The 124911-nt window shown below is 48.0% G+C and overlaps 4 protein-coding genes across 17 annotated transcripts; 1 reads left to right on the plus strand and 3 right to left on the minus strand.

Moving 5' to 3' along the window:
- Positions 1-6407: 6407 nt before the first annotated feature.
- LOC115347585 lies at positions 6408-16037 on the plus strand. 5 transcript variants are annotated; one of them, XR_003925540.2, is made up of 3 exons: positions 6408-7021; positions 7971-8284; positions 8527-16037. XR_003925540.2 is itself a non-coding variant. In XM_030029111.2 (2 exons), the coding sequence occupies exons 1-2, from the start codon at positions 6832-6834 to the stop codon at positions 8792-8794; spliced, it is 1014 nt and encodes a 337-aa protein (XP_029884971.1). In that variant the 5' UTR covers positions 6408-6831; the 3' UTR covers positions 8795-16037. The 5 variants fall into 5 exon arrangements, 3 of the variants coding, with proteins under 3 accessions (XP_029884971.1, XP_029884972.1, XP_029884974.1); XR_003925541.2 differs by having other exon boundaries at positions 12856-16037; XM_030029111.2 differs by having other exon boundaries at positions 7971-16037.
- Positions 16038-27063: 11026 nt separating this feature from the next.
- On the minus strand, positions 27064-49498 carry LOC115347260. The gene is made up of 7 exons (XM_041126801.1): positions 42006-49498; positions 41301-41423; positions 36631-38876; positions 35962-36032; positions 35395-35545; positions 35169-35231; positions 27064-32693 (listed from the first exon to the last, which is right to left on the minus strand). The coding sequence occupies exons 1-7, from the start codon at positions 43974-43976 to the stop codon at positions 29849-29851; spliced, it is 7470 nt and encodes a 2489-aa protein (XP_040982735.1). The 5' UTR covers positions 43977-49498; the 3' UTR covers positions 27064-29848.
- Positions 49479-60349, minus strand: GP5 (glycoprotein V platelet). 5 transcript variants are annotated; one of them, XM_041126545.1, is made up of 2 exons: positions 59660-60349; positions 49479-56485 (listed from the first exon to the last, which is right to left on the minus strand). In XM_041126545.1, exon 2 carries the CDS (start codon positions 56457-56459, stop codon positions 54534-54536), a length of 1926 nt encoding a protein of 641 aa, XP_040982479.1. In that variant the 5' UTR covers positions 56460-56485; positions 59660-60349; the 3' UTR covers positions 49479-54533. The 5 variants fall into 5 exon arrangements, with proteins under 5 accessions (XP_040982479.1, XP_040982480.1, XP_029885132.1 ...); XM_041126546.1 differs by lacking the exon at positions 59660-60349 and adding an exon at positions 59181-59575; XM_030029272.2 differs by lacking the exon at positions 59660-60349 and adding an exon at positions 59063-59170.
- A 91-nt stretch (positions 60350-60440) lies between these two features.
- On the minus strand, positions 60441-121604 carry ATP13A3 (ATPase 13A3). 6 transcript variants are annotated; one of them, XM_030028605.2, is made up of 34 exons: positions 121443-121604; positions 119994-120047; positions 99300-99393; positions 97147-97320; positions 96182-96352; positions 95790-95860; positions 92070-92150; positions 90173-90242; positions 89167-89301; positions 88295-88367; positions 87423-87554; positions 86218-86397; positions 83832-83989; positions 82980-83168; positions 81985-82046; positions 81250-81400; positions 80670-80786; positions 79604-79621; positions 79359-79512; positions 79152-79272; positions 77807-77931; positions 76694-76872; positions 76095-76217; positions 75932-76011; positions 75213-75255; positions 75009-75118; positions 74066-74162; positions 73099-73171; positions 72086-72263; positions 71249-71436; positions 70708-70796; positions 70425-70505; positions 66433-66522; positions 60441-64894 (listed from the first exon to the last, which is right to left on the minus strand). In XM_030028605.2, the coding sequence occupies exons 2-34, from the start codon at positions 120029-120031 to the stop codon at positions 64697-64699; spliced, it is 3843 nt and encodes a 1280-aa protein (XP_029884465.1). In that variant the 5' UTR covers positions 120032-120047; positions 121443-121604; the 3' UTR covers positions 60441-64696. The 6 variants fall into 6 exon arrangements, with proteins under 6 accessions (XP_029884465.1, XP_029884466.1, XP_029884468.1 ...); XM_030028606.2 differs by having other exon boundaries at positions 121395-121604; XM_030028608.2 differs by lacking the exon at positions 121443-121604 and adding an exon at positions 102643-102725.
- Between the last annotated feature and the right edge of the window lie 3307 nt (positions 121605-124911).

Below are 124911 nucleotides of genomic sequence, written 5' to 3' on the forward strand. Positions count from 1 at the left end.
GGCAAGATGCAAGCCCTAGGTAGCAGCAGCCTCAGGTTACAGCTTGCGTCGCCCTTCTTAACAAGTCCTAACTCAGAGCGGACAGCTTTAAAATGTGCCAGGATCCACTGGGGATTCCTTCCAAATCCTGCTGCAAAAGCTTGTTGGATTTTGTCCGGATCAGCCAGGTGCTTGACTGTATCCAGGTGCTGGGGAAATGAAAGCTGGGGAGAGTGCAAGACCAGACAGATTAAACCTGCTGGGGTTTGAATCCCTCCCCAGCTTTTGCCCCCTTCTCCCTGTATACAAACACATCCTCCTGATCTGAAAATAGTTCTTGGGATGGATTTTGGAGGGGGGGAGTGTCCAGGATCTCTCTCTGCAGGGTGTACTGATGAGGTTGGGGCCAGTGGCAGCTCTCTTTTAAAAGGGGCTGCAGGGTCTGATCTCCCTGGGTGATGCAAAAGAGCTTCCCCTTCTGTGTCTCCCAATGCCTTGCTGGCCTGCCTGCATTGCCACCCTCGCGGTGGCATCTTGCAGCCAGGTTTTGTGTGCCAGGCTTGGGAATATTGGATTTGCTGTCCCTAGGCAGGTATGTAGCCGTATGGGTTGAGCCTGCCTTCCCTTACGCCAGCCATACTATCACCTTGCTGTACTGGAGGTACCAAGGGCAGGACTGAGCCCACCTTCTGTTCAGAGAAGCACTTGCAGGACCTGTCTGGCAATCTCATCAGACCAACTCATGCTGCTGGATGGCCTGCATGGTGCTGATGCAGACTAGCAACGCATCACCTGTAAGAGCTGAGGCTGTTCCAGCTTAGCAGAGTCTTCCTTTTCTGCTGAAGCAGTTGGTTTGGAAAGTGCATTAGAAAAAAAAGGCTCTGCTGTAGGCTAATGGAGAACACATAGCAGATCCAGGAGTGAAAGACAAGACGAACCTATTTGCTAATGGAGTTTAAATAGCCTAGTATAAAGCAGATATGCCATGCTTGGACTGGTTTTTCCAAAGCTTTCTGTGTTTACTCTGTCCCACAGCCTGTTGACATGAGAGATCTGCTTGAGTTTGTGAGCTTTGAGGGGATCAGAGCAATTCCCAGGAGCCGTGCTCTTGATGCCAATTCACTGAGCCTGTGACAAATTGGGATGACAAATGCAGGCTGTGGGTCCATGGATCATTATGTGCAGGAGTTGCTCTTCAGGTGCCGTGAGTGCCTTCAAACTGGTGCCATGGGTGAGCAGGCAAGGGTAAGGGAGGGATGGGGAGTGCCAGGGAGGGGACAGGGCTGAGCTGCTGGATGGTGGCCTCTTGTTTGGCTGTGACCCTGCACAGGGCTGTGCAGGACAGGTAGGAAAAGGGACTGGACTCGGTGCTGCCGGATGGGATGCAGCTCCTGTTGGCTTCCCTGGACACCCTGGTGAGCCCTGCCTGCCAGCCGAGAGGGCCCCGGGGAGGGCTGCAGCCCGGTCCGTCCCTCTCGGATTATCGCTCTTGGGCTTGTAAGCAGTCTGCCACAATGCGGTGCATGCATTTGCAGCCCGGAGAGCACGAAGCTGGAGGGAGCAGTGCTCCATCCCTGCCTGCAGTGCACCTGCACGGGGGTCTGCGTGCAGGGGGCTTTGCCTGCCTCCCCCAGCACCCGGCCGTGCCCCACCACCACCACGGGGATTACGTCCTCGGCTGCCCCTCGCATCCCTGCAGCTCCCTTCCATCGGCCGCTGCCGCCGTCCCGGGAAACCTGTCATTAAAGTCAATTAACTTTTCCCACACTCCTCGCGAGCGGCGCAAAAGCCCCTCCTCGCTTCCTCCTTGGCTCTTAAGTGCTACCATATGGCATGGGCCCCCGCGCCCCCCCGCCCTGCGCCCGCCCTGCCTTTGATTCCAGCCAGACAGCCGGAGCTTTATGATTTAAGCCGGGAGAGCCCTCGTACCAAGCCCTGGGCCGCTCTGCGGCCAAGGTGGTTTTTTTAGCAGGCAAGGCTGTTTTCTGGCAGGAAATGAATAGCTCCCAGATGAGCTCAGGAACCTGAGAGGTCGTGAGAAAGGAGCGAACCCCCGGCGCGGTGGCGGGCTGCCAGGCGGCGTGGGGAGCGCGGGAGGGAGCGCGCCGCCGCTGCCGCCGGCACACGAGCCCGCCCCGGCCCCCGCTGGCAGGCGGCGAGGCCGAACGCCGGCAGCCCGCCGCCGCACGCCGCCCGCACGCCTCGGACGAGACCCGGCCCCGCGGCGGCGCGGCCCCCCGGCCGGCTGTCCCGAACCATCGTCCTCGCTCGTGCCAAGGGCCCGCGGCCGCCGGCCGACCTCGGGCTGGGATCCAGGCATCCAGCCTGCGGGGAGCACGGGGACGGTGAAAAAGCAGCCCGGCAGCCGGGCTGGGATCCGGGGGGGGAGCGAGGCGGGCGGTCTGGGGGTGCGAGGGCAAGAGACCCCCGGGACCGGCACGTGCGAGCAGGTTTGCGGCGGCTGGCCGCTCGCTGCGGGGACTGGGGTGCTACGGCCCCGAGGCTCCCGGCCAGGGCACGCAGCCTGACGGTGGGGCCGGATCCTGCCCAGACCCCGGGCAGCCTGCACCAGCACCTCGGGGCCAGCGCCTGCCTTTGCTCTGCCGCTGCCCCTGGGGCAGGGCAGGGAACGGGACCTGTGATTTACAGGGGTGACGTGTTTTACTTAAGTCAAACAAAAGCCCAGTTTGTTTTGCGGAGCACAGACTTCCTGGGGGGGTCAGCCCAGACAAATGACTCCACTCCTGTTCGTTAAACATTCGTGGCCGCCACGCCATCAGCTGGTGCTGGGGATGGCTTTCCTGGCTGAGCTGGGACAAACTTCTCCCCTTCCCAGCCTCTGCAGCAGGAGCGATTTCCGATGTCCCCTGCCCCAGCAAAGCTGTGCCCCTGGCGCAGCCATGCCAGAGCCATGCCCCAGGGGTACCAGTTCCCCGTCACGGTGCCTTGCAAGTGTCCGAGGACAGTGATTTGACCCACGCAGGCTGTGGTCTGCTCTTCTCGTGCACAGCTGTGGCTCAGCCCTGGGACAGCACCCATGGTGAGCACAGGGAGCAGGCTGGGGGCAAGTGTCCTTCATGCCAGCACCGCAGCGAGGGTGGCACAGGGGCTGCGTGGCACCGGAGGGGTGCAGGGCCAGAGGGGGGCTGCCCCTGGTGTGTTTGCCACGGGGATCAGCAGCGCAGGGCAGGGCAGAGCTGCTGTTGCTGAAGGACAGCCGTGGAGGTAGGGCTACCTGCAATCTGTAATGATTAGGAAGCTGTTTCCAGCCGGGGTTTATTGCCAATAAAGCCAGCTCAGCACAACTGCTGGGGCATTAACTCTTATCTGCCCGGCACGATAAGAGCCCTGGGCTTTGCCTTCAGGCCCGAGGAGAGCAAACACCGGTGGCAGGGCATGGCACTGGCCTGCACGGTGCCCTGTCACCTTGGGGACACAGCTGGCGTCCTGTGCGGGTGGGACGCGCTGCCTGGCACGTGCTCCCAAAGCCCCTGGCGCCGGCTCCCTTCACCTGCCACCCACCGCACAGGGGCAAGCAGTGGGAGCCTGGCTGCAGGGGCAAAGGCTCCGTACCCAAACTCCTGAGGGGTTCAGCTGTACAAAAGCAGCATCCCGCTTAATTAAAAGCAGACCTGCTGTAATGAGCTTGCCAGCACACCAGCATGGCTCGGGCAGCTCTGCTAGAACGGAGGCTGGGACTCAGCCTCACTGCGGGACTGGGAGCCAGGACTGGGTCACCCTGTAACTCCCTGCAAAGCCACGTCTCCCTTTGTGTCCTCCCAGACCCCCGAGGAAACACAGCCTGTCTCCAATCCAGCTTGCTGCTGCTTAACACCTCACCAAAAGTCATCCCTAAAATAGCCCCCGGAGCGGGGCCTCCGCTGGGTCCTTCCCCCCAAGCGGGGTCCCGCGCCATCCCCGGGCTGTCGGCTCCCATCGCACTGCCCAGCCGCACCAGCACCGGGACTGCCAGCGACCGTGCTCGCCCTGCAAGGGAGATGTCTGCCGAGGCAGCACCGGGAGGAGGCTGCTCTCTCCTTTGGGTCCTCGGGGACTGGGACGGCACACACCACCCTGGATGTGGGTGCACCGGGGTGCCTCGCAAGAGCCTTTCCAAGGGTTCCCTGTGTTTTGTCGGCTTTTTTTGGCTGCCGAGGAGGTCAGAGGGCTGTCAGCAATGACTGGAGGCTGCCACGGCTCTTCCTGCTGCAGAAGATGGGCTGCAGCTCTGTTTTCTGGAAAACATTATGAGTTCTTGAAACCATAAAACAATCTGGCTGGTGTCTCTCGCTCTGACGTTGGAAATCTGGACAGTGTTTGTACCAAGAGAGGGAGCAGGATGTAGAGACACATGCTGAACCTCACAGTTACGTATCTTGCCTGGCTCTCGCTCCCGCAGCCCTGCTGCAGCCCAGGCACAGATAAACCCCCATCTCTTTTGGCAGTGCCGACACGCATAGGGCACCTGCCAAACAGGGGAGACAGTTCTGGGCCGGAGCCCACCACAGCCCAGCAGCATCCTCGCTAAGGCTAACAACAAGTGTAAAGTAGGACCAACACGGGCTGATCCTGCCGGGCTCGGGAAACATTTGGCTTTGTTTGCAGCTCCAGTATCAGGCTGAGCCCCATTCCTGGCTCCATCAGCAACAGGCTCATCTCTGAACCTGGAAGGCAACCTGCCTTTGTCCCAGCAGTGAAATGAATCTGGTTTATGGTGGGGGAGAGCAAATGTCCCATCGCACCCAGGGGTTTGACTGCAACATGTAAATGCAGAGCAATACCGGAGCCCTTCCTGGCTACGGAGGAGAGACGAGGACATCCTTCAGGGCTGCATCGCAGTGCATGCTGGAGGAGATGATGAGCCTAGAAGGGGATGGGGGAGCTTTGGGATGATGATGCATCGGGACAAACCCTTCCAGTAGGCAGTGTTACCAACCGAGCCGGTCCCACGTATGGTGAATGGACAGGTAAATTGGAGCCCTCATCCCCAGCTCTGCATCCGGGAGGGCTCTGGCTGGTCAGCAGCCGCACAAGGGTCTCACAGCGAGGACCCCGGTGGGCCTGACGGATGCTTCCTTTCTCCCAGCAGCCAAGCGTTGGTCCTCGCCGTGGGGTCAGTGCTGGCTTGTCCTGCAGCACAGAGCTCTGTACTTCCCTTCCCACGGGGTGGCTTGTTTTCAGCCATCCTTCGGCTTTTATTGTGCTCTGAAACAGAGGGGCTGGCAGCTGGACAGCTTGGGCTGGTGTTTCTGAGCGGGCTCCAAGCAGCTGTTTGTGCTCGCAGACGGCGCTGGCGCTCGCTGCCTTCCCTGCTGGGCTCAGCTGTGTGTGGGCAGGCTGCAGGCAGAGGCTGTGGGCAGCCCCCTGCCTGTGGCGCTGCCTGTTTGGGTCAGCCCTCCCCGGAGGTTTGAGAGCGGGTCTGGTGCTGGGCACCGGGTGAGCAGGATCACGTCCCCCCAAAGGGATGAGGAGCTGGACCACCATGGCCACCCGCTGCTGGATAAACGGACGAGAGCAGTGGGATGGGAGCAGGCAAACAGGCAAAGGGGAGAGGGGCACAGCCATGAGCTGCATTGTGCTTGCTCAGCCAGCGTCACGGCGAGCATGAGGGTCACAAGGCACCTCTCGGGGAGCTCCTCCCATGCCGGGGCAGCCCACGGCACAGCCACCGCTCCCCCCTCCCGCCTTCGCCCCCGCGGCAGACCTTGCACGGGGCGAGGGTTCCTTTATCGCCCACTGTTTGCCTGTCTGGTGAAGCACGCTGCAGATGGGGCTGGTTAACCGTCACCCATGGGTAAGAGGACAGGAAAAGATCTGATGGGACAGGATGTCCGTGGCCCCCCATCTTTCATGAGGGAGGCTCAGACCCCAGCTGGCTCCATGTACTTGCTGGCGGCTGTGGGCTGCTCCAGCGATGGCTCCGGTGTCATTTCACAGCTCAGAGTTGTCCCTCCTGTGTTAAAGCCCGCTGAGACCCCCCCCTCCCAAGTAAACAGGAGCCAGTTTATTGCTCACTGGAGCCGTTTCCCGGGGAGGTCAGGAGGGCTCTCCTTGGGCTTGTGACAGCTTGCTAAGCTCCGCTGAGCCAAGGTGTTACGAGAGCACCATGTGCTGGGAAGAACAGCATTTAGCCCTGGGGATGCCTGCAGCCTGCTCTAAACCTTGGGACAAAGTCCTGTTTGTCTTCTCTTGCTCTTCAGGGTGCTGTGCTCTGGGCTCCCCTGCCCGCTTGTTTATGGCACTGAAGCAGAAAATTGTGATGGCTGTAATTGCCAGTGGTTTGCTGATTGCGTGCCCGCCCGGTTTGCCGGGCCAGAGACAAAGGCCCTAAATCCCCTTGAAGGTTTGAAACCGTGTCATCCTGACGGGCAAGAAGGGGAAGGGATTTACTTAGCATTTGCTTAAAGAGTGCCTGGATGTAAAGTAAGACCCGTGCGCCTCAGGGCAGGAGCAACGCCAGCATCCCTGGGGACTGCCCTGTAACGCCAGCTCGCTGCCCCCGCATGCCTGCCTGCGCCGGGGAGGCAGCTGGGCACCCCCGCACCCCCTCCGGGCTTCGCGTGTGGGAGGCCAGCCCCCGCGCAGGCTGCCAGCTCTTCTTCTGGCACCGATCCCTCTGCAGCTCCTGCAAATTGGCAGAAAGCTTCCCCCGGGGGGCCGAGGCACCACGGACCCAGGCTACGTGTGGCCGAGCCAGCCCAGCATCCCAGGGGACCGCTCCTGGCAGTGTCCCTGCCTCCAGCCGGATGCTGCCGGGAGGGTCCGCAGGCTTTTGAGAGTGGGGGAACCCCACCCCGCGTGCGAGACCCCAGCAGGAGCTCGGCAGCAGCTGCAGCAGAGCTGAGCAGAACGATGCAAGATGTCTGGAGACGGCCAGCTACCGGCAGGAGCGCGTGGGAGAGGAGCTGCCCGCCACGGGGCTCTGCCTGCGCGCGGGAGGGACCACACAGACGCTTCGCCGTCCGGCCCTTCGCAGCCTTGGGACGCCTGGAAAGAGCAGCACAGATTTTCCATCCGCCCCCGGGCTGGGTCCCCCCTCCAGGTCTGCTCCATCACCCCAAAAAACATGGGGACGGGGAGGAAGCAGGCCCTGGCAGGGGGCTGGGGGAGCTGTGCTTGTGCTGCTGGGTGCTGGGGGTGGGTCAGGCATCGGTCTGGGGCCTGAGGGGGGTCACTGTGGCCGAGGGAGCTTCGCACGGGACCCTGGGGCAGGAGGGAACGAGGGAACGAGGATTCGGCCAGGCAGAGCCCCCGAGGGCAGCCTGGGCTAAAGGGCAGCAGGGCTGAGGCTGGTGTCAGCACAGCACAGTGACGGGCGCGGGGACACCCCGACGCATCGCGCAGCCGCAGCCCTGCGCTGTGCAAGCCAGGGAGCACCGGCAGCTTGGCTCCAGCCCTGCCAAGCCTGCAGGGAAGGACCCTGCGCACAGCCACATCGGAGCACATTCGCGCAGAAAGAGTATAACTTCAGACGCCGGGTGTTGTTTCAACCCCGGAGCCTCCTCAATAGCGAGCTGCCCTCCAGAGACCTCCCCTCCGGCCGCAGAATGGAAGTAGCAGCCTCAGCACTTTGGCAGGAGCAGCGAGCTTTCTGCCTCCCGGCCCCGCTGAACAGCGGCAGAATTCATTACAGCCCCGTTTCACTTCTCCCTCCAATTATCCCCCCGGACAATGGGCCGGGGCAGCGGCGGAAGGTCCCTTTCAGGAGGTGCCGGTGGCAGGACATGCTGCCGGGGCTCGGCCGAGAGCCCCTGTGCTGGAGGGCAGTGACCTGAGTCCAGCAAATGCCACTTTGCGGCCTGGGTGGGTGAGCGTGCACAGGGCCGCGGGGCCGGCCCGGCACCGGGACGGGGGGATGCTCCCTGCAGGGCGGGAAGCACTTGTTAAGAAGAGCAAAACACCTGCAATGTGGGGGTATTTTGGTCAAAAGTTAAATATCAACGATTGCTTTAATTAAGTACCGGAGTGTCATTTTATCTTTACAAACACAGTGGTGATTCGGCCCATCTGGCGCTTCTCTCTTCTCTCCAAAGCGACTTTGGAGCCAGCAAAGACCGCAGGCGCTACTTGCATCGTGGCTCTGACTGAAGGGACTGGGCTTCTGCAGGTGACACCTTGTATCCAAGGCCCCAGATGTCTTCCTTGCTGTGCTGTGGCCACCCAGATCACCACTCTCCAGCCAGCCACGTGTAGGCCATCAGCTGCTAAGGTGGAGAAACTGGCAGCAATTGGCGCTGGAGCCCACTGGGACTCTCTGAGAACCTGGAGCTGGGCTTGGGCATCAGAAGATGGACATGACACCCAGGTAAGGGCTGGTCTTCACGGGTCCCTCCCTGGCTGCTTGGACAGTCACCTCCCTTCCAGAAATGCTCTGCCCCAACCACACTCGCTGCGGCACAGCTCCCCAGAGCCTCGCTCCTGCCTAGCAGAGCAGAACCCGCTGGAGGGAGATTTGTGGGTGGTTGATGCTCGGAGCAAACTTTGGTGGGGGAAGGGGGGAAGGGGCAGGTGCCCAAAGCCTGCGGGCTTAATGGGGGGGATTTGCAGCTGTGCAGGCAGGGAGAGCCTGGAGGTTCGTGCAGCCACCCTGTCCCTTCCACCACTGGCTTTGCAAGACGTAAGGGCTGTTTCGGAGGGGCTGGGACGGGGAAGTGACTTTGCACCAGCAGATCCAATCCTGGCACACTTGAGGCCACGCACGTTGCTGAAGCAGGCTGTGCCCCAAGCTGGAGAGTCTGCAGATAAACCCCGGGAGAGCTCGACAAGAGCTGAGGACGTTTCCGATGGAGGCAGACAGGACACTCAGCCTACTTAGTTTATCAGGAAGAAGATCAAGGGGCGGCTTGATTACAGTCACAAGGACCTTGGTGCATAAGTACCTTGGCAGAAATAACAAGCCAGGTACTTAAGAGCTCTTTAATCTAGCAGGGAAAAGCAAAACAAGGGCCAATCGCTCCACATTTCCAGCAGTCCGAGTGATTAACTCCAGAATGAGAAGCAGGAACCCAGGCTGCCTTCCCAGGGCTGCTGCAGGGCTGGCTGGGGTCTCCCACCCTAGCATCACCTGGAGCAGCGTATTTTACCTTAATGGAAGGTACAAGAAACTTCTGGAGATGGCAGAGGAGCTGTGGGGCTGAGGCAGCGCGGGGTGACCCATTAAATGCTTGGGCTGCAGAGGGCACACCTCTTCTCGGCAGGCGAGGTGGCCACCGCTGGTGCTTGGGACAAGGCAGGGTACAGGTGGCATTGTCCGGGAGCAGGGGGGAGCATGGCATGGGGCGGGTGGCTCTGGCCAGGGAATCTGCAACATGGCATTTTGTTGAGATTGCAGCCGAAAGCTCTTTGTGCCAGAGGGATCTCCAGCTGCTGAGGTTCAAGCTTCTGAGCAGAGGGCAAATTGATCCCCTCTCTGCAAGCTCACAAACCCGACCAAAAGCTCCTGAGGCCACAGGGGAGCTGGATCACCTGGCAGCACCGGGGGCTGATCCCAGTAATGTGCCTCTGGGATCTCCTGCTGGACACAGCTAACAGGTACCAGGCAGCTGCATCTTCATCGTGCCAAAAGCGTGGTGAAGCCGAAGTAGGAACAGAGCGCTTCTCTCACGAAGCCATTCGTGTTTCTATTTAAATCCTATTTTTCCCCTTGTTTTTACAGTTTGCTGGTTAAAAATCAACAGCCTGGCCAGGGCCCTGTTGCAAAGCATCGGGAAAAGCCCTGGCTTGGGGGGGGTGGTGCAGGGCCCCCCGTGCAGCCCTGACGCCCGGCGTGCCGCCAACGGGGCTAACAAAAGGCCAGCAGCGGGGCCAGCCCGTGCTGGGAGCGCCGCGGAGCCCATGCTGAATAGCTCTTCCCGCACAGAGGAAGGCATGAAGAGGCGTAATCAAATAAGGGTATCAGCATGGTGCTCCTTGAACGGCACTCCCAGCGTGAGCCGGCGGCAGGGCCGGGCGGAGGTGACAGGTATCTTTATCCCGCCACGCAGGAGAGCTCCAACGTCCCGCTGGCAGGAATTTGTCTGCAAATTTTCCCCCATTGAATGGAGCGCGGGGGCCGGCAAGGCGCGGGCTGAGATGATCGCTTGATTAAGGCCGGGGCAGGCGAGGTGGAGAGACGGGGCAGCTCCCAGGGAGCCGTGCTCCCAGCCCTTAACCTCTCCTCGGGAGACCGCAAATTATATCTGTTAATGTATCAGCCCCCTGGTATCCTACAAATAAGTCGTCTGGCTAAGTGCATGTCAGACATTCGCAGGAGGAGTTGTTACCTTTTCATCACTTAATCATTTTCATCATCATCAATTAATTCATCTTGCAATAAACTTTAACCCAGTGCGTCCTGGGGAAGGCAGGTGAAGAGGCTTACCAGCCCAGCTGGACTGTAAACACAAGCAGGAGGCACCGGCTGCAAAAGGGGTTTGAAGAGCAGAGGGAAACAGTTTTCCCCGCTCCCCTGTGGAAATGGGAAACCCTCTGCCACGGGGACAGGAGTATTCCCAGCCCCGCTTCCCATTCCGCTCCCCTGCCAGCTGGGATGTGCAGAGCCAGGGTCCCCCTACACCGGGGACCAGGAGTGTCCGGAGGAAGGATGCTCCCCCGGCGTACCGGGGCTGGGGATGCGGGGGGGGCACTTCATGCACTCCCCCTGGGTGCCAGAAGTGATTTACGCAGTGCACCCGAGAGCAGAGTCAATTAAGGTCACATTTCTGTGTTGCTAAACAACAGGCGGCTCTGGGTTCAGGCCTGCTGAAAAGAAAACAAAAGCCACCCCTTGAAACGGGGGCTTTGAGAGGGTTCAAAGGAGCACGAAACAAAAGGCGGGCTTTGTGGGCTGCCCTCGCCCGCGCCTTCCCGGGCCCTTCCGCCACCAGAGACACCGTTAATGTGGCAAGGGGGAGTTTTTAATTGTCCGGCACAAACAATGCTGGCATATTTAGGCCGGCCTCATTACAGAGCCATCCGAAATGCTTGAGAAGCATTCCCACCGCTTAGCATAAATAGCAGAAACACTCTTTCACGAGCAGAGCAGGTCCCATCTGCTCCCAGCCCGTCCTCACCTTGACTTGCAATGGCAAGCCCGCGGGGTCGGCCCCTCCGCCCCGCTGCTCCCAAACCCCAGCGCAGGGACCTGCCTCCCTGCCCTCAGGTCACCCCGCCGTAGGGTGCTGCCCGGCCCCCGTGGGAGCGGAGGGCAGGAGCTGTGGGGATTTGCAGCGAGGGGTGCTCGACCGAATTGGCCGGTGTGGCAGCTCCGGCTGGGGTTTGCTCTGCCTGCCTGGCTCCAGCGGCTTCGCCACGGGTGATGGGGGTCTCGAGGGGCATCACGCACGGCTCCTGACTGGACAAGGCTATTCGCACACAGCCCTCCTGGGTCCTGGCTGATGTCCCTCATGGGGAATGAGACGGAGAAGGTCTCGGGGACCCTCCCCAGCGGGGCTGAGCCTGAATCGGAAATAACACAGACATTTCGCAGAGAGACCCAAACCCAACTGGGGACCGGGGTCTGGGCTCTTGACGGCCACAGCTGTTTCAGGTTTACACCCCATTGCACTTACTGGAGCTCCCTACCAGCTTTCCAGTTGGTGCACGGGGGCCCTTGACCCCAGCAGAGTGTCCCAGCAGCCCCTTGCAGCAAGCCGTGCCGGCAGGCCATCCCCCAGCCCGGGCAGAGGAGCACGTGGCTGGGAGGGGGCTGCCCTGGCAGGGACGCAGCCCCCCGGGGCTGGGAAACGGCACGGCTGCAGATGCCGCGGGGTCAGCTGCCAGGGCCAAGCCCAGCCATGCGCCTGGCATTTCCCGGGCAAGCGGTGCTGACAGGTTGTAGCCCGACAGCCAAGGCCGGGGCAGAGCTGTGCCAAGTGGGGCGGCGAGGCTGCCGGCACCCCGGGGCTGGAGAGCCGGCACCGAGGCACGGAGACAAGGCAGCCCCAGTCCCTCAGGCAGGGGGTCCCTGAGGGGGCTGAGCTCCCCTCCCTGCACCAGGGTGGCTGCGAGTGGTAAAGGCACCGTGACCATCCACCCTGCGTGTCCCACACGCACGGGGAGCACAAGGACCCCTTTGCAGCCCAAGCAGGTTCTGTGCTCCCCACCCTGCCTGGTTCCCCTGCTTTCCCCCAGGACTTGTAGCTCCCGTCCCTGGAGCGAGCCGCCCCGGCAGCCGCGAGCAGCCCGGTGCAGGGCAGCCGGGGCGGCGAGCCTGTTTTCACCGCGTGGGTCCTGGCAAAGAGCCTTGTCAGCCCACAGGGATCAAAGCGAGCAGCGTTTCCCGACCGATACCTGATCCTGGAGCTGGAAGGGAGCCGGGAGGCTGCCGAGTGCCTCCTGCACCGCTCCCACCGCCACGCAGTGCCGAGCGTGCCGAGGGCCCCGCGCCGCCGGGCTGCGTTTTATGGCACCGTGGTTTCTGCCAGCTCCCTCCTCCCCTCTTTTGCCTCCCCTTTCTTGGAGGCAACCAGCTCCCCACGCCCCACAGTTTATTAAAAATCCCGGGTACCTTGGAAGAGACAACACAATAGTGTACTTGTTACAGCTGCCTCGTATTAATGGACTGCCCCTTTTGATTTTAGAGTGGAACTTTTGGCAGAAAACCAGCATCCAAAAAGGAAAATGGCTGTAAAACTCAGCAAAAGGGGGGGGGCGGGGGGGGAAGCCCCCAGCTTTGATCAGAAAGGCTTGAAGATGAATCGCAGTGATGCCCAGGCAGATTTGCTAGAGGTGAAGTTCAGTTGCAAAGAGGGGAGCCAGGGCAGGCGCAGAGGGGGCTGGCCGGGGCTGCGATGGGGCTGGGGTGGAAGGCAGCCACGGCAGCCAGAGGTTCAAAGGCCTCTGCAGCGAGGAGCAGAATTGGAGGATTATTCACTTTCTATATTTTCACTCCTGCAGCACACATGGGAATCTAATTGGCCAGGATGAGAAATACAGCCAGACAGCTTACAAGTGGGCTCAAGAAGACATAAAAATATTTGCAGCTGCAAGCCATTAAAGGCGAACCCAGCCTCGCTCTTACACTTTAATTACCCTGCTGTACGCTCTCCTCCACGTACCAGAGCTAACGTCAGTTCAAAAACCTTTCTGATCTTAAAAGGCCAAGCACAACGCCTGGCTGCACTGGGGCGGCAGGGCTCCGGCACAGCGAGGGCTGCACACCTCGCAGGGTGTCCAGGCAACAGCTCTCACCCCACCGCCCCAACACAGACCCCGACACTGCTCCTGCAAGGCTGACAGCAGCCCTGACCCCCCCCCAGAAGGGGTTAGCTTGGCTTTTTATGGAGGGAGGGAGCCCAGTCTCTTGGGGTCAGGGGCTTCCCGTGCTCTGCAGGGTCTGGCCAAGCTCGTCCCTGCACCTCCCTGCAGGGGCGGCGTGTGGCAAAGCCCTTTTTGGGGCGATGGCGGCAGGTGTGTCCTCCCGCAGCCTCCCCAGCCGTCACTGCTGCTTCTGCATCGCAGCCTAGCCGCTTATTCCCCAGGATCCAAAAGCACTTGCTGGGGAGATTTCTCCCTTCTCAGCACCCGGACCCACCCCGATGGCTGGAGGCAAAGGGTGACGGAGGGACCCCATCTCCCCGTCTCCCCCACGGCAGCTCCACGTCCAGGTCACTCTTCCCAGTGCTATGGGCACTGCAGGCTACCCAGGGGACGATGCCGCCCACAGCCGCCGTGCAGCCACCCCAGGGTGCTGGCGGCTCAGCACTGCCCGCAGGGGGGCTCTGGATTCGGTGCGGGGTGGCGGGGCGGCAATCCCGGCCCAGCCCGGCCGGCCACCGCCGTGCTGCTCCCGGCTCCTTGGCTGCTCATTTCCTTTTCCGCTTCTGCAGTGACACCAAAGATGTTATTGCAGGTGCCGGCCCTGGCCCCGCTCGCTCCCCCGCATGGTTCACCCGGCTTCTCCTGAAACCTGAGGAGAACTGAACTCATTCTATGCCATTTTATTTCAATGCTCTGAGGGTTAACCTTGTGCCAGGCATTTTTAATCCAGCTATAAACACGGGAGAGCAGAGGGACTGCAACCTTGCTTAATGGGGCAATTTTTTATTGATTAGTTTGAAGCTTTAATGCAATCTCCTTCCAAATGCATGAGCTGGCCGGGAAGAGGGTGTTTGAGTCTGGACTCATTTTAATTGAGCTTGAAGTTGCTTGGTGGCACCAAAGGGGCATTGCAGGATGTGGGCAAGGACCCCAAAAGATGGGGAAAGACCCTCAGGTGGAAGACCTGAAATGAATATATGGTGTTTGCGCTAGTTTGAGACGTTAAACCCAGGTGGGTGCACGGGACAAGAGGAAGACCTGCCTGGAACTGCTGGTGCTGGGACTGTGCACCGCGGTGTAGGCAGGGAGCTCGCCGGTCCTGAGTCCCCACAGTGCTGGTCCTGGGGTGCTGAGAGCTGCCCTGCTTCTGGGGCAGATGCTTCAAGTCCTGCAAGGAAATGCAGGGACAGGCGGGCTCAGGAGCCCCGTGCTGCCCGAGGACATCTCTGCTGGAGCCAGCGTGCCGGGGGTGACGCGGTGTCACCGGCACTGCCGGGGGGCCGATGGGCACGGCACAGCACAGCACAGCCTCGCAGGCGGGACGGCACAGGGGCAGCGACGCAGCACTGCCGGCAGCCCTCCACGCACAGACGGCCGTGAGCAGGACCCAGCCTTTCTCTCTCCTGCCCCAAACCCTGCCAACCTGGCAGGAGCTGGCAGGGAGGGCAGAGAGGGTGCCGTGCCCCGGGAGCCCACCTGTGCCCGAGGATGGGGAGGAGGCGGCCGCAGCCCCGGCCGACAGCTGGGGAGAGCAAAGCGAAGGCTAAATAAGGATGCTGGCCGCTCCTGGCTGCCAGCCCAGTGCTGCCCCCACAAATCACCCAGTGGCAGATGAAAATCAAACCCCGATGGGAAGACGATGCCTGGGGCCGGGCTGAGCGCCAAAGGAGTGATGTTAGTCCCTCCACGGGGTGCAGGCCAGCAGGAACCTTTCTGGGCATCGTGTCCCCAGCGGGAATTTGCTGTGAGCCGGTCTCACCCCTGGCAGGGGGCGGAGGTTCCCTGTGCCCCCCAGGAGAGGACTGGCCGGGGGACTCGTCTCGGGGTCGGGGAGCCGGGCGGCCGTCGCCTGCCCAGGTCGGCATCGGGGCTGCTCCTGGCTCTGCCCCGCTCGGCTGCTCCCGGCCCCTGCCGAGCCCCGGGGGGCAGCACGGCGGGGGGAGCGGGGGCTCCAGATTGGAACCACATGGAAGCACATTTGCAACAAATTAGGCCGGGAGCCAGCAGCTCTTGCTTGGCCGGGTGTGCAGCCAATCTTTGGGGATTGTCAGCTCCTCCCAGGTTTCCACAGCGGATGTTCCCTGGCCAGCGTGCAGCTGGGCTCCGCGCAAAGCTGCGGCCAAGGCAGCCCAGAAGGAGATGAGCACACGCGCGGGCAGGGACCCCCGCCCGCAGGCGCAGCCCCGCCGGGTCGAGCGGGCCCCTGCGCGCTCCCCGCCTCAGCCAGGGATGCTTTTTTGGGGTGAGGATGCCCCAGCGCTCCGGGGGAGAGGAGGTGGCGCGCCCGAGGGGTCCTTCAGCCGCTTCCCAGCCTGGCAGCCCTGGGGCGAGGGGGCAGCTGCAGCGGGCATGATGTCTCCCTGCCTGCCCCGGCTCACCAACCCCTCGAGCTGCACCCAAAATTCAGCAGATGGGGAGCCGCGGCTCAAGCACTGGTGTGAAATCACCTCTCAGGGATACCTGAGAAAAGGGCTGATGTGAGAAGTGGGGAAGAAAAGCTCCGCCTGGCAGCCCTCCCGGGGGGGGTGTGTGTGTGTGTGAGAGGGTTAAACCAGTGGTACAGAAAGGCTTTGAATGTGCATGTCAAAGAATGACACTAACAACTCATGTGACAACCTGCCAGGAAAACTTTTCAGATCATAATTCGCATAGCGTTTGTATCATGTTCCCTTCCTGTTTAAAAAGGCAATATGGAAACCGTGCAAGGGGTTATTTGCTGGTCAGGCCGGTTTGCTGGTTAGACTCCCTGTCACACGCATCCCTTTAGGAAGTGATGCCACTGTAACAGACATCATTTCTAAAAATAACACCATCCCATGCATTAGTCTCCAGTGCCATTTGTTCTAATAATTCATTCCTAATTAAAGAATAATGGGTAATGATTAGCAGTGGCTGCATACTAAGGCCCTGGCAGAGCAAGAAATTGGGCTGCCTCCCCACAAACCACCCGACCATCTTCCTCGGTGGCGTGTCCTACCGACGGCAGAAGACAGAGAGGGGACACTGCCTTCCTCTGCCAAGCAGAGCCATTTCAGCCCTCGCAAACCCATCAGCAGTATTTCACTGATCCTGCCCCACCTCTCAAGGACAAATCCCAGGGACACCCAGAGCCCCCATGCAGCCGTAGAGCCACGGCACGGGTGCTTGGCTGGATGCATGGGGGCCCCAGTGGCACTGCGGCTCTCCAATAAGGCCACGTCTGGTTGTAAAACGGCCTCTGGTTTTGCGAGTAAGGATATTTATGAAATGACAGGCTGCAGTGTTAATCTCTGGTTGGCAAGCGAGCATGCCAGCAGCGCAGCAGCCCTGCGCAGCCTGCGAAAGCCTTTTGCCGCAGTCCGGGCAGGCAGGCGCTTGGGGAGGTCCCGGGGATCAGCCTGTCTGCCAGTGGGTTTTGCCTCCAACACTTTGCACGGCCCCTGCTCCCCGACGCCTGCGCTGCCCGTGCCCATCTCCCGGCGCAGAGGGGCTGGGGCGGGAGCTGCCCGTGCGTGGGCATCCCCAGCTGTGGGAGCTGACCCGCAAGCCCCCTGCGCACTCCCGCTAACGGCCCTGCAGCAACAGCGGCCCAAACATGACTCCCCCTTGGATTTTTTTATCACCCGCATAGTGCTGGCGAAGGAAGGGAGGCCACCGCCGGGGAACATCTGGGCTCCATTGCTCATTGTCTGGCAATTAATGTCAGCGCTGAAGACAGAAGGGACGTCAGATATTAAATAAACACGACCGCACTGTGCAGACCGAAACAGCCCCCCTGGGGAAAGGCACACATGCACCCGCACCCGCATGCCCCCCCCCCGGCACGGCCCCGGCCAGGGTGCAGGACATGGGCGGCTCGCCGCACACACGTGTGAGCACAGCCACACACGCTCGCAGGCTCCCACACAGCTTGGGTTTCACATCAGCTAAGGCAGAGCAGGGAAAAAAAAAACAGAGCTCCTTTTCCTTTTTCGTTTTCCAGCAGGCAGATTACATCTGCAAGTGCAGAAACTGCCGAAAACTCTACCCCGTGAAACAGGGTGATGCAGGGAAGGTGGTCAGAAGCCCCCGGGGCCTGGGCTGGCCGGTACCCCCGCGGCAAAGCTTCTGCTCGGGGTCTCACCCCTGGGCTGGACACACGCCTCCGGCAAGGAGCAGCCCCGTGCCGGTCCCCGTGGGTGCGCACGCTTCACACGCGGGGCCACGTGGGCTGTGCCCTGCCTTTACCGGCACACCCGACCCCTCTTGCTGCCCCCACGGTCCCGGCACGGGTGGGGGCTGACGGCAAATGTGTTCCCCCCCGCCCCGCTCCGACCTCAGTGGACACCAAAAGCCTTTTCTCCTGCCCTTTCCCTGCCTGTGCTCAGAGGCAGAGCAAGCGTGAGAGCGGCCGGACCCCCAGAGAGCGGGAAGGCTGCCCGGCCACGGCGCAATGGCAGACGCATGCCCCAGTGCTGCTCCTGCCGGCTGCCAGCCCCCGGGCTGAGCGAGCTGGTGCAGTATTTAATTCACAGGCCGGGGCAGCTGTTCACCACGGGCTGCTTCGCGCCGGGCAGAGGATGGGCCGTTGGGCAGCTGGCCCGGCCCCAGCTCACAGGGCACGCCGGCTGGGTCGCGGGAGCGCGGCGGGCTCGGCGTGACCCCTGGGTGCAGGCTGCGGTGCCGGGCTGGGCTTCACGCTGCTGCACGGCTGCTGCTCTGATGCGTGTGTAAGAGCCATACCACGGCACCGGGGCACGGCACGGACCGGCGCTTGCCGTGCAGGTGTGCGGGGTGTTCCTGACTTCTGCCCGCTGCTGCTGCTGCATCGCTGGAGCAAAGTTTCCTGCATCCCGGCATCTTCCATCAAACAGCAGGCGTTTCAGCAAGGCAAGTTCAGCCTGCGCAAGTGCGGGGAGGAAAGCAAAACACAGCGGGCTGGTAGGTGCCCAGGCTGAGCCTGGGTGGTCTCCCATCCCTTCTGGCCTTAAGTCTGTGTGTCCTGTAAAGGGCAGCAAGGAAAGGGACAGGCAGCAAAATGCGCCCGGTTCGCACAGGAGAGGAGTGCTGCAACCAGCCAAGGGCAGCGCACGGGGTTTTCTGCTCCCATGTGCGGCGGGGACTCATTAGCTCAGGGCTGGCTGTGCCTACTTTATTCTCTGGAAGCTTTTGTTCCCTTACAGAAATGTCGTCTCTCTCTCCCTCGCCCTTAGCCCCTTTTAATATTAAGGTCAATAGGTTGACGATTAAGCAGGAAAAGGGCATGAAGAATCAACCAAATTAAATCTTGTGTGCAAACAGGTGGGTGTGAAATTTCAATCAATGGCTGGTGTTAGCGGGGACCCCCGGGATCCCGATTTCCCAGGGGAAGACTGGGCAGCCCCAGGGGGATTTGGGTACAAAAACTCCAGACATGGGAGAATAGAAAAAAGTCTTCTCAAAAACCAATATTGACAAGGTCCCTGTGTTTGCACCCCGGCTTTCCCTGGCAGCACAAAGGGAGATGATTATCCCGGGTCCGGTGGGGAGGGGATGACGGGAGCTCAAAGGTGAGCCGGGCCCCCCCTGGCTCCCCTGGCCCCAGCCCCTCCGCTTAATCCCCCTCTCGCCTGAGCTTTGAAGTCGCCAGAGGTCGAATATGGGATGTAAATCACGTTAGCCGCAGTGTGTGATCACAACGCCGCTGCGAGACAATGCTGTGCTTCCCCCGGCGCCCGAGCATCCCGCCGAGCCGTGGCCAGCACCGGGCTATAAACAGCCCCGAGCTGCGGACGAAAGCGGGGACCGAGGGTGGGCTGCAGGGGGGGGGCACCCATGGCAGGCAGGAGAGAGCCTCGTGCCTTGCCGCGGAGCTGGGAGCGGGAGCCGTGGCGGGCACCGGCGCCCAGCGGCCGCAGGGCTGCCGATAGCAGGAGGCTCGTCCCTGGGATTAATTAGCAAAGGCTGCGGCCGCAGAGCAATGTAAAACACGAGCCGTTTGCTGGGGCGTTGGTTACCGGGGCTGTCCCGCAGCGTTGCACATCTTGTAAGCATTAGCATCACGTAAGAGGAGCCTGCACAGAAGGACGTGGGGTTTATTGGGTTGTAAAGTGCGTTGTTCCCGTTACAGTAACGACGTTGCTAGTGAAGAAATGTGGCTTTCGCACACGAGGCTCGGGAACCAGGTGTGCCAGGAGGAAACATAGCAGGGTTTGGAGGCTCTGCCGTCACCATTGGGATAACAGAGAGAGAAACAAAGCAGGCATGGGAGAAAGCAGGAGGAGGCATCAAGGAGATGCTACCACTACCTCCAGGGCTGCTGTGCCTTTCAGCCCTTTGCTTTATCTGCCCCAGCCCTGGCTCGCCGATGCTCAGCTCCCCTGCTCCCTAACACGGGGCTGCGCAACCCGCCCGCCACCAGGCAAGTTCAGGCCCGGGGTGCTAGGGGTGACAGGGAGACAGCGAGCATCTGCCGGCTCCTCGGCTCTGTTTTGATGCCCTTCGCTGTGCCTTGCCCCAGCACTTGCGCTGCCTCCCGCAGCACCTGGGAACATGCAACACATTGGGTTTGCTGCCCAGAACAGAACAACGGCACTGCTGGCCGAGCGAGCAGCCCTGAGCACCAAGAGCTTCCCTGCCCCACGCAAAAATCTCCCATGCTTAATTTTCCCTTAGCCAAGGAAGCAGCCTCCAAACAAAGTGATGGTGGACCCAAATAATTAATCAGTTTCCTTTTTTCTCACTACTAAAAACGCAGCCATTCTCTGCAGGCAGCAAGTTGGCTGTTTTAAGTCTTTTTTCACCATTTCACACCTAAACCAGGACTGATTGTCCCAGACCAGCACCAAAGCTTATCAGCCATCACCGTCCGGCTGTACAGATCTGGATGAACTGCATTACAGGCATGCCCCCGCCAGCCTGGCTCCAAATGTCCCTGGTTTCTCCCCGGAACTGCCACCTGCCTCAGTGGCCCCGGCAGACCTTCCCGAGCAGGTGCCTGGTGGGAAACGCAGGACCTGTCATCCTCCCCGCCTGGTGACAAGTGATGGAGAGGGGCTGGTGGATGCTGGGGATCTGAACCATGTGGCATCAACGCGACCGCACGTACCCGCTAACAGAAGCCAGGCATGGGTACCAGCCCAGCTCACCCCCCCGGCTCCCCTTCGCTCCTCAGCAGCTGGAGGGGCTGCTCCATCCCTGCGTGCTGCTGCAGCAGCTCAGCACAGGACTCTGGCAGTCAGAAAATATCTGCTTTCAAAGCTTTTCTTTCTTTCTTCTTAATTGGGAGACCGGATGATTTTTTTTTTAACAAAACATGTTGTTATTGTGGAAAATATCTGCTTTCCACAGAAAATGCCTTGCGTTCGCTGTACACATTGTGGGCCATACCAGAAACATCTGATGTGCTTCCAAAACCGCTGGGGCATTTCTTTTCCTATTAGAGTGGAAATTTTCTTCAGGAAACAAGTTTTACCTAGTTTGCACTGACAGTTGTGGCAGCAGAAAGCAAGCAGCCCTGTCCCCAAGCCACCCCTCCATCTCCGGGAGGTGGCATTGTAGGGGCACCCTGGCATGACCAGGCACCCAAACCTGCAGCACAAACCCTGGCTTCGACCCAAGCTTCAACCCAAGCTTCAACCCAAGCTTCGACCCAAGCTTTGACCCAAGCAAGTCCTGTGGGCCACCAAGCACCAACCGCCAGCACCCATCTGGGCTGGCCCGAGGGGGAACCACAGCTTCTCGGGGCAAGATGATATCTGTTTGAGAAGCGCAGAGGAAAATAAGTTATTTTAGTCCCATCAACAGCACCCCGGTGCCATGTGAGAACCGAGGGGAGCCCAGCGTGCTCACCAGGCTCCCAGGGTCGCGCTGGCCCAAGGGCAGTTATGGAGATGCCCTTTTTTGCCCCACCGTGTGACCTGCCGGTACTACAGCGCTGCTCTTTTGTCCCCGGTCAGAAGAAAGGTCTGAAAATTACTGTGGAATAGCAATGTTTGACTATTAGAGCTGGCAAAGTGACCTGATTTTATCACCATATCTTCTGCCTATACTGCTGGTGTTTCACAATGTGAAGTACCAACAGTGCCCAAGACAAACATCTAATATGTTTAACATTAGCCAGTATGGCTGTACAGCATCAACACTAATTGAAAGTTTAGAAAGCTAAGTCAAATCCAAACACTGGCATTTCAATTTAGCATTTTCCATGATTATTCTATAGAAATGACAGAAAAAAAACCAAACACCCCAAACAAAACAAAAAACCTGCAAAATTTCACTCGTGTCTTTAAAATTTATCTGTGATTAGCATAGATGTCAGGATGGTGATTACAGCAACTCTACCCATTGGTTTTCCTGCTGTGTCTGTAGCACAAGGCAGGAAGCAGACGGGGATGACTGTTACGGTCCCTCCACAACAGCTCCAGCTGGGTCTGAATCTGACAGTCCGGGACTTCTTAAACTCTGTCTGGCTCAGGAGGAACTGCACCCTTTCCAGGTGGGGACTATTCCTTAACACTGTTCCCCCCCAGCAAAGCCTCTGGGGACAGTAAAGAAAATTGTCTGTGCCTTCCCATCTGAAACATGCCTTGTTTACTAGCCACTCCTCATCAAGCGTTTATCGGTTCAAAACCATGGTGGCTCTCCTCGCACACCAGCGAGCTCGGGGGCTCATTAGACAAGGGCTGGCTTCGCCGGCAATGAACCCGGTGAAGATGCTGGGGTGCCGTGTGGCACAGCCAGCCGGGACACAGCCATATTCTGAATTTCTTTCTTTTTTTTTTCAAGCAGACTTCTGAGAAAACATCTGCTGTGCCCCAAGCCCGCACCGGAGCTGAAGATCAAAATAAAGGACTTTTGTCTTTTTATTAAGCATTTTAGCAAACGTGACTATTACATTCATATTATATTTCCCTGTTTTGTACAAACACGTTTAAGTCAGCACTAAGAGGATTACGTTTATGGCGCACCAATCTCTGCTCAAATGGGCTGACTAAAGAAACTCTTGTTAAACAGTATTTTCTCTAATGCCTGTTGCTTTTCTTCCTTGCTTTAGTGCTCAGACATCTATCCAGGCTCCCTAAATCCACCCTCCTCATAAGCTTTCAGATCAAGACTCTTCCCCCCTCCGCCCCCCTCCGCACCCTTTAATACAGCTGAAGATGAACATTAGCGCTTGGTTCAACTGCACTGGAAAGGGAAAGGGCAGATTCATCAAAATCTTTATACCTCCATAGAAAAATGTAGCCTTTTGCCTTTCCTCGAGTGAATGCCTTTTCTAGAGGGTATTCATTAGGGGTTCGGTCTGTTTTTGCAGACAGCTCCACAGATGTTGACATTTTTTTTCTTCACTGGGTTAAGACGCCTTCTATAGGCTTTCAGTCTTCATTTGTTACTTCTTTATTATCCAAGAGGGGTTTTTCTTTCTTTTTTTTTTTCTTCTTTTTTTTTTTTTTTTTTTCTTTCTTCCCAAGGAGTTGACTCGGTTCTCTGAAGAGAGCAGTGGTAGTCAGGCTCATTATTATCTCGGACCCTTTTTCATCGCCCCGACAGGCCGGCCGGGGCCGCGGGGCCATTGTGGTGGAGCAGCAGGTAGCTGTGGCACGGCGGGGTCAGCGCTCCGGCCGGCGCAGTGCCTTTGTGCGCCCGCCTCGTGCTGCCGGCTCCGTTTGTCCGGCGGTGGGAAAGGTCAGGAGCACGTCTCCGCTCCGTACCTGAGTTTTTGTCTCCAGCCGTGGCCGAGAGCTTATGGAAATAATTTGTCGGAAAGCAATGGCCGGACCTGGGGGGGAAGCAGAGTGAAGGGGTGGAGGTGTGCCGACGGGGAGGGAGGTGGTACCGGAGCTGCCTGGTTCATCAGACACGCTGCGTCTTGGCCAGAGCTACTGCGTGCTGCTCGGGAAGCCACAGGCTTGCCATGGTCCACAAGGCTCGATATCACCACCTTTACACATCCAGATAGCCGTTTTCCCATGGCAAACTTTGCAAAGAGAGCAGTTTGGCTCGGTGTGGAGGCTTAAATCATGATGCAGGCAGCACCCCGTGCTGACGTCCCCATCTCCGAGAGCGAACGCACCACACTTCGCCCAGGAACCACCACCCTTGCCTGCAGACATACACCAGCTGAATACTCCATCCCAGTGCCAGCAGGCATCCAAATACCTCTGCTCTGGCTCCCAAAGAAAATTTACTGTGTATATAGAGATTTTTTCCCAAAAAAAGATAGCTGGGACAGACACGGGGACTGGCAACGGCATCATAATTCAAGTGGTGCTTCAGGACCTGCCATAACAGAAACCAGCTGGTAAGGGCTCCAGCCTATTCACAGCTGGGCTCATTGCGTCACCCCACCGCTGCGGGCCATGCATCATCTCGGGAAAAGGAAAGCCCTCCCGCTCCTCCCGGGAGCCCTCCCGGCCTGTTCCCACACTGCCTGGCGTCACCAGCCCCGCAGCCAGCACAGAGATCCCCAGACGTGCTCCCAGCGTGAGCCGGCGGCAGGGCTGGGCGGAGGTGACAGGTATCTTTGTCCTGCCACCCAGGAGACCTCCAACGTCCCACTGGCAGGAATTTGTCCGCAAATTTTCCCCCATTGAACAGAGCGAGGGGGCTGAGACAATCGCTTGATTACAGCCGGGGCAGTTGAGGTGGAAAGACAGAGCAGCTCCTGGAGAGCTGTGCTCCCAGCCCTTAACCTCTCCTCCCCAGCCTGATGATTTAATGCCTTAGTGGAGCACATCAGCTCCAGCCATGGGGCAGCAGGTGGGCATTAAGGGTGACGTGATCCCAATTAGCGCTAGCCCTCTAAATAACGCCGGCTGTGGTTGGGAAGGAAGGTGCCCGGCCAGCAGGCACAGCACCCTCCCACCTCCGCAGCACCGCAGGGTTGTGCTGCTGCTGGTGTCTGTGCCCGGTGCCCAAGAACTCCCCAGCCACCCTCGTCCAGCCAAAGGTGGAGAAGGAGGGGAGCAGCTCCCCTCTGCCAGCTGCAGCACCGTGTTCCAGCCGGGGATACTGAGCTCCCCAGCCAGAGTCTGGATGGGAATATTGATGGGGACACTGAAAACCATCACATTCAGCCCCCACCAGTACACTAAAAGCTCCTGCCATTTTCCCTTTTTATCACGGCTTTAGCAGGAGAGCTCCCATTAGCTTTACACATCATCTTTGGGGAAATAGTGCTGACAGATGCGTGAGATCAGGCAGGTGGATTTTCTTTTCATCACTTATGCCAGAGAAGCCTTCCACTGCTAAAAGCAAGAAGAGAATGAGCCAGCTCTTGCAGCTTCGTAGCGATCCACCCAGTGTGTCACGGCTGGATTTCACACATCTTGTTCTGCGCTGGTGCCTGGGGGGCTGCCTGGCCCTAGTAGGAGGGCAGGATCTGGCCCAGAACAGCACTGACTCAGAAGCACTTTCCTTGGGGCTGGACTCCCGATTTCCCCCTGCACAGGGATTGGTCCCCTCCCAGGGCAGCATTTCACCCCAGCAAACTCCTAGCACAACCACAGCCCAAAGGCAGCTTTTCTATAAAAGCGGAGCAATGGCATCCCTAGCCGTGCCTGCCCTTTCTCATTCTGGTGTGTTTGTGTTGGCCGTTGCTCCCCCTGAGCGTGCCGCAAGCTTGGTGGTGCTGGCCGGCTGGCACTCGCACACACTGACCGGCATCAGGGATGTGAAGGAGCCCCGGGCGCAGGATCCACAGCAGCCTTTGCATGAACGTTGCAAGCACTGAGGTTTATAACCCAGAAAATCTGGGCTCTGAAGGGCTCTATCTGGCGGGGCAGGAGGCGTGCCGCCCTGCCCAGAGCCACTTTTATGCCATTGTGCCTTTTCAGCATTGCATTAAGGCAGCCAAAGAAGGGGGATTTTTAATGGTTCCAGGGGAACAAAGCGGGAACATTCGGCCCAACTTCATTACAGAATCATCTGAAACGCTTGAGGAACGTTTCCCACTAATTATCATAAATAGCCGAAAAAAATCTTTCCCTCCCAAAGCAGGTTCCAGCTGCCCCTCTGTGTTTTCTCACCTCCATTTCCAATAGCCTGACCCTGCCCCCGCACAAAGGGGAGACCCCATCTCCGCTCTCCCCCCCCCCGCGCGCTCAGGGGCTCTAAAGAAATACAAACAGGCAGCAGATTAACAGCACTTGTTTGCACCTTAAACAAACAGGAGACTTCCGCTCCTCCGGGCTCTCCCGCTGCACAAGGGAGGATGCGCCGGCTGGTTTTCCTTGCCCTTGCTCTCCTGCCCTGCCCAAATCCTGGATAAAAGCATGGGCAGCGCAAGGCGTGAAGCAGGTGGACCAAGGATGGGAAAGCTGGGGGTGCCAGCCCTGCACCCCCGTGAGCCCTGTCCCCCATGCCTGGGTGTCCTCTTGCTGCCCCAGCTGCCCCGGGGGAGGTCAGTCCCCTGCCCCAGCGGGATGTGGCTGCAGCCCTTTTGCAAGAGGGTCGGGAGATGCCAAGGCCAAAGCAGACAAATGAATGTCCCAGTTCAGCTCCTGCCCCTTACGTCTCACAGGGCTTCTTGGCAAGGAGCAGCCTGACGTGGCTGGATGGGTGCCATGAGTGGGTGCAGGGAGGGATGCTGCAGGTGAAGGATGGGGAGGGAGAGGCAGACCGTCCAGAGGACGCACGGAGGAGCGGTGCTGGTGTTCAAAACCATCACCGGCATCGAGGGCGCACAGCAGCAACACCGAGCAATGACTGCCAGCCCACGGTCATCTCTGCTGAGCTCAACAGGGGATGGCTGGGTGCCGGACATGCCGGTCCTTAGGCTGATCCCAGCAGCTGCAGCTGCCTCTGCCAGGGAGCTGCCCCAGCTCGGGTCCTCACCCCGCAGGTCCCACGTCGCCCGTCCCACCTCTCCAGCCAGCGCTGCCAGCACCTCCCTGCTCCCACGGGACCCGGTGCCAAACCAGCCCCTCCTCGCCCTGCCCGCAGCACACGGAGCCCCCCGCCCCGCCGGGGCAGGCAGTCAGGAGAGACGTGGGGGCCCAAACCACACCAGCAGCCGGCGAGACAGCCCTGCCGGCACAGCTACGGCACGTGTTCGGGGCCGGCACACGAGGCGGGTGCCCGGGGAGGAAGCCGCGGCAGTGTGGCCGTGGGCCGGGGCAGGTTCCCAGCCGCGAGCCGGCAGCGGGGCTTGCCTGCCGGAGGCCCGGGTTTGCTCCCCGGCCGGGTTATGGTGCAAATCCCCCCATGCAGGTGTTCGTTGCCCCCCTTCCCGCCAGCCACAAGAAAGGGCTGTCGCTCGCGAGCCCCCTTCCTGCCCACGGGGCGCCTCAGGGGCAGGAAGGGGACCGGAGGCAGGTGGCAGGGACAGGCCAGGCTGCGCGGGGGGGTCCCGGCGAGGCTGACGGGCAGAGGGGTTACGGGTTGGTACTGCGGCACAAGCGGCAGGGCGGTGGGAACCACGTCTCGTCTGCACAGGGCAGGAGGAGAGCCAGCAGCAGCTGTGGGACTCCCAGGCCGTGCTGGAGACCCCCCTAGTCCCAGCGCGGCTCAAGGACATGCATGCACAGTGCCCCGTCTCCGCTTCTGACTGGTTGTCACCTGAGGCTAACTTCGAGGACCTCAGGCAGTCACAGCAACCGGGAAGAGGTTTACAGTGTCACAAGCAGCCTGGAGATGCCACACAGGGATGCTCACCTTTTTTTTTTTCCAATGCAAGAACCAGGGGCATCCCGGGCAAGGAGCGGCGAGTAGGGGCAGAGCAAAGGGAGGCGCTGCCTCGTTCGCTGCGTGGGCAATCCTGGGCATTCCTCGCCACAGGGTGCCGCAGATGCTAAAACCTTACCCGAGTTCAGAGAAACCAGAGAAATTCACGGATTAAAAAAATCATCAAGCGCTACTCAGTGCAATGGCTGTCCTGCAAAGGGCTGCCCGGGCTGCCCACAGCAGAGCGGGGAGGGCGTGCTGGGGGCTGTGTCCTCCCTGCGCACCTGCCCCGGCCACGTACCTCCCCGCTGGGAGGAAGGCCTCTCCTTGGCATCGCGGAGAGGTGCGGCTCTGAAGCAGCAAACCTGTACTCTGGTCCCCGCGGTGCAGATCCCCTATGCTCTGCCCCATCCCCGCGTGCTCTCTGGCTGCTCTTGCTCAGGAAACCCAAGTGTGTTCCCCCACAGGCTGCCCAGGCCCATCACCCCCAGAACACCCTGCATCCCACCCGCCTCTCAGTCCCTTCCCTCCCAGGGGACACCAGGGCGACCAGGGGCAAATGGGATGGCTGCCAATTCCTCCCAGCCCAGCCCAGCCGCAACCCTCCAGGGATCGGCCCCACAGCGATGGAGGGAGCCGACTCCTGCCTGCGAACCCGGGAACACAGGCAGCTGTATTTTCATTGCAAATTAGAAATCAATCATAGCAGGAAATTCCCGTGCTGGGAACACCCTGGCTATTATTATTTTACAGCACTCTGAGGTGTTCTGGGCACTTAGAAAGACATGGCCCTTTTGGGGTATTATGGGGCAAATTAGTTTTAAAGGCAGCTATAGGAATGTTGGCCATTTGGTTTCTGGAGCGGGACGGGCACAGGTGGAGGCTGGCGGGGCTTTGTGCTGCTTTCAGATACACCACCGCTCTGCAAAGAGGGAATCAGCGCACTCCAGAGTGAACACCTCTAGCCTGACCCCAGCTTTATTAATAACAAGTAATTAATATGAGAGCGGACGTGCCTGGTGTCTCTGAAGACCTTTTAAGATGTGATTATGTTGTGCTAATCTCACCCCGAAGTACTTCCCTGTTTAGGCTGCGCTGGGCCATTAAATATCTGAAAAGCCAGCGGAGACCCCCCCCTTGCCGCCCCAGGAAGTGCTTGGGGTCTGTTCCCCAGCAGCCAGGCCCCGCTTTCAAACCCTCTAAATCAAGTATTAAGTCGAGCCCATCTGGACTGCCAGGAAAAACACTCCCTCCCCCTCATCTGCGTCTCATTACCTGCCGTGCCAGCCCCAGCCCTGGAGCCGCTCGCTCCATCCCGCCCAGATGTGCTGCCCCGCACTCCCCTCCCGTATTTCACAGCCGTCAGCAGGACTTCAAGGAGCAGCCGAAGGGCCTGTAACACTGCACAGGCTCTTAGCAAAGACATATATCCAGGTCCCTAATGCACAGCCACAGGCACATACCCTTAACGCGAAGCCCCTTTCCCCCTCCCTTGGTCTTGCACCAGGCAGGGGAGCTGGGGCTCCCCAGCCAGGAGGTTTCTGAGCTGCTTCCCCATGGCTCTTTGCCCAGCACATGCCCAGACTATTGATTTTCAGGGGTTCACCCTCCTGAGACCCCCCCCAAAGCCAGGCAGCCCCTGTGGAAGGGCACCCAATGGCAGGGCAGGACGGAGAAGGTGCCGGCGGCAAAGGTGAGGAGTTGAAGACAGATACCTGCAACCCTGTAGTAACTGGGGTGATTAAATTTGGGAGCAGCTTGCCTGGCACAGGGCGAAGTCAACGCTGAGCCTAGAGCAAAATAAGGTACCCAGAGACCCGAACCAAGGAACAACCCCTGTGTTCATCGGCTCAAAAATCTCCTGGGCTAAAGCTTTCCAGTTAAAGTTTCAGCACTTTCTGTGACGGCAGAAAACCCACAGAAACAGCCACTTTCGTTTAGGTTTGGCACTTGCCTGGCCCTGGCGGCAGCCCAGGACTGCAGAGGTGAAGGCACACATCAGCCCTTCCGTTATGAGGAGAGTTAGCCCCGTCCTCCCGAGCTTCCAAAGAGCGGGTGCCCAGCCTGCAGTCAGGGCTCAGCACCAGGCGAAGTTATGGTATGAAAACCACGTGGCTGGCCATGCTCAAACATTACTCTTCGAGAGAGGCCAGGACAGGCAGCATCGCAAAGAGGTTTTGGGGACATGAGATTTAAGAGGGGGGAGAAAAGCATGTCTGTTGTCTCACTATGCTGCTGCCTGCAGGAAGGTGTGCAACCCTGGTCCTACACCGGTCCCTGATGGCCAGCACTGACTGGGGACCCCCACGCTCCCGCAAGCAACAGGAACCCCCGCAGCAGGTCACGGTGAGAAAAGCCCTGGGATGAAAACACTCCTCTCTCCAGCCCTTCAGTGCATGGCAGAGATGCAGCGGAGGCTTTAATATCAGTGAGGAGGGAAGGGAGAAAGAGAGAGGAAGAGGTCAGAGTGTTACGACGGATGTACGGGCACCGACACATCCCGTAATGCGACGCGGGGAAGAAGCTGGGGCGCGGGGCAGGAGGCCTTGGGATCTCCTTCCCCAAGGGCTGCTTGCACCCTGCAGGTACCTGCCAGGGATGGGGAGGAGATGCAGGCAGAAGCCCCGACCAGACCCTGCAGGCAAGAGCGGGCCGTGCCCGGGGTCCAGCGAGGTCCCCAGCTGGCCGGGTGCGGGGTCTCCGGCATTTCGGTGCGGTGCCTTCGGGGCCACTGCTCGCCCTCTCTGCTGCCGGTGGCCCTGGGCAGGCAGCGGCAGCCACCGCCTGTGTCGGGATGCCACCTAGTGTCGCTCGGCAGAAGGGCCCGTCAGGCAGCGGCACCGCGCACAGGCTCCGCAGGCTCCCAGCGTCTCCAGAGGCCAGCTGGGAGGCACCCCGAAACTGCCTGGCTGCTGGGACACCCACCCCCGGGGGACGGTCCGCACCCCACGACACACGCACCCCGTGGCTCCAGACCCCCCAAAGGAGGGCGACGGGCACTGCCCAGCTCACGCAGGGGCAGCGAAGCTCAAAGCGGTGCCCGGGCCTGCTCTGCGGGCCCCGGGGCAGCCAGGGCATGGAGACGCAGCAGCCTCACCGGTGGCATGGGGTGGCCCTGGCGGCGGGTGGCTTGGTGCAGGAGAAGGACGAGTGTCCCCCATAGCAGCGTGCAGCCTGCCTGCAGCGCCAGCGCGGCCAGGGCCAGGGCCAGGGAGACCCGGCAGTGCCGTGGGCTGGACCGCAGGGCGAAGCCCCGGGTGTGATGGCCGCTGGGGGCCAGGGCCGGGGAGGCCGGCCAGGGGCTCGTATGGTCTGGCGGCGGGGGGACAGGAGGTGTCGGGAGCAGGACGGTGCCTGCGGGGGTGAGAGCGCGTTGGGGGGCAGTGGGAGCGGGCTGGGTGCCAACCGTGGACAAGCCCCACGCGGTGGCACGGGCCTGCTCCCCGCCTGGCGCAGGAGCACGGCGGGACGGGGAGTGTGAGGCCAGAAGGACCATGCCCGGCACAGCAGCCCTGGGGGGTGGCCAGAGCGCCTCAGGGGGGGCCGAGGCGAGGGAGATGCTGGATGTCCCCCACTGGATGGTGGCTGGCCTCTCCATGGGCACCAGAAGAGCAGGAGACACTTGTCTGGTGGTGGCTGCCAGCGGGACGGTTGGCACTGACGTGGTGGCAGAAGCTAGAGTGGACAGCGCAGGCTCTGGGCTGGGGGCCCCAGGAGGCTGTAGGCTTACGGTGGCTGGAGTTACACACAGGCTGAAGGCCTCCTGTGGCACAGCGGGTGATGGGGTGGTGATGGAAGCCTTGGGCAGCACAGTTGGTAATGGTGTATTGATGGAGGTCTCTGGCAGCACAGTTGGTGATGGGGTGGTGACGGAGGTCTCTGGCAGCACAGCTGGTGATGGGGTGGTGATGGAGGTCTCTGGCAGCACAGCTGGTGATGGCGTGGTGATGGAGGCCTCAGGTGGCACAACTGGTGATGGAGTGGTGATGGAGGTCTCAGACAGCACAGTTGGTGATGGGGTGGTGATGGAGCCCTCAGGTGGCACAATTGGTGATAGGGTGGTGATGGAGGCCTCAGACAGCACAGTTGGTGATGGGGTGGTGATGGAGGTCTCAGGCAGCACAGATGATGATGGAGTGGTGATGGAGGCCTTTGGCAGCATGGTTGATGTTGTCATGGTGATGGACGTCTTGGGCAGCATGGTTGATGATGGTGTGGTGGTGGAGGTCTTGGGCACATTGGTTGATGATGAGGTGGTGATGGAGGTCTTGGGCAGCACAGTTGGTGATGGGGTGGCAATGAAGGCCTCCATTGGCATGGTTGGCATCATGGCAGAGGTGGCCACAGGTGACAGCATGGTTGGCAGTGCCATGATGGGAAAGGCTGCCAATGACAACGTGGTTGGCGCTGCAGTGGGCAAGGCTCGAGGTGACAGCAACATTGATATCCCCTGTGATGATGTGGAGGTGAATGGCAGAGATGGGGTAAAAGAAGCTGAAAGAGGCAGAGTAGCTTGGCAAGTTAAGTGGTCATCCCTCAGTGATGTCACTGCTCGCCCTGCCAGGTGGGGTGGACTCTTGCATGATACTTGGGTGGACAATTTGACCTTCTCACTGTTGCCTAGGATCCAGCTGTGCAGGTAGCAGAGGTTGCAGTCACATCTCCATGGGTTTCCACTCGGATACACTGAGATGAGCTTCTTCAGGGGGTCCAGAAGCCCTCGGGGCACGCTCTCCAGCTGATTCTTCCGAAGGTTGAGGGTTTTCAGATTTGGGAGAGAAGCAAAGACCTCATCATCCAGAGCAGAGAGGTGATTTGTGTCCAGCTGGAGGTTCAACAGCTTGCTGAGCCCAGTGAAGGCTCCTCTTGGCAGGGCTGCTAGCTGGTTGTGGGACAAGATGAGTTTGCCAAGAGACGTGAGGTTGACAAAGATGCTGTCTGGAAGTGTGGCCAAACTGTTCCTGCCCAGGTCCAGCTCCCGCAGGTGTGGCATGATGTCAAAAAGGCAGCAGGGGAGCTCCGTAATGTGGTTTGAACTCAGAGTCAGCAGCTTCAATTTGTTTAAACCAAAAAAGCCCTGAGGTGGGAGAACCTCGATGAAGTTGTTGTCCAAGAGGAGCTTCTCCAGGTGAGGCAGCCTCCTCAGAAACATGGATGGCAGTGCCCTGAGCCTGTTCCTCTGGAGGCTGAGCTCCAGCAGTCCCGACTGACTGTCTAGCAGCCCCTCTGGGAGGTCTTGCAATTCATTCTCATAGAGCCGGAGGACTTGCAGCCGAGGGAGTTTGCTAAAGGCATCCCCAGGAAGAGTTGTGATCCTGTTTCTAGCAAGGTCCAAAAATGTTAGATTGACGAGAGAATCAAAAATGCCTTCTGGAAGAGAAGAGATTGCATTGATGTGCAGGGAGAGCTCTCCCAAATTTTCCAGCCCATCAAACAGGCCTTTGGGGATGTATCTGAGGTGGCTGTCTCTCAGCTCCAGCCTCTGCAAGCTTGGGAGGTTTTGGAAAGTGCCCACAGCTAGTTCTTCCAACAAGGCACCAGAGATCTCCAAGTCCCTCAGCTTGACCAAATTATCAAAGGCTCCAGGTTCAACTGTCTTGATCTTGTTGCCAATAAACAAAATCTTGATCAGGTTGGGCATGTACCCGAAGGCACCTTTCCTTATAGCAGTGATGCTGGTTTGCACAAAGATCATCTCAGAAATGAAGGGCTTTGCAATCTTTGGGATCTCTTTGATGTCATTTTTTGTCCCTCTGTAGACCTCCTGGTAGTCTTTGGGCATTTCATATGGATCTTCACCCAGGATTTGATCTTGGCATTTATGGAGATGGAAGGAGAGGAAGAAAAGGAAGAGGAAATGCTGGTACATTGTCCTGAAAAAAAGATTTCAAAAATCAGTTATGAAGAACAAAAAAATATCCATCCATAGCTCATGAACTGTGGTACCACGCTGTCATTCAACTCTCAGGACTCTTCTATTCGCATATCATAACTCATTTTAGGAGAAAGAGAGAGACTGTACAAGCCAACGTACGCTGCATTTACAAGAGTTCACGGCCGTTGGTACCGAGGGATGGAGAGGAAGGCAGAGCGAGCCAGCTCATGGCTTGGCACTGGGAGACGTTCCAGGAGGGACAAGGGCTGGACGGTCTGTTCTCTGGCCCTCCTTCTCCCATGTTTGGGCTGTAGGCTCGGCATCTGTCTGGGTGAAGAAGGCAAAGTGCTGCTGCCCATTAGCGCTGCCCCAGTGGGTCCAGTTACTCAGCAGGGCAACAGCCCATTCATGCAACAACAGAAGCAGTCAGCCCTGCATTTGCTAATGAGGCACCAGAAAGGGTCCCAGAAGCCAGCCAAGACCAGATGACCTTGTTTACTCAGAATTTCCACACTGTGCTGGATGGACTTGCTATTTCATTGGTGCTTCTCTCAGTTCAGGGGGGTCATTTAAAACATGGCTTCTAAGCATCTCCTTTTCAGGATTCTTGCTAATCACATCATATTTTGGCCTTGGTTATGCAGCTCTGTCAGATAGAAATGGTTAACCTGTGAACAGCATCCAAGCTTTAGAGTGAGGCTCATTAAAAGACTATGAAATGTCCACAGATGAACTCTTCAACACCTAGCATTTAGGGCTCCGACCTGCAGTTAGGAAGTGAAGTCACTCGTGCACACCCACCAATACCCATGTAAAGTCCACCACTTCCATCAAGTCATTTGGAAACACTCAACTAACACATTAGCTGGGGTTTAATGGCCGTGAACGTCGTACTGAGACCATAGTTTCCAGCTTGTGGTTCACAGCCCTGGGTGGGAGCAGGGGAAATGGCTGTGGGTTGCTTCTTGGGTGTCCATCAAAGCTGACCATGCAAAAAACTTATGCTGGGAGGGTAAATTTGCTATGAAAAGTTATTTTTTTGAAAAATGTTGAGAGGTCAGCAAATACAGGAGGCTGAAAGCCACTGGGTTTGAAGAGAAACCGATGGGAGGTTAGGTATGTGCCAGCTGCCCCGTGGGGTTCCCCAGGGCAGAAGCTGCTGCTGATCCCTGCCCATCCTCTCCCCGGGTGCAGGAGCCGGGGGTGCGGATGCAAAAGTGCTTGCTTCACTTGAGCTGCAGGGGCAGCACAATGGGTTAAATGCACAGGTGGGAATGGCTGGACTGAGTGCATGGGGATGAAAATAAACAGTTTTGAACTGCAAAGCTCTTTTAAAACTCTCCCTCACCCCGTCTGGCTGCGGTGGACCTCAGTGTGGCTCCTTACTTGTCCCACCCTCCAGCAGCACAGGGACACGGAGGGACGGTCCCAGCTCACGGTGCTGCAGCCTCTCCTGCTCCCTGCTGCAAGGAAACAATCAACAGCCCCCCCAGAGCTATCCCTCCCAGCACATTTTAAAGAGCAAATAAAGCATTTTGCATCACTCACTTGGCTGAGCACTTGCGAACGAGTCCAGCTGCCAGAGCGAGCTCTGCCGTGTGAGGAGCGAGTCCACCAGACGAGGGTCCCATCACCTGGCCAGCTCTTTATCCACGGCCCAGGCGCAGGGCTTGGTTTCGCATGAGGTCAGGGCACAGGTCTGCATGGGGAGATAAGGGACGGCCAGGGAGCAGGCAGCAGAGCTGCACCCCCAGTGTGGGAGGCTGTTGCAGAAAGCCCTCAGAGAAGTCACAGGCACGTACCCCCCAGGTGTTATCTGCTGGCACCACTTGACTAGTTACATCCAGGAAAACCTGAAGATCTCCAGGCCAGCCTGTTTTGTAGCTGATGCTCTCTGCAGTCCCACATCTCCACCGGCGTAACCCATCAGCTTCACAGGCACCACCCCCACCGACACAACAGAAAGTTTTCCTATTTAAAGCTTTTCCTATTAAAAATATCCAGCTGTTTCCTTCCTCAGGAATTGCCTTATGTAGCTAAAGGTGCTGCTCTGAAGCCATTTGTTTAAGCTTATAACAGGGATAACATCTGCGGCCGGGCAGATGCACTGACACCCAGGCTCTGGGCTCAGCCCCACGGCTCCACACCTCGCTGGCCGTAGGGCTGGGGCTGAGCGTTGTGCTCCCCTCCATCCTAGCACAAGCCAAAGACCCTCCCACGGTGACACCCAGGGCTCCTGGCCAGTGCAGGGTGTCTTGTGGGAAGAAACACCCTGTTTGATGCAAAGACTTAAAACGACAAGGCATCCGTCGCTTCCCAAAGGCTAATTGCACTAATTAATTGCATTTAAACATTTCTTCTTCAGTTTTCACCTGCTCTTATTCAGGCTCAGCTTGCACATGCTGGGCTTCATTATACCTTTCCTGGCAAATTTAAAAACACTCAAACTACTGCACGTTTTCAACAGCCATACCCCTTTCCAACATCAATGCCATATGCGTCCAGGTCCCCGCTCGCTGCCAGGCCGCTCCGGAGGCTGCGGGGTGGCAGGAGCCAGGGTGCACGAGGGGACCGAGCTCACGGCGGGAGGGACACCAGCCTCCCCTGGCCGTGGTGTGGCAGCTGTGCCAGGGTTTGGGGAGCCGCGGCCAGCCGCAGCATCGCTGGTCCAGGCTCGGAGGTGGCCACGCCAACCTCACCTGGGAGACGGCTGCGGCACGGTGGCAGTGCCCTGTGCAGAAGGGGCGGCGGGGTGGCTGTGCAGGACCGCGTCCCGGGGTGCAGCATCGCCCACCTGCCTCCCCGGAGCATGGGGCCGGCAGTCCAGAGCACGGCCGGGATGGCAGCCCGCTGCCGGGGGCAGGTCAGTCTAATACGACACGGAGCCCCCGCTCCGCTCCCGGCTCTCCGGCCGGGCAGCAGCAGGGCCGGGGCTGGCAGAGCCGCTCGGCCCAGCAGCGCAACCAGCGCGGCCCCAAGCAAGGACCCCGGTCCCTCGTCGCTGCGGGCAGGGCCAGGAAGGCTGGCTCAGAGGAGGGTGGCCAGGCGCAGGCAGGGCTCTCCCAGCTCTGCCTGGCCCAGGAGAGCCCAGGTCCCAGCGGCCGCGAGATGGTGCAGGAACGCCGCACCGCAACCGCCGGGAGAAGGGCTCTGCCGGCAGGCAGCGCGCTGCCGCCTGCTGGGCCTGCGCCTTGCGTGCGTGCGCCCACGAACACGCACCGCCCCACGCACCCACGCTTGCTCTCTTAGGGGAGCACCCGCCTTACCTGCCGTCTCCTGGGTGGGCAGCGCCGCTGGGACTTTGCGCCCCGTCTCCACGGAGCCTCCGTGGGGCTGACTGCGGGGGGGGGGGGGGGGGGCTGCAGGCCAAGCCCGGGCAGGGTGGGTGGGGGACCCGCCGGTGCACAGCCCTGGGCTGGAGCCCACCCTGCAGCCAGGCAGCCCGTGCCCCTCGCTGGGCGGTCGGCAGCACTCGCCCACGTCTCCCTTGGACACCCCACCCCAAACCCGTGCGCTGGGGGTTAGTGCCAGGCTGCAGCGGGCAGAGATGAGCACGCCGGAGAGCGGCACCTACTCGCTGCCAGGCACCTGCACCCGTGCCACACCACGCACAGCCCCGGCCAGGTCCCCAGCGGACCACGGCAACCTTCACCGCTTCTCCCAGACACACGGACAGAGGCAGGGGAACAGAGCGTTTCTTCTCTCCACCATGGGAACTGGCTGCACAAAAATCATATAGACATTTTAATTATATTTGAAATACAGGGCAAACGCATAGCTGGGAGAATAAATACCACGAGGCGGGCTTTTGCAGAGAGCTCGGTGTTGGCTGGTGACCACACCGGGGTAGCGGAGCGAGATGGCGTGCTGTTTCCCAGGCTGGTTCAGAGGTTGCCAATGCAAGAGCAGGCAGGAGCTGGCGCCTGCCCGAGCTCTAGGGCTCAGCGGGGAGACCTGGTGACATGGCCTCGTCCCCGCTCTGCGCCCTGACAAGGACGCTGACCTGCAGTGTGCCACAGCGGGAGCGCAGCACCCAGGCACCCTGGTACACCAGCCCCGTCCTCGCCACCTGCCCGGGAGGAGGAGGAGGAGGGAGGCGAAGGCTGAGCTGCTGGCAGCTCGTGGCATCACAGGCCATGCTTACGGTGCCCTCAGGGTTGCTGTAGGTGCACTGCCCCAGAGCATCCTCCCCCTGCTCCTTGTCCCAGCCCTCCTCCTGGGGGATGCCAGGTGCTCCCGGGCACTCCAGCTGCCCCTGGGAGACCTCCAGCAGGAACCGTCCCTGGAGAGTGGCCGGGCTGGCGCAGGAGGCTTGCGCGTGGGTGAGGGGCTCGGCGAAGCCCTGGAGCCAGCCCAGGAGATAGGCGAGGCGGCAGTCGCAGGCCCAGGGGTTGTCGGCCAGCCCCACGTGTGCCAGCTCCTCGTTGGCATCGAAGAGCCCCGGGGGCAAGTGGGCCAGGCGGTTGTGGTCCAGCGCCAGGGCGGTGAGGAGGGGCAGCCCGGCCAGCAGCCCAGCCGGCAGGCTGGAGAGGTTGTTGTGGCTCAGCTGCAGCGCTGTCAGCCCTGCCAGGCCCTGGAAAACCCCGGCGGGGAGATGGATCATGGCGTTGTGCGAGAGCATCAGGGTCTGCAGCGCCGACAGGTTGGCAAAGAGCCCCTGGGGCAGCGTCTCCAGCTGGTTGCGAGCCAGGGAGAGGTGGAGGAGGTGAGGGGTGCCGGTGAAGAGGGAGGCAGGCAGGGTAGCCAGGCGGTTGCCCTCCAGGCTGAGGACGGTGAGGTTGGGGAGACCGGCAAAGATGTCAGGGGCCAGGCTGCCGAGGTGGTTGTGCTGCAGCTGCAGCCGCCGCAGCCCCCCCAGCCCAGCAAAGGCGCTGGCCGGCAGCTCCTCCAGCCAGTTACCATCCAGGTGGAGCTCGGCCAGCCGGCCCAGTGCCCCGAAAGCGCCGGAGGGCACCCGTGTCAGCAGGTTGTCACTGAGCTTGAGGAGGCGGAGGGCGACGAGTGGCGTCAGCAGCCCAGCCGGCAGCTCAGCCAGGGCATTCTGCGAGAGGTCCAGGGTCTGGAGACGTCGGAGCGGGCGGAAGATGTCGGCGGGCAGAACCTCAATCTTGTTCCCTGGCAAGCGCAGGTCCTGCAGGCGACAAGCAGTGGCGAAGAGCCCCGGCTGCAGGGAGCGGATGGCGTTGGCGCCCAGGGAGAGCTTGCTGAGGCTGGGCAGCCCCACCAGCACCTCCGGGCTGACTGCCGGCAAGGGGTTGCCCGACACCTCCAGCTCCGTGAGGCTGGGAAGCCCCTGAAAGGCGCTGGCCTCCAGCTCCTGGATGTTGTTGTTGAGGAAGACCAGCTTGGTGAGGGTGGTGCTGGAGCCCAGGGCCCCTCTGCGGATGCTGCTCAGGGCTGTCTCCACGAAGAAGATCTGGGTGGCGTTCCCTGGCAGGCCCGCCGGGATCTCCCGCATCCTCTCCTCTGAGCAGAAGACTTTGGAGGTGTCATAACACTGGCAGGCGGGGGGGCAGGGCAGGCGCAGCCCCCCCACCAGCAGGGACCCCAGCCCCAGCAGCGTGTAGACCAGCAGCCTGCACTGGAGAAGGAGTCGAGCCTCATCCTCTGCCTTGGTGAGGCAGAAATCTGCACCCGCAGGTAGGCACTGCTGGGAAAGCAGCTTCTGCAGCCAGAAAGGCAGCGGGAGCAACCTCTGGGGCACTGCCGGCGTGGGCAGCTGCCCTGGCCATGGGGTGTCTCTCCAGCCACGGCTGCCCGCACCACCCCAGCACTCCCCTTGCGGGAACAAGGAGCACTTCCCTCCCAAAAGTCTCCTCGCCTGCCCCGTACGGTGGGCCGGGGCTCTTTTCCTGCACCCCAGCCCCACTCCAGCCTGCCCTGTGACAACCAGGGTGGTGCCACCCTCATGAAAGGTCCCCACGTCCTGCAGAGCAGCGGCCGAGGTGGGACCCGTGTGCTCCCGCGGGGGTCTTGGGGGAACCTGTGGCCTCGCGAGATATCTCCATGGGCACAAAGCCAGGCTCTGGGCTGGGGGAGCATGTGAAGCACGGGGATGTGCTGCGCACACTGGGTGGTGGGGACAGCGCTGCAGGGCTGCTCTGTGCTCAGTGACAAAAGGAGCGGGCTCCACCGGTTGTATTTCTAATTGCGCATCAAGTACTTCTTTCTCTGCAAGCAACTAGAGCAGCATCAAACCTGCCCAAGGGATATTCAGCTTGACCAAATGTCTGCTCCCAGCCCACGGGAGGCACTTTTTGAGGCAGTAGCCTCCAGACCTCTGCCAGTCCCTCCCTACTTGGGATACACGCCAGTGCTGCCGCATGACGGGGGATGCTGCCCACCCCACAGCAATGCCCTCCTGCAGACACCCTGCACAAGTGGGGCCATCCTGGACTTAACACCAGCACTCGAGAGCAGTGTTGCGCTTGGCTTTTCCTCTCCACCATCTCACTTGTTTTCACCAGAGCCAACAGCAGCTCCCACCCGCCCCAGGCCCTCCAAACTACCCAAGTGGCGTGGCCACTACTTACCGAGTGTGGCATCGTGGAGACTGCCACCGAGCCTGCAGCAGGTTTGCAGGCACGCTGCTCACTGAGATGGGACGTTTCCTGGGGCGGATGGGAAGTCAGCCGATGAGCTGTTCCTGCTGGGGCGGAGCTGCCCCTTGTTGCTTATTGGCAACAACAACTCGTGTCCTTGGAGTGCTTCAAAAAATAACCCAGCCCCAGAGGAACTGGAGGTGAGGCCAGAGGCAGCTGCCAGCGAGCATCCTGGCAGGGAAGTGGGGTTCCGGCCCCGGACATCCACTAGCCTGGGGATGGTGGCAGGGCTCTGCTGTCACGGGTGGCACCAGTCCCGCACTGAGGTCGGCACGCTTGCTTCTGGCAGCCCCCGAGAGAGACCCCCTGGACTTTATTAAATTTCACTGGGAAATGGTGCTAGCAACCATCTCTTGCATGAGAGGGGACCAAGCACAGCTTAGCAAGGCAAAGCAATGCCATGGGAAGGTGACCACCCTGGGACCACCATATTGAGATGCACCAGGTGTTTTGCAGCCCATGACATGCACCCAGCCAACGGTGGGATGGCCAGAGGGACCTGTGGACCAGCTGGACTCCCTGGGAACTTGCAACCTGCCCGGAGGAGCAGCGTACACCACCTTAAGGGTTGCCTTGCAAGGGCCTGTGTTGGAACGGGCTGGGGTGGCAGCAGCCATGGAGGCACCCCCAGGGGCAGGAGGAGGGACACTTACATGCATTCAGCCAGACTGGTGGAGCAAACAGTGACACATGGAGAAACTCAGCTGACACAAGCCAGCGGCAGCCAGCTCTAAGGGGAGCCAAGCAAGCTCCCCACCACCCCAGGGTGGTGCCGGCTAAACCCTCAGGGCCCTGCCCCAGAAGCTCGCTGAGGTCTCAGCTCACTCTTCAAAAGCCATCCGCCGCTGTTGGATGGCTGAGCCCTCCCTGGTCCCTCACCCCAGGTTGGAGCCCAAGGACCAGCATGGGCTCTGCGACCACAGCCCACTAACCCTTTTCCAGCCTCACCAGCCTGTATGGGCTTTTCCTCAACATGAAAAAAACTCTTATGTGTGGCAATTCAGCACAGCTCCTGTCCCTGCTGGGTCATTCCCCGGCTGCGCATCACGGAGGAGCGAATAAACAGCTCTTGGCACTGGGGGTGGACAACTGCACTTTAATGGAGAAGTCACCGAACAGCACCCAATAGCCCCACGGCACAGTCCCGTCTCCCGCCGCCATGCAGGTCACAGTCCAGAGGAGCATCCCATCACGTGCACGAGCATAGGGTTGCTTGCACCAGCGCTGGCCCCTGGCGTGCTGTGAGCAGCCAGCACTATGGGGTGCACACCGAGTGTGACCCTCGTCCCGTGGCAGTAATCCCCAGGCAGCCTGGCGCTGCCGCACCGCACCGCGCGCAGAGGTGAGCTGGACCCCTCCGTGGCTGTGCCACAGCTGGAGGAGGCAGGGTGACCGCTGGATGCAGGTGCTGCGGCGGGGTTGGCACAGCACCCACCCGTGAATTGCAGAGCAGCCAGCACTTGCTGACCCCCCCTACTGTGGGCTGCCAGCACCTCTGCTGCCTGAGGGCTGCAAGCAGGCAGCAGGACTAGGCACATACAGGAGGACACGCGAGGAAGGAAGAGGAAGAAGCCTTGCCAGGCAGAGCAGGGCCAGTCTGCTCCCTAGCTGGTGGAGGGTGCACCAGGGTATTGAAGCAGCGAGGACCAGGGATGGGGTGCAGCAGGAGCAGCCCTGGCGTGCTCCAGCAGCCCTGGGGCACAAGCACAGGAGCCTCTCCCAGCCCCTGGCAGACACTTCACACCCGTCGTCCCACCCCTATAATTCCCCCGCAGCAGGGGCTGGGGCCCCGAGCCCCCACGGGGGTTGGGGCAGGGCTCAGCAGGCAGGGGCACGGCCACAGGAGGGTTAGCACCAGGGGGCGGCGAGGGCTGAGGGGGGCCGCCGCTGCGCCCAGACACCAGCACGCTGCCCCGCGGCTCTCCGGGCAGGAGATGCGCAAGGGCGGGGGAGGCAGGAGGCTGCTCGGAGCAGGGGAAGGTGCTGGCTGCGCTCCGGCCCACCGTGCCCGCGGGCAGGGAGGGCGGCTTGGACACGGCCGAGTCACTCGGGGTGTGCCACGCTAGCAGCAGCGTGAGGCCCGGGCGGCCCAGCCCCGCGGGGATACGCGCCCGGACGCGGGGGAGCTACAAGGCGGCGCAAGGACACGAGGCTCTGCTGGGGGCGAAGGTGCTCGCTCAGCTCCCGGCCCTGCGGGGCAGCTAGCGCCCGGCTGCCCGGGCAGGGGCAGAGGCCGAAGGCAGAGCGGGGACGGGGGGAAGATGGGGCGGATGGGCTGGGGGTGGGCGGCAGGCAGCGCGAAGGCAGGCAGCGCTGGAAGGGGTGATGATGTAAGGTGGAGGGGACGATGTAAGGTGGAGGGGTAAGCACCATCGTGGTCAGGCTGTGGCTCCCTGCTCGAGGGGTCCCTCTCAGCACCCCGCACCCCAGCTGCTGGCCCCCAGGCAGGGAATGAGCGCAGGGGCTGCACTGGAGGCAGGAGGGGCTGGGGACGGAGGGCAGCCGTGGGAGGTCACCCGGGGGGACGCCCTGCTGCAGAGCAGGGCAAAGCAGAGCAGGACAGGGGGACACGCAGCACGCGGGATGATGCTGGCCCGTCCCAATCGGCAAGGGCAGCTGATAGAGAGCCGCTGTCATGTCCCTTGGCCCCATGGGGAGGGGATGCCCTGCCAGCACCGCTCCCCCCAGGGTCTGCCGGGCGCTCAGGCTTCATTGGGCGCCTTCATCCTCATGAGCACGACGTGGCTCTTCTTCCTACAGCCGTAGACCACCAGTGCCACCAGAGCGGCGAGCAGGGCCACGCACACCAGCACAATGACCGCCACCACCACCCCGCTCTGCATGCGTGTCAGCCCCCACCGGCCCCTCTCCTCTTCCTCCTCCTCCTTCTCCTCCTGCCGTGGGGAGACCGGCAGCCCCGTGGGGGGCTCCGTCCAGGCACCCTCCGGCAACGCCACCTCGGAGGGGCGAGCGGGGAGCGGGGTGCTGGGATGGGGGGAGGCAGTGGGGGACTGGGGGGCGAGGAGCTGGTCCCGCGGCAGCCTGGCAATGGGGGTGCCCCGCAGGGTGGGGGGCTGGGCACAGAGGGGGGGTGTCTCGCCCACCTTGTGGGGGTTGTCCTCCAGCCAGCCCCGCAGGGGCAGGATGCCCTCGTCACAGCGCCAGGAGTTGTTGTGCAGCCTCACCTCTCGCAGGGTGGCCAGGGGAGAGAAGATGCCGGCGGGCAGGTACTCCAGGGCATTGGAGTGCAGCTGCAGGTGCTGCAGCCCCGGGGTGGCCCCGAAGAGACCCCGCGGCAGCGCCTGCAGCTGGTTGTGGTGCAGGGAGATGTTCTGCAGCTTGGGCATCCCCTCCAGCGCCCGGGCGTCCAGGCGGCGCAGGGCGTTGGAGTGCAGCGACAGCTCCAGCACCTCCCCCAAGCCCCGGAAAGCCCCCGGCGCCACGGAGCGCAGCCGGTTCTTGCTGAGGACCAGGAGCTGCAGCTGGGTGAGGTTGCTGAAGACGGCGGCAGGGAGGGTGGAAAGCTCGTTCTCGTAGAGCCACAGCTCCCGCAGGTCCGGCATGGGCCCGAAGGCAGCGGGGGAGATGTCCCGCAGGCGGTTGACGTGCAGGGTGATCTTGGCAAGGGCACGCAGGGGCAAGAAGATGCCGCTCGGCAGGGTGGCGAGGAGGTTGTTGGACAGGTAGAGCTTCTGCAGGTTCCCGTTGTGCACAAAGAGCTCCGGGGACAGCATCTCCAGCTGGTTCTGGTGCAGCCCCAGCTCCTGAAGCTCCGGCAGCCCGTCAAAGGCGCCTGCCGGGATCTGCCGGAGCCGGTTCTCGTAGAGCCGCAGCACCTGCAGCCGCGCCAGCCGCTCAAAGGCCCGGGGCGGCAGGCGGTCAATGTTGTTCCTGGCCAGGTTGAGCTTGGTGAGGCTGGTGAGCTGGTCGAACACCCCCTCCTTCAGCTCCTGCAGGTTGTTCCCGTGCAGCTGCAGCTCCTTGAGGTTGCTCAGGTGGGCGAAGTGGGAAGGCTCGACCTGGAGGATCTGGTTGCTGGAGAGGAGCAGAGACTCCAGCTTGCCCAGGGGCTCGAAGACCTGCACGGGGAGCTCCTGCAGCTTGTTGCTGGCCAGGCTGAGGTAGCGCAGGTCAGGCAGGTGCTGGAAGGCCCCAGGGCTGATGCGCGACAGGTTGTTCTTCTCGATGCGCAGCCCGATCAGCAGGGAGGCGTTGCCGAAGGACGCGTCACCCAGCTCGGCGATGCGCGTGTTAATGATCTGGAGGGTCATAGCGTTTGCAGGGATGGGGCTGGGGACCGCGGTGATGCCAGCGCCGGAGCACTCCACCTGGGCGGTGCGGACGCACTGGCATTGCTCTGGGCACTGGCCACTGGCCAGCTGGATGCCCACCAGCAGCAGCAGCCACCGCTGCCAGCCTCCCCGCTCCATTGAGCCTGCAGTAAAAACAAAGGAGGCGGGCTCAGCCCCTGCGATTTCCCAGCTCCCAGGGCCGCTGCCAGGGATGGGTGCTGCTTTCTCCCTGGAAAAGGCCGCCGAGGCAGCGGCCATCCTGCCCCCAGCACAGCAGCGAGGCAGAGGAGGACGGGCGAGGAAGGCTGGGAGCAGGCAGGGCTGGGCACAGCCCAGGCAGGAGCGCAGAGCAGGACAGAGACGGGGGCCGTGGCGCCTGGCTGCCATACCACAGCTATTAGTGGCATCCCTGGCGTCCCCCTCGCTTGGCTCCTCCAGCGGCCAGGAGCGTGGTTTCCTGTTTTGCAGCGAGCGTGGCGAGCTGCGACCAGCAGCGCTGGCCTCCTGGCACCACTGAAGAGCTGAGACCTGCACCGGAGCTGGCCTGTGGCACCCACAGCCGAGCGGGTCCCGGGGATGCCGGGTGGAGGCAGGAAGAAAGGTGCCCCCCCCGCCCAGTACCCCAAGCACCCGCCTGGCTCTGCCCAGTGGCGAGCAGCTCTAAGCTCCTGTCACGGAGCCAAGAGCAGCGCTGGCACCCACTGCCTGGGTGTGCTTTAGCTCTGATCCTGCAGGAACCTGGGTCAACAGGACCCGCTGCCAGCTCCCCAGCCCAGACTGGGTACGGGGGTGGCCTGTCTGCACCCCATCCCCAGCAGAAGGTCTCGGCCCTGGCTGGTTTTGGCTGTGAGAGCGGGGTGTCCAGCGTGGGCACCTGTATGCAGGCTGGTCCCAGGGGAGCCCTGGAGCTTGGGGGGGAACGAGAGCTTTGCAGCAAGGTCCTCCATCACCCCACAAGCACGGCCACCATGGACACCCTCTCCTCCCTCCTCCGGCCTGGGAGCTTCCTCCCTCCCTAGATTAAAGCAGCAGCCTTGTGCCAGGCTGGCATGGAGCAGCTCCCCGCTAACAACTTCGTGTGGCACAAGGGAGGGAGAAAACCTGCCGCTCCCACCGCCCCGAGGACGGCTCAGCCAGACGGGCAAGTCTGGCAGCGCAGGGGTCCGGGCACGCTGCCCCGGCTGGCACAGCACCCCGGGGTGCTGGGGCACAGCCCCTGCCCTCTGCCCCAGGCTCCCTCCAGGGAACACGCTTGCTCTCCGGCAGGGAGGGAGGAACCCTCCACAAGCCAGCACAGTTTATGTTTCCCATATGGAAACAATCTGCATCCAAGAACAGCTTTGTTTATAACAAGCCATTTATGAACTTCCCCAAACGCTCTGCACATCAAAAGCCCTGCTCATGTCACTCCCTGGGAAGGCAGCTCAGAGAGCATCCACGCTGGAGCGCCCTTCAGAAAAGGCAGCTGAAAACAATTTATCTCCTCTTTTCTTCTAGGGACAAAAAGCTTACAGACCAAGGGGCTGAATATTCCCTACCGCTCAACCCCTCAGCATCCCAGGGCTCCTAACCTCAGCCCCCCTAAATGTTACTTTGCCCCCCTTAATTTTCTCTTGGTTATTATTTAAGATATGTTGCCTATGTAACTATTTCAGCTCCCACAATGCCCAAGTGGTCTCGCTTTTTCGGAGAATCCTCGCAAGACAAACATCTCCATCAAATCAAAAGATGCTGAACGTGCAGATCCTGCTGCCACACCACCACCCCTCGGAGCTGCCCCCGGAGTCCCCCAGGCCCAGGGCCGCTCACAGGGTCGGTAGCGCAGAGAAGACTTACCAGAGTGTCCTGCAGCCACGAGCGCCGAGCGAGCACAGCTCTGTGCTGGCAAGAGAGCCGAGTGTGGTTCATGCTTCCCCTCCCAGTATATAACCCGTCCAAATCAATGAATCAGCACAGGGGCAGCGACGGGGTTAGGGAAAGCGCTGGAGCAGAGCTGCTTCCAACTCCTATTTCCTCGGCAAACAGAGCAAGCATCTCAAGGATGGAGTTTTGGGTTTCCCTCTCCTGAACCTCAGTGTTCTTGTTTGAAGACAAGCAGATGGTCCCATGAACATGCTGCTCATGTCAGCCAGTGCCCTGGTAGCAGCTCGGCCCTGTGAGCCCCCCCGGTACCCAGTGGAGCGGGATGCAGCTAGGTACCCCGACCCATGGGGGCAGGTGAGGCAAAGCCAGGCCCCTGGGTACGATCCTGCCCTTCGCTGGCACACATTCACGCCGGGGCTGCTCCATGGCATCGCCTCGGCACATGCACAGCACTTGCCGCCCCAGCTACAGCTTCTGCAAGCGTCAGGGCCTCCGGCCGTGCCCCAGCCCAGGGTCGGCAGCACAGGCAGCCCCCCAGCACGCCGACCCTGCCTGGGGGTCACAGCTCTCATTCGCTCCCTCCAGCCGCAGATGCAGACAGGCCGGGAGCCCACAAGCACCCGCTCTGCCCTGCAAGCATCTCGCCCAGCCCAGCCAGGGAGCGGGCACCGAGCAGGGACCAGCAGCATTGCCGGGGCCAGCCGGAGGCCAGGCTGGTTCAGCTGCCTCCCACCAGCACTGCTGTGCCTGCAGGCACTGAGAACCCCCCTGGGCACCAATTGCAGGCAGACTTGCAACCCCAAAGCGGCACATACTGCCATCTCCCAGGGGCTGCCACGGCTGTGCCGCAGCCCGTACGCTGCTCTTCATCCTCAGCAGCCCTGACACATGATGGGTGATGGTGCCCAGCACCCAGGGGCGTTTGGGAAGCAGGGTACAAGCCCGTCCCATCCACTTGTTCAGGGGTGCCTGCTGCCACCCCTCCCCTGTCCCCTCCAGCCCACGTGGGTGCACGGGGGTGCCCCAGGTCCCCCCCTCACCTACCTCTCCCGGCCAGCCCCAGTCCAGCAGCCGCTGGGAACGGATATTCAGGAGGAAGCAGCTTAAGGGAGCCAGCATGAGTGGCCTCTTTGGGCTTCCCGGATCCAGAGCAGCCCCGTGCTAACCACAGGGCAGCTGGAATTTCCCTGACCACATCTAATCCCGTCTCAGCCCACCCATGTTTCCGCTGGCCACAGCAGCCCCTGCTCAGGTCCCAGCTGGTGCTAACGAGTTGCTCAAGATGGGAACAGCACAGGGCTGCTGCCAGAGGCAGGGGAGGAAGGCTGCCTCCGTCCCCATGCCCCAGCGTGTCGCACCATGCCGCGATGGGTGGGAGGGCGCAGGGCACTGTAGGGGACGGGGACCCTGTTCAAAGAGGGAACCAGACCAGGATAAACAGCAAACTGCAGGGATGGAGGGGGGAGCTTCCCGCCAGACTCGGAGGAAGACGACAGGGATCGTGGGAAGAGGAATAGGGAGTGGGACCTCAGCTGGAGGCAACTGCCACCAGTGTCAGATTGCATGGGGGGCCCGGCTGCCACGGGACATGCCGGATGGCCACGGACCCCTCCCTGGCCAGGGAGCGAGCACCGAGGCTGGGGCTATCCCCCAGCCACACTCCCCTGCCTGGGCCTGGGGCAAAGCCCAGGCATTTGGGCACAGAGAAGGGGCGTTTTGAAAATACCACCCGCAAGTGCTTTAGCTCACGCTCTGTTGACATAGCAGATTTTCCCAGTGCCGTGGTTCCCAAAATAACCTCCCTGCTTCCTTGACAGCAGTGCAGCTGGAGGTCAGGCAGCAGGCTCGAGAGCTGCCCACTCCCTGCAGCCCTGGCACGAAAGTAGGGCTCTCGTGGCCTTATCGCACCCTTATCGCCAGCTCTGTCTGCCCACCGCCAGCACCAGCGCTGCTGGGTTCCTGCCTGCTCTGACTCATCCCAGAAGCACACAGCTTTTCAGCAAGGCAACACAGAAATTAAACCCCAGCACTTCCGAAAAACCACCACCCCAATCCCAGTCTGACAGAGGAATGTCGGACTCAGCTCCTTCCAAGCAGCGCTGCCCCGGGGGGGGGGATAGGGGTGCAGTGGTGGGTACCCTCAAACCCCCTGCCCCCAGGAGGGGGGTGATCAGGTTATGGTCCCTACGGCCACACAGAACGCCCAAAGTTTCAGAGGAGCCCAGGTAACAGCTCTGCTAAAAACCCAGCTGCCTCTACCCAGGCCTCGGGAACCTGGCTCCAGCTCTTGGCTGGGAAGGACGGGTCTGTTTTCAAGACATCCCTAAAAATAAAGTAAGGCTGAGTAATGGCACAAACCCGTGCACCGCACCCGCAGCGGAGAGGGAGCTGCTCCCTGAGGTGAGCGCACAGGAGCTTGCCCCAGGCTACACGCAAGGGAGAGAGAGGGTGTGAGAGCTTCGGACAGCAGCACGGACACACTCCGCACATCTGGAGGGGAGAGGCAGCTCCCCGAGACCGCACAGGGATGTGATTGAGGGTGAGATAAGCGTTTTGCAGAGGCAGGCTGCTCCGCATAGCTGGGAGCTCACACGGCGCTGGATGGAGTGGAGCAAGCCTCGCGCCGCAGGGAAGTCCCAGGGTCCAGCAGTGTCCTGGGGACCTTCCTCACCTCCAGCCACATCAGCCAGAGAAAGGCTGAACCCCCCCGGACCAGGCTCAGGACAGCACGGAGTCACTGCCACGTCCGTACACCTCTAAGGGGATGACGGAGGCCAAGGGTGGGCACCTGCCAGGCCCTGTGCCCCTGTGAGACGAGACTGGCAGTGAAACCTGTGGTCACAGCTGGGCTGGCTGGGGGCGCGGCTCCTTCCCCCAGAGCCCCCAGCCCTCCTCACCTGCACAAACGCAGTTTTCCGATTCCTCACCAAAGGCAGTGGCCAAACGCCACTGCACAGGGAAAAGCAAGAGCGCACGGTGCCGCCCCACAGCCCAGCCGCTGCTGGCAGTCGCAGCCTGGGCTGAAGGTGCCTTTGCACCCAACAGCCCCCAGCACCTTCTGCAGGCATTTGTCCGCATGCTGCTGAGCCTGCAGGAGGGCCAGGGGTCCTGCGGGCAAGTGGTCCCTGCTAGCGTTACCCCTTGTGCTTTGACATAACCCTGCCTGTGGCTCTCGGAGGCCAGCAGCCCGCAACCCTTGGCCACACTCTCAGAGCCACTTGCATTTAACCCAGTCTGGGTTCCCAGCCCCACCATGGCTCCCATCTGTCCTGCGACCTCTGGCACTAGCCCTGGTGCTCCCCCATGCCGAGCTGAGCCCCGAAACGCCACCGACCGGGGAGGTTCCAGGAGCCCCAGAACAGCAGCATCACCTAGTTTTGGGGAGGTCTGCCTCGCTCCCAGACAGCGGGACAGTCCCGGGTCTGTCCATGCTGGCACACCTCCAGTGCATCCCCACGGCCAGGGTGGCGGGTGCAGCAAAGCTGAGTGGCTCTGAATCATCAAGGGACTCGAGACTGCTTGGAAAAATTCATGTAATCGCTAAAATTAGCAGCTTGTGGGCTTGGCTGGGAGAGCGCATTGTTCATCTGCCAAACAGCTGAGCACGCTCACCCACGCCACGCAGCTCCACAGCCCAGCAGCCCCAGCTCCCCTCAAGCTCTCGCCTCAGCCCCTGCTCCCCGCACACCTCCACCTCCCAGCCGAATTGGCACCCCTGGGAGGGATGGGACATCCCCAGGTCCTGCCGCTCCCCACGGCACAGGGCTGGGACCCCCCCCCCCAGTTATTTTGCACTGCTGCAGGGCGCCCGCCACGCTCTGAGAAACCCCCATGGTGGCCCCCGGTGCTCGCAGAGACCAGCTGGCCCAGGGCATGGGGCCAAACTCTGCTCTGCTGAAGCGGAGGAGGAGGGCGGAGGGCTGGGCTAAGGGCCAGGGGAGGGGGTCCCATCAGTGGTCCAGCACGGGGAGACACCCCCAGGCCTGAGACATGCAGCAGGACACAGAGGCTCAACCACAGCTGAGGGGTGAGCCCAAACCAGAGAGCTCCTCCATAGGACCAGTGATCCAGCCCCTGCAGCATTTTCAGCTCCCTGCTTCAGGAACGCAGGTCCAGGGCTGCCTCGCCGCTCACGGCTACAGGATGCCCCATCTGCCTCTGCCCAAGGGATAGGGATATGTCCTGCCTTCCCCGGGGAAGTGCATGTGCAGGGTGGGAGCTTTGGGAAGGAGCAGCGGCCCTGATCCCTCCAGGATGGGCAGCAGGGATGGCCGTCAAGCTAACCTCCATCCAAGCACCAGCACAAGACCCACCACAACCCTCCTGGAGCTCAAGGAAAATGGCATTTAGGATCTCAAGCACCAGTGGGGCTCGTCCAGCTCGTCTCTTCCAGGCTCGGCCCTGGCCTGAGCCCTGAGCGATAGCAGAAGCAGGCAGGGCTTGGCATGGGCTCAGGGCAGCGCTAGGCTGGAAGGAATGTGGGGCTTGCAGCCAAGTCCGCCTGGAGAGATAATCCGAAGCGGAAAGAGCTTGTCCGACAGGCGCTGCGAGAGGGGGAAGGACCGGCTGGAGCAAAAGGGGATGGCGGGAGGCCGTCCCTGCTCATGCACTGCGAGGTGTTTGCTGGACCAGCTTCGCCCCATTCTCCATCTCCACAAAGCCATCCCTGGCACCAGGGAGTGCCCCAGGGACCCCTTCCTAACACCCCGAGGGGGAAGGGGCCCCATCTCTCCCCAGCGCCCAGGGGAAGCCGGCAGCCGACTGCACAGCAGGCTGCAGAGCTGCTGCCAGCCATTGCTGGCTCCCCGCCCTGGGCTTTTTTTCATCTCGAGAGACACAAAGGCACAGCTGGAAGCCTGGCACGTCGTGGAGAAACATGACAGTCCTACAGCAGCGACTGCACAAGAGGGGCCGAGCCCAGCGGAAGGACGTCTCCCCGTGCTGCTGCAGCAGCAGCCCCCCACCCCACAGTGAAGCGGGACTCACCCACCGTGTCCCAAGAAAGAGGCTTCGCCAGGGCTTATCCACCCAAAACACCCAGGAGGGAAGGGGATGCGAACCCAGCACTTGGGCTAGGAAAATGGAGGCGTAACACCTCCATAGCTTGCCCATCTCTGCATGGAGCAGGGGCAAAGCAGGAGCTGCAGGCCTCCTGATCACCGTGAGAGTCTGTAAACACTCACAAGCCCGGTCTTGTCCCATGGGTATGTGCCTTTGGCTGCATCTCCTCCCAGCTATTCTGTCATCCCTAGGAAATGCCGTGTTCCGATATCGTGGCTGCTGAATCAGCATCCCCAGGCGAGATGGGCTGGTCGGAGGCCTAGAGGAAACACAGCCAATGCTCCATAACGTCAGGCAGAGGCTCCCAGAGCTCCTGCCTCGCAGCCAGCGGTTGCACACACTCCTGAACCACGAAGCACTGCTGGGTATCTTCTCCGGGCACATCTGCCATCACCCGGCTTCTCTTTGCCACCAGGAGAGGGAAGGTCTGAGGCGTAGGCTCCGATCTTGCTGCTGCGTGCTGGAGGGCTGAGCTGGATTTAGTAGGTGCCTACCTGAGCTCGCTCCCCTCTGCCAGCAGCGACAAGGGCTCTCCAGCAGCTACTGGCCTCACGTGGCAGAGGGGAGACGGAAGGGACAGACACACCAGGGACACAAGCACAGGACGTGAGTACTGGTGGCTTGGAAGGGTCCTGCAGCAGCAGGGAAACGGGCAGAGAGCTGCCAGCACTTATGGCAGCAGTTAATTCCCTCCTTGCCACCCCACTCTTCAAGTCCCAACAAGCAAAGGAGAATGGCAGCTGCAGTGACATCAGGCTGGAAACACGCTGCTTACTCCCATGGCCTGGCACAGGGATCAGAGCTCCCACTGCTCCAGGATTTCCTCAAGCAGAGAGTGCAGGAGCAACCACCACAGAAACAAGCATTTGAGGGACCCGAGCGAGTTATGGAAGACCCTCGGCTAGGCTGTGTTGGGGGCGTACCTGAAGTGCTCCCAACTAGGATGCGGTCCCAGAGGCAGCTCCTGGACTCGGAGGTCTGGTTAACGCACAGGGCTGTTAACCATGACTCTGCACCCCCCACAGGAGCCTGGAGCCGATCCCCTCAGCCACCGAGTGCAGATGTGCTTTGCATCCACCCTTTCCCCAGGAGCAGGGAACCCCCGGACCAGGGATTAGAAACCTCCAGCCTTTTCCAGCCCACTGTCGCCCCAAGCCCAGCCTAGCGGCAAAGGTTGGGCAGTAGATCATTGAGGCACGGGCTGCAGGGACCGGGAAAAGCCTTGCCAATACGCTGGCGATGGCAAGTCGTCAGTGCCTCGAGACAGCAGCAAGGCAACGCTGCCCAGAGAGAGGGTCTGAGGTGCAGCTGCACTTTTCCTGAGGAGCCCTCCCTGCTGCCTCCCCGCCTGCCACAGCCACCGTCACACTGACCTGGAAGACCGTCCCTTCTCCGGGAAAAACAGAGATGGGACATTAATAAGCATATCCTCAGATTTCCCAGGCCAGGGAGTTTTGCAGGAAGGGCTGAGCTCTGCTGGGCAACAAGCAATGAATCAGAGGCAGCTCAAAACAGGACACCTCAGAGGAAGAGTTAGTAAAACACCGCAGGCCCTTATTGCTCCAGCCTTTTGTTGTCTGCTGACTTCACTTCCCCGTCTGGCTCAAGCATGGGGAAAGCCCGATGACAGCATGTAAAGACGAATCATCCTCCTCTTAGCACTTGATTGTACGCAGCCGCGTGCCAAAGCCCCCACGTGCCAGAGCTCAGCGAGTGCGCAACGGGAGCCAAAGGAGCAGTGCGGAGACCCAGCGGGGCCAGGGAAGCCGAAGGAGGGTTCAGAAAGATAGCAGTTGCTGCTAATCCACTGCTCTTCCAGAGGTCGGACATCAGGGAGTCGTACGCCCATGTGGTGACCAACCTGTTGCTTTTTCTTAGAAATCGGACAGTGCGCATCCAAGTGCCCATAGCCACGGGCGCTCTTCTTCAGTGCCTCACCCAGGCAAACAATAACCAGCATGGTTTGTAGAACAATTTCCTCGTTAGTCCAGATTATACTTATCTCCTGCCTGCTGCGAGCAGATGCTTGCGTGGCACCAGTAAGACAGCACTGGAGCTGGCACAACACTAAGTGGTCATTACAGTTGCCCAACCAAGAACCTAAATTTGTAACAACCGCCTCCTTTTAAGCACTAGCATGCAACCACCCAGAACCACCACTGAGACAGCTTCATGTTGGTTTTGTGCTTCTCTCAAATATATTGCAATAAATATTCTGGAGCTTCTGTTTATGAAACCAGTCCCAGTTTGCTTTGCACCAGCTGTAGTGACTCCTATTTCTCCTTCTTTAGAGATGGCTCTAACTACTGTTTAGCCAGGGTTGCTAAACTTTGTTAAACCTCTCCAGCAAGACAATGGTTATTTAACACCACAGAAGCACATTGTCTCTTTTCACAGCCTAGAAGAGGAATTCAAGTCCAGCAGCAGAGCACCCTGAAATGTCGTTTATTCTCATTGCCTAGAGTAACACACAGCAGGGAACAAGCCACAAACCTGCAGCAAATGTAAACTCTCTTCACCTCAGGCTTGTAATGTGCCATTTCAAGGCCATTCAGGAAAGACCTCTAGTTAGAAAGCCAGTAAGGCTATCAAAGGACTCCTAGAGTATAGCATCGCCTGCTCAAGTAGCCAGGGAACCACACCCAGAGGCTTTTTAGCACGTCAGAGCTTTTAAGAACAAGCTAAGTCACATAATTAAGATAAAAGCTAATAGTTAAATCCAAGAGCTGCCAAAGCACATGCAGTCTGACAGCTACCAGTCTACTTACAAACTAAAATATTCATATAATTCAAAATATTAATAAACACTTCAGTATGAAGATCAAAACCCACACTACTGCCTCATAGTTGCCTTTGTATATCAACACTTGAAAGGGCTGGAAGTCAGGGAGTAATACTACGTAATAAGAAAAGGTAAAAAATACCGAGACTGTATATGCTACTGCATACTGCAATTTGATGGAGACGCGGATGTTCCCCAGCCAACTGCAAAAAAAGGTGGTGACATTTCAGGGCCCTCAGTTCAGGCAGGCTCCCTGCCACTTTGCTGCATGCCTATGTTTTGCTAGCCAAGCCCAGCAGAAAGCACCCCTTTCTCTCCCAGCTCAGTCAAGACCAGCTCTCAAACCAACTACGCTCCTGTGGAGCCAAGCCTCAGTCCTGGGCAGCTGCCTGGTACTCTGGTTTCAAGACTCGCTTCATCATGCAGCGAGTAACACCTTGCTTTTCAGACCCCTGGTCGAAGTTTAAGGATGAAAGTGTTTACTTAAAATTCAGAGTTGTAGTAACGTTACAAAGTTTCAAAACCAAACAAACAACAAAATAGATCAAGATTATACTTCCTAGCCCAGAATTTTACTTATCTTCCTCTAGTTAAGCTGGACGAAAGCACTGTTAGCTTTAAATGGTACCCCTTCCTCCTGCCATGTCCTGGAAAGGGGCTGAGGACAGAAAGCAAAACCTAAGACACTTGCACCATACCATTCTGCCCCCACCCCCATTTTTAAAAGGTCCCCCAGCATCTCCTCCCAAAAAATACCATTTGTTTTCTCAATAAGGAGACAAAACATTGCAGGCAGTATAAGGCATAATAGCACTTGGAGTACTAGGGGCAACCTTTAAAGCACAGCTAAAGATGCGTTCCTATGTAGGCTTCCCTGCGTTGATGCCGCTTCCATCTGAGCGGCATGAGCACGACAGCAGGCAGTGGCATCAGGCAGGGACAGGGCTGCAGTCCCAAGCAGGAAACCAGTAGTACACGCAGAGAGGTGACCACAGATTTTCTTACAGCTCTCCCTCTGGGTTCACGCACCAAGTGCTGCAGCAATATACAGTGATTACAACCACTTTTGGCAAACACTGTGAGGTACCTAAAAGCTCATTTTCATTATGCTGTAAAGACAAGGTCTTTACGGTTCTTAAAATGAAGATTTGTACTCCATATCTGAATCAAGTGTCAACTGCCCAAATGCTCAAAATGCATCCAAAACAATGTTTCTAATCCTCTTTGGCTGGTATTCTCTATCTTCTTAAAAATTTTATCAGAACTACAGGCTGAGCAGGACTATTTCTAGAGCGCAAGAGTTGCCTGGTTTTACCCATCACATACAGACTGAGCACAATGGTTACAGTCTGAAGTGCTAAAATCAAACTGTGAAGGCACAAGAATAGCTGACAATAAGCAACTCTGGTATTAAAATAGGGTTTAGCACTCCTGTGGGCTGGCAGCTCATCCCACCAGGCAAGAGTAGTTAAATCTGTTCCTCTGACACTGTTGGTTTGTACTATGACACTGGCAGAAGTTTTGGTTGGAACATCTGAGAAATGAAACCTAGGCTGTCCAACATGTTCAACATGTGAGCAGGTAAAAGCTGGAGTTGCAAGAGGAATTGATGTGGGTGTGCTGGTATCCGTGTCGGACACTGCTGTTACAGTAGTCTCCCAAGATGATGTTAAGTGCTCCATCACAAGAGAAGTCGAAGTCTGGGAGTAAGTTGAGCTGAACGTCTGGTATGTAACAGCTGTGGTTGGCAGGCACTTCAGGTGATCAACTGTTAGAGCCACAAGAGAAATATTCTGTAGTGCCAGCGGGCTGTGACAGAGTAGAGATGGCACATTTTTAACTATGTCCATGCTCTTTTGGAGCCACTCTTGGAAGCCAAGAATTTGGCAATCGCATTTCCAAGGGTTGTTGTCAAGGAAGACTTCTTGTAGCTCAGGTAAAGTGGTAAAGAAGTCTCCAGGAAGGGACTGCAGCTTAGTACTATTCAGGTAAACTTTCTGAAGGTGCTTGAGATTATGAAAGAGGTTTCTAGGAAGAACCTCAAGCCTCTTATCAAAAAGGGAAATGTTCTGCAGTTTCTGAAGGCTCAGGAAGATGCCCTCTGGCAAACTGGAAATATTATTTGTATGCAGAGAAAGGCCCCGCAGTTCATTCAGACCACTGAATACATTCTTAGGAAGAACACTAAGCTCTGGATTAAAACTCAGCACAAGCAGCTCTAAATTTGTCAAGTTACTGAACACAAAATCTGGTATTGTCGAGAGCTTTGTGTGATACAGCCACAGGCTACCAAGATGCCTCATTTCTCCAAACAATACTTCTGGAAGAGACTTCAGTGGGTTCCTGTACAAGGTCAATTTAGACAGGTCATGCAAGTGCAGAAAGAGCCCAGGAGGCAAAACCTCAAGCTTGTTTCTGGAGAGCGTTAGGCTTCTCAGCTTACGAAGACAATGAAATGCATCAGGAGCAATGGACTGGATGTTATTGGAATGCAGGAAGAGTTCCAGCAGCTCCTTCAGGCTATCAAACATACCAGACTCTATTGAAGACAGCCTGTTAAAATACAGCATCAGCTTCTCAAGCTTGGTTAATGGACTAAATATATTTCTAGGCAGTGCTGCCAAATAATTTCTCGACAAGTTCAGTACTTTGAGTTTGGCGAGTTTCTTCAGCACGCCACTAGGAAGTGCTGTTAGTTGGTTTTTGTTCAAGAAAAGCTCCTCCAAAGTAGCTAGTTTGTCAAACAGATTTTCTTCTACGGATTTCAACCTGTTATTTTCAATGATCAATTGCTGAAGCTGTACCATGTCATCAAACACTTCTGGGGGTAGTTCGACCAGCTTATTATCTAGCAGTTTGAGGACTTTTAGCCTTCTCAAGCCTTTAAAAGCCATTGGTGAAATCAGAGAGATGTTGTTTGAAGACAAGATGAGATGCTGCAGTTCCACCATCCTAGAAAACACATCCTGCAAGTATGTTACATTAGTGTCCGTTATGTGAATTGCTGTCATGTTGCAAGGCAGATTTAACGATTCCAGGTCTTTTAGGTGGGGACCAGAGCAATGAATTGCATTTTTTGAAGAGCAGTCACACTTCTCAGGACAAATAGATGCATCCAACTGGAAGAAAAGCTTGATCATCACTGACAAACGCAACACCAACATCCTTGTTGAAGTACCAGAAACATTAGCTGTTACAAGAGATAACAGAGAGTCAGGATTTGATCACAGGTAGTTAACAACTTAGCAGCCAACAAAGTTGTGTGAATATATCATAAAACCTGCAAATGTGTGTGAAATTTCTCTTGGCTTGAAAGCAAACTTCAGAATCTCTATTACTGTTGACTGCAAATATTTCTAAGGTGCTCAGCTTACACTGAGAAGTACAGATAAAGCTCTTTTGTAAATCAAGTATTCCTTGTTTATATTTGTACTAGTCAAGTATAATAAAAGCATATGAAAATCATGATGGAACTAAGGAGTCATAAGGCATGTATTTATTTGAACAGAAAAGCATTATACTAAGTTACACACAGAAAGTCTTAAAAAAAAAAAAATTATCAAAAGGTCCTGCACCCACAGTATTTTTTTATTGTAGGTTACCTGAGGTTTAAAAATAAAGTTTAGCCTGCAAAAATAGATAATGGAGGTAAAAAGGGTGTCCTATATTTTAAGTGGCCAAAAGCAAAACAGCACACAGTTCTGTCAAATCATCTCTCAGCATTTGCAAGTGATCGCTTCTTGGAACAGCCCAAGAACACACAAGAAGCAACAGGCTATTTTTGACATAGCCTGAAAATACCATGCAAGAGCTCATGTACCGCAGGACAGTAGTGAGCCCCCGATAACCAATGAGTCTCATTTCAACAGCTTAACACAATCCTAAGTTATCAGCAGTATTAAAAGTACGATGAAATGAGAGGAAAGAAGTGCGATGAAATTAGCTAGAAAGCTGTAGCAATAGAGGTAGATCTGCATGACACATACCACAGAGTTGGAAAGTTGTACAGATTTCCAAACAAAAAAAGTAACAGGAAAGCAATCATTGTAACTGTAGTTATAATATTTAAAAGAGCAAGTCAAACAGAAATCCACAGTTTAGAAATACTTCCTTACTAAAGTCAACAAGTCCAAGTGTATCAGAAACCTGGAAGCCAAGTATCTGGCTGATCGGTACGAGAAGCAGCAGCTGGGACTGCTGGAATAGCTGGACAAGTTCTGCAGACAGAACTGGAATAGCCGACACCGTGTCGGTCTTTGGCACCGAGAATGCTGGGGGCGAGGAGGGCTCCATCCCAACATTCCCTTTTCCAGGGGCAAGGATGAAGCTCTCCCATACCAAGCCCACAAAGAGACATGGGTACAAACCCCATCACTTAAAAAGTCAGGTGGGATAGCAGAACTTCTCACATGCCTGAACTGCTGATAAGAACGTACCACCATGGATCAAAAACAGCTGCTGCATCAAAAAAAGCAAAAGGGTGTACTTAAAAAAAATTCTTGGTTAGGTTCAGAGCACTGAAGACTGGTAAAATCTGCATCCGTTCCTCAGGAAGGGAAGGACATGGCATCTAGTGGTATCAACTACCGGCAACACAGTGCCGCAAAGCGAGATCTCATTGGGCTTTCTACAACTCTTTGAATGAGACTAAGTCACCAAAAAAAGGCCATGAGATTTCACCCTTCCAAAGGACTCTTCCACGTCAAACAAGAATCTTTCAGAGAATCTCACCCTTGTAGTATTCCCCCCCCCACCCCGAACCCGACCATCTCTCATAAACCAGTGATGCCTTCAGCTCAATAAACTCGTAAGCCAGCCTGTCCCTGATCCTACCTATCCCCACCTCAGCACGCCGATGATGAACGCATCCCCGTGCACCCATGGCAAGCACCTCAGCCTACAGCCCCCAGAGCAGGCAGCCGGCGAGCTGCTTTTGGGTGATGCAGGAGCACAACCCTCCACGCAGGGCAGAAATGCACCAAGAAATTTCTGTTTCAAGCCCTGACGAGCATCTCAACCTGCACCAACTCAACCCAAGACCACAGCAGAACTACAGGATTCAGTGAGAAGAGAGAAATAAGGATCTAGAGAACGAAATGGGGAAGAAAAAAACCAAACCAAAACAATTTATTATGCTACAGACTGCAAATGCAGGTCCCTCAGATGGCATGACAGCAGGCTAGAGTTTAAAATAAGAAACAGGCTAACACTAGACTGTAAACCAGGGACGTCTGTTTTCCTGGTCTCGTAACAAAAGGTAAGAGAGTATTCAACAAGACAAAGTTAGACACCCAGAATTGCTAGAAGACATACATTTTCACAAACAAACAATGAAATGGTAGACATTCTTTGCAAGAGATTAAGGCCACCAGCATATGACTGGCACAGGAACTGGATAATCCTATGCATCTCAAACATCTAGAGCTCCCAATGGTATTTTCTGAAGAAATATTTAAACTTCCATAACTGAAAATTTTAATAGTAGAGAATACAGTAAGATCCACATAAGGGTCATAATTATACATTCCTGCGTATTAAAATTTTCTCAAACCCTCACGTGAGACACCTGGCATTCCAGAAAGGACACCAGCTTTGCTGGTCATTTACCATGTTCTGGTCTACATACAGCCTCTTTTCTTTTCTACCACCCCCTTAATGTTTCTCAAGACTATGAAAGGATGCCAGAAGCAATACATTAATACTGTTAGTATATTAAAAGTCACAAATCAGTTTTGAACTTAGTTTCACAAATAGTGAGCACACTTACCATTTACTATGGCGCTTAACTTTTTTTACTTTCTTGCAAGTTTCTAAACTCATACGAGCATGAAGAAGGAATTTTGAATTGTATCTTAGAAACTTATCTGCTTTTTAGAGGAACTTACTAGGAGCATAGCAGGCAATCAGGCTTCACCATGATTCTGCACTTTAAATGGGAAGTAAACCAGCAAAACGCATCCTCTAGATAACACTTTCACCCATGTCTGCCTAACTATTGTGAAAGGCCAAAGAATATTTTAAGTTGCAGAGCAGATTTTGCCTACATTTGTGTAAGCAACCAGCTTCCATAGGTTGTGTGCAACTGCAAAAGTAGAATTTGAGACCACTCACAGAACAGGAGAAAGTTTGAAGTCACACATGCAACAGCACAAAAACCACTTGTAGCTTCTTTGATAGTGATATTGGAATATGTGCTTCAACCAACCCAATACCAATCTGGGTGAAGTCAGAAATCTACATTTCAATTTGAATTATGATAAAAAATTTCAAATTTGTTAGTTTCATCACAGTCTGCTACACAGGCGCATTAGGTTTTGAAGGAGTGGAAACATCTACTTTAAACAACCAAGTGATTGATATGTACCTTCACAAGGGTGCTCTGACTTTTACTTTCTTGCAGGATTGGAGTCAAAGCAATTTAAGTAAGGAATGAAGAGTTTCTTACTTAATGCTTTGGCTAAGCAATCCAGGGTTGACCCATTTAGCTTCTGTATTTCCTCCAAGTCTTCTGGAGTCACAGGCCAACAAAACCTAAGACCTGAAAGATTTTGAAGAGAGAAAAGCTTTACGTTATCAAAATATTAGCTTGAAATTGAAAGATTAAGTTTTTGTAATTAACTAACCAGGTATTTCAAGTATCTTGTCTTGAAGCTTAAAATAATATGCTCTGCCAATGAATGTTTAAATGGAAGGTGAGCTGCAGGATGGAAAAGAGGTCTTCATTTCTGTGTGATTTTTCTGAAGATGACTGCGACAACCGTGACAGCTCACAATCAGGAACATTTGCCCAGAGTCTTTTCAAGATAATGCCTCCCACACGCCAAAGAACAGAAGGAACATCTGGACAACAGAAGCTGGAAACAAGCTGCTATCATGTGTATAAGGTCTGGCTTTAAAATGGCTCTCATAAGCCACCAGGTAAGAGTACAGGCAATATTATTCCAGTGCAGAACAGCAGTGCTACCACATGCACTGCTAACACACAGCATGCATACTTCTCCACCCCCATCTTCAAAAATACAGAGGCACTGAACAAGATACCCATGACATCAGTGGGAGTAAGTCTGTATTCTTCAACAAGCTTTAGATCTAATTGTATAAAGATTAAAAACAATTTCATGAAACTAATGAAAAGAGTTAAAATATCTGTTCATTTTAATTTTATTTTCAAAGAGCTTCAGTCACAAAAATGATTTACAAGTCTATTTACAATTCTATTGTACAGTTATTTATGTATGCCTCTTGACAACAGGGTACCATTCTAGAGCAGCAATACATATTTTAAATACAAAGATGTAGTATCATTTCAGATCTAAAAATAAAAAGGAAGCTGAGCTTCTAGAGAGCGCGGTAATGATGAACCTTTTAATTTGTGTTAGGCTTGAGGAATTCATGATAAACTGAGTAGTTTCTGCTTCACATAATTATCAAAGAAGCTGCAGTTTGTTGAAAATAGCTTTAAAAACTTGACGCTTTACTGTATAAAATCAACATATTCAAGACTCTAAAAATTGTCAAAACCCCACAGCTTTCCCTTAGACATACAAAACCCTAAGTTTACAATTCAGAATTTCATGGGAGAAATCCTACAGAACTTTAGCTCTCTCATTTTGTGATGACCAACATAAGCATTAAAAATTTGCAGCATAAAAAGGACTCCACATCTGCTTAGTATTATACTGTATACACATATACAGTACAGGATTATTTACCCAATTTGGGATGACTGTTCAGCACAACCTTCATGAAGAAAGACAAAAATAAATAGAATTAAAAATCCAACAACTTTTAAAAAGTGCAACAGTAAGAGTTTCCAATTTAAAGTTACGATGAATATGGACAGTCAGTTCTGTGGGTGTTTTAGCCGCTTCTACTCAAGCATTATTCGCAGCATTTTCTTTTTACAGTAGATTTAGTTCTATAGTACATGAAACAAGAGTTACTGCTAATTGAATCTGAAGGGAAGAGAAAAAAAAGAAAACCTTAAAAACAACCCTGAGGGATATACAATTTAATGATCTTGCAATTTATTCCTAAAAAATAACATGTATTATTTAGCAATTGCTTTTCTGGATAGACCAGTCCTTTAAGTATGTGCATAAATAATATTTAAAAATCAGTAATATTTACAAATCCTAATACATCAAAGTAAAATACGTACAGATTAAAGTCTGCATACACAAATAATTTAAGAATAAATCAAACTCCTCAACGTAAAGGCCAAAATATACAGCAGGAAGAAAATGTCTACGAAGTATCTAGTGGAGCTCACTAAATTGGTCTGTTCACCTGAATTCAGACTTCCAAGATGAACATTAGAAGAGATTCTTTTCACTACAAACTGAATTTCATCTTACTTCAAAGCAGAAACTGAATACACTAGTGCAGATCTAGTTTGCTGCATTTCTGAAAACCAGAAAAACTAAACTGCTCAAAATGGGAAAAATTATAGGTGGCCAAACTCAGCTCTTGGGCAGGAAGGCATAAATCCCAATAATTGCAGAAGATGCAAAAGCTTATTTTGTGGCTGAACTTGCAACAACAAGGATTCTCAGAAAAGCTGATTTATTATTCTTGACTAAGCGTCAGAAGCAAATAGGTCAGAGCTCAAGCATGCAACCTCAAGAACATTTACTAACTCTGAATGCATACCTTGAGGAAACTAGCTCCCATTTGCAAAATATTCAAGTTTAATAGGCTTATGAACCATTAGTCACTCAATCAAGTGGAGACACTTGGCAATTTCAGTTTTAGTAAGAGTTCCCTAAAATGTTCTCCAAAAACAAGCCCACCCTAATAAGCTGTTTCCTCATCACTTTCTAGATAAGTCTAAAACCAGAATAAGATTGAAAGACTAGCTTCAGAAACCAAACAAGCTGAGACAAATTATCATTTTAGAGGAAGTATTAAGCAAAAGCATATGAAAGGGAAAGACACAAATATTTTCTTTTACTTCTGATGGAACAATCAAGTTTAAATGGTCAATGAAATGGAAAGCAAAAGTTTTGGAAAGCAAAAGCTTATGCGTTTAAGGGTAAGTCACAGCTCCCAGGTCCAAGATGCATAGCTTCACAACATTTTTCAACTAAAATATTATTTTTCTTTAAATTTGAATACTACTTATGCAGCTAAGAATTATTCTTCATCAATTATTCCATGCTACAAAGATTTTGGAAAACCAACATTGACAGAAATTAGCCAGCTGACTCAAGTTCATGATTAATAAATTTATCCAAGTCCACAACTGCAGACGCCTTAAAAGCTACTGATGTTGTTCGACGTTTATGACCTTAAGAAGCCAGGATAATAAGACTTTTACATTGTCCTGTTGAATGAATGCTAAGAAAACCACTTCCCCCTTCCTCATGCTCCACGCCTCAAAACCAAACACCACCCGCCCCCCCAAAAAAAAAAAAAAAAAAAAAATCAGGAAAAGAGTTGACAGCTGGACTGGAGGATAGTATACCATATGCATACTATTTATGAGGAGCAAGTACTAGTAACTTAAACCCACAAGTTCTAGGAAAAAGTCTTCCAAACCATTTAGCACCACTTTTAAATTCCCCATTGGCACAGTATGTTCAACACTGCAGAAACCATAACATGAGCAGTGGGGGACACTGTCCATACTGCCTTACAAAACAGCACAAGGGAATTAGGCCCAACCTGAAAAATTCCCCTTATTAAACCAGTGCTGGAATGGAACTGTCTCCACAGGAGTTTAAAAAAAAACAACCAAACAATCCCCCCCCCCACCCCCCCCAAATAAAACCTCAAATTCCATCATCAGAATATACACACTTCAAAATGATCCCAGCTGGCCAAGGAGTTTGGGGCCCTCCTTCCACGACTAAAGGACCTGACTTCCTTCTCTAAAGGATCTCTCCAGCATCATAACTTCTCCAGATCCCAGATCCCCTCCCAAAGCTTGGAGGTGTCTGAACCAGTCAGTTGCATCTGGTCAAAACAGGTTGATCAAGAGTCGGTATTTTATCATCTTCCCAAAGACACCAAAGATTTTTCTGAAAGTCTAGCAAGTTGAAGATGGTTTGGAGATAAGTAATTTGTGGTTTAAGGAGGAAAAAAAAAAAAAAAAAAAAAAAAAAAGAAAGGAAAGTGTTAAGCTTTGCACGTGAAAATGATGCCTGCCCCTACATCTTTGCAGACCTATTTTTCTAGTGGTCTTGTGTTTTGACACCGCCTAATGGCAAAATAATTTATCACTACCCCAAGTGCTTAAGCAGTGTTACTGGTATGTAAGCTTTTCTTTTTTTTTCTTTTTTTTTTTTTTTTTAATAAATAAAATCCACATAAGCCTTATAGCTCTGCAGCAAGACAGATTTTAGCTCATCTATTTTCTCTTAATTTTGTTTCATACAGCTACATATAGTGCTTAAGACACTAGCAGACTCTTTGAAATGCATATGTTCTTAACATGCACAAATCCCAAGCGTGGGCATGTGAAAATATTCCTCCCTCGCACACCCATTTCCCTTGCAGCAGTAACTCTGACCTTACTACTTCAAGGTATATAGGAAAATTGTCTTAAGATTTAAAACAAAACATGGTCCACAAAGGGAAAATCCAACCCTTCTGCTAGGAAAAGCAAGGTCTGTGGAGAAATGTATAGCTAAATGTAATAAAACATGAGACAGAAGAAAGTGTTAAGATTCTCCAGCCTTCCTTCTCCAAAAACTTTAGCGTAGCCAAATGCCTCCCCCTCTGCAGGCCACCTAAGCCCTTCCTTGGGGTTAGCTAGAAAAGAAGCTAAGAACCCACTTGAAAGCAATGTGCTTTCTCCTTAAGGACAAAGCATATTGTTTCTATAGCATTCCCAATTCCTGCTATGGCAGACTAAAGAATTAAACTTAAAAACACTCCTTACTAGTAGGGACAAACTTAGAGGTACACACACCAAAACTTTAGAACCGTTCTGAGGCACAAAGCTTTTCAACAGTGAATGTCAAAAGAAAAGAAAAAAAAGCATGACGAGGTTATTATGTACCTCTAGTACTACCATGAGACGATTACATCATAGGGTTTACATGAACACGTGCCCAGGTAAGCAGGTTAGAACAACGATTAAGATACTCCAGGCAAATAAAGTGAACCTGTTTTAACTGCCCTGCAGTTTAAACCTTCAAATACATCTCATTCAGGAATAACAAAATTTGAAAGAAGATAGAAGGAAACAATAATTTTTTGTTCTGCCTAAGGTAACCTACATTTTTAAAATGTGTAGCCATAAGATGTCTGGCTCTGAACTTTGTATTCAGAGAGACAAAACAGTTGGAAATATCTGCATTCGAATTTGACATTTAGTCTACCGCAATTTCAAATAAAGCCTTAAAATTACATTCTTCTGAATACTACTAAAGACACATGCCACCAAGACCCACTGTTACGTTACAGTGATGATTTGATATGAACCATTTTCTTGGGATGGTACTTTCGCTTCTGTTGTTGTTCTGGGTCTTGGTGGCCATTCTGGATCAACCAGCAGTTCCTGAGCTAGATGCATATACTTGGCTTTTGGTGTCTTCTCTCTACAGCCAAACAGGGAAGAAAGGAAACAGACTCCACAGCGATCTACAGCCTCCTGCAGAAGTGAACAGATTTGAAAACTGGATTACCGTAAGAAAAAATTAATATAGCTAACAATACAGTAAATAGCTAGAAAAAAAACTATTATTTTAGTTTCTAATTTACTATTTCATTGTCACATTGGACCTAGAAAGCATAGTACAGAAACTCTTCTGTTGTGTCACCTCTTCTATACTATGGTAGCAATGACATTTAAAAAACATGAAGAAAAACCAAGTATTCTGCATTATCATAACATCTAAGGTCACCAACAGCTTTTATGCATATTTTACAAGATTTTCAATAAACGGTATAACAGGCACCATTAAATGATGTTACTATAGAAAAATAAAAGCCTGGTCTAGAAAAAAGCAGTCAAATTCCCAGAGTCTCAAAACACTTTTTAAGCAATGAATTGTTTAACTGAAGGCAGCCAGCCAGCTGAAAATGGCAGAATTTCATTTGCTGATACTATGAAACCTAAGTCCTACAGGTATTAATAGTTATTAAAACAGACACAAATTATTGAACTTAAGTCTTCTTTCCTATTTTTCCTCTCCCAGTCCTAAACGCGTGTAACGTAACTAACTGGAGAAGAGAAACACCATTCCTCATTCGCAGGACTGGATCCTTCTCATGTCTCAGAGAGCACCTATAGTCTGCAGGGCTGACATTTTAATGGAGATATATTCTGTAATTTTCTTCATGCTCTGAATTTCTATCAATTGATGAACTGAACCAAACATGAGCCTTAAGCACAACTTCCATTCTTCAGTGAACACAAAGCAATTTGTTCTTGAACAGCCTCAAAAGGACAAATGTAAATCTGAAGTGAATACATTTAATAAAATTTAGTGCTGAGAAATAAACAATTGTAATTCTAGCAAGAACAAATGTACAACCAACTAAAAGTAATAAGCCAACAGACTTAAAGAAAAAGCTAGATTTTATGGGATTCACATAGATTTCCTTCACGTATTAATGACAGGAGGGGCAGACCAGACCAAGATTCATGGTCACCTGAAAAGCACCTGAGAAGCTAAACCCTTCAGTCTCCTAAACCATGTGAAGTAGTAGTAACGTACTTTCATTGCCATTTTGTTTCATTTCATTTGTACGTGCTATAAATTACTGCTCTCAGACAATGATCTAGAAGTCTAAACCAAATTAATTTAATAAAGAACTGGATTAGACCCAGCATCAGCAATTCTGCTTCCAAGCAAATCAAGATGTTCCCAGTCCTAGTATGCTAACTTGTGAAAACACAAGTAAAATTTGCTAATGTGCAAACTGAAGATAAAGTGAGAAAAGTCTTAAAAGCAATCCTCTGGGTTTGCCTCGCAGTTCTTGTATACGGAGCTAAATTCTTTAAGTGTCAACAAGGAGAAAAACATAAAACCAGAAGCTTTTCCTTTTAATATTCTAGTTACAGAAATCTAATTTAAGCAGTCCTAAGCTTAAAATAAGGCAACAGACACTTATAGATCATAAAAAGACAAAACCAAATTAATCTGCATGCACTCAAATGATGACAGCAAAATACTAGTCTCCAACCTGAGGCGGCTGGGGTATGGTGAGGCGATATTCTCCTTGTTTGTCTCGATTGAACACAACCTTCCAAAGGATCATATCAAGGAGGACATTCTGTGAGACATTGCAGTGAGCAGGAAGAATTAAAGAAACTAATGATCATTTGTTGTTAGTGTGCACATTACAAATAAAACCTGAAATAGTGTGTTAGGCATAATTAATTCAGTGCCAGGCAAAATGGAGAGTTCACATTATTTGTCACTACTTAAGTGATAAACGGTTTCATTCTTAAAGTGCTCACATGAGATTTAAGAATATGAACATGTACTTTAAATCAATAGCAACAATGACCAAAACTGCATCCATTGATACAGGTAAAAACCATAAATACACATTCTTAATGTGTTTCAATACTCTAAAAAAAAAACCTATGAAGCACTGCAGACATGAGTGCTTAAAGCAGTTTCCCCTCAAAACATCTTTAACATTATAGTGTACTTCATGCTGGAGGTATGCTTTGTTCATGGTTTGTTTTAAACCAGTGACATTCACAGAAAAGCTTCAGTGGGGTGGCAAAGCTGAGCTACCAGCAGGAAGTCTGAAGGAATTCTGTAGGAGCTGTTCCAGATTTTGGAGAAAAGGGTAGAAGTTGAACAGTATGTTCAGTACATCTGGTTATTCTCATACGGCTGTGTGGGTGGACTTGAGAGCCTTGAACAAATCCGGCAACACAGGTGTGAACCCATATCTTCCATGGCCTTGAGCCTACAACTCTGATCTTTGGACGGATTCCATTTCTAACATCTGACTAACCTCTGCCATTGAGAAAGGGGAGCTGATTAGCCAGACTTTTATAGTATATTTTATAATGCTTATGATTTTATAATATACCAGAATTTTATAGTGCTTTTATAAAGCATTTGCCAACAAATCTTCAGCTTGTTAGATGTTCATTTTTGAAGCCAGTCTGGCTTAAGTATGTCTATACCAGGCATCAGGGGTAAGGAGGAACATCTGCTAGGATCTGCCTTTGTTGTGCAATAATTTCTGTTGTCTGGTAGAAAGAATACGCATGCTTTGTGAACCTAGTCTGGCACCCAGATGGAAGGAGCAAAAGCTTTACACAGCATTTCAGAAAACACGTTTGGGACAACCACAGTCAGACACCATCCCTGTTGCAGAAGCAATGAAAAAACTACGTATGATCGTAGTGTGACACAAAAGTGTCAAACTGGCCAGCGTGACAAAAGAAGATAGATTAAATCCCTCATGTAGCTCGTCATTATGAGACATTTAAAGAGGCAATTACTGAGGGATTAGTCTCAGCAGAACAAACTCTGGGTAATACACATACAGAGTACTTTGTTAAAAGAAATAAGGAGATGCTACCAGCAGTTTTTCCTAGATACTCAGAATATGAACTGTGGTACCCAGTAACTCTGTAGTAAAAAGTGTAGTGAGCAGAAAATCCAGGCAGGCACACCAAGACAGAAAGGCAATGAGCTCTACTGGAAACAAAGGAATGAAATAGCCTGCGATTCCTACACAACACATTGGACCCAATGAGTTGGCACCACGTGAAAAAGCTTCAGGGAGCCTACAGTAATACTGCTGGAGTTGGACAAATACAGTTCAAAAGGTGGGACAAAAGCAGGTTGAAGTTATGGGAGGTGAAGTGTGTGTTGTAAAACAAGGCTTGGGATTTGAGGATCACTAGACAATGGTTCCGTTGGACACCTGCTGTACAGTAAGACAACTTATCTCTCTGTCTAAACAAAGCATTCAACTAACAGTGAAAGTGGAATTAATAGCTTTTAAGTCAAAGCAGAACGTCCCAAACAATTAATGTCAAGAAAACTAAATTCTATAGGTACTTCTATTCCACTACTAAAGTATGGGCAACAAGATAAATAGGAAAGTCTGTTTAAAAGGAATGTGACAAATCATCCTACCAGTTTTGGTAATGACAGTTAAGTGACTAAAGTGTTGAAAGATGCTAACTCAAAACTGCATATGAAAAAGTGGGGTGGGGTTTGAAATACTGGGTGAAAACAAATGCTCTACAGTAATTATATTGCTTAGGTTATGCTTAGTAGAAACTCAGAAGTTTACAGATCGATGTGGCAACCAGCAAGGTCCAGGAGTGGAACCTTATGAACATTTAAACCAGAGGAGAACCATTTGTCCTCGAGAGGCACGTGCTGATACATGGATTGACATGCTGTACAGACTTTCTACTGGAGCCCTTACACTTCCAGAACAGAAACATCACCAGATTGTATACAAGTTAGAAAGATCACCTGCAGAACAAAGTAATTTTTCATCAGAAGGTAAGTTTATTTCTCTCAGGAACATTTATCACTGGACTGAAAATTGTAACCACCACCTATTTACACTCCATGTATCAACACAAAGCTCGATTCCAAGGAATAATCTTAGTGCTTCAAAAAAGCTGATTTCCCAGAGATGGTAACAAAAACATCAAAACTGACTAGAAAAAGTAAACAGGAAAAAATATTTCTATCTAGGAGGTTTGTTTCAAATTTATCAGAAGACAAAAAAGCCATGATTATGCAGCTTCAGAATAACTATTTTGTTTCAGTAGCAAAGACAGCAATATACACAAAATTTAACTTTTAACAAACAAAAAAGGATGCAAAAAAAGAAAACTATTAAAGAGTTTAGTAGTAAAAAAAAAAAAAAGGAAAGAAAGGGCATAAAGGAAAACATCACAAGCAGGGTTAGCATAAATATAGGACAATGTAAGAAAGGCACAGGATCTTTAAGAGAGGATAAACTTGTTAACAACAAGGCAAAGGCCAAAAAATTAGTATCTACTGCCATGTTTTCGAAAAGACAAGTTACGGCCTATCGTGAAAACACTGAAAAACATATTACAATAGGCAGCAACATAATAGCTTATATTGCAAATTCTGTTTGGAACAATATTTTGAACAAAGCCTTGATAATTTTGATTAAAGTATCAAAAAAACCCCTTTGGTTGAATTTATTTTTACTAAGTCATGAATAAAAGGGAAAAAACTAGTCAACTGGGAAGAGTACTAATGCTGTAGTAATCTTCAAAGGCCAAAATGGTATGATCCAAGCAAACATTATGCTGGTTACCTTGATAGCAATCCCTCGTATAGTAATGGAAATACTGACTAGAAGCTGCAGAAAATGTTATACAGTAAAAGAAGATAATTGTAGTGTGCAAGCCCTAGATAATGTTGAAAGGCTTTCTCATCTTGCAGGAAAAAAAAAAGTGACTAATGGCTGCAACCAAAACCCAAATGTACTCAGGTTGGAAATAAGGCATCGGTTTAACAAGAACTAACCACAGGAATAAATGACTGACTTTGAATCCAGACTCATTCTGGAAGATGTATCTGTCAAACTTTGATTATTGGAAACAACATAGGGGTACCTGGATGAAAGGTAGGGCATGTTTCTGCCCACATTAACTCTGGAATTACAGCAGAAGAGGTCAATATCCAGAGTGACTGACTTTGGACAAGCTCAGGGCTGGAAAAAAAGGTCTGCATGAACATCTCTACTTCTAGACTTGGATCGGATTAGATGAACAAGTTATGTAGACCTGCATCATTCTGAACAGTAAGCTATGCATATGAGCCACCTGAATGAAGATGGGCTCCCCTAAGGATTTTATATAGTTCTTTACTATGTTATGTTATTCTGAACTGAATTAACACAGCAAATAAATATGGAGAACACTGCCCTATGAAATAGTTGAAATAATTTACAAGTCTTCCAACTTTCCCCCCTCTTTTTTTAATTAATGGAAAAAAGTTTTAAAATTATGCTTTTAACACAGAAAAGCTTGACACCTTAAATCTAGCTTACAAGGACATTTTTAGGAATACAAACTTAACAAGAAAACAGTGGCCACTTACACTGGCGTGTTGTGAAGAGAGACCTGCTAAACAAAAGACAAACACATACCCTGAAAAAAACCCACTTAACAGACAAGCATTTTTTCCATTTGAATTTCTTACCTCCGTCAGCACGGATACAATTGCATTGAGAATAACAATGATGAGGATTCTTAGGCGCCACTCATATGGCACACACACGAGCTGTGAGAAAAAGTTGCCAGAGGTTAGCAACACATATGAAGTAAAAACACTTTCAAAACAGGCTCAAGAGTTATAAATTCTCCCCGCCCCCAAACCCCCCCAAGATGCGAAGTTAAAGCTCTATAGGGGTCAAGCTTGCCCAGAAGGCAGCCAATCAGTTATCCTAGGAAGTAGAGATGCCTGCATATCTGCTGAATCTTACCTCAAGAAATGTGTCAATAGATTCAACAGGATGCAACATGATGAAAAATATGAAGACATAAAGAACTATCACAGATATAACAAACAGAACTGTAAAAGAAGAAAAAATATTTTAATCGGACCATCTCACAATCAGAGTTTTAGACAGTTCTTCCATGTATCATGGGTTCATTACTCCCTGGAAATAACCTCTTTTTTCCTTCTAAACACCTTACAGGCAGATTTTAGGTAATACAAGTTGTCCTGACAGCCATAAAGAGACAGAACGCCAGACTCAATTTCTCACTGACTCATTTGTGGAGCTGAAATGTATATACACATATACTTCTACAAAAAAAGCAACTATTAACACAAATTTCTCCACACAGTTTAATACTTCCCTATTTCTACCTCTGATTATCAGAGGGTAATTGTATTATGTTCTCCTGGCAACACTATTACTGCCTAAGTGGCACAACAGAATTGTAAGCGAACCACGGATAAACAAGTGCACAGTCACTTGGAGTTTTACTTGGAACTGTATATAGTAAGAAAGGACTTACAATTTTTGTAGCATGGTTGTCTAAAGGGCTTTCCTTTAGAAAAGACAATTGCCACTATGAGGTACTGAAAGCTGGATATAAAAAACAAAGTTGTGTTTTCATAATTTTTAATGTAATGTTCATCGTGAAGAGTCTCATTCCCATGGGGTGCAGAGCTGTTGTTTGTGGCATCCAATACATTACATGCACTACAACACAAAAAACCACTGAGTTAAGGAGAAGATGCAAACAAGGTCTACTTATTAACTAAAGTAATGACAGAACAAACTGCTACAGTGGTAAAAGCTTATCCTTGAAAACCTATTACAGGTAGTAATAAATAACTCAAAACTGCAATTTTTGTGAATTTTATGCTTCCAATCCTTTCACGCTTCCAGCTTGTAAGTTCACTACATGAACTGTTTAGAAACTATCACTGTAGATAAACTTCAAAGACAGGCAAGAAAATATTGCCATCTCAAAAAAGTTTAAAACACCTCTTCATTTTCAGACATATGTATTTGATTCACTGGATCTCTAACAGGAAAACAAAACTTCATAATACAGATCAGTTAAAATAGGTCTGAACCATTAATTTCAAATTTCAACCTCCACTGTCCCAAAGTTGAGGAGTCTTCATACCCTGCAGCCTGGCTCTGGCCCAGTTTTGCATTTCAGTCATTGGATAACTCCTATGTATTAGTATGCTTTTCACAAAAACTTCAACATATTAACAAGCTGCCATATAGAAGCTTTATTTACAAAGTCCCCAAAGGGGGTCAATAAAAAAGAAAGCAATTATTGCCTATAGCTTTCCAATCATTGCTGTATCCTGCATGGAGCCACTGAAACACTTACTCAGATTCTGTTGTCCAAGGCTCATACCAGGACTGCTGTTTGACCCAAAAAAACCCAAAGGTTTGGAAAGCAAGGCAGATGATGATCTGAGACAAAACGGAACACAGAAGTGGACCTGAGATAAGACCTGATGGAGGCCTTCGCGCAACAAGCTCCTTCCAAGCAGGGTTCAGACTCACTGCAAAGAGAAAGAAAAACAAATTACACATTACATAACTATGGTTTTCAAGAGTTACTCTGCTCACATTCTGTGGAATTAGAATGGCTTGCTCATGACATCACTGTAAAAATTAGGCCAGAACTGCAAGTGTGAAACCACCTTGAAAAGATTATACCACACTAGAATAATGCCACAGTGCCTTCTACAGGCTGGTTACCCCCAGCAGCACAGGATAGCAGGGGACAATAATAGAAGCCATGAAACTTAAGGAATTAGTAATGTCTGGCCAAATTCCCGTTGTCTGGCACAAGGACTTACAGCTCGTCTCCTCAGTTTTGGTCTGCCATTGCTTCAAAGAAGCAGTCTCTCAAACTTGAAAATGGAATTCTACTGTTAGCCAGTAAACTGAGTTCTAGGTTCATATGTGGAATCAAATACTTCACTAGATAATAGTTTTCAAGTATAACATTTTGTGGACAGAAGTGCAACTAAAAAAACAAGAAATCAAAACATTTGAGAAAGATTGTATTGGAACAACTCCTGTTTTGATTCCAAAAACAGTTTCCTCATGTCAGTAGAGATTTACGACTTCCTGTAATGTGAAGAACTACTTTTTCTAAGATCATGCCCACAACCTGCTTTTTGTATGAGGACATTTCACAAACTTCAGATGAATCTAACTCAGTACACAGTGGTTTGGTTTTTTTAATGCATATACTGTAGTAGTCGTAACATCTTAACTATATGTCACAGTACCTACTCCAAACAGCGTGTAATTAGATATTAAAGAAAATTTGACCAAGCAAAACCTGCTTCATAGAAGCCAGCAGCAGTAATTCAGCACAATACTTACTAGTGAAGACAACCACCAAAATGATTGCCAAATCAATGAAGAGAAACTGGAAATCTCCCAAATTGCTCAGGATCTAGACAGAAATCACAACTGAAACATTGGTAATTTCTTCACACCAAAAAACATCTTACAGTGACAGTCCTACAACATTAATTCTTTACATTTCACTAATAAACAAGACAGTCTCTTGTCAAACTGGCTTCCTTTATCTACAGGAGTCTTGAGTACTCCACAATTCACAGATCAATTCCTGAAGTATGAAGGTATGAAATAATTTCAGTTTCAACATGTGTAAGCTATTTGTAATTGAAATTTGTTTGTAATCAAACTTATATTACTGAATCTTACAAACCAATGAAATAATAGCTTAGGCCCACAGTTCTATAAACACCATAACCTTACTATGTAGTCACACAGTTGTCAAAATTTCCACCTCAAAGGTCCTTTAATACTTTGCATGTTTAACTTACTCAGAATACAAATTAAAATACAGGATTTCTACCTCATGCCATACTGTGAATCCAATCACATTAACAGGAAATACTCCACTTGGCTTTTTTCCCCCCTCCTAACTCAATACTTGCAAGCTGCTCTCTTTCAAGCCTTACACAAAAGGAATGCACTGCCCTTTAAATAAAGTTAGGCTATTTTAAAATGCTGACAGTTTTTAAATAATTGAAAATTGTATTTTTGTTCAATTTTTGTTTATTTGGACTTCCCACTGTAGAGACTTTCTATTCACAGGCATTAGTTCTTGCCTTTTTTAAATAGATATTACCAAGTTTTTCATACAGTTAATACAAAAAAAAAGGCAAAAAATAGTAACAATACTTTTAGTCCAATGATAGTTTTTAGAATGCAGGTGTTGTGTACTCAAAGAGACTTGCAACAATTTATATTAAATATCTACCAATTTTCAAATCTCTGAATTACATTGGCACTGCTTAAGCACTTACAGAATACTTACAGAATATAGCAGAGTAACACTGATGTACTGGATAATGCTGTATAATGCCATGAACTTGAATACACAGAAGGAAGTTATTAAAGCAGCACGGCCTTCCCTGTCAAAACAAACGCAGTCATGTAACTAGAAAGCTTTCTGTGCAAGCAGTTAAATTCTGCCTAGCAAAACGTTAGCTGCAATTAAACACATCACCAAACTCTTTGAGGGACATTCGACTGAAGACAAACCGAGAAAAGACGGTCAGAATGGTACACTTTCAAGTACAAAGTTGTGAGCATGCCTTCTGAACCGAGCCACCACCTTACTTCTGTGTTCTTTGGACTTCACACAGTTTTCCAACAGAGGTTTTAAAATGAAGGTCTGCTTGCAAAAGCATCTATGAAGCACTAGTTTACTACACAGATTGAAGGAACATGCAGTCATCCACAGAGCTGCTGACTTCAGAAATGTTTCTGATTACTCATTACTTCATTAGTTCCACACAGACTTAAGCAGATTCTTCTCTGACTGACCTTTATCCAAAATTATTACCTAACTTCCAATTCTAGAATCAAAAATCGGTCAAACCCTATTTAGAAAATTTATTTTCTACTTTGTATGGTGCTGAGCAGTCATCTGAAGAATTTTACTGCTTGCAATTACATACAGCCTTTATGGAAACTAGCACAGTCACTAAGATATCAAATTAAATACTAACGTGTAGAAGCTCGCTCACGCTCTAAAAAATTAACTTTATGCGGACAAAAGGGTTTTTTAAAAAATACCAAACCATGCTATGGTAAGCTTATGCTCAGAATACCTTCAGTAAAGAAACAGAACTACTAAAAATGTATGGCTTGTTCTTTAATTCAAACTGGCCTCCTACAGCTTCAAACATATACTAATATAGGGTATGCAAAACAAGTTACCTGGACACATTTAAGTTCAAAGTAAGTGGCATTACCTGATCAGCTTTGGCACGCAGGAAATACTAGGTGTCCTGGAAGTGAATGGTGATGCCACAGAAGCCTCAAGTTCAGACAAAGATATACCACCATGTGCCCTCTTTAGCGCCTGCCAGTTAATATTGAAAGAGAACATTTTAAATTTTACAGCTGAAAGCAAGTTTAACTGAGCAGTTCTGTATGGAAAATAAAAATATACTTACGCCACAGTCATTTGCTCCATCTCCACACATGCCCACATAGTAACTATAAAAACCAAACAGATGTCAGCATTCTGGACCATTCCCTAATCATAGTCCATTTAGCTTATTCCATTAAATACTTCTATGTTATTTGACTTATTCGGGGTTTGCATAATAATGAGTGATTGTTAATGCTAAAAGCAATTACTGTTGCCATTATACATGTAAGGAAGTAGACAGAAAAGTAGTATGACTTAGCCAGGTCAATCAAACCAATAATGATTATCAGCCCTCTATCATTCCAAGGTGGTCTAAAGCATTTTTGCTCTAGGCAAAGAGACTTTCGTAGTATTTTGTATAGCTGCAAGGCCTGACACCAACAGACAGTAGTATACTGACCATATGTGAATGGAAGTCATCCCGTTAATAGTTCTTTAATAAACAGAAGACATTTGATGGATTTGTTTATTAAGCCAAGCAACCACATTTATAACATGTTAGTCAGTTTAGTTATTGATCATTTATAACTTCATGAAAAGTCTGAAACTTTCACAACTAGCCACCAGATGGTACTACTCTCATTCCTGCTCAGCTAATAGGCTGATTTACCAACTCAAGGAAGTTATATTAGCCCAGCCTTTTTCATTTGGCAAAACAGCTAGCAGCATACATAATTTTTTCCTCCTATCACACCAAGCACTGTCAACTCTCCCGCTTTCTATGCTTAAGCAAATACTTACTCTACATTTTGTAAAGCTTCCACCAACTGAGTTTTCTGATCAGGTGCCATGCGAGCAAACACAGTGCCATGTAACACAAGCTGGAAGACAGAAGATTTCTTAATGGTCACAGGGCAAAGTCTGTTCCCCATCAAAAGTGCCCATACTCAAGTAAAATGCTCACCTTGGGTACCAGGTCCTGAAAATGCTCCAAAATCACTGCAAATGACTTTCCATTCATTGCAAAATGGTATTTGGTCATCTGGAGATCCTCAAGGCTTTCATGGACCAATTTAACTGGAATATCCTATCAAAAGGAGTTAATATTCTAGCTGTAGTGTATTTACACAGATAGCTTGTAATTTCAAGCTAATACTCAGAGGGGTATTCCTAGAGATCCCACACTAGAGGAGGTTTCTAAGAATGTTACTTGAAAGAAAACCTCATACAATGAAAACACTTATTTAGTAAAAAGAAAATGTGGTTTAATGTTTCAACTGCAAGCTGCTAGAGCAGTCTTAACAGAATGAAACGTGGGAAAAAAAAACCCAACCTGTCTCCTGCACAACTAATGTCAAATATCATTATCACGGTTGAAAAACTAGCTCCCCCGGCTGTTTTACTACTCTCTGGTATTTTAAGATCTGAAAGTTAACTAGTACATCAATTTTGATTTGACACTTAACAACAGATTTGCTATTTAACAGAGTAAGATAAAAAGAAAGAAACTCAACAGTGAAACTAACTGCTTACACTCTAAGGGCATAATAATGCTCATAGTACCTCTGAGTTTATGGCTGGTGATGAACTAGTGCATTTTGCTAAGGTATCTGCATAATGCCAGTTGATCCTGGCAGCCTGCCCATCCTTTGGAGGTAGTGCTTCAGCAATAATGACCTTATCCTGAGGTAGAATCATTCCACAGTCTCTGGCCACAGAGATAGCAGTTAACATGTTATCCCCTGTTAAACAATTGCATTTAAAAAGGTTTCAGTTAGAAAAGAACCAATACCATATACCGATAGTCCACATAAAAGAAAAGCTAACAAAGCCAGTTTTAAACTAGGAAGAGGACTGCCTAACATACCAGTGACAACCTTAGGGCAAACCAAGCCTACAGACAAAATTCCAAAACCCTAGCCCGTTAAACTCCTCCCCTGCACTAACATCACTAGAAACTTTGTATGCTTCTTTCAGCCATAAAGATCTTTTATTGACCAAATTTCAGTATACACTGAAAAACAAGCAGAAAACACACAGCCATTTAAAATACCACTTTTTAAACACAGTCACAGAACATGTGAACATGAGTTGTATTGCTAGCATATCAAAACATTATTCCAACGTTGCAATACCTACAATTTAAAAAGCAAACACACACATGGAAAATACTGAGCACAGACACCTGGCCCGCTTATGGGGACAGAAGTCACTCTTACAAAAAAACACGCAATACAAAGTCACTTATCATGATATAATTCAAAATGGTAGGCACCCTTAGGAGGTCATCTAGTCCAACCTCCCGCTCAAAGCAGGGTCAGTAATAAGACTAGAACAGGACTTTCACCTAGTCTGATTTGGAAGACCTCTAAGGTTTTTCATCCTTCAATTCAGTAGAAAGTAACTTGTGCATGAAGCTACGAAGAAGCAGCTACAAAGTAGAATTAATCCCTATACTGGTTTTGATCTCTGACTTAGCAAAGCAACCTTCACCCAGAAAGAAACAGATTGGTGTCTGAGTAGTCTCACAATAGTTTCTAAACTTCCCTCTTGCTATAAATACAGTGTAATCCCAGCCTACTCACACTAAAATTTGACTTCATACACTATAATTAAAATAAGACCAAAAAAAGAGATGGATTTTTGTCTTTTGAGTATGAATGTTTACATGCTAACCTGTAACCATGACAGTGCGAATGTTGGCTTTATGCAAATCTTCAAGTACAGCAGGGGTTTCTTGCTTCAGCTTGTTTTGCATTATAATTAACCCCATAAAATCCATGTTGCTTTCAATAGCATCTCTATAGAAAAGGAGGCAAGGAAGAGAACATTAGAAGAATTACAATTATTAGGTGTAGCTTAAAGAGCCTGGTTTTCTGTTTATCAAAGTAAAGGGAAATGTTTATTTCTAACCTTGAAAAGTGAAGTATTTACTTCATAAAGTGACCAGAGAGATATCATCATTCACAATCATTTATACTTATTTCCCTTGTTTTATAGTTGAAAAAGAGTATTGAGAAAATATTGTTTCCTCTCAAGCACAATTTTTAGTTTCTTTAACAAGAACTCTTTCTAAAAGAGATTACATCCTCAAAAAGGTTACTGCTAGAAAAAATGCTCTGAAGCTACCTTCATTCACAGCCAAATTTTAAGATTTGTTTAGAATGCATATCTCTAATTTACAAATTAGCTGAACCTTAACATATAAGCTACCAAATTATGTTACCAAGGCTAGTAAGATTAATAGACATTAGCTAATTAAGTAGAGCAATCAATTAACTTTGGTTTACACGAAAGTCAGTGTATTTACAGGTCTTGGGTATTTTACTGCTACATAGATTTTCACACCTGAAATTGGAAAAGCCATCTCACTGCTTTGCACTGCTTTGCAAAAAGTTCATCTTGTACACAGAGCTGATACAAAAGAACAGAGTCAAAGCTGGCATTTTCATAGTGATGCTACACTTTCAAACACTATGGAAAAGACAGCATTATCCACAAAACTAGGACCAGCTGAGAAATAATTAACAGGAAATACTACTCTGAAGGAAGAAACGCTTCTACCTTCCAAGCCTTTCTGACACACTTTGCAATGAGAAAATGGACATGCTGCCTGTAGCAGATGAACAAACTCAATCAAACATGCACAGGAGGGTTTCTACTACATGCTATTATCTTTAATAAACACAGATGACATAAGTATGTTCAAGTAACAGAAATCAAATGAGGTTTTCTGCCATGTTAACAAAAATTAAACACCACAAAAAATTAGTATTACAGTTCATTTCAAACTTAAAGATGTTCCTCAGAATTCACATTATTGCAGAAAAACTTCCTTATCTTAAGTTTCTATGTATTGTCCAGGGTACAAATAAAGAATGCACAGAACTACATATGTCAAGACAGAAGAAAGCTAAAGATGAGTAGTCATTGATTTAAACAAGAATAAACATTATATAATTAATCCAAAGCATACAGCTTTTAAAGCCTGTTACTTATTAAAAAGTGAAGTCACTCTTACCTATTAATAGTCTGGACTTTGTGCCACGTAAGTTTAGACTCCAGTTTTCTGTGAGCAAGAGCAATAACTCGGAAGCCCTGCTTCGTGTATTCTTCCAGGACACACTCAAAGTCAACAGGAACTTTAAAAAGGTCAAGTTTAAAGTTATTAAAATTATTCGTGCCCCAGCTCAGCTACACAAGAAATAAAAATAGTTTGTTCCTTTACCTGTTTCCTGCTTACACAAGCTGGCAATCACTTCAGGGGCACCCTTCATGTAAGCATCCATTCTCTTCTCCCCTAGAACTCTCGCTATTACACACATACGTTGCAAAACTGAAGAAAATGGAAACTGGCGCACAATTCCAATCTCATAACTGGTCTGTGTCATACAGGAAAGAAGGAAGAAAAGGGTTACATCCACATACATTCTAAGAAAAGAGGTACATGTTTAATCGAAAAAGCATACTTACCGAAAGCTCAAACAACTCCTAAAAAAAAGAAAAAATACATTTACTGTAAATATTAATTTTTAAGTATTTTTTCAGCTACGAACTATTTCAACATAAATCAGTAAATTAATCTACACAGCACTCTCAATATAAAGTCACATATATTTGCAATGGATTTCACAAAAGCTGAATATGAATATACTACATCTGTTTAAAATCCTTTAAGTGAGACATAACAGAACTTCAGAGCTTGATTTCTTGATTAGAATTTGCAAGACCTTTCACAGTCCAGCCTGTGTCTGTTTAGCCTATGTAAATGATTAAAGTACTATGGTATTTCAGAATGAGGCCATGATTATTACATGTATCTCCAAAAAAATCATGTAATAAGTTTCAAGAATGTTCATGTCAACTACTGCACAGTAATTACTGCTGTGCCTGTACAGAGTTCTGAACACAAAAAAAGACGCTTCTATCTACCACAGAATAAGACTGTGGTCTCAGAGAGGAACCAACTTGTTGTACCCTGCCACTACCCTGCTCTGTGATAATCTGGATATACAGTCACATGCTTAAAATTTCCCCTCCTGAAGTATTCAAAAATACTTCAAAATGCAGATAGAAAAAAAAAAAAATTAAATCTGCCATGTACATTTTATTTTTAACTTGGCACTTAAAGCATACATCTCGAAGGTATGATGGCGGCAAGAATTCAGTGCCGTGCAGTGACATTAACAAAAAATTGTTTTAACTGAAACTGCAAGGTGAACACACCTAAGCACTTCATTAGCACCATAAGAATTTGGTAATGATACTAATATTAAAATGTATAAACTCAAAAAGCACTGCAGCACTTTATAACCAGTCCGTAAGGGTAATAATCAGACTGCTCACCTTGAAAGTGGCATATACTGAACCACGACCTTCAACAACAGTTCAAACATGTCTTGGCTATCTTTGCCATCAAAAACCACACAGTTTTGATCCTGTTTGAATTATATCAGCCTGAACCATAGCATGCGGTAAAATGTATTTGTTTAACATGAAGGATTACTTTAACTCAAAGAATGGTTTTGAATTTTTATACCATTTCTTGATTTGTTGCTTGCTTGGATTCTGGGAAAAGTTGTTTTGACGGTCGAACCACTGTCGGCATGATTCGATTATGAAGGGCTGTTTCCTCTTCAGTTGCTTCTTCTAAAATCTGTATTAAAAATAATCAACTAATTTATACATTCATTATCTTTGATATTCTCGTAATGTAATTTTCAGGAAAAAAAGACAGGCTTGGAAGTCAGCCCAAGGTGCAATGATCTTTCTAAACAAAATTTCCTGTGAGAATTAAGTGTCTTAATTTAGCAGTTAAGATCCACTTAGATATTTTACATGTTTATTATATGCATTGAAACTTTGCCACACACAACATCAGAAAGCAGTAAATTATCTCTTCAGATTCTTTCAATTCTATGAATTGTTGCACAGAACGCATTTTAGGAACATTTTCTTATTAAGACTTTCTTTGACACACAGGCATTGTCAAAAGCCCACCGTTTTACAGTTGCAGCTTGAAACAGCATATAATGGTTTATCTTGTATGTAACAGCGTAGGAAATTTCAGATTACTGATCTTAAAAAAGTTGCTTCTCTTGAAACAAGCAGACACTTACCCATCCTATTGCTTCAAACATCTTCAAATCAAGCGGATCCCCAGAAAGTACCCCTTCAATTTTTGTAAGGGAATGACAAGTTGCCATGCAAGCAACAAACTCAGACTTCAGCAAGCTCTCACTGCAAGCCCTCTCTTCCGGCAAAAGGAAACTAAAACAATGAAGTAATAATATACTTAGCACTATAATTATTTATTATGAGCCAATTCAAAAGGTTTGTTTAGATTAACAGAAGAAAATTGACTGCACAAGTCTCTTGTATTTTCACACATCACAGAAAACAGATTAAGACTCTGGGCTGAAAGCTTCAGAAGCAGCCACAACTTCTGCCTGCTTCAAAAACTGTGTTAATTCACTGTCTACTTTCATTCCTCATACAGAGGCCTCTTATCACTTTGTACTTAACAAAATTCGCTAAGCTAATTCATTTTAGCAGCCCAAGGAGTCATCACTTAGGAGGACAGGATTAAGGAAACATGCTATTCTTTAACTGCATCATTTCTGCAGTATGAACCTAATGAGTCTCTAGACTTTAACACATTAAATGCCACCTCAGCCTCATAAGATGGTTATAACTTTCACTGCACCTAAACCATATTTTCAGTTGCATTCTTACAGCTCATTACAGAAATGCAAACATATATGAGCTCACATTGAATTTCTGTTCTATTCTGCTGAAGCTGTTAAAGCACAACAAAGTATCATATTTGCTATCAGCTCTGAGCTTATCCTTACCGAGCATTTTCCACCCGTTGAATTCCCCAAAGATCCAAACCATCCTCAGTTAGTGTGCCAGTCTGCAAAATAAACCAAGGGGCATGGCAAGAAGAAAAAGCTTTCAGAAAGAAGTTACCCTCAGGTAAAGCAAAAATTAACAGCTAATTAATCAAATTACACTTGAACAATATATTTTATTTTGTTTTCACTTAAAAATCAAGACTTCGGGACAGGAAATACAGTATGTCCCTTGCTTTTTGCTAGTAACTAAGTTCCAACCCTGTAAAATAACTTTAAAAACCATTCAAAGTAATCATGCCCCTCCTTGGAGACAGGGCAAACAAAACAGACCCTTAAAATCCAAAGATGATAGCTTAACATCTCTATACTCAGGGGATGAGGGCAACAGAAAATAGGTACTAAACACTTAGTGCTACTTTCTTACATAGTTAAAACAGTAACTGGAATATATTTACAAGGGAAATAATAAATTTAGTGTGGGTACTTAAGATTTTAGATAAAAATCTAAGGAGGAAAATAAATTTTATCCAAGAATTAGCTAAAAGCAAAGGATTCTGGCCAGTGGCATTACTGTCTTTCACTCATGTTTCTGTTAAGGAATAATAACAAAATATGCTGGTTTGGCTTTTCATTGAAATAAATTAAAATGAGAAACAAGTCTGACCTCACACTTCAATTTTCCAGAAGTCTGTGTACTAAATAAAACTCTTAATAGACCCCAACTCTCACATTTCCGGGGTGCCAGTAGTAAGTTAGGACTTGGGAGTCTTGAGATAAGAAAGCAGCTCCGGAATATAACAACTTTTTATACCAGACTAAACTAAGTGACTTAACAGGTGGTAAACACCGAATACCTGGAAGCTAACAGCACAAAAATGATCTAACTTATATGAAAGTGATGAATTTTCCTGTAGTTGCTAGTCTATACAAATTCCCATTTAAAATACAATGCCTCTCCAGGCGGCAACACAAAGTTTCAAAATTCACCTAACCTTATCAAAACACACAAGATTCAGCTGGCCACAAATATTTATCCTTTGTGGGCTGATGCAGAAAATGCCAATTTTTTTCAGCCTTCTTTGTGCATAAACAATGCCAGCAGTCATGGCAGCAGGGAGCGCTGGAGGCACCGTGATAGTGATAATGTCAAGAGACTCTATGATGATGGTATGAGCCGGAACCTGCAATAAAGGTCGGAGTTAACAAACAAGAACTCACCACTTAAAGATTCACTATCTCACTGAAACATCACATTGCTGTTACCAAAAGCAAAATCCACACATTGTTTTCCCCAGTACAGCATGTTCTGGATTGCCCAGAAACCTAGCACAATCTTCACCCACCATCAGCAACCATGATAACCCACTCCTAAATTATCCACAACCCGTAACTTCAAGTTTTCACTTTTTCTCCTGCAAATATATTCCTTTAAAACAGTAACTGAATAATGCAAAATTTTTTGAAAGAAAAAAATTAGTTATCAGGTTATCAGTTATCAATTTATTGGTAAGGATTTTTTTTGCCTGCAGCATGCTTTAGATGTGCTGTGTCCTATTTCTTCCAACTGGATATCAGTCAGACAGTAATCTTACATATAATAAAGTCTACTAATTGGGTCAACAGAAATTGAGGTAAACTCAAATTTCACTGTAATATATTAAAATTCTGCTTCTCTGCTGAATTTTGTTCTCAGTAAGCTTCACCCTCTCGTTCCATTGATACAAAGTGAAGCAAAGAAATTTTCACTTAAAATCGAATTGTTTCTCATCATCTGAAGTGTGTTGGAAATCATGATCAACCCTCTTCTAAAATAAGGCAGTTCTGGACCAGAAATTAAAACATACCTCATTTAAGATGCTATTGACAACTGTGTAAAGAAACCCAATGCCTGCCACCACTACCAGAGACAGGAGAAACAAATAGGCATCTCTGTAGAGTTTAAAATCAGTTGGCTTTGGATATAGTATGGAACGAACAAGCTGTCCTTTAGCAGTACTAAAGCCTAGAAATAAAAAGAAGTCATTAAAAGCACAGACAAGAGCAAAGCTATTCAAATATATTTAAAACCCCAATGAAACTCTTAAGCTACTCATTTCATTAAGACTGTTTCTCAATATATAGTAACAGATGTTTTGCAATATTGTAATTAAGGTGCTTCAAAAATGTATGTGCACATCATACTAAGTGCTTCTCTCCCATGGCAAGGACATGCAGCTGATGCAAATGAACCCCTCTCCTACAGCAGCAGGTTTGACCTGGAAGAGATTGTTGTACTGCATTTTGTCCCCCACGGTGCAGAGCTAGTGGGTATATTTATTAGTTGTCTAATTAAGCCAGTCCTTGCAAAAAGAAAATGAGGTTATTCATAGAGTCCAACCTTAAGTACTTAAAAGGCAAATCTCTGCAAGCCCCCTTGACAGCCAGAAAGAAAGATTCAGAAAAAACTGCGGTGCACAGAGTCTTTTGGATAAACCCACCTCTTGATCGCATTTTGACATACACACTAACATATCCATGAACTGAGTTTCAGGAACAAATAAAAAGAATACATTTAGTTGATTGGTATTTTATGTATATTTCAGCTGTAACATCAAACATTTCATGTTAAAGGCATAACTCTGAAGAGTACTGTGAGTACAGTCCCAGCAGATCAATCTTATAACCTGATTTAGGACAAGATTGAGACTACATGTATTTGCACACAACCATATGGAGTTCTGCTCTCCTAGAATTCTTTCAAGGACTAAATTTTCTAGCGTCTTCAATTTTGTGGCATCCCCCTCCCTCAGAGAAAGGGATTTTTACTTGTATCTCACTAGGTAAGAATTACTTTCATTCTTACTATCGGACATCTTAGGAGTGAGAAACTACAAGCGCTGTGACATCTATCCAGTGCTGTGGAGTGGGAAATTCCCTAGTTGCCTAAAAGCCATTCCTGTAAACCAGACAGGAGAACAGAGAGGATTTTATATCCCTTTACTCCTCTCTCTATATATAGTCATAGCAGGAAAAGTGTACTTGTCCATATGTAAAATCTGAACAAGGTCCACAGAGCTAAATTCATCCTGTTTACAACATAGGATGACCTGTCATGGGCAAAGAGAAGATTTAAAAAAATGACTTCACATGTCGGGGCAGTAAGGCTCAAGTGTGTTGGAAGCAATTACAATTCTCCTTGTAAGAGTTCCAGACCATGGTTTCAGGCTTTAAAAAAAGCCAACATTATCCTTCCCACAGAATAGAAGTAAGTCTTCAGCAGTTTATTTCTGTTGCTGCTTTGGACCACCTATCTGTATATACACATCAGGCTGGGCACATAAAATTTCTTATTTAAGAAACAAAAGAAGTTGAGGTGGATATTATTAAAGGGAAGATGTGTTCCAGGGAAAGGAAATATTTTTCTTTGAAAAACAGACTAATAAAAGCCTCCAGAAAGACATTAATGAACTTAATAAAAAAATCAGAGCATTTACAGCTAAAATAGACTAACAGAAGGTGAACAGAAGACACCAGAGAAAGAAGAGGCTAATTAGGTTGAAGTTACTTGTTGGAAAACTTGCTTTAAATAGTATTCTAGTCAATGTAGTCAAATTATTCTATCCAATACTACTGTAGCTTGGATTATAGCTTACATTCATTTATTTTGTGGTGGTTTTCTTCAGATCATCTTTGTAAAGCAGAATCCCACAACTACATTAGTCTGTGCAATAGTTTTTAATAGAACATCTGTGTTATCTAAAACCAAGCCTTTAACATATTAGTATGAATAAACACTTCTGTAGAAAGGGCTAGGTCAAACACATTTTTTTAAGCAAATGTTATGTGCTTTCACAAAACTATGGGCAAAGAAAAACATCTGACATTGCCAATGACTCCACTAAAATAAGCCGTTCCCTGCTACCCAACCAATCCAATGGTATGATAAACCTTTTCAAAGAGGCATATGTAGTTGAACCAACACACCATAAAAGAAATCTAAAGTACCTGAAAATGCATTCAGGTAAGTTTTAAATTGATGCTAAAGACTGATTCACTTTCTTGCTTGCCAACTGATAATTTCCAGGCCATTACCTAGCTCTATTATTGTTGTATGACATTTATCAAATTATTTCGGGTATACACGTTTATCCAAGCTTAGCAACATTCAATACAATACTCCAAAGTATCAGTTGACATATACCTACAAAAGCAAGTAGTACATTAACAAGTGATAAACTCAACAATCAATACCTGTTCTCAGTACTAGAGCTTTGACCAATTCTCCAGTATAAAAACGGGTTTGAATGACATTGGTTCCACAGAACAAAGTATGCCGTTTATGCACTTCTGGACTGTATATTTCATCTCCCATTGCTTTCGGATATTCTGAAGGATTTGGTAGATTAATCTTTGTGACAGGAACACTTTCACCTTAAATGGAAAAAGAGTCTCTAAGCAAGATCAAATAAGAATAGACATTTCTTCCTTCACGACTTCAAGCAGAAAAATATAATCTCACTTCATCAGCACAAAAACAGACTTATAGAAGAAGCCATCTTCCTTTCAGCACGTTATTAGGTAGTCTCTCACCTGTCAGCCTCAACTCATCAGATTCCTTATCCAAATCCTATTTAACTCTATTTGTTATTCACCAATACAGCTTTTGTGCCTCTTACTTCAAATCAGATAGGCGTAAAATACAGTTCATTGAAAGAAAACAGGACAAGCTTCCTTCTCCTGATCCAAGGCCTCACCCCATCTTTACTCAGAAAAACTAGGAGCTGAAGAAATTTATTCTCAGCTCCTTTGGTGACCAAGTACACTCAAGCTAGGATTACAATCAATTTTTATCAGTTGCTAGCAGCAGCAAGGGCCTCAAGTATATTCAAAGAATTGAACATGATAAAACACACAATCTCTGAACTACAATATTCTAAACGCTGCCAGTTTGGACAGATTATACTAGGAATAACAAAAAATCCATCCTACTCACTGAAGCTGTCCTTCAAATACATCAGGTCCCTGGTTTCAGAGTATGCAGGCACAACGGGAGATAATTTCTGTTTTTAAATACAGCAGAACATTCTACTTACTACCTTCATTCTTGGAAGCAGCTAAAAAGTTTGGGCAAAAATTTTCTGAAGAAACACACTGCAGAACTCAATCTGCACTGAGAACACAAAGTCAAGAGGCAGGAAGACAAACTATCAAGAAGAAAGCTTTTCAACAAAAAACCATCACTCATTTTTGGAGTTGCCAAGCAGTACCAGGTAGCTGTTGCAGATAACCAGAACACAAGCACCTAAGTACTTAGGAGCATATATAATTGCAAGAACATACACATTTCAAGCAAAATAAACATATCCACTTCTGCTAGAATATACTGCAAGTTAAGCATGCACACAGGTATAACCTAATAGGTTTAGCCACACAAAATGGTACCAAGTTTACTTTACCTGTTAACATACTTTCATTTACAATGCAAGTACCACTGAGAAGTACTGCATCACAGGGCATAATTGTCCCATTAGATGGAATCAACATGATATCTCCAGGCACAAGGTCGGTGGAAAGGATTTCTTCTATTTCTGAGTATTAAAACACAAACAAGTTTACCTCAAAACAGCCACCATCTACAAAACCTGATAAAGATCCTCGCGGCCAAGGTCCAGATGGTAACAATTAAGCTTATACTCTATTTTATTAATGGCATTATGAAAAGTTTTTGAAAAGATACAGAAAAAGCCATTGATAAACCCAATTCCATCACAGATTATACTCTAGAACACATGGATATAGTTCATCATAACAAATGAAAGGAATCAAGCTTGTACAAAAGCTATTAACAATTAACTACAGTATAACTTCAGTATAAAGACACAAGTCCAACACAAATGCATGTCTTGCGAAACCTAACCAACTTCAGCTACTGTGGTATCCAAATGAGCAAAAATCCAGAAATCAATTTGCAGCCCCTGCTGGGTAATAAATTGTAATGGAAACCCAACACATGCATGTCTGGAAGCCAAAAAAGAAACTACAATGACAGTTACATATGTGGAGTAGTAGATAATGAGAAACAGGAATAAGACAAGCACATGATCTAGGAAAAAAACTGATACTCGCTAAAAACACCATCTAGAAGGGTAATCCCGAACAATTATTATCCTATCTAAATTCCACTTCGCAACTTCTTTTTCCCATGCAATTTTGCAAAGAAATGGAAGCATTTCAAGGTGATCAAAGAAAGAACAGATGCACACCAACTTAACACTCACACTTAATGAACAATTTAAACTCAACCTTCCAAACTGCCTGCGAAATTTACCTTGGTTTCCTCTGCAGACAGAAACCCTGACAATGCTGTGAGCTGCTACCATGTCATGTAACATAACATATTGCTGCAAAGGGGAGAAAACAGTTCATTATTTAAAAGCACAGGTTGTCTTCTAAATGCACGCTCTATCTCTACAAGTAGAAGTGATGAGATTCTTTACTAACATTCTTTTACAACAAAATGTTACTCAAAACATTCTCTTGAACATAGTTTAGGAAACCTACGGGCAAATAAAGCTAGAGTGCATCAACCTGTACAGTTCCTACTTTTAACGGCATTCTGGAAGCAAATACACACGCCACACAAAATGTTATAAAAATGTTTGGTCATTAACATACGTAAGTAAAAACTGCAGTAGTTGTATGAACTTGGATTAAGGTAAGGTGGGGGCGGGGGGGGTTTGTTTCTGGTCTGAATTCAGAGATTGCAATTTAAGGATAACTACTACTTTGACTTGAATCAGCTACAGCTAAGTCTACAGAGAAAAATGCATTGCCAATTTAACAATCCACACGTTTGGCTGGTGCTCAATTCTGTTGGACCTTTTCAAACAGAAGGAAACAATGGAATCCCTACTGTCAGTAAAACTTGGTACATAAACCTGTGTCAAGGTTTTATTTAAGTGAGGTAGTGTTTCTGTTATCTGAGGTCAACCTACTGATTCAACAGCATGGAAAGTCAACAGAGAAGGGTCTCGAAGGGAACTGTAAATCCAAATTCTTTCAGCTCAAAGAGGGAAAACCCACAGCAATATTCTACCTGTATACCTCTGAAAAATTCTTAAAGATTTGTAGGCAATTTCACATCAAAATAAACCAATCAGTAAAAAGCTGAAAAGATGCATCTTTTTTCTTTGAACTTACCTTTCTAATGGTGTAGAGTGAGCTAACAATGGATATTACAGACATGATCACAATTGCTAATGCATAGTAGTGATATTCATCAGTGATCCACAATATCACACTGAACAACTGAAAAATGTAAAAAGGGTTGAGAACCTAGAAGAGTGACAGAACATTAAAGTTACACCAAAAGGTCACATGCATTCTCTGTCAGAAGAGAGTCAGAATCATCCTCCTCCTCCACGGAGGAGATAAAGCTTTCTGTTCTTTATACATGATTTTTGTCTGTTTTGCCAAACCAATCCCTCTTTTTCACCACTTCCTCAACCCCTCAAAAGCACAGTTCTCACTAAAATAATACACGAATACATTTAAGTCTGTGTGCATTTTCCCCCTATACCTCAAAGCAAAATGATAGGAACATCTGATGCACCTTAAGTTACAATTCTTAAATTAATTTGGATGTTATTATCCATTTCTTATTAATAAATGCACTGACACCTCAAGTTCTTACTCTGTTAGTTCAGGTTGGAGAGTTTCTTTGTTCAAAAGTTTCTGTCATGCATTATTGTAGCACATGGATAACAACTCAATTATTCAAATCCACCTGGTACAAGGAAAATTGAACAAATCCAACAAAAGCATATGCAAGAACACGTTTGATTTGATGTGTATGTTGTAGTGTATAATCCCTGGGCTGATAATGGAGAACGCAATCAGTCATTTTATGTTTGAAATTAACAAGAAATAAGTAAGATGAATATCCTCTCAAAGAATTCTGACACATTTTCTAACATCCTTGCCAAGGCACCAGGTTGTGAACTCTGAAGAGCTTACAGCTAAGGCCTCTTAAGTTTGGAGAGCTCAAAAATAAAGGTCCATATTATTTTGCTTTACAGTGCTGGGCTCTGGGGGAAGGTTTCTGGTTTACGTTATTATTTGAAGACCAGTCCAATAATCATTGTACTTAAAGTAACTTTTAATGATATACTTTATTTTTTTCAATTTGTTAAAGAAAAGATCTTACCTCCTTAATCAGAAGCTTAAAAATGGAAGGCACTTTCACAGCAATTTCATTTACTCCATAGAATGCTTTTCTGCATTAAAAAAATAAAAATATCAAAAGACAGTTAAAATTTTTATTAGAAATCTTATTCACTTCAAAGTAATTCCATTAATATGAGAACGTATAAAATATTACTTAATCTGTGGCCCCTTTTATTTTTCATATTGTTTCAAAAGCTGTTCATCAAAAAACATTTACCCAGCGAGATGTTCCAATACAAAGATAATTATTTAATACTTCAATTTAAACTGTAACTTAACTTTTAGGTTCTTTCATAATCAGACTTCCCTGTAAACTGTGTATAGGTCCATGTTATTAAACATGTCATTCTGAAAGCCAATATGGGGTTCTCATTAACTTAAGCTCAAACAAGTGTTAACTCCTACCCTGCAGTAAGACACTGTCTTCATGGGTCTCTATCTTGGTTTTATTCTTAGCATGAAGAAAGGCAAATCATGAAAGAAGAGGCAAGAAACTAAGCACTGATGGGATCTGAGCTGGTTAAATTACATTGACATGAAGAAGCCCTTAAAGGATGGTCTTAAGAAAAAGGCTTTTACCGTAGGAAGAGACACAAATTGACAGAAAATGGAACTATGAACAAGCAGGTGCTTCCATATTTTGAACTCTAAGAACATCTCATTTGCAAAAAAACCATCCAGGAACGCAACAGAACCCAAACTAGAATAGTTTGGGTAGTGTATCAATAAGTTAAACACTAATAATTAAGTACATATCCACATTTTCACAATATATATTCCAGCTTGTTCTTCACATTTGAGAACAAAGAAATCCCTGAACTATGTACCATTAAAGTTACATTTTAAAGGTTTTTTTCTAGACTAAGTTCTTCTCTACCTACATACTTCAGCTGTGTCCCTTGACAGGCATATTTACACCATTAGTCTAAAATAGCATGTTAAAAAATTATTTTTTTTTCCCCCAGTTATTTCTTGTCAACCAGAATTAAAAGAAAAAGTGGGGAATGCATTTAGCCCCAGACAAACCAGAGACAGATCCATGCAAGCTATGGGACACATCTGTGATACTAACTAAGCTTTTAAAATGAAAGCCAAAGTCCTGAGACCTGGGAATTTTCAGCCTGATCTTCCTAAAATAAGAAATTAGTTACAGTTTAGGCCAGGTTTGCTGCTTCCTGGCATCCAAAGTTCCTTATTAGCCATCTAGCACACTATCCCCTCTCTCACAATGACCGCTAGCCAAGGATAGTAGAGAAAACAAGAAGCAGCAGAGCGATCTCCCTCAGCATTCCCTTCAAGCCTTCAACAATCTGCAGCTTGAGACAAACGAGCATCTTTCCAGCTAAAGAACTTTTAATGGACTTTTCCACTGGGAATCAGTCTATTTGCCTCTGAACCCACACATGCCCTTCAACAATGACAGTATGTTACGGTAACATTTATGTCACTTAAAGGCGAGCTATGTGGAAAAAATAACTACTTTGTTTTACATCAACTGCCAAATTTCGCTGTATACCTGCCAACATGGTTGAAAACATAAGTGCTTGCTATTCTGTTCGTACACTCATTGTATTTCAAAATGTTAAGTAGTAAATACAATTTCAGAAATATATTCTGAATTACTTTAAGCAATGGTTCCAATTCCCATGGTCTGTGTAGTTTGAGAAAAGTCAGTCAACACAATATCAGAGTCTAGCTCCAACTCAATGTCTAGGTAAGAAAAAACAAGAATTTCATGCATCTAACAGCTGCCTTTGAAGGAAATGTAAGAGCCTGTCTGTAAACACAAATCACTCAGTTGTCTTCTAGTTTTGTCAACACTGTGAGCACACGTAATGGAACAAAAACAATTCTTCCCTGAAATACTGTAGTATTACCTGTAATCATGCATTCCCTTTGTCAGTCCCGTGCTGTGTTCGTTATGAATTGAAGAACAGAATGTAGATTCATCTAGACCTCTGAGTAAAGGAAAAAGTCAATGAGTTATTTAACAAACCTGATATTTAAAACGAAGTCTGCAGTAATTCAAAAGAGCTAGGTCTTTGCCAAGAGTTACACTGTATTATAAAAGAACAAAGTCTATGGATTAATGTTTTTCCGGCTATTTTTGTCACAACTGCAGATACCAGTGAGATGTTAAAAGCAGTCCTCTTGTTGACACATCTTACTCTGTAAGATAGTCATATCTATTTCAATCAAAATGAAGTTACACTTCAAAAATGAGGTTAAATACTAGCATAACTAGTATTCAAAGGCCTCTAAAAAGAAAAAGTGAGCAAGTTTTATAAAACGTATGAAATCAATACAGATTAACATTCCTTCAAATTATCTTTATTTGCCTCTCAGTAGTAATGGAAGCATTTTTTAAAAAATTATTAATCAATTTATCAGATAAATCTATACTGAAGCTATTTTGCAGCATCTTACTATCAAAATTTTATCCATGACTAGGTAAAGTACAGTCTACATTTTAAACACTTCCTTTTTCTATACTGTGAAAGCAAATCCTAAAATTTAGAAGATCTGCAGATAAGCAAGCACACCTGAAACATCATTATGTTTACAGCTGTGGGATCATTTCAACTACCAAACTCATTAAATCAGACATATCATGCCCAATATCCAGGCATTTTCTCATGAACATACTTTGGATGCACAGGAAAACATCATTACCTTCCAAAAGGCTTTCACAGATGACATGACAAAACCAGCACTATTCAACACAAGTCTTTTTTTATATTGGACATCTATTAAGTTATCTACTAAAAAGGATTCAGAGTTGTCCCAGTGAAGAAAAAACTCTTTATTGTGCACATATAGTAAAAATTATTTCTATTCTCTAGAACACAGGGAAAGCTTTGAAAATCCGCACTATTGCAAAGGCTAGGACCGTGTTTCCAGCAACTTCTCATAAGAGAAGGTAAAAATGTTAATGTGTTAATCTGGCCATAAGTTTACAAAAGTTTCCCTAAAATTTTTCAAGTTCAAGGATTTTAAAATAACAAGTTTTAGATTAATAAATACACAATTCTCTGTTAATAACTGTGCCTTTCCTCCCATTCTATCCCAAATAAGTCAATTTTTCTTTTCCGGCACAAAAAGGAATATAACAGTGGGTTTAAGAAGGATCCCTAAAACTAAGTGCTTTATATGCAAATATGCATACCTATGTGTGTAATGTCCATGCAACGACAAAGCTTCGAGCAGGATGTTATTTGCTTTTTACAATACTGTTACAGTACTGAATTCCCGGGGCATTTAAAAAAATCCCTGTGTGCACAGTTTATTACATAAAGCACTCATCAACTCACTCTGAGATTCAGTTGACACTAGCTAAAACAAAACAGACATATGAGGTCAAAGTTGCATCCTCTTTGGCTATGTGACCAAGTCTGATTTAGTTTAAGAACAATTACACTTGCATTTCCTGTGTTTAAAACAGTGATCTTAACACTACATTATTTTTAAAAGAACAATGATATGAAACTCAAGCTCTCATAACCAAATTAGTTGCCCAAGAAATGTTAATTTGCTTCCCTTCTGTATTGTGCTAAGTCTTTAATTATGTGATCAAACTGTTCTGTCTCTGGATACTTGCATAAGTCACTGCACAGAGTGAATCTGCCTTCATGATGCAGTATTGTGCTTAGATCACGACTACAACTGTGTTGCTTGCCTTGGGGATTTTACTGTAAAGCCCTCAGTCTCATATACCATCTCTTTACAAATATTAACTTAATTCTCTACTATGTTATTAGGTAATACCGATTTCTGTTTTTTACATAAACTGAAGAGCAGATTAAAAGTGCCTCGATGAAGGACAAATTAAGACTTCTTTTCAGAATATTTATCGTAAGTTCAGCTATTATTTTGCAGGTGGTATCTAGTACTTCACTACATGATCATACCTCATTCACTTTAAAGAAAAGTTATAGCAAACTCTCATTCTTACTTGACCTTGTGCAAAAGTGACTTAGTACTCTACCAGTATCAGGTATGTCTCAGATCCAGCTGTTTCTCCTCTTTATTATCCAACTGTTAAAAAATGGTGACCAGCTCAGCTACAGTACCTGACTAAATAAGTGGTCAAGCTCAGTCATTGCTAATACATCAAACAAATGAAAGTTTAGCACATCAGCAAGAATGTGATTGAATAAATGCTCACATAACTTCACAGGCATATCTGAGATTTTTCCAGGGCTTATAAATTGGCTGAGTTATCACAAGAACATCAAAAGGAACAGTCAAACAGCCAACAAATGCCAAGTTTCAAGTCACTGCTTTAATTCTAAGGAACAACATTTTTTTCTAAACACGTGGAGTCGTATGATTTTTTTCCCATATCTGTTCTTAGCATAAAAGTATAGTTTTGAGGGTTTTTAATCTCATCTGTGGGAAATATGCCCTTTGAGCAGTTTAAATTAGCAACACTACAGGCATGAAAACAGGACCCTGTAATGCAAAATGACAAGCGTCACTACCTGCACCACTGTAATTCATGGGAGGCTTAACATAAAAAAAAAATGCATACAAAGCTTTAATTATTTACACATGAACTGGGACACTTCCATCCTCCCAGAGGAGGAGTGCTCAGTTTTGTAACTCCTTGTGTTATGATCATTTCTTTAAATTGCTGTCATCGCTGATAACTTTCCATACTATTATCACACACTTTTTTCAAAAACATAAGAAACATTTGCAGAGTATGTTTCTTCTTACAGAAATTTTGGCTATTTTTCTTTCCTTCAGTCCCTGGTCAGTATTTTTTTCTATATGTAGTGCTTGGACTTTTCCACACGATGGTTCAATGCAGTGAACATTGATTTAAGTTAAAAAGAGGTTGTATTTCTGATCCGAACTCCTTATTTTAACAAGCAGTCGTCAAAAACAGAGAAGCCTGCGTTCATTTAACTTGTTAGCTCTATGCTAAGGCCTTATCAGTAGCGTCAGATAAAAGAACTTTCTTCTTCAACCCTAACGTCATGCAACAGTACTGCTGGATAAAAGAAAATGCAGCGCATCACATTCAGTGAGTGCAGCTAGTACTGCCCACTAAAAGACGTTTTCTATCAATGCAGGAGACCTGTTTTTGTTACTAGAGAGTAATAAAAGAGGGATCAAATTCAGCTCAACTGGACTAGAATGTAGCAGCAGACCTACACACAAAGGTGAGCAACAAGATATTCCGTGAATTCCCCTCTTCCTACATACTCCTTTTGGGTCTAACTCAGCAGCAATGCAAAAAATATAGGTTATTCCATCAGAAGGAAAGTTTTTAAGAGTTTATAGAGGGAGAGCTACTGTCTATAAACAGGTGCTTCGATTCTCAAATAACACTCCGAGAACAGGCAAAAAGCCTGCAAAGGCATGCAGCCTGTCACCCTATACGAATCATGCTCGATAAAGGTAAATTAAACAAATACCTTCCTTCCAAAGTCACACCAAGTTAAAATCTCACTATGGTTCAAACAAAGACTCAATGAGCTAAAACAGCTGGTCAGAATACGATACCAATTTTCACCATGTTCTTAGGCACACTATTGTATTTAAAAAAAAAATGCAGTTGAAGCACAACACAAAAAAAAAAGTATTCTTACCGTACAACATCAAAACTTTGAACTGAATCATTCCAGAAATACTTCACGCTGTGATGTGTAAAATAACGAATCTGAAAGGGCAACAGACAGATATTAAACTAGCACCGCTTAACTCCTCTCTTCTGACTGACTTTATTCTGAACAGCACTAGAAAGTGGATTTAGAAAAACTTCACTGAAAAATGAATAGTTTTCTTTTCAAAATAATCTTTCAAGGATTCCACAATTTCCAGTAACAGGTTATTGAGCAAAAGATTTGTGCTCCACCCAAAGAATGAGTTAGCCTTTTAGACAAAAGTAGCAGCTCATGTGTACTGTATTGTGTGTGTTTACTCTAGATACTACTTGAGATACTTTGAAAATTAGCAAGCGTAGTATTGCAGGTTTACTTACAGGCAAATATTTTTTCAAATCATTTTTATTCTCTTCTGCAGCAGATTCACAGAAATGAACAGCATGGCCATTTGAAACCTTGTGTATAATAGGGTTAGGATTCTGTAAAGGATTGGCTCCCAAAGAAGGCATAAGGCGAACCTTTGCACAAAACCATATCTTGAATTCATCCTTAAAAAGAGAGGGGAAAAAATGAGTTGGTTGAAACATCATTTAAACAGCATTTTACTACAATATCTGTAGCAAAATGTGTCAACAACAGATGACAGATTAGCAGAGCCATACATAACTACAGAAGATATCCCCAAGTTAATATCAGCTACCTTAAGAATACATTTTCCTTCCACAATTCTAAAAGCATGTTTTTTGCTGAAAGATTTATTATTTTTTTTTAAAGCAATGAGTCTTGGTACTTGAATTTTGACATCTTCAGCCCTTCACAATTTAAAATAGTTGTTCTGTAGTAGGAGGAACTACGCAATACCTATGCATTCAGCTGCACCCACCCTGCAACTTCAAATAACTGAGGACTTAACACAAGATCATAACCAGCAATTGTGGAGGAAGAAAAATCACTTGAAATCAAACCACACTTGGGTCTGCAGTTACACCTTAATTCAACAGATCTGTCTTTCCTGAACAAGGGAGAAAAACTTGAAAACCATGTTATCAGGTTATATGAACAAGGTATCTGTTCTGTAACTTTTGATGACAACAGCAATCATGTATTTAATTCTTAAAATCCAAAAGCAAAGACTTTCTTTTTGCTATGTCCTCTGCAAGCAGCTGTCAGTCTTCCCATATGGGCAGCAAAGCTATATACAGTACCAAGGAGCACAGTTCTGCAGTGCTGTAAAACAAAATCATGTCTACATTGCAGGCAAGGATTTGTATACTTTAGCAAGCAGCAAGAGGAATGTAAAACAACTGTAAACTGGGAGAAGCACACCCTCCTATAGACTTACAGTTGTTCTCAGCAGAACCACTTCACAGTCTTTAAGCGTAGTCCTTTTGCATGTTGCTTTCACACGCCACTGAGGCATCCAGTAGAGGAGGAGGAGAAGAAAGCCACCAGAACAGATCACTCCTACAGTAACTAGCACCAACTTCCAACGACACAGATCATAACCATAGATCTCCTGCATGGAAACAGAGAAACAACAAACAATGACCCTCTTTAATTGCTCTGGCTTGGGAAGCCAACATTAATTTTTCATAAGTGCGGTGTTTAAAGCGAATCGAATTTCAAAGCCATTTTCTCCTTTTTCTTTTCTGGGGGAAGGAAAGATGTAAAAAACTTAACACATGACATGGAGGCAACAAAAAGGAGGACTGTTTTGCTCAGTCAGAAATATAAACATCAGTAAAAGCCTCAGAAAGGCAGAGCATATGCATCATTTACAACATTTCATTACAGGACCTGACTCCTCTCTGCATTGCTCCCTAAGGACTTAGGTTGCAACACAACCTACCTTAACTCTCAGTGAACGACCAAATTTTTGACCACGACCATGACCCAGCACAAGTCAACTAAGCAGTTAGAAGTAAAAGCATATTTGGTTTAATCAAATGCTGATTTTACCACATTAGCTAGTATACATAGTTTTGAATACTAGCACAGCATTAGTTTTTGTTGCTATCATACATAGTTTTTGTTGCCAGCAGAATTTCATACTTTCTAAACAAGCATGAAAATATATTCATCAAACACTACTTTTTAGTACAGAAACTGGCTTATTTTGTCTGCCATTTAAGAAGAAATGCTACTGTGAAACATCAGAAGCTGCAAGCTGCACTATCAAAGGTTCTGTAACTTGCACCAGCTGGAAAAATTCTCTTCTCCCATTAAAAAACCCACAAAGTATTAAGTTTGCCTTGGTCAAAGGCAAGTACCAACTTAACCTGATGACAGCCAGGAACAGAAAATAATTCAGTGACTTACTAGAAGCTGTGTTACATTCCCGAGTTTCGCATTACATCATTAGATTATATTTCCTGCTACAAAAGGGCAATGAAGTTTCCCATTGAGTCCCACCCACATTGTTCATATTGACACCAACTTGTTGCAAATTTTTTTGTACTTTTCATTAAACAGTATTAGAAATTGTTTAAACTCCTTTCCTAAGAAAAGGCTTTTCAACAAGTTCCTTTTGCAGCCTTCTCAGCTGACAAAAATCAGAGACAAAACCCATTCTCTGTTACCCCCAAAACACTAGAGTCAGTATTCACTCCTTACTAATAAAAACAAGTGGGTGAAAGATAGTGGGAGAGGTTAATGCTTCTTTTGGGGCAAAACAAAATTATTTCTTCTGAAAAGCATTTAGTTTAGTGATCAGACCATAAGCATCTCAGTTTCATTTTTGGTTTTACGGTGTATTTGCCTACTCTCCATATTAGAGCTGGTCTAGTGAAGAGCAGCTTTTCCTAGCAGCGTGCACAAAGAAAGAACAAGGACTTCAATTCACAGGAAAGTACCTTTTTTTAAAACAGAAATCCCTATATATCCTAAATATTTTCTGCTATCTCTAAAATGGGATAGAAATTTAAAGATCAGCTGCCACTGTTTTCCTGTCAAAACTAACTGCTGCATCTTCCAGGAGAAATAATAAGAGATATCATTGCTCTAGTAGGAAGCAAAGTTTATGTGCTACCAAATACCCATAAAACTGCTTGCCATGCTTTAGGGAGTGGGTCTTATCTGCATAAATATGAATATGCAAGATTATGCAGAGTACAGTCAGATTATGGAGCATTAACCTGTTTTAAATGACAAGAAAAAACCTCCAAGATTTGGAGAAAAGAAAAAAAAACACCCAATACTTTGCTTCCATTTTTGTTTAAAAAAAAATGGTAAGTACCAAAATCTTTTATCATTGGACTGCTGACCTCAATGTAGCCAACCCAGAACCTTTGCAAAGGCTTTCAACAAAAACACTCCCTATCCCAAGACTACATTTCTTAATACCAAAAAAAGATTATCAGGGATAACCATATAAAATTGCTTAACTCCTTTAAACGGAGACAGTCCACTTCCTAATGTAATATGCCCCACTTAGAGAGAAAACCATGAAAATGTGTTTCTTTCACTGTATAAAAACACATGAACAGAATTAATTACCATCTCATCCTCCTCTGCTTTATTGACAAATTTCTTTTCTTCTTTCTCCATGTTTAGTACGATATGGAACTTCTCGACTTGAGATATGGAAGACCTTTAACAACAAAAGAATTAAAAACTGAAGCAACATTACTGATTTTATACTGAAGTATTAAGTTGTTTTATTTTCTGTAAGTGCATACACATAAAACACACTGACAACATATTAATATATATCTTAAATTTGCACTGTTACTAGTTTCCAGTAGTAATGACCCAAGGAGCTCTAGTAAAGCTTTAAGATTGAACACTGGATGAATACAAGTGAAATACTGCAGAAACAGCAGGCTTTGAAGGAGGGAAAAGAGCTTGTACCAATTTAACTTGGTTACATTGTACACACAGCAAGCAGTTTTTGGTACATTCTACAAACTTCAGGATGGAAACCTAAATTAAACCTGTAAAAAAAAAAAAAAGCCTTCAAGTAGGTCAAGATTACACGTTTCTATCATTCTGTACTGTAATAACTCCAGTCAGATGCTTTCAGAAGCCAGGCTATCATCCACAAGGAAAGGAATTGTACCCCCAAGATGTGCATGTCTCATCTGAGAAGAAAAACAAGTATGTGCTAAAAAAAGGTTTGTATTTCTAAATCACGACATGCTTAATGGTCAGTTAGTCTTTTCCCTTCTTTCCAATTTTTTTACCATCCAATTTGTATCAATGGGTTCATTTCTTATTGTAAATTCTTCTAGTTGCAAATCTTGAGGGGAGCTTTGAGTATAGATTATGATCAGAAGTTTCATGAATAGGGAAGGGCATGAAAAAATATGAAGTGACTATGAGATGAACATATTGCACACAGATCCTTATTCCAATAGGGAAGAACTACAAACAAAAGGCTACAACATAGTGTGAGGCTCATCAGAAGTTTCAACATCACAAACAAAGAAAATCAAATTCAAAAAGCTAAATTTTTGAAATTAAAACTGAATCCATTTGGGCACCTGTACCTGTTAATTGTATACAATTTGTAATTAATGCACCTGTATTATATTTCCACAGGACCACCCTACCATATTTAAAACCACTGAATAGCCAGTGCTCACCTGCCAAGGCATGGATTAACTATCATTCTCTACACTGACAACGTACAACCTTTGTTTTCATTTACTGCACACATAAATCTCTCTGAAGACACCACTTACTACCACAGCATATAAGCAGTCCTCAAGTATTAAGGATTCACTGTTATAGCACATATAGTTACTGTAATTGTCATTTTTCAGACAGAAGGCTGTTACCAAAAAAAAACCAAAAAAAAAATCAAGGTGAAAGCCATCCACTTAACTTCATCTCAGCTGTCCATTGAAGGCTAGGATGCCACTATTCAAAATACTTAGTATTAGGTAGCATTATGACAAAAGCACAACTGTTACCAAGTTCTTTGCTGTCATTAACTCCCCAACATTTTCACAAATCAAATCACCAGACTTCAAGTCAGATCCCCTCAAAGCCAGCCCCTGGATCCATGCACTTACACTGAGCAGCAATGCCAACTTCAAAAGGTCCTTCCTCCCAGTTCCTGCAGTTTATCAACATCATCACATCCTCACGTGTTTTCTGCAAGCTACCACCTCCTTTCCAATTAAGCCAACAAATGAAGGAGGAACCTAACACAAAAGGTTTCTGTTGCTGCCCAAATCTGGGTCTCCTCAGAAATCTACCCCACTGCTGAACAAGGTCCTAGTGGGATAAACACACAATCGAAGCAAAGAACTGCATCGCAACACAGGGCTCGGTTACAGGTGAAAAACAACTCAGCACTTCATAAATTGAATGCTTGATACAGTTTGTATTTTGTTCTGTATGGAAGGAAGCAAATTTGATAACAACTGTCATCTTTGATAGAAACACCAGCTCACATGCTCCTTGCTTTGTTAAGCTGAAAATTTTCTATTACTATCCAATACTGAACTATGAATACCTTCCTTACTGCAGATTAATTTGGAAATCAAGCCAAAAGATGTGCACCACTGATATACTTCCTTATCTGTTGCAGAAATTATGCAAGTTCTAAAACACTTTTTTGTTTAAATTGCCACTCTTCTTTTTATCCTGGGAAAAATACATATATGCAACCAGTTAAAATCTGTCCTAAACCTACACAGGATTGCTAAGAAAGCTCCTGAGAACAATCTTTGAATTAATAACATCAAACAACTTTCTGTATACTATACAAATCACATTTAGCCAGAAAAAGTTTTGTGTATTTACAGAATTATACTTCTAATAGAGTTCACAGCTCCATGACAGAATTACTATTTATCATACTTGAACTAGTCTGCTCTTAAACAAACATGCATTTCCCCACTATAGTGTACTGCAACATCAAAAAAAGTGCCTGCAGGCAAAACTCCAATCTTGATGAACATATCTAGCAACAACTATACTTGATACAGGAAAGCACCAGGCAGCAAAATAAATGCAAACAGCTTCAACATCAGTAAATCTCAACTGAGATTTCCATATGGTCAACGCATCAGAACAGGCACCTTATGGGACACCACAGCAGCATGAGAGAAGTGCAACTGCCTTAATTTAGGGCTGTTCGACAGCCAGGAAGGAGCGTCAAGTTGTCAGTCTGAAGAAGCACGAAGGGAAATCTCAGCACTGAGAGCACCAGCAATAACAGCTGGGTAGAATCACACAGGGAGTACATGAGAAGCATTAGGAGGCTATTTTTGACTCACATCATTAGCTCCATCTGCATTATTTTATACAGACTCATTTACTGAGCGACCTTCAACTAACACACACATTCTCAATATTTCACATACTGCCTGTAATTCTCCATATTAAACTCAAATTCAAATCTCTAAACTTAGAAAACATTAGAGATATTTTCTTACTTGCTGGGTCATGAAAATCATTACTATTCAGCAACAAAGAACAGCACTCTTTCTCCAATCTTATCCCTTTGGGCACATCATCAGCCCAAGCTCATCATCAAGAGTTCAAATGCATAACTTTGGGTTTGCTTTGGGTTTGTTTCTCACTGCCCTGCTGAAAGTTGGGGTTGAACACCACCAGCACGGGCGCCCCATGGCTGCCCTCTTTGGAGGTGACTTCAGGCTGCTGGGTCAGACTGAAGAAAGAAGTAGCAGCATCTCACCAATTCAGAAGAGACTTTAGCAATCTGCATTTGATCTTTACTTCTTTCTATAATATGGTGGGAAATTAAACATTTCAATACTTAATTAAATATTTAATTAAATAAATATAAGACCCAGACTTCTCAGACTACAAGGGAATACAACATTTTACTAGTACTAGAATTGAAGTGAGGTTGAAATTCACTCACAAGAAGCAATGTGGACTCAGCCTCTCTCCGGCACAGATTCCTTGGAGTGAACAGCTAGACAAGTCCTCTCCCGCTTTAAAAAACTAAAAATAGCATCCAAAAAGCACTATTTATTCTTTTTAAAGAAAGGGGCCAAAAACAATGGAAACGGCAAAAATTACTGTCACTCCACTTACATAATTTTTACTCATTGAGCTACTATTGTATAGCTAAGCATATTCTAGAGTCAGAAAAGTAGGAAATATCAAAAAGGTCTGTAAAAGAAATGTTGTTTGCCACTGAGACTAAGAGAATGAAATAATTTGCAACATTTTAGAACATAGGTCTAAATTTAACAAATGTTATAGCATCAGCTGAACAGTGTCTGAACTGTACTTCTAAGAGCATACATTTGAATCACAATCTGCAACTTTGTAAAAAAAAAAAAAGTATATCAAAATTAAGTTAAACTGCATTTGCTATTTGCCTCTGTCGTGAATAGTATATAGTTATGAGTAGGGCAGCACTTGCAGCTTCAGATTTAAGTCGATATTATTTTGGAACTAAAGTAGATCACAAATTGGATCACTGAAGAAATTACAGCAGTGTACAGACCTTAAAACTACATGCATCCCCCACAGTGAAGAAAATGTTGCACCTTTTCTGAATTATCTGAATTACACCAATATCTATTTTCTGATCTACCCTGACTAAACAACCAGGATACCAAGCAGTTCTACCAAAATATTTATAGGCAATAAACATTTGTAGCAACAGTATAAAAGGTGCAAGTGAACTCATGGCATATTTATTAAGGTAAATGTTGTTAAAGAATACAGTAAGTCTCAATCAGTATGCCTGAAGAATTCTGCAAGCCACACTTTTGAAGGACTACTAGCATATCTGAAGTCAGTTTTCCAATAGCTGGCATAATTAACAAACTACTTCAGTACAAATTTTACCCTTCAAGCTGGGTTTGGGGGTTGGGAAGCAGAGAACTTCCCTCTGTTCTCCTCAACATTTGTCCCAAGTCCATAATCCTTAAATACTAATTCTGCTTTAGCATACATACATTGTTGCCAGCAGTTTATTCTTCCAGTTTTCCAGTTTAACTGCAAGTTTCATAATTTCAAGAGAAAAATTCCACGGTCTGTAAAGACTACAGCTACAAAAGAAGAAACTTTTGAGGTCTCCTGCAGTCACTGGGTAATTTAAATACCAAGTTTCTCAGATGAAAATACACTTTTGACAGCTTAAGTCTTTAGTAAAAATCCATGTATGGATATGCATTAAAAAATTATCAAGTTGTTACATATGCTTATGCTGCCATCATTCGTCTGCTTAAAATATGCAAGTAAATAAACTTATAAACTTCTATCTTAAACATTCCCTATTTTATTCTTCTCAGATATTCATAAAAATCCTGAGATAACTAAAAGAGTTTCTCTTACCAACAAGCAGTCCAGCAGCTGTCCTCTGCACTTGCTTTTGTTATCATGAGTTAGTGAGGCAGTTCTTAATAACTGAGACCCTATCTACAAGGGAAGTCCTGACAAATGAACTATTTTGTCTAAAATCTAAAAAAAGTCTCCAAGGGCTTTTCAAACTGTTATCAAAAGATTAACATATCAAAGAAAATTTGGCACTGCTTGGAATGCCTTTTTTTTTTTCCCTCTTCCCTCCAGTGTGGCCGAACAATTGCAAGACTGTGGCCGGGCTGGCGCGGAGGCTGCGCTTCCAGGCATCAGCCGCCCGGTCCAGCTCCTTCTATTCAAACCACAAATGCCTCACCAGGAGCCTGCAGACAGTTTCAGGTCTATGCACAAGTCCTGATACTATCTGCCCAGCTAAAAGCATATAAGCTTCTGACCAAACCCTTCCTTGTATTTACAGCTGTTCTGAGTGAAGACAACATTCATTTTGAGGAGCTAATCGATGATAAAGGCGGCAGTTAAGAAATACACACGTTTCTCACTCTCAGCATTTTACAGTTTATGACAGAGCATAATGAAGCAATCACATACACCATATTAGATGACCTTTAGAGATCAAGTGCAACAAAGCTAAAAAAGGGAACTTGGTCACTATCTGAATGTTGTAGAAACGAGTTAATTTTCTGTACAAGACAAGGATCAACCAGCCCTGCTTTGGTAAGAACATAAAGAGCAAATGAAAAGCTAGCAAGGCAGACAGGAAAAGCAAGAGACATGCATGGGAACAGCCAAGTTTAAAAGCCACCTATGTGCAAAGATTAATATGAGTCAATTTTCCTCAGCTCCCTATGTAACCACGGTCATTAAATAAACCAAGCACCATAAACTTCTACAGGAAGAGAATTAAGATCAAAAAATCCTGACTGACCTGTCTAGAAAAAGATCACGGTATAGATCAAACATGAAATCATATTCCTGAAATCTGATCTAGTGTCTTACTAAGTGGCCCGTCTGGCCCTCCTGGGTCCAAAAGGAACCATTATAGTATCTTTAAGGGCTACTGAAAGACTAAAAATCCTTTTCCAGAACTTATTTACAACAAATACATCCTCCATTAAGAAACACTTCACAGCTCTGGAGTTGCAAATTAAGTTTCTAAGTAGCTTGATGTCATTACAAGTCTTTCAGATTACTGAATTTAAAAATATCTTGAAACAGTCATTCTTAACTGCAGATAGTGCCTGTTCCATAGCAGACAGACATCATCTTCAACTGTAACCTGACTAGCCGTCAAAATACAGTAAAACCCTGTTTTGTTTTGAAACTAGAAAGCCAAACATTATTTCAGTCACTCAGAAATTAAACATTTCTGCACTTCAGAGCCATACTTCCAACCCTTTACCACAAGAAGGAATCAACCTCACAAGGTAACAGACCTTAGAAAGGCAATGTTTACCATCAGGGCTTATTCCTGTTCCACACGATGCCCACACATTGAGAGCAGTTACCAAACAGTCCATTTTTTCCACACCTTATGACAAAGGTTTTCGGCATTCATGCAATGGACCTACAGGAGGTAAGTAATTGCTTTACATATACAAAACACCGTATACAAAACACCAACTAATGCTCAATCTCTGCCTTACTGGCAGTTATGAAATTAAAAATTGAAGAAGTACTCAAACTAGAAGAGCAATAACAGGCCAGGAAGAAGTATGAATGTATCTTCTGAGAACACATTCAGTTTCACAATACCATCTGATTTCTTAGCAAAGATGAAAACACAGCCTGGGCTACATTTGACCATTAGCAGAAGAGGATGGCAGTTAATTTTACAAAGCGATTTGACAGAGGAAAAGCGTATTCTTTTGCCCTGCCATAGAAGCCAGCTTTCCACATCACCCTGCAAGGGCTGTGTATCAGGTGCTGCACGGGAACACTTGGCACATCCAAGGAGATGGTACTTTGGAAGACAGTTCTGCACTCGTACCTCAGGCCAAATGCCAAAAGATGCTCTGAATATTAACTGTTCTTCAAAATTTTATGGTTGTAATATGCCCATATGCATATAAAATGAAGTACCTCTTATCTAACTACTAACAGTAAAAAACAATGAAAACGCCTCTTCAAAATTATTCCAGAAAGATTAAGAACTTTCTTCTCCCCAGACCACAGAAACATTTCTCAGCAGAAAAAAAAACAAAACAAAAAAACCTGTTCTTGACCCAAGATCTCCTTTGCCATCCTGCTAATGAGACTTTCTAGTCTACACAGGACCTGACAGCACTGACCATGCGAAGTTGCATTCAATACATCGCTTTCAATGCATGTGTAATAGTTAACCTGATGTCAGAATTGCCAGCAGCCAAGGAAAAAAGTTCTAGGTATAGCTTAAGAGATCATGCTCTAGAAGCAGCACACTTATAAATGGAGCTATAAAAATAGAAGGAAAAGTCTTATCAGCTATTACTACTTGAGCTAGCAGGTCCTGCCCATGCCAACTGCCAATGAGTTCCACATACAATACCTGAAACACTGAGTCTAAAACACTGACTTCATTTAAAACGTACTGTACCAATAAATAAATGGACAAGGACACAAGGCTAAGAAGATGTAAGGATCAGAAAAAAAAAATAAAGGTAAAAAAACATTTGGGACCACATTCTTCTCAAACCGTATCACATAACATGCTGCACACATTAAAAATCAATCACAAAAAAAAGCAAACTTGAACAGAACATTTCAAGTTTTCAAGAGCTGAAACCAAAGCTTCTGCCCACAGGGTCTTGGACATAAGTCCCATATTTACTTTCCAGTCCTTCTCCTTTACATAAGGGATCCTATTTTAGCATCTATTAAAATAATGTACTATTTCCTAAAATTTCTCCACTGGCTGCTTTCAAAACAGATCGGCAGAACCTGCAGCACTCTAAATGAAAAAAGGACTATTTTTAAAAAGATTTGCAATTAAAAAAGCTAGGAATCTGTTTTAAAGGCTATAAGAACACCCTGCTAAAATCCACAATATGACATCTTGTCTCCAAACAGTCTGTTATCAGAATTCATCATCCCTCATAAGTGTCAGTACCTCCTCAAAGGAAAGAGTTTCCAAAGTTCCTTTTTATGGATTCTCACAGTCTTCAAGGAGCTTCTGCACACAAGTGTGCCTGCACGCAGCATTTTTGCTTCTCTGATGTGCACCACTGTTGCAGTGACAACTTCCACTTAGTATCTAGGACCACAGCCACAATTTGGGGCAGATGGGATTACGCTACACCCTGGACTCAGAGGGATCCATCCATCTGAGCTGCATCATAATGCTAGAGACTTTTCGCACCAGCTGGCAAACCTGACACCATGTGCAAGAGCCTGTCTTTGCCTGTCCCCAGAACATAAAAGCCAGGTCACTCAAAGACCACTTCAACACTGATCCCTTTACACCTGATGGGCGACTTAGCCAAAAGTCTGGGGATATCACATTTTTGTGACCATAAAAAACAAAGGTTATCACATTTTACTTCAACAGATACTATGATGAATTTACACATGTAATTTAAATTTCTTTGTAAAACTTTCAGTATTATTTTAACATATCAATATTTTTACAAGTTTGTAATCCACGCTACAAACGCAAAAGACACTCTCCTTGAGAGGCAGCTTCAATCTGAGAAATGCACCTTACATGAATGGAAGCCAATGCAATTTACAGTTCTCCAGTAGCTTGAGGCTGAACCCTTAAATATGAAGTTATCCACAGAATGAACAATAAATGTCTGGGTAAGACATACAAGCTAGAAGAACCATGAAAGATCAAAAAACCTCCAGCTATATTTTGAAAGGAGTTAAGGTTATAATTTGTACTACAAACAAAGCTTAACACTTTAGTCAACTAACCAAGCTCTAACAATAAGAATGACATAATAGTTTAATGAATACATGGAAATTTTACAAGTACACGAGCTAAATTTTAACAAAGCCCTCCACTCAATACCTATTTTATCACTTCCCATCTTGGGCTTTCTGTTATAATACAAGCTTTTGTTTCTGTGTTTAGGCTTAAGGAAGACCATTGTATCCAACAATCACCAAACCAAAATTGTATTTACATTTGTAGAGTGTATTCTTTGTAAAGTATACTTTTTGCAGGCTGCAATAGCAATTGCAATGTTTATAGTAGAATATATGCTACATTAAGGAAAGATAATTCTACATCTAACAATAAACTCAGTATCAGAATTCATCATGACAACAAAGTACTATAGCCAATACTATACTCAAAACTTACTTTTAACTGCTCTTCAGATCGTTATTTTCAGACCACTTTAAAATTTGTTGTTAACATAATAGCACATGCACAAGTTGAAGACACGTTAGAAGAGAATTTAGGAACACAGTCGGTCATATCAAGGACAACTAGTCAAACACTTAACCACCTAGGCTTCCAGGCATCTCATTTGTCTTACTTCACGCAGCAGCTATTTACATTAATGCAAATTTTCAACTGGTAAATCAAGCACCAAAAGTCAAAATTGCCCAAAGCTTGTTCTCACTCTCAGGCACACAGAAATACAGTCTTTCCTTGTTTCCTTTTTAGATTTCTGGATCTCCTACCTGGCTGCCACGAGGGAAAGAAGATCTGTCCCACAGTCAGGGAATCCAATAAAGCATACATTTATTTTAGATGCTTATTGTTTCTTTCCGCTCTTGGAAGAGTATTCTAGACATTTGGGTTACAATTCACAGACTTTGACAACAGAGACAATGAAATGTTTTATTTATTCTTGGAAGAGAAAGTTAAACTGTTTCAAATACCTTGGGTAAGGCATGGCACCATTACACCCAGCATGAGTTTTCAATAGCTAAGTACTGAAGCTGTTTCCAAAAAGATGTTCCTCTCTTGCATGGGGCATGAACTTTACTCAGTCCTTCTATTTGATTAAATAACCAAGACTATTATGGTCAGATAATGGAGATGGCAAAGATGCCCCATCCCAGCACCAAGAGAACTGCAAGTATTCTAGTGGAGAACTGGGACTCTGAAGACCCAGATCCAGCAACAATGGGTCCTTTCAAGGAAGCATTTCCCCTCAGGGGCCGTGCCAAGAACCCAACCTTTCCTGCGTGGCTGCCGCCTTATTGTGCGATGCAGAGTATCTGCTTCCTGGGATATATTTGCTTTTGTAGTATGGATGCTCAGTAAAAGGAGGCAATGACTTTTTTCCTCTTCCTCTAAATTCTTGGAAAATATTTTTGAGGTTAACATAAGAACATTTGAATCAAATTTCTGTTTGCTTACAAGGAGATCATCAAGCACAACCAGACTAATCACAAGAGACGAACTTTCCTCTAAAGTTTAGACATTTAACTTTTGTTTCCTCAAAAGCACATACAGTTGGCATACAGCTATGACCACAGCATAGTTTGAGAACCAGTCATACTCATCATAAGCAAGCAATCTGCTTTAGCATCTTTCTTTTCTATCCCATCATAAGTATGACTTAGTACCTTTCGTTGCTTTCAGCTGAGCGTTCTGACACAAAGCAGTATTTCTTCACTTCCCTGACGTTGTGAGGTAAGATTCTTAAAGTTCAACTATGTGACTGCTAAATACACACATGTAGAATATCTTCCAGATTAACAGAAATAGAACCAAATTGTACTCACTTCTAAAAATTCATTCCGTAAGAAGATCTATACATGCAAATAGGTTAAACTTCAGCACTTAAAACTGAGTTTTCTAATGTTTACTGAAAGTATAATTTTTTTAAACAGTCATAATAAATTGATACAAAGCCTTAAGTATGTGGCACATTCGCTTTACTTAGAAGAAAGGCTTCAAGGAAAGAGCTCTTCTTGTGTGCAACCAAACCACCAATCAATAGAAATACGATGCATGACAGAAATTGCTAAAACTCTACAACACTAAAAATTAAAGTTAAAAGGTTGTATCAAAGAATTTAACACAATTTAAGTCGTCAAGCAGGACAATTTATTTGCCTTGATCAAATTCTAGTAACTGAAATAAGTAACAGAAAAATCTGCCAACAAGTTCCATTCAGAGATTAGACTGCTGTAGAAGACGATTTTCTTATGCACAGGAATTTATACAACCTGACAGCTTAGCTCCTGAAAATGATTAATTTACTTGCAGATGAGGTAAGATGAGAAAATCGAGGGGGGGAAAGTTCCACTCTCTACGTCCATGAACAGAAGTTTGACAAAGACAAGAAAAGAAGAGACATACAGGACTGTAACATTTAACTCAATGCCTTCATGCCTGTAATGTAAACTTTGGCCCACATCCATCTAGCTACTATATCCCAGTCATTCAGAACAGTCCTACAAACCCAGAAGAGCTTTAGATATTTAGTAAACAGTTATACCTCGGAGAAGGACTTTTACAATCCAAGAAATTAAATGAACGCACAGCAGCCTACTACAATACATTTCATCATTGCCTTATATAGCTCAGTCCAAATGATACTTTGCAGCGCATGTGTACCTCTTGGGAATGATTTCCGCAGCATAAGCAGTGGGAGATGTCTCCTGTATAACGGAAACAGACTCTGCAAAAATCTGACACGTGATCTCCCTTCAAGTGCTGCAATCTTCTCAGCACTGATGACAGTCAGTAAAGGTCTTCAGACTTGCTTCTCCCAGCAAGCAATAGCTTTTGGTTATCACTCTATTTATACTTAACTTTTATCCTGCAGACTTACCTAAAAGGAGAAGTTTTCCTTTAACATACCATGTCTAGAGCAATATTTACATCCACATTTGAGCTACCTTTTTTAGAAGGGTTTTTTTTTTTCCTAGCCTATGAACTTTTTTATAACAGTACTAAGAGATGTAACTGTATCCACCTTCTCTGCTGTAAGGAGGAAAGTTAGTTTTCTTAAAACCAAGACTGAAGTGTTCTAAGTAAGTACATTAAATGTATGAAGGAGCACTCTTTCCTCAAGCGTTGACCTCACAAACTGAAATATCACCACTGTCTAGCCAAATATTCAGAAGTAGCCTCTTCTCAGATACCTCTGGTCCAGATGCTCTACTCAGATTTCCCCCATCAGCCTTGTTTTTTCATAAATGTTAGGTGAAAACAGAGGTCAGCTTTCTAAATTACCATTAAGGACTGCCACGGTCCTCCACATACATTAAATGCGTAAGTAGCTTTTACTCTATACCCTCTGAATGAAAATAACCAAAGAATAGAAAGCCTGGCTGAAGGCTAATAGAGTAACAAAATAACAGTCCCTGAAAGGTCAGATCAAATGTGCACTTAGCCCAGCATCCTGAAGAGCAGCAGTCAAGGAGACATCACAGGTAGAGTCATATAATGATACTTCCCAGGAGACTCTCCAAATCCAGTGACTTCTACTCCAGATGGTGCCACAGTACCCAAATCCCCATCCCCGTCTTACACTTCGAACCCCACAGTAAAGGGATCATGGGCAGAACACAATATATCTGAAAACACCTGAAACACAAAGTAAGCAATGTTTTTTTAGCCTGGCTTTCTACACAAAGGAAGAGGGGGTGGACATTCACAGTTTACATAAAAGTGACCACAGGGCAGCTCTGTCAAAGTTGACAACTCACCCTGAAGCTTCGACTGGATCATAAGACTTAAGCATAAACTGAACCCCTTGTAGAGGCTCTGTAGAGTCCTCAAATTCGTACACTCCTTACAGAAACTACAGCAGAGTAGCCTGATTCCAGATGCAGTAGGCTTCATCCAAGATACCTAGCAAACCAGTGTGATTAATACGGTTAGAAATCCACATGTGCAACTTCCTCACAGACATTAACTTACCTCCCATCCCACCTGCAAACATACCAACAACCTCAGAGTTTTTTAAAATGCCTTCATTTATCAAGGCAGAACAAAAGAACTTAGGAAAGACACAACTTAAACACTATCACGACTAGCTGTATGAATATGCACTTTGGTTTCTCCTTAGCCACAGCACTTGGGAAAGGAAATTCACAAGCAACTACTTTATCTGAATGAAAGCAAAACAATCAAAAAGGTTTTGAAAAAGACTGAAGCTCTGAACATTACCTTATTTCTATGGAACATTAAGAAGGGAATCAACCACAAGTTACTGTATTTTTACTATCTTTCAATCTGATATTATAGGTATCAAGCCCACCCAAGGAAGGAGGAAGTTCCTCCTGATTTCCTCCCTGATGGAGGAAAGCATAGATATAAAACACACACTTCAAGAATCTAGCAAAGATAAGATGGAAGGACACAGTGAAACACCGAACAGATGATTCACCACAAAACACTGCACCATGAACTTAAAGTCAACTGCATACGTAGAGCTCAATGTCCAGAATATCAAAAATTACAGCCTCCAAGGAAAGAGCTTTACAAAAGGTAAATTACTTCAATTTAGCAATAACTCAACAGAAAGCATTTTCTCAGGGTGCACACCAAAATATTCTCAACCTGAGAGAGCTTCTGTTGACAGTAGCTAATCAACCAGCACAATTACTATCTGACTACAGTCTGTGCAAGTTCTCCTACCACATCCATCAATGTTACATATAACAAACGTTACCTGACTTCAGCTGGACAGACAATTATGGCACTTAATATACTATTGCTTCCCAGACATTTAAGCCATCAGAGGATAACAGCAAGCAGAAGAAACTGAGGCACTCTCTGTTTGTTCCACATGCAAGATGCAGACTACACAAATTCAAAATACTTTGCATTGAAACCTAGCAAAACGCTCCTATGATCCCTTCTGCCAATGGAGTTAGTGGACCAGCAATCTCCAGCAAAGAGACAGCAGCAATTTAATGTACCAGGCAATCACTACTGAAATGACCACAGGCTAAGAACTGGTGTTACAAATGCTACTAGCACACCAGTATCAGCTTGAGGCACAAAAATCCTTCATAACACATCCTCAGAGTGCAATTATGCCAACAGTCTCACTACTGACAAAAGCTGTCTTTCTGGAGAAGGGATGTTGCTGGATATAGGAAAGAGTGGCACAGAGAAGAACGCTACGAGCATACTCTATAGCACACAAATATAGGTAAGGACTCCGTCAAGCTGACAAGACTGTAAGTTATTTTTCATTGTGCTCTCCCCCTACAAAAGGCATACAATTTCTGTGGTGAGACATTATGTGTATTCCTACATTTTTGCCTCTTTATTACTATAATAAAGCTACTTCTGCTGGAAAAGACATGGTCATAAGAAAATGCAATTTATATTGCAAACAAAAAATAAAATTTGTAGATGAACTAACAGAACTTAAGAAGTCAAGAGCCCGAGTACACTTTCAATCAACAGAGACTGCACAACAGTCATTTTCCAAGTGCTTCTGTTCACTCAGAAACATTACATCTGCCTCTGCTCCACACACATGCCCTTCACCATGGGTTGATCTCACCCAAACACTAGATAACTGTCACAGCATTACAACTGTACAGAACAACAAATAGGCAGAAGCTGTGTTTCATCCATACATTGTTGGCATTTAAAGCCCAGCTGTCCAAACTGGAGTCAAAACCTTTTCACACCACAGATCTTCAATATTGCCAGTATTAAGGCTCAGCAGATTGTCCCTAGCAATAAAGCACAGCTATGATGCAGGGAAGTAATATCATGACCCTCCCTTGAAACACTACTTAACTTTTTTGTGGTCCTCACCAAATGGACCAACCGAAGATAGGGTTAATCCAAAGAATGCACTCCACAAGACTGCACATTTGACAGCCCTTTTATGTTCCTGTTTGAATTACCAGTTGGTCTGAAAAGAACTTTTTGCTGGCTTGTCAGATCTGCAGTACTGCTATAGTGACAGAAGCACCAGTTTTAGACAGCAGCACCCTCAGCCAAAGACTGCTCAAGCCAATGGAACAAACCTTTGAATTCACTGGGCTTTGGATCAAGCCTTCACAACTTAGTGACAACGGCAGATATGTTAAGATTCCTCCACTCCTCTAAGATAAAAACAGTTCCCCTGTTTGAGAAACAGAGGTAAGAAAAACTATCCCTCTGCTCAGAGAAAAAATTCTCTAGCAATTCAACAGTAATAGGACTTTTCAGGAATCATCTCTACCCAGAAGTTATACAGTTCAAGAAATACTATTACAGGGTGAAGGTGAAGTCAGGCAGGTAATGCAACGTAACTGCCAACGCACTGTACAATCTCCACCTTGGAGGCCAACCCTGATCTACATCACTGAACTTTCAGCTCCTGCTATCTACTACCGCATTACACACATCCTCCAGAATGAGGATTTTGTTGACAATAAATGTTGTGGCAGATCTAAAGGCCAGAATTCACAAGGGTGACTGTACTTTTCTTCATTGATTTGGAGACCTGGTATGACAGCAAAATGCATAGAGTTAATTGAAATGTTTCCCCACATTCCAGTTATCCTACAAATCAATCACTGAAATAGAAGAACTAGTTGGATCCTTTGTTTTGTCTACTGCAGACAATCAAAAGCAATTATAAGAGTGCCTGAAAATAATGATATATAAAATACATGGCTATACTCGCATTTGGACTTTCCACTTCAAAATCTGTCCATCCTCACTTAGGCTGCCTGTACTGGTGAATATACCAAAGCATGTGTTCTTCAAAAAGATCTTCAAAGCCAAAGGTGGAACTTTCTAAGTATGTATCAGAAGCATTAGGGTTACCACCTGAGTCTAAAGCGGTAATCTGAAGCTACTAAGACTAGTAACATGATTGAAAATTCCTCAGTGCTCTGCTACACTGAAGTTACACTGAAGTCACACACACACACACCCCCCCCCCGTAGTACCTCCACCATGGAGGTTTAGAACAACCTGACAGCACAAGAAAGCTTGTTCCATTTGCAAAAGGCAGCATCCCAGAGAAGAGAGTAACATCCAGAACACCGTATGTTTCCAAACAGATACAAGCACCACGGTCTAGCTATCTGAACCTGTGCAAAGTCTAAAATCACGATTGACCAAGCAATAGACAAAAAGAATTCTGTGTATTTCCCTCTCCTTGGCCCACACTAAAACTAGAATCCTATAAAACAAGATGAAAGGAACATCAATAGAGAGTTTAGTCTATTCCCCAACCTTAACCAACTATACCAGTCTTTCTCAACACACTAAATTGTTCTTCATGGCCACCAATAAAAGACTTCTTAAAGTACCATTTTTACTGTGATAAAGTCAAAAGCTTCATCGGTGTTTTCCTTGATGAAACTTAATCCCACTTCAATCTGCCCATCATGGTCATTGAAAATAGCCTTTCCTTCTTACAAATCTTTTAAATACTTGAAATCTCTCACATTCCCCTTAACCTCCTCATCTCTTGCCAAAATAACTTGGATGTTCTTCCATCTTTATGAATTTGTTTCCTCGAACTCTGATCATTTGCATTTCTCTCCTCTGAACTCTTTCCAAATGGTCCAAATTCTTCTAGAATTTTGGCACCCAAAACAGATGCTGTCTGCACATTGAGAGTATACCAACAGCAAATAAAGCCAACGGACTTAAACCTTACATCTCACAGACAATACTCCCGTTAATACATCCCAGTAAGATATTTGCCTTTTCTGCAAGCAGCATGACACTGACTCATGTTCAACTTGTGATCCAGTACACCCCCAGGTCCTTTTTCTAGTGCCTAACCAGTTATTCCTCACCCTGCATTTGCACAGCTGATAATTCCTGCCTAAGTGCAGTACTCTGCATTTGTCCCTATTGAATGTCATCCTATTTTTCAGGTCGTTTTGAACTCTCATCATGTCTTCCAACACACAGTCCCTGAGAATTTAATAAGCACATTTAATCAGCCAGTTGACGGATGCTTTCATTAAAGGCAACGATACCCAGGACAGAACCCTTCAACATAACCTCTCATTTCAACACTGAATCACTAATTACTGTTCTCCGAATAGGATCATCTACCCAATTTTGCATGTTTCCTAGACTACTTTCCCCAGATCATGTCTCCATTTACTTATGAGGCCATTAAGATATGGAAAACCTTATTAAATAAACCAATGAATCAATCAGGGACAAGAACTCCACTGCTTCTGCCACAGCCACAAAGCCTTCTGCTCTGCAGTAAAAAGGTATTAGACTTTGGACACAATTGTTTTGCCACAAATCAGTTCATGCTGTTATTCTTCTTGTAGTTATCTTCCAAGCACTTGAAAATAGAATGTTTGCTTACTAATCTCAATTGATGGAAAAAAATGAGATAAAGTGAACTGTCAGATTTCAACTCCTCTTCTTCAGCTCTCTTCCATTAGAGCTCTCTGAAGACTCATCCTTTGCTAGTCTTCTAGTACTTCAGATTATTTCTAGATAATATTTTTGCATTTTTTGAGAATCGTACAGTGAAGCTTATCAGGGCCAGCTGACACAGGAACATCTAGAGGAGCCACACTCTAGTATAAAATACTACCTCACCACAAGCATTAATAAGATTAAGCACCTGCGTGACACTATGTTAGAGAAGAAGAGCAAAATAGGCACTGAGCACTTTACATGTTCTGCACCTTCTGTAGATACATACGTTCTCCACTGAATCAAGAGAGACATTCCCCAATCTTCCTCCTGCTATTAACGTACTTCTACAGGAAACTTGCTAGCTTTTATGCCTCTTGCTAGTTGCAATTCCATTTGCACTTTGGCCTTTCCAATATCTGCCTCTACTATTTTTTTATACATGTTCTTCATAATGTGACTTACTTTCACACTCTACATGTATTTTTTTCTTACATTCAAAGTCAGTAAAAGGTCATAAGTTGGTCTTACTACTTTCTCTACTTCTCAAAAGCCTTCCCATTTTGCTGTTCTGTCTCCTACCCTTTATAAGGATCATGAACTCTGATTTCATAGCCGTTGCCATTTATCACCTTTCTTTTTGACATCCTCTAGCTAGAATAAAATCTAAAGGAATTGCCATTTTTGTTGCTGTATGTACCTTCCAAACTGAAAATGTCACCGTCACATAACTTTGATAAAGGTCAAAAAAGAAAGAGTTAGGTATTTTGATTTTGAAGGATGGTCTTTTGGTCTTAAATACCACATAAAATCTCACCCAACTAGAAGTAATGGACTTGCTACCATTTCCAGTACCTGGTCCTCTTCCAAAGAGCTGCTTTAAGCTGAACAACCCAATGCCACAATTCTAATAAACCAGAACCACAAAAAAGGGCTAAATTCTTTCAAATGAAAAATATACAATGAAAAAATAAAAATACAGAATGTATGCAAAATGCAGCTAATTCTGGTAGGACTGATAGGATTACGAACGCGATCGACACTGCACCACTTCAGAGCAAGCAGCTAGACTCCATGGCCACAGAGACCCCTTCCCAATCCCAACCCGTGCACGGCACTCCATGTAGATGGTGCTGAAGTTATATATTTTAGAAAAGGAGCAGCAAGATATAGCACTTCAGATCTTTGCGCAGATCACATCTGTAACTCCTGAACAGTAACTGTGAATCACCCATCCTTTTTTATTTAAGTCTGCCTTTCAGCTAGCGAAGATTAAAGTTTACAGTCTTATTTCAATCAGGAATAAAGGTGTCAGACTTGAGGCTATAATACAACCACAGTTTACTACAAACTGAACTTTTGTTCTCTGCTAAGCAGATTATTTAACAAAGGAAGTAGATTTTTTTATGAATGAAAATTATTTTTAGCTCATTGTGTAACCACGAAAGGCAAACACTTTAGCATTACTCTTATTTAAAATATTTTTTTAAGTGTCTAATTGGGAAATTAGGATTTTTTAACTAGGATTTCTTTTGTACGAACTCTCCCATGCTAAACATAACCAAGCACTAGTCAGAACGCCTGGTTTTTTTCGCCACTGAAAGAACACAAGACCTACTAATTTGCACAATACTGTGCCTACGGACCAAAAGCAGTCTTGGCCATACTAGATGCCATGCTGTGGAAACCGGTAATCCCTGCCCAAAAAGGCATACACTTACATACACACTCGGTTCTCCAATGCAAGTCTTCAAGCCATTCAAAAGATGACTCTAAATGTACGCTAAAGAAACATACATTTTTACATTACGCTGATGCTGTTTGGGCACTGAGAAAATGAGATCTAAGAAATTTTCTAATTTCCAAAACTCAGAGTTTTAGAAGAATTAACTAAAGGACTTTGTTTCACAAGGTATTAAAGGAATGAAACCTCTTCCCTCCATGCCAGCTACCATCAGGTTCATACCAGACACACATTTAATAGGGAAAGTGTTAGAACAGTTCTCCCTGGCCTGCTGTTAGAGATGCTTAAGCATACCACTCAACTCAAACATTTTTCACACTAGAAGTAATAATTCCTACAACAGACCTTGGACAAACTAAGTCAAAGTAATCCACTGTTGGTACTTTACAGAAATAAAGCAAACAGTGTCTGAAGGTTTCCAGAAAAAGGGAACAAGGGTGCAATGGTTAAGATGCTTGACAAAAACCTGGCCTTTCCATGTCAGTTCCCAGTTTTAGTACAGATTTCCTCTATGACCTGGTAACCCGCTTGGATCTAGCTTTAATAATAAAAAGGTATTTTACTCCCACAGAATAAATGGAATTTGTCTCCATACCACTGAAAATCTGAGTCTTGTTGACTGTTTTATACTCCACACTAAAGACAGTGAGGATGCTACGTCCTCGTGGCAAATGAGAAAAATTAATCTGAGGGCTGCATGTCAATACAGATTTTTTTAAATTTCTTTTTTTACAATCATTTACTAGGACCACAGCAAAGCAGCTTGTCTGATGCACCATGCCTGTCACATGGCACGCTAGCAGAAGAGGACTGAATCACAAAGTTTCCCAATCACACTCAGCCATCGTGATGCAACTTCCCTCCCTGCTAGGCAGCCCCCACGCTCCCTTGTCAGGCATTGCAAGCTGCCTGACCAGGCAGCTAGGACCTTTCATCCCTCTCTCTTCAGGTTACGAATGCATTAGTGCCTGCCCGATGAAACTAGTCACCAAGCCCTCCCTAGAGGAGAAAGGGATGAATGAAAAACAAATACAGGAACAGACACTTGATTCTAGAAGACAACTAACAAAAAAATTAAGGGGTGAGAGCATAGTAAGCTCGAAGTCTAGAGAGCACTACCAGAAGACACCAAGCAGAGCACCTAGAACAGCACCGCTGCTCCTGGGAGGTATTCGGGAAGGCAGAAGCTGCTGTCCAGCAGCTCTGGTGGAGACAGCCTCTGCAGAATTCCTCAGATCCCTTTCCCTGCTTTCTCCTCGTGGCACGGACAGTCAGCTTTGGCCAAAGCCAAAGTCAACAAGAAGATCCCTCTTACCCATTTTCCAAAGCACTTTAAAAGCTGAGTACTTTGGAGCACATCAGTCTTTCCTAGCTAACCTAGGCACTCACGCTGGAACACTCCATAGAGCCAGAAGCCAGTGTTCTTCCTCACAGGTGACTACACCAACAATACACAACATTTTTATTTCACCAAGCCATCTCAACCATACACTTCTTAGAAGTCAGGAGAGTTAAGTCAGTACCAATAAATTTCCAAGTCAATTATACAGTTCAAAGTTTACATAGTAAATCTTTAAACTTTGTAAAGTTGTATTTGTACTTAGCCAACAAGAAAAAGCAGCTTACACATCTAGCAGTATGTGGCCCCTACTGTCAACACTACATACCAAGACAAGCATTTCCTCAGTGTACATGCAGCCAAGATCTGTAGCAGTGTCACACATGAGAGCAATATGGACACTTGAGTTTATGAGGGCCTGACTTATACCATAGAGTATATTTAAATATAATGCCAAAAAAAGCTGTTTCTCCATAGGTTCAAGAAAATCAGTATTCTACAGGAGATAACACAGTGTTGTGCAAAAGTCAGTTTTACTTTAATAAAAGGTAAAAGTAGCAACTCTTTCAGAGATGGTGGAACTGATGGCAGAAAAATATAGCTAACCTGTCTGAAGAGCCAGTGTGTGGACAAATCTCATACATACAACGGCTGAGACACCTACAATTTAAAAAAAACAAAAAAAAAAAGTCAGAGGAATGAATAGGCTAAATGAAACTTAAGCTTAATTGCCCTAGCTAAGAAAATACTGTACAGTTGTAGTGAGTGCATACAGCAAAGAAAACACATTAACGAATTCTAAAACTGGAACAAAATTCTCAGCAAGCTCAGATGAAGAGGAAGCAGTCAGTTGGCACGGCCAGACAACTAGCAGCACTCCTGTTAGAACAGTTCAGAGTTAACCATCTCCTATTGCTGGAGGCTATGCTACCTCAGCTGAGGGAGACAACAGCTTCTTGAAGGGCTCCAAAAGCTCCTCCAACCACAGCACCTGCAGGGATACACAGATCCCTGTGGGCACGCCAGAGCACTAGTGGTAGCAGCAAGCTTTTGGCGCCAATACTGCAGATACTCAAGTTGTTCTTCTTCACCTTAAGTATCAGTGCAGTTTTTAAAACTGCCTCACGGCTTCCCTTTCAAATTTCAGTGTTTAATTCACCGAGTAGTTGTTTATCCCTGAACAAGCATAAACAGGCCTCCTCTCCGGGACGAAGCTGCGGTTGTCAGAGGTGCTTGCAGCGCGAGATCACCATCTCCACAGCCCAGCTGACAGAAAAGTGCTCTGCAACCTCTGCCACCAGCAGCATAACGCACCGACTCATCTGCTGAAAAACGGATGAGATCCTCCGAGTCCTCATCTTGCACTCTGCTGGGAAAGTTTCTCTTTGCTACCTGATGGCTAACATTCCCCGCCGACCCCGCCACTACAAAATAAGGGGACGCGCGCCCGAGCAGCGAAGCGCTTTGCGCGCCGGTGCTCGGTCACCAGGACCCGCAGGCAGAGCCGAACGCCGGGCAGAGCGGACGGAGGAAGCGCGATCGGACTTCTGCCCGAGCCGCTGGAGGTGCCACCGAGAGCCCGGGCCGGCCTCGGGAGCGGACCGCCGCGGCTGGCGCGAAGCCGGGCAGCGGGAGGGGCTGGGGAACCACCGGGCCGCTGGCTGGGGGGGCGCCGCACGTGTCCGGAGACACCGGCGGCCGGGAGGCCCCGGGCAAGCCGCACACAGGCTCTCGGCCGCACGCCCGCCCCCTCCCCGGGCGGCGGGGGCGGCCCCAGCCGCCGGACCCGCTCCGAGCAGCGCGGGGGGGCCGCTACTCACGGCAGCGGCCCCGCCACGACCTCCGCGCCCGAGCCGGGCCGGGCCGGGCCGCCCCGCGGGGGCTGCTGCGGGCGGAGGAGAGGCCGGCGCGGCTGAAGGGCGCTGCGGACGGCCGCGCCGAGCCCGAGGCGGCGGGGCGCCGCTGGAGGCCCGGCCCGGCCCGGCCCGCGGACCGACCCTCCCTCACCTGCCGGGCTGGGCCGGGCCGGGCCCGCCGCCCCGCGGCCCCACTCACCGGCGGCGCCCTCAGCTGAGCCCCATGCCGGCGGGGCGGGCGCGGGACCGGAGCGGCACCGGCTCTCCCCCGCCCCACCCCGCCCGCCCGGCGGCGCGCCCGCGGCTGCCTCGTGAGGCGCGACCGGATCCGCCGCCAACCGGCTCCACGCGCCGGCCGCGCTGGGCGGGGGCAGGGAGGGGAGCGGAAGAGACGTCGCCGCGGCACGCCCCTCCCGCCCCGCCCCGCGCGCCACGCGCGCCACGCGCCGGAAGACCGGGGGGCCGCGCGGCTCGGGGGTTGGGAGGGGGCGGCGGGGGCGTGGCCTCGCCCGGCGACGGGGCGGGGCTTTGCCGGGGGCGGCCTCGCGGCAGGGGCAGTCAGTGGGGCAGGACGGGGGTCCCTGGGGCAGCGGGGCCCGGGGGGGCCCTCCGGAGGGGGGGGGGGGGGCCTGGGGACCCGCCGGCGCGGGGCAGCGCCGGCGGTCTCGGCCGGGGACGGCGGTGGGCCGCAGGGCCTCACTCCAGGGGGGGGAGCGGCGGCTCCCGGGGGCCCCCCCGGGCCGCAGGTGCTGGCTGTGGGGCGTCCCGCGGGGGCTGGGGGCTGGACGTTGCCCCTAAAAGCCAGAGATCCCCGTGGAGTTGGGGGCCAACTCCTCGAGTGACGCCCCCCCCCCCCCGAGTTACACTGGCTGGGCCCTCAGTTGCGGTGGGCTGGGGAGCGGCACCGCGGGGGGGCAGTGGGCCCAGGCCTTCGGGCCTCGGTTGGAGGAGCCGGCCCCTGTCCCGGGCAGGACTCCGTGCCACGGCAGGCTTGACGGTCGGTCAGCCACGGCACCCGGGGGAGCAGGCTGCTCTGCGACTACGTGGGACCACTGCGTGTGTTACGGAGAGGTGAGAGAGGGTGGGGAGCGGCTCATGGACCCCCCCAGTCCCTTCTGCGACACCCCGGCGGAGGCACCACACAACCCAGTCCCCTCAGTTTGAAAAAGCCAGCGGATCGCTCGTCTCCTTTTCCCCTCAGCCTGACAGGAGTCCCAAGGGGTCTTTCCACAGCCCCCGTCCGATATACGCCTGCCTTTCGTAACCCATCTCTGCTTCTGTCAGCTGCGTTTGCCGTCAGCTAATGATAGGCTTATCTGGAAATGTAATGGTGTCCAAGGAACATGCCTAGCGCTCATGTGCTTTTTGCTTCCCTCATCAGCAGCCCTCTCCCGCGTCACGGCTCTCCACGGTGTGCTCAGCTGGCGCTTGCGTGCACTCTGCTCTCAGTGCCTAGAAGCCGGCTTTTTAATGTTGTAAAATTTACATTGCTTGTATATGCCCAGCCAAGAAAGCCAGCTGAGGTGGCGTGCCTGATGGCCTACTCATAATTACCGTCCCACTGACTTACGCATTTCTCCAGACACTATACCAGATCTTATTTTGACTATTTTCAGGTAACATATAAAAATAATCAACACTGTAAGGCTAAAAAAACAGACATCTGTGTGACTTCACTAAACATACCCTCGGGTGGCTGATGGATTAAGTTTCCAGATGCATCAGTTAAAGATTTTGAAGAGCGCTGTAAACCATTTAAGGGATCCGTAAACCACAGTAGGGTCTATATTTTCACATAGTACTACTTTTTTCCCAATACTTCTCCTCCATTGCAGATTAAGGGAGACATTGACTGTTATATCTGATCACACACAACCCCAGCAGTGATTGAACAGGGGCTACATCCATCTGGCAGAGCATCCCATCTCCCCAGCAGCGCTTTCAGCTTCCCGTGCCAGCTCCAGTGACCCCACAGCCCTGGGGTGAGTCAGGTCAGCACAGGGATCCAGGAGGAAACTCTGCCAGTAACAAATAAAAATAAAAGAAAGAAAAAAGCGTAGTTTTCTGTTGGCCCAGTGAGCTGAACTGATTCAACAGGCAGGCATGTGACCACTATTTAAAGGAATGAGAGGAAAAGAAAAGGAGAAACAAAACTGCCCCTTTTGGCAGCTACCCGTTGATCAGGCACAATACTGAGCTTCTCTGAGTCAAATCAGAATGGTCGCCTTCCTCTCCTGAAAAAAAAAAAAGAAAACCATCTATTTTCTGTTAACGTGTTAAACCTAGTACTCTCGCAGTTTAATTCTGTGTTGCCTGCGTGCTTCAGCAACCTCCTTACTGCTTTTGCCAAAGGCTGGCATCTGCCTAGCCAGCTTTGGTTCCTGCTTACCTGGGACACATCAGTTACTGTTTTTTATATAATGACTCAATTCCCTGGATTCTCTGGAAATTCAGTGATGCAGTATTTGCTGAGAAATCAGCACTAAGAGTTTGGTGATCTTCTCAGGCAATTCTGAAAATACTTTTGCGTGCAAGTTTTAAAGATGGGTATTAACCAGTGTTTTTCATTCACTCTGGCTACACGTGGAAGAGAAAGATAGCTCCATTAAATATGGGGACATCATTCTGTCCATTTTCCAAACAAAGAACAGAAAAATTTACTGAATAATTTCAGCTTTTTTTCACTGAATTGTGTCACTGAATTATTGTCTTTGTCTAACATCCAACCTAAATCACTGCTAGGATTTGCTTTGTACCTCAAGGAAACACCACTGGCTGGTGATCAGTCATGTTGGCCGTATATATTTTCACTGAATTTCCTTAATTTATTACCCCTGTTTCCAAACTGTTGATCTATCCATTGCTATCAGCTTGCCAAATTTCCACCTATATACAATACTTTATTGTTGCTTATACCTCCCCTTTTGAGTAGGATGTTTTGGTTCATTTTAAAACCAGAAAAGCCTCCTTTGGTGACATTGAAATCATGAGCATTGGAGTCATCTAATAACACATTGGTGAAGAACTCCCCCAATTACCATTCAGATCACTCTGAAGTATTTCCTCAGGCTTGCTTTTGCTCATAACTGCTTTTAGCCTTTCAGTAGTGGGCAGCAGTGTCCCCAGTAGAGTCATACGAAGGCAGGGAGATTGAAATGGGTACCATTCTGCCCACATATTGATGGAAAGAGAAAACCAGGCAAAACACGTAAGCAGAAGTAGCAGACATCCATACAGACCAAAAACATGACTATGATGAGGAGAAGCCAAAGAGGAGACTTTTTTGACTAAGTATTGACTGGTAAAGAGAGTCTACCATACGACTCAAAGGAAAAATATTACAAAGTTATTAGTGCCATTAAACAGAAGCTCTTATTTTGTCATTCCCTGTTTGTAATAAGAATAAAAAGATTTGCTTTGATACATACATTTCTATGTTCTTCATCAAAATTCCTTTAGTCATTTTCAATTACAGATTAATTTCTCATCACATTTTTCAACCCATTGCATGTTCTAATGTATTATCTTTATCCCCATTAGAAGGTTTCCCTTAATACCTAATTGCTTTTCTTTTTCAGTCACTGGCAAATTTCAACTCGTTTATTGCTTCACAAACCTCAAACCATGCAGGCTTTTATTAATTCAGAGATTAATTTTGTGGCTGGCAC

The sequence above is a fragment of the Aquila chrysaetos genome, chromosome 10 (genome assembly GCF_900496995.4).
Source record: "Aquila chrysaetos chrysaetos chromosome 10, bAquChr1.4, whole genome shotgun sequence".
Taxonomy (NCBI): domain Eukaryota; kingdom Metazoa; phylum Chordata; class Aves; order Accipitriformes; family Accipitridae; genus Aquila; species Aquila chrysaetos.

What these genes read in the sequence shown, in the direction of transcription:
- LOC115347585 (XM_030029111.2), top strand. Translation starts at nt 6,832, where the DNA reads ATGCAAGATGTCTGGAGACGGCCAGCTACCGGCAGGAGCGCGTGGGAG. An exon ending in GGGCTGGGTCCCCCCTCCAG is followed by an intron (nt 7,022 to 7,970) that starts GTCTGCTCCATC and finishes TTACAAACACAG; the next exon opens with TGGTGATTCGGCCCATCTGG.
- LOC115347260 (XM_041126801.1), bottom strand. Translation starts at nt 43,976, where the DNA reads ATGGCAGCCAGGCGCCACGGCCCCCGTCTCTGTCCTGCTCTGCGCTCC. An exon ending in GGATGAAGGCGCCCAATGAA is followed by an intron (nt 41,424 to 42,005) that starts GCCTGAGCGCCC and finishes GCCGCCTTGTAG; the next exon opens with CTCCCCCGCGTCCGGGCGCG. An exon ending in GTGCCGCAGCCGTCTCCCAG is followed by an intron (nt 35,232 to 35,394) that starts GTGAGGTTGGCG and finishes GCCACCCCGCAG; the next exon opens with CCTCCGGAGCGGCCTGGCAG.
- GP5 (XM_041126544.1), bottom strand. Translation starts at nt 57,588, where the DNA reads ATGGAGCCCTCCTCGCCCCCAGCATTCTCGGTGCCAAAGACCGACACG. An exon ending in ACTTGGACTTGTTGACTTTA is followed by an intron (nt 56,486 to 57,410) that starts GTAAGGAAGTAT and finishes CTCTTGTAACAG; the next exon opens with CTAATGTTTCTGGTACTTCA.
- ATP13A3 (XM_030028605.2), bottom strand. Translation starts at nt 120,031, where the DNA reads ATGTATGAGATTTGTCCACACACTGGCTCTTCAGACAG. An exon ending in AGCTCTAGTACTGAGAACAG is followed by an intron (nt 83,990 to 86,217) that starts GTATTGATTGTT and finishes TTTTATTTCTAG; the next exon opens with GCTTTAGTACTGCTAAAGGA. An exon ending in TTGTATCCGTGCTGACGGAG is followed by an intron (nt 66,523 to 70,424) that starts GTAAGAAATTCA and finishes AATGTCTCACAG; the next exon opens with AATGTCCTCCTTGATATGAT.